This window comes from Hemiscyllium ocellatum, chromosome 19, assembly GCF_020745735.1.
Source record: "Hemiscyllium ocellatum isolate sHemOce1 chromosome 19, sHemOce1.pat.X.cur, whole genome shotgun sequence".
Taxonomy (NCBI): Eukaryota; Metazoa; Chordata; class Chondrichthyes; order Orectolobiformes; family Hemiscylliidae; genus Hemiscyllium; species Hemiscyllium ocellatum.
The window spans coordinates 3910962-4032857 of record NC_083419.1 but is presented as its reverse complement, the minus strand read 5'-3'; the positions used below and the strand labels follow the sequence as shown (position 1 = coordinate 4032857).

The window sequence follows — 121896 nt, the reverse complement described above, 5'->3', positions numbered from 1 at the left end:
TCAATGTCATATATATTGTTTGATAATGCTCTTGGAGAGCACCTTGGGACATGTTCCTGAATAACTACAACACTGCCATCTATTCGGCAATGTGGAAAATTGCCCATGTATGTCCTGTCCAGAAAAAGCAAGCCAAATCCAACCTGATCAATTACAGAAACAAAAACAGAAATCGCTGGAAAAGCTCAGCAGGTCTGGCAGCATCTGTGGAGAGAAATCAGAGTTAAAGTTTCAGGTTGAATTCCTCAGAACATGTTACAGCATCTGCAGTTCTTTCAGTTTTTATCTGGTCAATTCAGTGTACTAACAATCAGATGTTATTAATGGTGCTATTGAGCAGCACTTGCTCAACAACAGCCTGTTCATCAAAGCTTCAGTATAAAGTAAGAAATGAATGTGACTGAATAATTTTCACTTGCTTAGCTTCAACAATGATCTAGGTCTACGAGAAAATAACCTGCTTAATTCCCCACCCCCCAACTATCTAACACCTTTGACATTTACTAGCCCTATCAAGAGCAGTAGCACGTACCTGATACAAGACACACGGCAACAATTCACCCGTGCTCATTATACAGCATGTTCCAAACTAAAATCTCAACCATCTAGAAGGACAAGGGCAGCAGATGCATGGAAACACCACCACCTTCTAAGCCACACATTCTGATTTGGAAATAAATCGCTATTTTCTCACTGTCACTGGGTCAAAATCCTGACACTCCCCTTCTTTAACAATATTGTGGTCTACCTACACCACACTGATACAAGAAGGCAGCTAACCACCCAGTCTGAAGAGCAACTATGGATGAAGAGTAAATGTCAGAGATGCTCACAGCCTGTAAATGAATGAGAAAAGTTACCAAATTTTTAAAAATTACATAAATAGCTCTCGTTCAAATAAATGAGCCACAAAATTATAAGTACAAAGGAGAAATCTTTAATTTTCATCTTCAGCTGATGACTAGGTATTTTAGTGCTTGGACATCAACTCATTTCGATTAATCCAGAACACAGTGTGAAAATACTTCACAGTCTGGCTGAAAAACTGAAGTATATTCTTCTACATCTCAGTCATCCAAAATAAAACCTTCCGATCTCCACCAATCGCACATAATGGAAGTGTTCGGTGCCAACTCAGTCCTGAAGCTACAGACGCCGAGCCAAACAAAATGGCCTGCAGCAAGAAAACAGAAAAAGAAAGTTTTTTTTAGTCAAACGCCATGGTCAGCCTGCCTCACCTACTATTCTTCATTCTGAGTCAGAAGTGGAGGTGCTCTCCCTGCCAACATTTCTTTCTCTGCCTCTAGCTAATTATCCCATTTGCAAGAACTTGCTGTGTACAAATTGGCTGCTGAGTTTGTCTATAACAATGTACAGAGGAACCTCAGTTATCCAAATATCAATTATCCGAATTTCGGATTATCCAAAGGAGATTTCGAGGTCCAATAGAAACATTACATCAAAGATGTGTTTCCTACACTGATCACGTCTGGTTTACAGTGATTAACTATGAACCCTGCCTGTTGAAATGCTGCCAAGAACACTCCTGGACTGACCTCCCGCTCCCTCTCTCTCCCCACACTTTCCCTGGAGTTCTACACAGGGGTGTACATTAAACTCCCCTTCCCCAGATAATCTGTCCAACATTGTCCTGTACAGGGCAAAGGTGGAGCTTGGCAAAATGTTGCAGTAAAACATTGTGTGTGTGGCTGCGCGTACGCTTGTGTGTGACTGCGTGTGTGGAGCTGCGTCAGTGTGGGGCTGCATGTGCATGTGCGTGGGGCTGCAAGTGTGTGTGGGGCTGCGTGTGTGGGGGGAGCTGTGTGTGTGTGCGTGCGCGCGCGCACGTGTGTGGGACTGCGTGCTCGTGTGTGTGTGTGTGTGGCTGCTTGTGTGTATGGGGGGCTGCGTGTGTGTCTGTGTGGGGCTGCATGTGCGTCTGTGTGTGGGGGGGTGGGTGTGTGTGTGGAGCTACACGTGTGTGGGGCTGCGTGTGTGGGGCGCTGTGTGCGCGCATGGGGCTGCGTGTTCTTCTGTGTGTGGCTGTGTGTGTGGGGGTGGGCTGCTTGTGTGTGTGGGACTGTGTGTGCGTGTGTGGGATTGCGCGCTCGTGCGTGTGTGTGTGGGGCTGTGTGCGCGCGCAGGGGTCTGCGTGCGCATGCGGGGGGGCTGCGTGCACGCGCACGCATGTGTGAGAGTGTGGGGGGCTGCGTGTGTCTGTGTGCGTGTGGGGGACTGCTTGTGGCTATCTGTGTAGGTGGATGTGTGTGTCGCTGAATGTGTGTGTGTGGTTGGGTGTGTGTCTGTCTGTCTGTCTGCGTGGCTGCATGTGTGTTTGTGTGTGTGTAGCTGTGTGTGTGTGGGGCTGCGCGCGTGTGTGTGCGCGCGCGCATGTGGCTGCATGTGTGTGTGTGTGTGTATGTGGGGCTGCGTGTGTGTGTAGCTGTATGTGTGTGCGCGGCTGCGCGCGTGTGTGTGTGTACTTTATTGAGACATATCCTGCAAAGGCAGCAGCAGTCTTTCTATTGGTGTGGGGGGGTGTTGGTTGGAGGTGGGAGCTCCTAAACGGGGAGTGAACATAGCAAATGCTTGCTCGCTGTGTCAATACCATTGAACGGGGCGGGGGGGGGGGGGGTAGTGTATGGAGGCTTCAGCAATGCTGCAGGTCCCTTACACACAAGTTTGGGTGTGCTCAGAAACAAACCCTGAGACAGAGAGAGAGGCAGCAAGGCAGGAAGAGTGAGGCAAAAGGAAACTTCAGAAAACACTGAGCTCCAGAGGAGAGGCATTGAATGAATTAACCGAATAATCAATTATCCAAACAAAATACTGCCCACCAATCTCGTTTGGATAATCGAGGTTCCTCTGTAGACACATTGGTGACAAAGAAATTCACTGCCTCAGAAATGTTTTGGAACATCCTGCTCAATCACATCTGCTCTCAATCGCAAATATAAAAGATCCTGTAATGCTGTTTCAAGGAAGTGGAGGGAGGTTTATCCTCAATGTCCTTGACCAAATTTATTGCTCAATTATCACCCAATAACAGATTATCTAGTCACTATCACATTGCTACATGTGAGACCATGCTGAACTAAAACTGGCTGCCAGGTTTCCTATGCTAGCACAGAAATACTTCAATAAGTGTACTTAATTGACCGCAAAGTAGGTTCCTAAATCCTGACGTAATGTAAGGGTCTAAAGAAACAGAGGTTCTTTTTAAACTGATTGATAGTTATTGAGAAACCCAGCTGGTTGTATTTGTATTTGTACCATACCTGTGGATGACCCAAATGATGGACAAGTAATTGGCTGTTCGTCTTGCCTGGATAGCCAGTCGTTGCAAAAAGATTTTCGTTGGCTTTCGACCATCTAGTAACAAATAATAGAAGAATTTATAAAGAATAAATAAAGTCTGTTGACCAGCTACAAAGTGCAAGTCAGGAGTGTGATGGAGTTCTCCCCACTTGCTTAGACAGGTGAAGCTCTAAGAACTCTCAAGAAACTTGACAATATCCAGGACAAAGTAGTTTGCTTGTCTGGTGCCATATTCATAAACAATCACTCCTTCCATCAATGGCGTTCAGTTGCAGCAGTGTGTACCGCCTACAAGAGGGACTGCAGAAATTCACCAAGGCTCCTTAGATAGCACCTTCCAAACCCATGACCACTGTCACACAGAAGGACAAGATCAGCAGATACCTAGGAATACCACCACCTGGAATTTCCCTCCCAAGCCAAACAACAGGATAACTCGGAGCTCTCGTGTTGTTCCTTCACTGTCAATGGGTCAAAATCTTAGTGATCCGTCCTAAATTTCATTGTGGGTGTACCTACGCCAACTGAGCCGCAGCACTTCAACATGGCAGCTCACTGCCACCTTTGGAAGGGCATTATGAAAGGACTTTAAACACTGGCCTAACCAGCAAAGCCCACACATTTAATGGAGAAATAAAATTTACCTAACTTCCTGTTGACCATATGGTACAATGACAGTGGAGTGATGGACCACTCAGTCTCAATGAACAAGTCAGTGACAGACCTAGACAGGAGATGAAGAACCACCCAACACCCCAGACCTCAAGCGACCATTGTCCAAACTCACTGATACTCTCAAACACACTACACTGCATGCATTATGTCACATTATTCACATACTGTATCTAAACTGGTGTTTTAATGAAGGAAAACCCAGAAATTAATCCAAGTATATCCTCTAATGTAACAACTAGTTATGATCAGGAATGTACTGTCTGACAAAGTATTGGAAGCAGGTTCAAAACTAACTTTCTGAAAGAGAATTATAGGTCAAAATGCAGGGCTATGGGAAAATAATGAGGGACTGCGACAAATTAGAGAGTACTTTTGAAGAGACAGCATTAGCTCAATGGGTGAATGGCCTTCATTTGTGCACATTTCCAAGAACAAATCCTGTCACTCATGGCTGTTCCCAATAATTAATCCAATGAAATCTCTTTATAAATTTTCAACTGTCTAATGCAGGTTTATCTCTGCCCCTCAGTTCTGCCATTCGAAGTGGATCAGCTCTGTACAGTACTCTGCAGTACTTGGATGCTAACCTTTTGAGTAGAAACTATTTCATTGATGAAAGGAATAGGCCTCACATCAATGAATGAACTCTGACTCACCGGAATTGTTGTGCTCCATCCAAGTGTGATGGCCTCTTCTCTTGAGGATAACTAAAAGACAGAAAATAGACATGTAAAGTAAAATACTGCAAATGCTGGGAATTTGAAATAAAACCAGAAATGCCTCAGCAGATCAGGCAGTACATGTGGACAGAGAAATATAGTTAACTTTCATGTCTATTAATTTTTAACCAGAATATGGAAGGACATACGGAAATAATAAGTGGAGGCCTCGTGGTATTATTGCTGGACTGTTAATCCAGAGGTGCAAATGTGTTGCTGGTCAAAGCACAGCAGGCCAGGCAACATCTCAGGAATAGAGAATTCGACGTTTCGAGCATAAGCCCTTCATCAGGGCTTATGCTCGAAACGTCGAATTCTCTATTCCTGAGATGCTGCCTGGCCTGCTGTGCTTTGACCAGCAACACATTTGCAGCTGTGATCTCCAGCATCTGCAGACCTCATTTTTTACTTGTTAATCCAGAGGCCCAGGTAATGTTCCGGGGACTCAAGATCGAATCCCGCCATGGTAGACAGTAGAATTTGAATTCAATATAAAAAATCTGGAATTAAGAGTCTAATGACAACTAGGAATCCATTACCAATTATCTGAAAAAAAAACCAATCTAGTTCACTAATGTTGTTTAGGGAAGGACTGGTCTGGCCTACGTGTGGCTGCAGAGCCACAGCACGGAGATTGCCTCAATCAGGGATTGGCAGTAAATGCTGATCGAGCCAGCGATGCCTTCATCCTGTGAATGAATACAAAAAACAAACTGGCAAAGGCCCAGAGGGCCTCTTGGACTGTCCTCCCTTCAAAACAATCATTGGCTAATCTTCTACCTCACTATTGCTTAATCTCCTCAGCGCTCAAATATCTATGAACTTCTACCTCAAATTTACTCAACAACTGAGCACATACAGCACTCTCAAAGGTATCATAACCCTCTGAGTGAGGGAACGTTTCCTCATCTACGCCCTGAATCACTGACTTTTATCCTAAGACTGTGACCCTGTGTTTTAGATTCTCCAACTTGGGGGAACATTTCCTCAGCATCATCCCCATCAAGCCCCTTAAGAATTCTACACATTTTCATTAGGATCACCTCCCATTCACCTAACTTGGATGAATACAATTCGTGTCTACTCAATCTCTCCTCACAGGACTCCCAGGTCTTGTTGCTTTTTCCCCTTTTCCAATCTATCACCATCCAAAGAATAATCTGCCTTCTTGTTTTTAACCTACCCAAGTGGATAACCTCACCCTTATCCACATTATACATCCAACATACAATCACTTGAAGTGTCCAACAGAAAAAATGTGCTTTTCCTCAACTAAACCAAAATTTCGGGGCAAGTGTTCCCTAATGCATTCACCGTGGCAACACCTCATTTCCTTGCTTTAAATTAAACAAATGCTTGAGGAATAACTCACCTGGCACATTTTTCATGGCAGAGTGTGTACCAATCAAAATTCTCTTCTCATGCTGATTCTCCTTTAAAATTTGATAGGCCAGACCAGCTAAGGACAGCTGTTTCCTTCCTTAAAGGACACTAGCAAACCAGACGGGTTTTTCTGACAATCAGTCATGGTTTCATGGTCATCATTAGCTTCTTTAGTTCCACATTTTTAATCCATCATCTGCTCTGGTCTCCACAACATCACCTGGATCTCGAAATTAAGAGTCTAGTAAGGGCAATACCATTAGGCAATTGCCTCCCTTTGTTTTGATGACTTTGATAGCATGCATCTTTTTTATGCCATGTTATATTCGACCTCCTTTATCCTTGCCTACTCACCCAACACATCTATCTTTCTGTATTAGCCTTTGTGTCCTCTCCTCTTCCTTTCCTATCTAATTTTGTTTCAAGGGAAGAAGATCTCAGAGTAAGGAGTTAAGATATTTAAGACTGAGATGAGTCGGAACGTCTTCACATGGGGTAGTAGATCTTTGGAATTCCTTACCTCAGAGAGCCGAGGAAACTCAATATTTGTGCAGGCTTGAGGCAGAAATCAATAGACCTTGGAGACTAGGAAGGAATCAAGGAATATGGGATAATGTGTGGAAGTTGCTTTGATGTATGGTCAGCCATGATCTCATTGAATGGCAGAGCAGGCTCTAGAAACTGATAGCCTTACTCCCACGTTCATAACTTGGATATGCACCACACAGTCTCCTCATCCAAGTCATTAATGTAGATTGTAAACAGCTTTGCTAGCTTCCCCTTGCCAACCTGAAAAAGTCCCATTTACTCATAAATCAGTTTCTGGGAAAAGGAGCCCAAATCTGTTTAGTCTTTCTATACTGTCACCCTCTCTTTTCTGGTGTCTTTCTAATTAATCTTATTGTGAGTGAAATTGTTTACAATGGTCTAACCAAGAGTCAATACAAGTTTAACATAAAGCTTCCCTGACCTAAAAATGAAAATAATTATAATAATATTTATACTCTCAGAAACTATATGTTATATACACACATGCCCTAAAACCCCTCATCCCAAACACAACTATTTAACTCCTTTGATTTTTTCAATCTCTTTGTTTTTCATACACAATGCTAATGGCCATTGAAGATTTTACGTTATTGTTACAAAGGATTATTTGATCAATTCCCACTGCACCTGCCTCAACCTTCCCAAAAATCCCCAGCAGAGTACCTGGAGCGAGTGATATCCCAAATCAACCAATCATTCCCTGCAACTGCACCAACTTTGATGGTATTGCCCAGACACCAGTCTGCTGACATCAATGGCATCTGCCCACAATCCAGAGACAGGATGGCCTGCAGGGTGACCAGGTCATAAAACCGAATGATCCCATTCTTCTGCGCCACCATCAGCTGCAAAGACAAAAGCAAAGTCACCACTGCATCATCAAGTTGAATATACTCTGGAAGTCAGCAGGTATTGGTATGACAGGCTGAATGGCCTGCCTCATTCTGAGATATTTGGTCCTCAAATTTACACCACAGAAGCTGACAGTAACATCAGATTTATTGGGAGGGGTTAAACTGGCATATCCCATACTGGGGTGACTGAGCCGCGATTGGATAAAGCCTGGGGATGTAACTGAAGAGGCTTTTGAAACAGAGAAATGGGTTTCAACAACTAGGGCGGCACAGTGGTTAGCACTGCTGCCTCACAGCACCAGGGTCCCAGGTTCAATTCCAGCCTCAGACAACTGTCTGTGGGGAGTTTGCTCATTCTCCCCGTGTCTGCGTGGGTTTCCTCCGGGTGCCCCGGTTTCCTCCCACAGTCCAAAGATGTGCAGGTCAGGTGAACTGGCCATGCTAAATTGCCCATAGTGTTAGGTGCATTAGTCAGAGGGAAAACTGGGTGGGTTACTCTTTGGAGGGTTGGTGTGGACTTGTTGGGCCAAACTGTTTCCACACTGTAGGGAGTCTAATCTAAAGGTGGACGTTTTGGGAGGGTTTCATGGTGAGCTACCCCCAGTGATAATTTACAGAGTTGTTGTGTAGTTTCAGTTTGCTCATTACATGGGAGATCATAGATATTCCAAAGTGTCCCATATCAATATTCCAATCTTTCCAATTTCTGATTCAGTTGATTGCTTTCGCTTTCCATCACAAGGTCACAGCAGCAAACAGAAATATAATGGAGGAAAAAGAAGACCAAGCTAACCTTGTACATCTCCTCAGGATGCCAACACAAGCTCATTCCTGGAGAGTTCAGGAGAAATGACGTCTTTTGGTTTCCATCAAGGTCCCAGATACTGCAATACATTTCAGAACAATGTCACCCCAAATAATGGTTAGTCAATCTACTTAAGACGCCAGATGCAGAGATGTGATGATTCACCTACTTCCTCTTCTGTTGTAATGCAGTTAAGTAATCCAGAATGACTTGTACCAGCATTTTGTGCATGGTAGGATCCCACAAACAATAATTAAATAAATTGGCTGTCACTCTGTTTTTGGTTAAATCAGTTAAAAGCTTAATAAGACCATAAGACAGAGGAGGAGAGATAGGCTATTCAGCCCATTAAGTCATTGACATCATGGATGAAGTGAAAATCCTCAACTCCACTTTCTTGCCTTTTTCACAGAACTCTTGATTCCCTTATTGATTAAAGTATTTTACAGCCCAGCCTCTATCATCCTCTTGGTAAATGATTCTACAGGTTCACTACTCTCTGAGCAAAGAAACTCCTCCTCATCTATGTCTTATAAGGGGTCAGCCATTTTAAAAAAAATGATGCCCTCAGGTCCTAGACCCTCCAACATGGGGTGAAAATGTGTTGCTGGAAAAGCGCAGCAGGTCAGGCAGCATCCAAGGAGCAGGAAAATCGATGTTTCGGGCATGAGCCCTTCTTCAGGAAGGCTTATGCCCGAAACGTCAATTCTCCTGTTCCTTGGATGCTGCCTGACCTGCTGCGCTTTTCCAGCAACACATTTTCAGCTCTGATCTCCAGCATCTGCAGTCCTCACTTTCTCCTCTCCAACATGGGGGAAACAACCTCTCCACATGTAGCCTGTCAGTCCCCAAGAAGCTTACAAGCTTCAAAAAGGTCACCTCCATTCTTCTAAACTTCACTGAATACAGGCCCAAACCACTCCTCGTAAGAAAACCAACCTTGTGAACATTCTCTGGACTACCTCGAATGCCAAGTTCACCTTTGCCTAAATAGGGGGACCAAAACTATTCTCAGTATTCCAGCTGTGGTCTGACTGCTGCCGTGTCTAGATTCAGTGAGGCTTTCCTATTTTTACACTCCATACTCTGTGAAATAAAGCTCCTTTGTATTTCCTATTACCCACTGAACCTGTATGCCAGCTTTCTGTGATTCAAGCACAAGTACTCCCAAATCTCAGTGTTGCAGCTTTCTGCAGTATTTCTCCATTTAAATACTATACAGCTCATCTATTCTTTCTGCCAAAGTCCCTAACCCTTCATTTTCAACACTAGGAATATATAGTGTCTTCAAAATGCATATTAAGGTATAAAGCATCCAATGCAGAGTGAGTAACCACCGTCTTATGCAGACAGAGAAGGGTACCAGTGTAGTTGAAGAGGACAGGTTAAGCCACAGATGCTAAGTGAGGTAAGGAACCATCATTTTAGTTCCTTCAACATCCTTCAGAACTCCCTTACACACAGACGTGACCAACGTTAAAGGGACTGTTTGAAGGACTTAGGGAAATTGACGGTTATCTTAACATAAAAGATTTCTATGATCAATAGAAAGCCAGGTAATTTGAATTAAAAATAGGCATGTAAGATGAAAAAGTTTAAGAGCTAACAAAATGGAAGTTGATGGATCGAAATGACATTCTTTGTTATGTTCCCAGAAAAATATTTTACTGCAGAATACAATAGTCAGTAATAGAACAGATACACAGAAAAAACCCAGCTAATCAGTTGTTAATTAATTCCATAATATAAATAATTGGGTTAGGTGGAGTCAATAGATGTGTACAGTCTAACTAAGGAGTATAATATCAGACTAAGGGTTCAGTCATTGTGGACTGCACTGAGGAGAATTTTATTCAGAGAGTTGTGAAGCCTTGATATTCCATGTCCAAGATGCTAAATCATTGAGTATGTTCAACTCAAGGTCTATAAGATTTTGGACTTGAATGGAAACAAGGATATGGGAAGTGGCACAGAAATAGCAGACTGACCATGATCTTATAGAATGGCAGAACAGACTGGAGGGGCCAAATGGCCTCCTCTTGCTTCAATTTCATTTGTGCAAGATTTCCTTTGAAAACGTACAGGTAAGATATAAAAGGATGCTAGGGCAGATTTCCTCATTAAATCAGAGTTCTTTGACTGTTGCCCTCATTCTGTTGTATCACACATGCCAGAGTTTTTGTCTATTCTGTGAAAGTCTCAACAGCAAACACAGCCACTGGAATAAAAGGTTCAGCCATTGAGGCTGAAGGAAAGAATTCACTGAGACACCACTACATGTTTGCTGGAAGAACTGAGGAGCAGCACGCAGGATTTTATCTCAAGAGGGTTGGAATATAAATGTTTATCTCAAGAAGGTTGGAATATAAATGCAGCGATGTACTTCTGAGAGTTTACAAAGCTCTAGTTAGGCCCCATTTGGAGTACTATGTCCAGTTTTGGGCCCCACACCTCAGGAAGGAGGTACTGGCACTGGAGCGTGTCCAGCGGAGATTCACACGGATGATCCCTGGAATGGTGGGCCTAACATACGACGAATGGCTGAGGATCCTGCGATTGTATTCATTAGAGTTTGGAAGGTTGAGGGGAGATCTAATATAAACTTACAAGATAATGCATGGCTTAGAAAGGGTGGACGCTGGGAAGTTGTTTCCGTTAGGACCCGTGGGCATAGCCTTAAAATTAGAGGGGGTCAATTTAGAACGTAAATGAGGAGACATTTCTTCAGCCAGAGAGTGGTGGGCCTGTGGAATTCATTGCCACGGAGAACAGTGGAGGCCGGAACGTTAAATGTCTTTAAGGTAGAGATCGATAAATTCTTAATCTCACAAGGAATTAAGGGATACGGGGAGAGTGCGGGTAAGTAGAATTGAAACACCCATCAGCCATGATTAAATGGCGGAGTGGACTTGATGGGCCAAACGGCCTTGCTTCCACTCCTGTGTCTTAAGGTCTTATGGATTGGAACAACCCAGATCAGCCGTAATCTTAATGAATGGGGAACAGGCTCAAAGGCTTTCTCAAGCTGCAAAGTCTAATGTTTCCAGCCTGGAGCAGATGAGGGCTAAAAGCAAAAGGTTCAGTACAAGCCTGCAAGTGTCGAATCCAAAAGTTTAAGCATTATGATTAATAAATATTGAAATTGTCCATGTGACGATCCACAACTTTATCAAAGGTAATAATGGTGAGATTGCACAAAACTTCAGGAATACAAATCAGTATCGTTTAGTTTTAACATTTCAAATTTTCAAATATCTCTTAGATGTCACAAAGAGGGAGAGGAAACTGGAATATTTAGAATTTAAAGCGTTAGCAATGGTGACCATCATCTTCAATAGTCATAATGATTCACCAAATTCACTAATATCCTTCAGGGAAGGATATCTACCATCCTTACCCAGTCTAGCCAATAGGTGACTCCAGACCTACAGCAATTGGTTGACTTCAAAATGCCCTTCGAAATGGCCTAAAAAGCCATTTTGTTGAAGGACAAAAAGGATGGGCATCAAATGCTAGTCTTAGAAATGCATACAATCCATGATAGAATGAAAAAAAACTATGATTTCTAAATTACAATCATAACATGAGGACATTCCAAAGGACTCCACAGTGAAACCATTCTTAAAAAAATCCTGATGAAGGGCTTATGCCTGAAACGTTGATTCTCCTGCTCCTTGGATGCTGCCTGACCTGCTGCGCTTTTCCAGCAACACATTTTCAGCTCTGATCTCCAGCATCTGCAGACCTCACTTTCTCCTTAAAAAAAAAGCCACTGTTGCAACATAGGAAACATGGTAGTTAATTTGCATAAAGTGTATTGCCAGAATGAGCTAATACTTAAAACAATCTGTTTTAGCTATTCTCATTTGAACCATCGATAGCAAAGAGAACAGCAAACTCCTCCTCGCACTCTCCTTACTAAAATCAGTGCCGTAGGATCGCTTTTTCTCCACCTGAGATGTTCACGTGAATAATCACTGGTTCAGAGAAGGTTCACTACGATGATCCCTGGGACGGAGGGCTTGTCTAATGAGCAAAGGCTAAACAAGTTGGGACTCTACTCACTGGAGTAGAGAGGTGATCTCATTACAACATGTCGGATTCTTAAGGGGCTTGACGGGGTCAATGCTGAGAGGGTGTTTCCCCTCCATGGGAAGAGTCTAGGACCAGAGGGCACAGTCTCAGAATAAAGGGGCACCAATTCAAGAATGAGATGAGGAAGTGGAATTTCTCAGTGTTGAGGGTCTTTGGAACACCTTGCCACAAAGAGCTGTGGGGGCAGAGTCCTTTGTGTATTTAAGACTGAGGCATAAAATTCTTTATCAGCCAATGGAATCAAGGATTATGGGGGAAACACAGATAAGTGGATATGAGGAATGTCAGATTAGCCGTGATCCTATTGAATGGTAAAGCAGACTTAAAGGGTGAACCAGCCTACTCTTGCTCTGAGGTTCTAATGCTCTTGTGGTGTATAGAACAGGAACGGCCTCAGTTTGATGTCATTTCCATACTGGGAATATCAACCTCGACTGTGCGCACAAAAATCTCTGGACTGGGAATTGAACTCGCAGCCCCCCTGGCTTAAAGGTGAATGTGCTACCCAAACTGAGCCGTGGTTGCACACAGTACAAGTGTAAGGTAAATGGAAGTAAGCTTGTATTGGCAAGCAACATGACAACTGTTCCACAGGTCATACAGTCAACGGAGGCAGCTGACTAACTTTGAACAATGCAAATCTTCAAGTCACATGTATTTTTGTATAATTTCACTGTCTCTAACAATTATAGAGGATTAAATGGAAAATTTGCAAGAAAATAAATCTACATGGTTTCTTGGAATCGAAAGGAGTTCTCTGAATAAGAAGAATATTGGTTTCAGCTGTTGGCATACAAGAGAAGAGGCTGTTTAAAAAAAAAGTAAAACTGCTTATCCATCTGCAGTTCCTTTTCAAAGACTGCATACTGGCGGGAATAATCAGTCAAAATCACAATATGAGTGCACAGGAATTACACAAAGCCTTGGCTAACCCAGTGGTTTACAGTATTCGGTACCTCCCACACAACAAACTCTTGTCTACCTCACCCACTTGCAAATCCTTGGAGTAGCAAAGGCTTCTCATTGACTCTTGTTTTAAGAGCCAGCAAGAGAAATGTAAAGGATTACCTCAGGATTAGATGGTGGTTACTGATGGGGGTTAGATTGGGGTTAGTACATTGGACTGAAAACTATCATGAACTGGTGCCAAATTAAGCTGGCTAGAGAGACAGAGAGAGAAATACAGGTCAAAGAAAGGCTAACTGTACTCAAGACAGCTGCCACAAAAGAGGTAGAAAGATGTTGCATTTATGCATTACCTTAACATCCTCAGGAGATTCCCAGAATACTTGACATCCAGAAAATTTATTCTTGGAAGCCCAGTTGCCATTGCGTTGAAAAACCCAGTGGCAAATTGTTCACACAACAGGATTTAACAAGCAGCATCATCCACGGTGATGGTGGATGAAAGGAGGGTGTTTGGTCAGGAGAGAGAGAGAGAGAACTTGAGTTTAGATCAGAGTGGTGCTGGAAAAGCACTGCAGGTCAGGCAGCATCTGAGCAGGAAAATCGACGTTTTGGGCAAAAGCCCTTCATCAGGAATGCCCGAAACGTCGATTTTCCTGCTCCTCGGATGCTGCCTGACCTGATTTGTTTTTCCAGTGTGACTCTGAGCTAGACTCTGGTTTCCAGCATCCGCAGTCCTCACTTCTGCCTATAGAGAGACAACTCCCTATTCTTCTTCAAATATTGTTGAAGGATCCTTCCCACCCACCCAAACAGATGGTTTCATGTTTTCTTTTAAAAACAACAGCACTTTTTTAAAAAAAAATTAGTTCTAACTTGGTCTGGCATTGATAGCACTCAACTGAGAAGGACAAAAAGTAGGAAGAAAGGAGCAAATATAGCAGCCAGATAGAGCACAACAAGCTTCCAGAGAGCAACATGATGACCACCAGACAACCCATTTCAGAAGTACTGACAGATTTTACTCAAGAACTCCCCTGCTTTTGTTTTATTTGTTTATGCAATATTGTGTCAGTGGGCTGCTCCAGTATTTATCGTCCTTCCCTAATTGCCCAGAGAAGGTGGTGAGTTGCCTCCTTAGACTGCAGCAGTCTTTATGGGGTAGGGACACCCCAGTGTTTTTATGGAAGGTTATTCCAAAATCTTTACCCAGTGACAGGAAAGGAACCACCATATAGTCAGAATGGTGAGTCACTTTAAAGGGAATACACTTGTGTCTCCATGTAATTGCCCGTGTCTTTCCAGACAGATGTTGTGGGTTTGGGTGGTGATGCAAAGAGCCTTCTGCAGTGCACCTTGAAGATGGTAAACGCAGTCGCTACCATAGGTTGGAGGGGGAGAAAATGTTGAAAGTGGTGGATGGAGTGCCAATCAGGTTTTTTGTCCTAGATGGTGTGGAGCACCTGGAGTGCCGTACTCATCCAGGTAAGTGGAGAGTATTCCATAACTTGTACCTTGTGGATGGTGGACAGGCTTTGAGGAGTCAGGAGGTGAGTTACATCACTGAAAGATTTCTACTCCCTGACATGTTTTTGTCATCACAGTATTTATATGGCTATTCCAGTTTCTAATCGTTGGTAACTTGTGTGTCATGAATTTTAACTTGCCATTTGTCAGCACAAACCTTCTTATTGTCCAGGTGCTGCTGTATTTGGACTGCTTCAGTATTCGAGGATTCATAAATGGTGCTAAAGATGTACAGTCATTGATGAAGCAGCTGAAGATGCTTGGGCCTGGGACACTACCCTGAGGAACTCCTGCAGAGATGTCCTGAACTGAGATTAGTGACCTCCAACGACCATCAGGTATGGTTCCAGCTAATTTTACTCAGGCTTCTTGATGCTATACATTATCAAAATAGTGTCAAGAGCAGTCTCCCTCAATCACACTTCACCTCTAGAGTTCAGTTGATTGTTCACATTTGGACCAAGGCTGTAATGAGGTCAGGAGCTGAGTGGCCCTCGTGGAACCAAAACTGAGAGGCAGTGACTCTGCTATTCCTTTGCAAGTGTCTTTTAACAGCACTGTCAACAAATGCTTCCGTCATTTGATGGTGGAAAGTAGACTGATGGGGTGGTAGTTGGCTGGATGATGAGCAGACAGGATTTAATGTGAGTTTAGACACGGTCATCAGAAACTCTGCTGCCTTTGAGTTTATAGAAGTTAGAGCATGAGAGATGTGCCAGGGACATTGTTCTGACAGTCGTATGCATGTGTAACAAAGGCATGGATCAGAATTTGAGCAGCAGATGATCTGAGGCAGAAATGATGTTGGAATACATTACAGAGGTAGAAATGTGCAGTCTCGATGGTGACTTTTTAAAAAAATAATAAAATCACTTGTGGGATGTGCTAGGCGTGGCATTTATTTCCCATCCCCAATTACCCTGTAGAAGGTGGTGATGAGTTGGCCTTCCTGAACCACTGCAGTCCATGTGCTGAAGGTAGACAGATCCACAGTGCCCTTACGAAAGGAAGCTGAGAAGAAGGTTGGCTGGGGGAGGGGGGGGGGGTTGGGGGGTGGAGTCTCATAGAAACTTGTAAAATTTTAGACACATTAAGTGCAGTAGGTGCCCAATGACGAGAGACTCGAGAACCGTAGGTCACGGTCTAAGCATGCAAGCTAGGGCATTCAGGGCTGAGATGAGGAGAAATGTCTGCACCCCAGAGAGTGGGGAGCCTGTGGGATTCTCTACCAGAGAAAGTGGTCGAGGTCAAAACATTAAATGTTTTCGAGAAGGAATTAGACACAGTTCTTACAGCAAAAGGGATCAAAGGGAATGGGGAGAAAGCAGGAACAGAGGAGTGAGCTGGATGATGGGCCGTGACTATATTGAATGGTGGAGCAGGCTCGAAGGAAAGAATGGCCTATTCCTGCTCCTATTTTCTATGTGTCCATATAAGCCATGATAGTGAGTGGCTCAAAGAGAAACATGCAGGGGGTGGTGGCATCTTCGGCCTACCTAGGAACAAAGGTTAGCACAAAGTTCATCTCAGGGTCAAACATGGTACCAAGTAGCAAGCAGTCTAGTTTTGCTTCTCCCACTTTCCAGAGAGTAGAATTTCAGTCAGTAGCTAATTTATCCTGGGGAATGAAGATAGCAACTTTGGTTTCTTCAACACTTAGTTGGAGGGGATTTCTGCTGACTGTGGACTGGATGCTGGAGATATAGTCTGAATAATTCTGAAGCAGAGAAGACTGAAGCTGATGGTATTACAGAGCAGGGAATCCACAATGCACTATCTGAAAACTCATGCACGGTTTCTGGTGATGTAGCAGAACAGAATTGGCAAGGCCACTGAGTAAACCCTTCAGGTCACCAGAGGTAGTGGTTCAGGAGCATACTGCCCAGGAACATACAGTTCTTCAAGTCCCCTCCACCATTCAATGGGATCATACCTAATCTGATAATCCTCAAACCCACTTTCCCGATATCCTTATTGATTAAAATTATGTATCTCTACCTCAGTCTTGAACGTACTTAATAACAATTGTGAATGACTGAAATGCTTTTTAAAACTTTCCCAGTTTTTAAAACTTTCCCATTTCTCTGGTTTACCTTTTTCTTTGGCACATTGTCTGTTTTTTTCATTTCTGTTCATGCTGTCATTAATTTCCCTTATTAACCACAGCCAACTTGTCCCTTGCCCAGAAAGCTTCTTTCTCACTGGAATATGCACATGGTAAGTCATGTTTTCTTCAATGTCTATCATTGTTCCTAATCCACATTTAATGCCAAATCCCTTTCCCAGTTCACTTCAGCTGGCTCTCCCTCATTCCTTTTCTAGGGGATCTATGCTATTCAATGCCTCAATATTTGTCACTTCACATATGCCTTCCCATTTTGTTAGTGACCAACTTACAGGTAGGTAAGGGTACAGGGTAGATACAGATAAACTATTTCCACTGGCTGGGGATCATAGAATGATGGGCATAGTGTGAGAATCAGGGCCAGACCATGCAGGTGAGATGTGTGGAAGTATTTCTACACATGAAGGGTGGTAGCTGGGGTTGTAAGTTTGCTTGCTGAGCTGGTAGGATTGTTCTTAGACGTTTCATCATCATGCTAGGTAACATCATCAGTGAGCCTCCAGTGAAGTGCTGGTGTTCTGTCCTACCTTCTATTTATGTGCCTTGGTCTGTTAAGGTAGATGTTATCATTTCCGGTCCTATTTCTCAGAGGTTGGTAAATGGGGTCCAAGCCGACGTGTTTCTTGGTGGAGTTTGGTTTGAATAGGATTTCCCGTGCATATCTCTGTTTAACCTGTCTGAGGATGATGTGTTGTCCCAGTTGAAGTGGTGTCCTTCCTCATCTGTATGTAACGATAGTAGTGATAGCTGGTCTTGTCTTTTGGTGGCTCGTTGGTGTCTGTGCGTTTTGGTGGCTAGTTTCCTGCCTGTCTGTCTGATGTAGTGTTTGCTGCAGTCCTTGTAGGGCACTTTGTGAATGACATTTGTTTTGCTGCTTGTTGATACAGGATCCTTTGGTTCATCAGCTGCTGTTTCAGTGTGTTAGTAGGTTTGTGGGCTACCACGATGCCAATGGTTGGAGTGGTCTGGTAGTCATCTCTGAGATGTCTTTGATGTATGGTAGTGTGGCTGGAGTCTCTGCATGTGTTGTGTCTTCTTATTTGGGTTTGTTGTTTAAGAGGCCAAAGTTTCATGCTGTACTTCAGCTGTGATCTCTTTAAGGCCTTGCATAACTGCAGTAAGACATCCATACTTCTGAACCCAAATCCCCTTGCAATGAAGGCCGATAAACCATTTACCTGCCTAATTGCTTGCTGTACGCCTGTCTGTTTTCACTGACTAATGTACAAGAACACCCATATACCTTTGTGCACACGCTTCCCAATATATCAATGCTTTTTTTAACAATGAAGTGTATAATTTCATATTTAGCTACATTTTCATGCAACTGCGATGTGTTTTCCCACTCTCTCAACTTGTGTAAATCACCTTGAATCTTCCTCACAACCCCGCCTAGTTCTGTGTCATTAGGAAAGGTTGAATTTTGTTCCTTCACTCAGGTCCTTTTATAGCCACTTTTGGAATACTGTGTACAGTTCTGTGCAACCTGCTATCGGATGGATATTATTACGTTGGACAGGGTTCAGAAAAGATTTACCAGGGTGTTGCTAGGAATGGAGGGTCTGAGTGTTAAGGAGAGGCTGGATAGACTGGGATATTTTTCACTGGACCATAGGAGGTTGAGGGATGACCTTATAGAGGTTTATAAAATCATGAGGGACATAGATAAGATGAAAAGCAAGGTCTTTACCCTTGGGTGGGGAAGTTCAAAACTAGAAGGCACATTTTAAAGAGAGGAGCAAGATTTATAAAGGACAGGAGGGGCAACGTTTTCACACAGACGGTAGCTCAAAAGTGGAATGAACTACAAGAGGAAGTGGTAGATGCAGATACAGTTACAACATTTAAAAGACATTTGGACACGTACATGAAGAGAAAACATGTAGAGGGATATGGGCCAAATGGGATTAGTTTAGTTTGGAAAATTGGACAACGTGGACTTGTTGGACCAAAGGGTCTGTTTCCGTGCTGAATGACTCTATGACTCTATATATCATGAATAGCTGGCATCCCAAGCATTGATCCTTGCGATATCATATTGGTCACTGCCTGCCAAAGGGAATTACATCAATTTATTCCCACATTGCTTCCTGTCTGACAACCAGTTCCTGATCCGTGGCAAAATGTTACCTGCTGTCTCATGTGCTTTAACTTTGCCCCACTACCCTCTAATGGAGGGGCCTCTTCAATAGCCTTCTGAAAATCTAAATATACTACATTCACTGGCTCTCCTATATCTATTCTACTACTTACATCCTCGAAAACCTCCAGTCGATTTGTGAAGCATGATTTGCCTTTTATAAACCCATGCTGGCTTTGGCCAATCCCATTAATACTTTCCAAATGTTTATCATTTTTTAAATGTTAGATTCCAGCATTTTCTATACTTCTTAGGTTAGACTAAGTAGTCTGTAGTTCTGTGTTTTCTCCCCCTCCCTTTTCAAATTGTGCAGTTATATTTGCCAACTTTCAGTCTGTTGAACCTGTTCCAGAGTCTTTAGGATTTTGGAAGGTGACCACCATTGCAATCAATATTTCCATGGCAGCTTCCTTTAGTACTCGGAGATATGGATTATCAGGCACGGGTGATTTATTAGCCTTCAATCACCATTAATTTCCCCAGACAATTTTCTTACTCATTATGATTTCTTCTAATTCCTCTGTTTCAATAGACTCTTGGTTTCCAAACAGTTCTGGGAGGTTATTTGTACCCTCTTGTGATGGTGCAGTGTGCACAGCAATCTCCCACAACAGTAATGTGATAAATAGCCAGTTAATTTGTTTTTTTGTTGAGGTATAAAATATTTTGAAAAACAAACCGCATTCTTTTTCAAAATGATGCCATAGAGCTCTTTATCTTTTCAGTTAGCATGTGGAGTTTTAGTTTACATAGAACATAGAAAAATACAGCGCAGTACAGTCCCTTCGGCCCTCGATGTTGCGCCGACCAAATCCTACCTAACCTACACTAGCCCAATAACTTCCAAATGCCTATCCAATGCCCGCTTAAATGACCATAAAGAGGGAGAGTTCACCACTGCTACTGGCAGGGCATTCCATGAACTCACAACCCGCTGCGTAAAGAATCTACCCCTAACATCTGTCCTAAACCTACCACCGCTTAATTTAAAGCTGTGTCCCCTAGTAACAGCTGACTCCATTAGCGGTAAAAGGTTCTCATTGTCTACCCTATCTAAACCCCTAATCATCTTATACACCTCTATCAAATCTCCCCTAAACCTTCTTTTCTCCAATGAGAACAGGCCCAAGTGCCTCAGCCTTTCCTCATACGATCTTCCTACCATGCCAGGCAACATCCTGGTAAACCTCCTCTGCACTCGTTCCAATGCCTCCACATCCTTCCTATAGTATGGCGACCAAAACTGCACACAATACTCCAGATGAGGCCGCACCAGAGTCTTATACAACTGCAACATGACCTCAGGACTCCGGAACTCAATTCCTCTACCAATAAAGCCCAGTACACCATATGCCTTCCTCACAGCACTATTTACCTGGGTGGAAACTTTCAGAGATCTGTGTACATGGACACCAAGATCCCTCTACTCATCCACACTACCAAGTAGCCTACCATTAGCCCAGTAATCCATCTTCTTGTTACTCCTAATACTCAGGAATGAGGGGTTGATGAAGGGCTCCTGCCCGAAACATTGATTTTCCTGCTCCTTGGATGCTGCCTGACCTGCTGTGCTGTTTCAGCACCACTCTAATCTATACAAGTTGACAGTCAGCCGACTTTAAAGTTGGGCTTTGACATTTCTGTTGCTAAAACTGTGAAATGCTCAAATTCCTGAAGAAGGGCTTATGCCCGAAACGTCGAATCTCCTGTTCCTTGGATGCTGCCTGACCTGCTGCGCTTTTCCAGCAGCACATTTTCAGCTCTGATCTCCAGCATCTGCAGACCTCACTTTCTCCTCGAAGATTTTAACCTACTGCGAATCCTCTTGCAAGGATGCCTTCCTTGAAGAAGCTCTCTTCCTCCCTCATTCCTGAAGAAGGGCTTATGCCCGAAACGTTGAATCTCCTGTTCCTTGGATTCTGCCTGACCTGCTGCGCTTTTCCAGCAACACATTTTCAACAAATGCTCAAATTACTTCATTCTCACAGAAGTTATTACTCAATACAAGAAGATGTCTATAAAAGGTTCCCCACATTGTTGATCTAAATGTACAAAAAGCAACATTTGAAATATAGGAGTCTTTGATCTGAATCCAAATGCAAAGAGATGAAGATAATTGATTTGCCATCAATGTCAGGTCTGGTTCATTATAAGGGTTTTCCAGATGAGAAATCCTGATCACTTCCATTCATTTCATTGCTCCAACTGAGGCAAGCACCAGGACATCCTGCATCCAATGGGCTGCCAAGGCCAAACAGCTAATAGTTACAGGCTACAACTTTAAAAGAATTGACAAAATAACCAAAGGCAATTGAAGAACAGCCTTTTTACACAATAAGTGGTTAAGATGACAGATTGGGCTACCTGAGGAACACACAGTCAAAGTAGCTTTGAGCAGAGAATTGAATAAACACTTTGGGAACAAGGAGTGTGTAAGTGGAGCTAGAGGGTTTGAAGCAATGTTTTTTATTCACTTGTGGGACGTGGGTGTAGCTGGCCAGCCAGCATTTATTACCCGTCTCCAGTTGCCCCCTTATGAAGGTGGGGGTGAGCTGCCTTCTTGAACTGCTGCAGTCCATGTGCTGTAAATAGACTCACAATGCTGAAAGGGAGGGAATCCCAGGATGTTTGACTGAGCATCAATGAAGGAATGGTAATATGTTTCTAAGTCAGGATGGTGAGTGATTTGGAGGAGAACTTGCAGAGGGTTGCGTTCCCAAGGTATCTTCTCCCTTTCACCTTTTATATTGAAGTGGTTGTAACTTTACCCCTTTTCCTTAAACTATGACCCTTTGATTTGGACTCGCAGAGGGTGGTGCGTGTATGGAATGAGCTGCCAGAGGAAGTGGTCGAGGCTGGTACAATTACAATATTTAAAAGGCATCTGGATGGGTGTATGAATAGGAAGGGTTTAGAAGGATATGGGCCAACTGCTGGCAAATAGGAATAGGTGAGGTTAGGATATCTGGTCGGCCTGGATGAGTTGGACCAAAGGGTCTGTTTCCGTGCTGCACATCTCCATGACTCTAAATACAGAAAGAATGTTCTTGTTGATAATCTGTCTTTTCTGTTAGAATTTTGTAGGTTTCTATGAGACTACTTTCCTGATTCTTCTAAACTCCACAGAATACAATCCTCACCAACTGCACCTGACCTCATATGTCAATCAAGCCATTGCAGGAATTAATTGGGTAAACTTTGCTGCAATCCCTCTATAGCAAGAACATCCTTTCTCACTTAAATGATGAGACCTAAACTGCATGTAATATTCCAGATGTGACCTCACTGACGTGCTGTATATTTGCAGCCTTGTTCCTGTACTCAAATCCTCTCATCAAGGGCCAACATTCAGTTTGTCTTCTTTCCTGCCTGTTGCACTCGCATGCTTACTTTGAGCAACAGATGCATGAGGACACCCAGATCTCATTGAACATTTCCCCCCTCTCAATTTATAGCCATTCAAATAATAATGTGCCTTCCTATTTTTGTTACCTAAATGGATAATGTATAATTTAATCACATTATACAGCATCTGTGATGCCTTTGCCTGCTCCCCCTCCATTGTGTACAGAGTGGTGAGGAGAAAGGGCACAGAGAAGTGATGGCTGCCGGGAAGGGTAAGTGATTACCTTTTTTTGGGGGCAAGATCTAAACACCGCAGGGTCTTCCTCCCACCCACCTCCTCTAACCTTAATAACAGCCTGTAAACTTGGTAAGTTCTTCAGATTTTCTTTTCTTCCCTCTTCCTTATTTGATCCCATGTGGATTTTCAGAATAGCAGGGTACGGCTGATAGGGCAGCTGCATGTTCCTCCTGCAGAATGTGGCAGGTGAGAGACAGGACATATGTCTCTGCCTATCACATCTGCAGAAAGCGCTCCCAACTCTAGCTCCTCGAAGACTGAGCTGGGGAACTGGAGCTGGAAGCGGAGCTGGATGAACTGCGGATCATCTGGGAGGCTGAGGGGGAAATTGGGAGGATGTACAGGGAGGTGGTCACTTCTCAGACACAGGATAAACTGGGTTACAGTCAGGGGGAAGAAACCGAACCGACGGTCAGAGCAGGGATCCTCTGTGGCCATTCCCCTCAGCAATAAGTATATTGTTTTGAATACTGCTGGTGGGGACAGCCTACTGGGGAAAGCCACAGTTTCAGGTCTTTGGCACGGAGGCTCAGAAGGGAAGGGAGGAGAATAGAAAAGCGCTAGTGGTAGGGGTCTCAATAGCTAGACGGATTGACAGGAGATTTTGTGGTGAGGAACAGGACTCCCGGAAGATGTGTTGTGTCGCCGGTGCCAGAGTCCAGGATGTCACTGATCGGGTTTACAGGATTCTGAAGGGGTGGGTGAGCAGCCAGAAATCGTGGTACATACTGGCACCAATGATATAGCCAGGAAAGGGATTGCGGATCTGATAGTGACTACAGAGAACTAGACTTAGACTTAGACTTACAGTGTGGAAACAGGCCCTTCAGCCCAACAAGTCCACACCGACCCGCCGAAGCGCAACCCACCCACACCCCTACATTTACCCCTTACCTAACACTACGGGCAATTTAGCATGGCCAATTCACCTGACCCGCACATCTTTGTGACTGTGGGAGGAAACCGGAGCACCCGGAGGAAACCCACGCAGACACGGGGAGAACGTGCAAACTCCACACAGTCAGTCGCCTGAGTCGGGAATTGAACCCGGGTCTACAGGCGCTGTGAGGCAGCAGTGCTAACCACTGTGCCACCGTGCCGCCCACTAGATTAGATTAGATTCCCTACAGTATGGAAACAAGCCCTTCGGCCCAACAAGTCTACACCAACCATCCGAAGAGTAACCCACCCACTCCCATTCCCCTAAATTTACCCCTGACTAATGCACCTAACACTATGGGCAATTTAGCAAGGCCAATTCACCTAACCTGCACATCTTTGGACTGTGGGAGGAAACCGGAGCACCTGGAGGAAGCCCACACAGACACGGGGAGAATGTGCAAACGCCACACAGTCAGTCACCCAAGGCTGGAACTGAACCCTGGTCTCTGTGCTGAGAGGCCGCAGTGCTAACCACTTAGCCACTGTGTCACCCCAGTTTGAAGCTGAAGAGCAGGACGAGTTTGCTACCAGTGCCATGAGACAGTGAGGTGAGGAACAGTCAGCAAATGCAGCTTAACATGTGGCTGCAAGGCTGGTGTAGGAGGGAGGGCTTCAGATACTTAGACCATAGGGATGCCTTCTGGGGAAGGTGGGACCTGTACATGAAGGACGGGTTGCACCTGAACTGGAGGGGCACAAATGTCCTGGGTGGGAGATTTGCTCACGTGGTTCGGGAGCATTTAAACTAGTTTGGCAGGGGTGGGAACCATAGCTCCATATCTGACAGGGGGGTAGTTGTAGATGGGGCAGTGACAGGATGTAGTGAATCTATCGGAAAGGTTTCTCATGCGATGGAACAAAAGGAGTGTCTGCTTTAACACAAGGAGTGTCAGAAATACGAGTGACGAACTATGAGCATGGATCAGTACTTGGGGCTACGATGTTGTGGCTATAACGGAGATGTGGGTTTCACAGGGGCAGGAATGGTTGCTAGATGTTCCAGGGTTTAGAACATTTAAAAAGAACAGGGAGGGAGAAAAGAGGAGTGGGTGTAGCATTGCTAATCAGAGAGTGCATCACAGCTACAGAAATGAAGGTTGTTGAGGAAGGTTTGTCTACTGAGTCAGTATGGGTGGGAGTTAGGAACAGCAAGGGAGCAGCCACTTCATTGAGGGTTTTCTACAGACCACCCAACAGCAGTAGAGAGATTGAAGATCTCATAGGCCAGCAGATTTTGGAAAAATGCACATGTAGCAGAGTTCTTATTATGGATGACTTCAACCTTCCCAATACTGACTAGAAACCTCTTAGTGCAGATGGTTTGGATGGAGCTGTTTTTGTCAGGTGTGTTCAGGAGGGTTTCCTTACTCAGTATGTAGACAGGCCGACGAGGGGAGAGGCCATTTTGGATTTGGTGCTCGGCAACGAGCCAGGACAGGTGTCAGATCTCACGGTGGGAGAGCACTTTGGTGATAGTGACCACAACTACCTCACATTTAGCATAGCCTTGGAGAGGGAAAGGAGCAGTTAGCATAGGAAAATATTTAATTGGGGAAAAGGAAATTATGACGCTATCAGGCAGGAGTTAGGAAGTACAGATTGGGAGCAATTGTTCCATAGAAAGGGCACAGCAGACATGTGGAGACTGTTTAAGGAGCAGTTGTTGCGAGTGATGCATAAATTTGTTCCTCTGAGACAGGTAAGAAGGGGTAAGATTAAGGAGCCTTGGATGACGAGGACAGAGGAGCCTCTCATCAAAAGGAAGAAGGCAGCTTACGTAAGGTGGAGGATCTAGCACAACTTTAGAGGATTACAGGCTAACTAGAAAGGACCTCAAAAATGGACTGAGGAGAGACAGGAAGGGGCACGAGAAAGGCTTGACAGGAAGGATTAGGTAGAATCTAAAGGCATTTTACTCATACGTGAGGAATAAGAGAATGATCAGGGAGAAGGTAGGGCCGGTCAAGGATAACATAGGTTACTTGTGTGTGGAGTCTGAGCAGATAGGGGAAGCCCTGAATGAATTTTTTGCTTTAGTTTTCACTAAGGAAAGGGACCTTGTTGTGAATGAGAACTTTGAGGAGCCGGGAAATAGGCTTAAACAGATCAAGATTGATGATGTTGATGTGCTGGAAATTTTGGCAAACATTAAGATTGATAACTCCCCAGGGCCAGACCAGATTTATCCCAGGCTGCTCTGGGAAGCGAGAAAGGAGGTTGCTAAGCCGCTGGTGAAGATGTTTGCTTCCTCACTCTCCACGGGGGTCGTACCGGAGGATTGGAGAAGTGAATGTAGTTTCTCTTTTCATGAAGGGAATAGGGAAATCCCTGGCAATTACAGACCAGTCAGTCTTATGTCTGTAGTCAGCAAGGTTTTAGAAAGAAGTCTGAGGGATACGATTCACGACCATTTGGAAAAGTATAGTGTGATTAAAAGCAGTTTTCATGGCTTTGTGAGGGGCAGGTCATGCCCCACAAATCTTATTGAGTCCTTTGAGGAGATGACGAGACAGACTGATGAAGGTCAGGCAGTGGATGTGGAGTATGTGGACTTCGGCAAGGCATTTGATAAGGTTCCCCACGGTAGGCTCATTCATAATGTCAGGAGGTAGGGCCACGGCCCTAACCCTGGTGGTCATGAAGTGCTTTGAAAGGCTGGTCATGGCATTAATCAACTCCAGCCTCCCCACTACTCTTGACCCACTCCAATTTGCCTATCGGACCAACAGATCCACATCACATGTCATATCACTTGCCCTTCACTCCTCCCTCGAACATCTTGATACCAAGAAGAGTTATATAAGAATTCTACCCATTGACTACAGTTCAGCCTCCAACACTATTATCCCCTCAGAAATGATAAATAAACTTAGTGATCTCGGACTAAGCCCCACTCTCTGCAACTGGATCCTCAGTTTCCTGACCCACAGGCCACAATCAGTGAAAATTGGGACAATATTTCATCCTCACTAACACTCCACACTGGAGCCCCACCCCCCCGCAGGGGTGCGTACTCAGCCCCCTACTGTATTCATTGTGTCACCAGATATTAGACTAATGCCATTTACAAGTTCACTGACGACACCACCATGGTCAGTCGAATCTCAGATGGCGACGAAACAGACTACAGACGGGAGGTAGATGACCTGGAAAACTCTTCTAAGAACAACCTAGCTCTCAATGCTGGGAAAACCAAGGAACCCATTATTGACTTTCAGCGGGATGTTACTCATGCCCCCCTACACAATAAAAGCACAGAGGTGGAACAAGTGGAGAGTGTTAAGCTCCTGGGAGTAGTCATCCACAACAAGTTTTCTCGAACTCTTCATGTGGACGCACTGGTTACAAAGGCAGAAGTGGGTACTGCAGATGCTGGCAATTAAAGTCAAGATTAGAGTGGTGCTGGAAAAACACAGCAGGTCAGGCAGCATCTGAGGAGCAGGAAAATCGATGTTTTGGGCAAAAACCTTTCATCAGGCACTGGTTACAAAGGCCCACAGGCAGCTGAGGAAATTTGGCATGATGGCGAATACCCTTGCCAACTTTTATAGGTGCGCCATCGAGAGCATTCTGTCTGGATGTATCACTACATGGTATGGCAACTGTACCATTCAAGATTGGAGACGGTTACAGAGAATGGTGAACTCGGCCTGGACAATCACAAAGGCCAACCTCCCATCTATAGAATCCATCTACCTGGCCCACTGTCAAGGAAAGGCCGCCAACATTCTCAAAGATCCATCCCACCCTGACAATGTTTTTCTACAACCTCTACCATCGGGGAAAAAGTACAGAAGCCTGAACACACACACCAGCCGGTTTCAAAACAGTTTCTACCCTACTGTTGTTAGAATATTGAATGGACTCTCAAACTCTTAACATTCGCCTGTACCTGTGTTTTTGTTTTTGCTGCTGTTTACCTATTATTTACTATCTATGTGACTTAACTCTGTGATCTGCCTGTACTGCTCACAAGACCAAGCTTTTCACCGTGCCTCTGTACACATGACAATAATTTCAATTCAAGTAGTGGATACAGGGAGATTTGGCTCTCTGGATTCAGAATTGGTTGGCTGACAGAAGGCAGAAAGTGGTTATAGGTGGAAAGAACTGCCTGGAGGTCAGTGTTGAGTGGGGTCCCGCACGGCTCTGTTCTTGGGCCTCTGCTCTTTGTAGTTTTTATAAATGACTTGGATGAGGAGGTTGAAGGGTGGGTTAGTGAATTTGCTGATGACTCAAAGGTTGCAGATGCCATTGATAGTATCAAGGGTTGTTGCAGGCTGCAGTGCAACATAGACAGGATGCAGAGATGGGCTGAGAAATGGCAGATGGAGTTCAACCTGGATAAATGTGAAGTGATGCATTTTGGAAGGTCGAACTTGAATGCTGAATATAGGATTAAAGACAGGATTCTTGGCAGTGTGGAGGAACAGAGCGATCTGGGTGTTCAAGTGCATAGATCCCTCAAAGTTGCCACCCAAGTGGATAGGGCTGTTAAGAAAGCATATGATGTTTTGGCTTTCATTAACAGGGGGATTGAATTTAAGAGCTGTGAGGTTTTGCTACAGCTCTACAAGTCCCTGGTGAGACCACACTTGGAATATTTGTCCAGTCCTGGTCGCCTTATTATAGGAAAGATATAGAGGCTTTGGAGAGGGTGCAAAGAAGGTTTACCAGGATGCTGCCTGGACTGGAGGGCTTATTTTATGAAGAAAGGTTGATTAAGCACGGACTTTTCTGACTGGAGAGACGGAGGAAGGGAGGTGACCCGATTAAGGTGTACAAGGTAATGAGAGGCTTGGATAGAGTCAATAGCCAGAGAACGTTCCCCAGGGCAGGATTGACTGCCATGAGGGGTCATAGTTCTAAGATATTAGGAGGAAGGTATAAAGGAGACGTCAGAGGAAGGTTCTTTACGCAGAGAGTTGTGAATGCATGGAATGTGTTGCCAGCTGTGGTGGTGGAAGCAGAGTCTTTAGGGACATTAAGCGACTGCTGGACAGCACATGGATAGCAATGAGTTGAGGTAAAAACAACGACAGCAGATGCTGGAAACCAGAGTCTAGATTAGAGTGGTGCTGGAAGAGCACAGCAGTTCAGGCAGCATCTGAGGAGCAGGAAAATCGACGTTTCGGGCAAAAGCCCTTCATCAGGAATAAAGGCAGTGAGCCTGAAGCGTGGAGAGATAAGCTAGAGGAGGGTGGGGGTGGGGAGAAAGTAGCTTAGAGTACAATAGATGAGTGGGGAAGGGGATGAAGATGATAGGTCAGGGGTGGCGGGGGGGAGGAGGAGGGTGGAGTGGATAGGTGGGAAAGAAGATAGGCAGGTAGGACAAGTCAGGACAAGTCATGGGGACAGTGCTGAGCTGGAAGTTTGGAACTGGAGTGAGGTGGGGGAAGGGGAAATGAGGAAACATTTCAACCCCAGGGCATCAGTGTTCCGAGGCATCTGGTGGTGAGGGAAAGATGGTCCAGTGTCCGTGTGGGATGAGTTGGTTATGGAGGCAGGCACTGAGGAAGCTAATGTGGCTGTGGTAACGAGTTTGTTGACGAGCTTCAGGGCAGAGGAAATGACCTGGGAGTTGCAGTGGGAGAGGGACTCCCTGAGATTCTTGTAGAGAGAGGAGGAAAACTTCTTCAAGGCAGGCATCCTTGCAGTGAATTGAGGGGCGCGTAGGTTAGGTTACTTTATTTTAGATTAGGATTAATCCTCAGCACAACATTGTGGGCCGAAGGGTCTGTTCTGTGCTTTTCTTTTTGATGTCCTACATACTCACTCAGGTAGATAAAAACAAAGACTGAAGATGCTGGAAACCCGAGTCTGGATTAGAGAGGTGCTGGAAAAGCACAGTAGGTCAGGCAGCATCCGAGGAGCAGGAAAATCGACGTTTCGGGCAAAAGCCCTTCATCAGCAATCACTCAGCCTGTCAAATTGTGAAGAAGCAAAAATGGCCTTTGCAGTGATATGTACTTCTTGTCAGATGTGGGAGTTTAAAGAGAGTTTAAGGGTTACTGCAGATTATATCTGCCATAAATGCTGTTGGATGCAAATCTTATCAGATCGAGTGGATCGGTTGGAGAGACAGATAGAAGCGATGAGGAATTTGCAACAGCAACAGTATGTGATGGATGGCAGTTATAGGAAGGGGGGAAAGTCTCAGATACAGTCATATAGATGGGTTAACTCCAGGAAGGGTAAGAGAGGTAGGCAGCTAGAGCAGGAGTCTTTTGTGGATATACCCATTTCAAACAGGTATGCTGTTCTGGAAAATGTAGGGGGTGATGGATTCTCAGGAGAACATAGCACAAACAGCCAAGTTTCTGGTATTGAGACTGGCTCTAATGCAACGAGGGGTACGTCGGCTTCCAAGAGATCAATTGTGTTAGGGGATTCTGTAGTCCGAGGTACAGACAGATGTTTCTGTGGCCAGCAGAGAAAAAGCAGAATGGTGTGTTGTTTCCCTGGTGCCAGGATCAAGGATGTCTCAGAGAGGGTGCAGAATGTTCTCACGGGGGAGAGGGGCCAGCAGGAGGTCATTGTCCACATTGGAACCAATGACATTGGAAGGGAAAAGGTTGAGACTCTGAAGGGAGATTACAGAGAGTTAGGCAGAAATTTAAAAAAAGAGGTAATCAAGGGTAGTAATATCTGAATTACTCCCAGTGCTATGAGCTAGTGAGGGCAGGAATAGGAGGATAGAGCAGATGAATGCATGGCTGAGGAGCTGGTGTATGAGAGAAGGATTCATATTTTTGGATCATTGGAATCTCTTCTGGGGTAGAAGTGAACTGTACAAGAAGGACAGATTGCATCTAAATTGGAAGGGGATAATATACTGGCAGGGAAATTTGCTAGAACTGCTTGGGAGGATTTAAACAAATAAGGTGGGGGGATGGGACCCAGGGAGATAGTGAGGAAAGAAATCGATCTGAGACGGGTGCAGCTGAGAACAGAAGTGAGTCAAACAGTCAGGGCAGGCAGGGACAAGGTAGGACTAATAAATTACACTGCATTTATTTCAATGCAAAGGGCCTAACAGGGAAGGCAGATGAACTCAGGGCATGGTTAGGAACATGGGACTGGGATATCATAGTAATTACGGAAACATGGCTCAAGGATGGGCAGGACTGGCAGCTTAACGTTGCAGGATACAAATACTACAGGAAGGATGGAAAGGGAGGCAAGAGAGGAGGGGGAGTAACGTTTTTGATAAGGGATAGCATTACAGCTGTGCTGATGGAGGATATTCCCGGGAATATATCCAGGGAAGTTATTTGCGTGGAACTGAGAAATAAGAAAGGGATGATCACCTTCTTGGAATTGTATTATAGACTCCCCCAATAGTCAGAGGGAAATTGAGAAACATTCTTGTAAGGAGGTCTCAGCTATCTGTAAGAATAATAGGGTAGTTATGGTAGGGGATTTTAACTTTCCAAACATAGACTGGCACTGCCATAGTATTAAAAATTTAGATGGAGAGGAATTTATTAAGTGTGTACAAGACAATTTTCTGATTCAGTGTGTGGATGTACCTACCAGAGAAGGTGCAAAACTTGACCTACTCTTGGGAAATAAGGCAGGGCAGGTGACTGAGGTGTCAGTGGGGGAGCACTTTGGGGCCAGCGACCATAATTCTATTAGTTGGAAAATAGTGATGGAAAAGGATAGACCAGATCTAAAAGTTGGAAGTTCTAAATTGGAGAAAGGCCAATTTTGACAGTATTAGGCAAGAACTTTTGAAAGCTGATTGGAGGCAGATGTTCGCAGATAAAGGGATGGCTGGAAATTGGGAAGCCTTCAGAAATGAGATAACAAGAATCCATAGCAAGTATATTCCTGTCAGGGTGATAGGAAAAGCTGGTAGGTATAGGGAATGCTGGATGACTAAAGAAATTGAGGGTTTGGTTAAGAAAAAGAAGGAAGCATATGTCAGGTATAGACAGGATAGATCGAGTGAATCCTTAGAAGAGTTTAAAGAAAGTAGGAGTATACTTAAGAGGGAAATCAGGAGGGCAAAACGGAGACATGAGATAGCTTTGGCAAATAGAATTAAGGAGAATCCAAAGGGTTTTTACAAATATATTAAGGACAAAAGGGTAACTAGGGAGAGAATAGGGCCCCTCAAAGATCAGCAAGGCGGCCTTTGTGTAGAGCCACAGAAAATGTGGGAGATACGAAATGAATATTTTGCATCAGTATTTACTGTGGAAAAGGATATGGAAGATATAGACTGTAGGGAAATAGATGGTGACATCTGGCAAAATGCCCAGATTATAGAGGAGGAAGTGCTGGATGTCTTGAAACGGTTAAAGGTGGATAAATCCCCAGGACCTGATCAAGTGTACCTGAGAACTCTGTGGGAAGCTAGAGAAGTGATTGCTGGGCCTCTTGCTGAGATATTTGTATCATCGATAGTCACAGGTGAGGCGCCAGAAGACTGGAGGTTTGCAAACGTGGTGCCACTGTTTAAGAAGGGTGGTAAGGACAAGCCAGGGAACTATAGACCAGTGAGCCTGAACTCGGTGGTCAGCAAGTTATTGGAGGGAATTCTGAGGGACAGGATGTACATGTATTTGGAAAGGCAAGGACTGATTCGGGATAGCCAACATGGCTTTGAGTGTGGGAGATCATGTCTCACAAACTCGATTGAGTTTTTTGAAGAAGTAACAAAGAAGATCAATGAGGGCAGAGCGGTAGAGATGATCTACATGGAGCTCAGTAAGGCGTTTGACAAGGTTCCCCATGGGAGACTGATTAGCAAGGTTAGATCTCATGGAATATAGGGAGAACTAGCCATTTGGATACAGAACTGGCTCAAAGGTAGAAGACAGAGGGTGGTGGTGGAGGGTTGGTTTTCAGACTGGAGGCCTGTGACCAGTGGAGTGCCACAAGGATCGGTGCTGGACCCTCTACTTTTTGTCATTTACATAAATGACTTGGATGTGAGCATAAGAGGTACAGTTAGTAAGTTTGCAGATGACACCAAAATTGGAGGTTTAGTGGACAGCAAAGAGGGTTACCTCAGATTACAACAGGATCTGGACAGATGGGCCAATGGGTTGAGAAGTGGCAGATGGAGTTTAATTCAGATAAATGCAAGGTGCTGCATTTTGGGAAAGCAAATCTTAGCAGGACTTATACACTTAACAGTAAGGTCCTAGGGATTGTTGCTGAACAAAGACCTTGGAGTGCAGGTTCACAGCTCCTTGAAAATGGAGTCGCAGGTAGATAGGATAGTGAAAAAGGCGTTTGATATGCTTTCCTTTATTGGTCAGAGTATTGAGTACAGGAGTTGGGAGGTCATGTTGCGGCTATACAGGACATTGGTTAGGCCACTGTTGGAATATTGTGTGCAATTCTGGTCTCCTTCCTATCGGAAAGATATTGTGAAACTTGAAAGGGTTCAGAAAAGATTTACAAGGATGTTGCCAGGGTTGGAGGATCGGAGCTACAGGGAGAGGCTGTTCAGGCTGGGGCTGTTTTCCCTGGAGTGTCGGAAGCTGAGGGGTGACCTTATAGAGGGCTGTTGCAGGCTGCAGTGCTGGGATTGGGGTGTCCAGAACCAGAGGGCATAGGTTTAGGGTGAGAGGGGAAAGATACAAAACAGACCTAAGGGGCAACTTTTTCACACAGAGGGTGGTACGTGTACGGAATGAGCTGCCAGAGGAAGTGGTGGAGGCTGGTACAATTGCAACATTTAAGAGGCATTTGGATGGGTATATAAAAAGGAAGGGTTTGGAGGGATATGGGCCGGGTGCTGACAGGTGGGACTAGATTGGGTTGGGATATCTGGTCGGCATGGACGGTTGGACCGAAGGGTCTGTTTCCGTGCTGTACATCTCTATGACTCTAAATCACACTGCAATCGTCTCCTGCCCAGCTTTGGGTCATCTGCATATTTTGAGACAGTACATTTAGTTCCCGCGGAGTGCAGTGGAGGCCGGGACGCTAAATGGCTTCAAGGCAGAGATTGATAAATTCTTGATGTCACAAGGAATTAAGGGCTACAGGGAGAATGCTGGTAAGTGGAGTTGAAATGCCCATCAGCCATGATTAAATGGCGGAGTGGACTCGATGGGCCGAATGGCCTTACTTCCACTCCTATGTCTTATGGTCAACTAAATCATTAACATATATTGTTAATAAGTGGAGTCCTAATACTAATCCCTAAAGTACCTAAGTAGTCAGGGTCTGCCATTTAGAAAAAGACTCATTCATTGCTATTCTGTTTACTGTCTGCAAATTTCTGCCCATCTCTCTGCACTACCCCCAATCCCATACATTTTACACGTGGAAATTTACACATTAGTGATGTTGCTTGAGGGATGAATGAAACAAGCAAATGAGGGTTCAGCTCCCATGCTTCTTTGAATTAAATACCATGGAATCATTTGAGTCCACTCAAGAGAGAAGACAGAACCTTAGGTTAACATCTCATGGACCAAGCATGACTTTTTTTAAAAAATCATTATATAAGTATATTGAGCAATCACAGCTATTTCTGCTTGAAATAAAAGGTCTACTTCACACACAGTAACCAGCAACTTCCAAACTGGCTGTAATATAACTGGCATTATTAATATAACTGGCATTATGTTTTGCTCAGCTTTCAATATAACTAAGAGGCTGCTTTAAGCCTGGGAGCGTTTAGAGCAGTGGCAACCATGGCTCTGGTGTCCTCAACAACAATATCATCCACAGCCATCTCTGCCAAGTCAGTATGCCGAGAAATCAAAATATCAAAGTTTGCCTTGGCAACAGTTTATTTAATCTGGCAACGGGTAGCAGAGAAAAAGAAAATCAATGGAGAAAGACAGAATTAACCAACTTTTCCCTTACGTTAACTGTGAGAGAAACAAAGCACTTTCCCTTTTCGCACACAAGAAAGTTTGTTTGCAGGCTAATAAAGTTGACAGCTTAAACCTGAAAATATGGATAATAAATCCTGTACCTACCGGCATGTGTGATCATCACTAACACTTGCGATTTGTTTCCCAGTGTTGGGGTCAAATACTAGATCGTTGATGTAATCAGTATGACCTTCTATTACCTACATGGAATAATAAATCAAGACACTTCAGTGGAAATCTAAATTTGAACAATGGCCTTATTTCAACTCAGCTGGTTCGATGTCACATTTCATTAATATTTCAGTACTTGGAACTAACTGACGTAGACAGTTCATTTAAGTTCAGCACAACACATTGGCCGAGCAGAGAACTCACTGCAAAATGATTACCTTAACTGCTGCCACTGACTAGCATACAGATAGCTTAGAACCAAATCATCTAAGTTGTAATTTATCAATTGAACTAGTGTTCGGATGAGGTTAACCCTGCCTTAGGGAGGATATCAAAGCTTTGCAAGGAGATTTACTAAACTAGTGTCTGGGATAAGAAACACTGAAGTTTGGAAAGAGACTGAAGAAACTGGGATTTTGTCTGGATAGCAGAAAAGAAAGAGTGGAATTTTAATCGAGGTGTTCAAAATTATGGAGATTTTTTAAAGAGTAAATCAGGAGAAACTGTTCCTATTGGCAGCAATCAGAGAACATTTAAGATCTTTGGCAGTACAGCCCTGGGGAGGTGGAGATAAAGAGAAATCCTTCTTAATTCTGTGAGCTGTTGTGATCTGGGGCATGCTGCCTGCAAGGGTGATGGAATCACATTTTGAGAGAAAATACCTCAAAAGAAGATATGTTCAGGGGCATGAAAAAGATAGGGGAGGGGGGAAAATCGGTGAACATTGGCACTTTATCTCAAAACCATACAACCAACAAAGTACCTTTTGAGATGTCCTCATCATTGTGACACAGGAAAACACAACATTCATTTTGTCCACAGCTAGCTCCCCAAAACACCCATGCAAAAAAACCAGATAAGGTGTTTTGATGACGTTTCACCATGGTCCCTCTCTATCCTATCAGATTCTACAATACTCAAACAGAATGGCATAATATTGCCGAATACACAGAAACTACATGATATGCTGGAGTATTATCAGCCAGTCCTGTGCGAAGTTAAGTTTCACGAGTATTCCTTGCTCTGAATCCTGTTTTCTCATCTCCTGAACTCATTAACTCCTTGCTTAGACACAGTTCTTACAACTTAGGGGATCTTTATTCAACTGCAGGTCTGACAAAGTGTCAACAATGGGGGTCATTCCGGAACTGCTACAATGGCCATGCTCTTCTGACACCCAGAGAGAGCTAATGGGGGTGAACACTTCACTCCAGAGTATCCTTGATTTGGAGAAGCCTATGTTGGACAGCATTAAAAAAAAACACACACACAACACCAAGTTATAGTCCAACAGATTTATCTGGAAACACTAGCTCTCAGAGCACTGCTCCTTCAACAGGTGGTTGAAGCAGGATCATTAGACACAGAATGTATAGCAAAAGATTACAGTGTTATGCAGTTGAAATGATATATTGAACAAACCTAGATTAAGTCTTTCATCTTTTAGAATGGGTTTGCTAATTTCAAATTGGAGATGCCGATGTTGGACTGGGGTGTACAAAGTTAAAAATCATACAACACCAGGTTATAGTCCAACAAGTTTATTTGGAAGCACTAGTTTTTGGAGCACTGCCCTTCATCAGGTGATTGTGGAGAATCAGAATGTAAGACACAGAATTTATAGCAAACGTTTTCCAGTAACTGAAATTATATATTGAAAAAGACCTGGATTGTTTGTTATGTCTTCTCACAGGCTTATACCCCATCTCTCTCTCTCTCTCACTCACTCACTCACACACACACACACACACACACAATAGGGTGACTTCATATTTGCAGAATTATATTTGCATATATATTCTATTTTGCTCAAGAAATACATAACCTACAGGCAGTCAATCCATGTAATATCTTGTAAATTCCACCTTAGAAATAGATCCAGTCTGACTTAAGATTGGGATACAGACAGACTTTAACCTCCCACCTTTAATGCATTGTCTGAGCTGAGGTGGCACCTTTTGTTATAAAACCTGAAGTTATCTTGAGAATGTGACTTAAAGGATATTCTGGGATTTACATATTAAAGAACCCATTTTCAAAGATGAAACACTTAATCTAGGTTTGTTCAATATATCATTTCAGCTGCATGACACTGTAATCTTTTGTCATAAATTCTGTTTTCACAACCACCTGATGAAGGAGCAGCGGTTTGAAAGCTAGTGCTTCCAAATAAACTTGTTGGACCATAACCTGGTTTGTGTGATTTTTAGCTTTCTCCAGAATCTCCTGACTGATTGAAATGCCTCCTTTCTTACTATTTATCACTTCAAATGAATTAGGCTTTAAAAATCAGGGTCTGTACATTTCAGGAACTGAACCACTGGGGAATCTGAATTTTGTATTTTTAAGAAAGAAATAACCACCAAGAAAGCACTCCCTCACATCCTTAGCTTATCTCAACATAACAGGCATGTAATAATTGTTATGCAGGGGAAAACAGCAGTCAATTTGTTCACAGCAAGCTTAACAAAACAGCAATGTGATAACGAGCAGATAACATGTATTTTGATGATGTTGGTTGCAGGGTAAATATTGGTCATAAATACGAGGGTAAAGCTCCCTGCCCTTCTTCAACTAGAAATCTCAGAGGACAGAGGAAGCCCCCAGCTGAAAGGATGTAAGAAAGGAAGATACAAAGATTTGCAACGAGATATAGACACGCCAAGTGTATGTGGAAAATAACTGGGAGACAGATGTGAGAAAATCTGAAGATATCCACTGTGGCAGAAAGAACAGAAAAGAAGAAGATTATTTAATGGAGAGAGACTGCAGATCGCTGCAGTACTGAGGGTCCTGGGTATCATTAACATGAATCACAAAGGTACAGCTTGTGTATGCAGCAAGAGGTTAGGAAGGAGAATGGAATGTTAACTTTTATAGCAAATGAGGATGGAGTAGAAAAGGAAGGAGGTCTTGCACCTTCTGTTACAGAGCCTTAGTGAACTGTACCTGGAGTTGTTTGCAGTTTGGTCTCATTACTTGAGGGATGGACCTACACTATATGATGATGCAGTTACTGTTACAATGCTTAAAAGACATTTATAAATACAGAACAACCTCAGTTACCCGAACATCAAATATCCAAATTTTGGATTATCCAAACAAGATCTCAAGGTGCTGTAAAAAAGTTACATCAAAGAGGTGTTACTGACACTGATCAGGAAATCGGAGTGCATCAGCAAGAAGGGTAATGAGGTAAAAACAATGACTGCAGATGCTGGAAACCAGATTCTGGATCAGTGGTGCTGGAAGAGCACAGCAGTTCAGGCAGCATCCAACGAGCAGTGAAATCGACGTTTCGGGCAAAAGGACTTTTGCCCGAAACGTCGATTTTGCTGCTCGTTGGATGCTGCCTGAACTGCTGTGCTCTTCCAGCACCACTGATCCAGGAGGAGGGTAATGAGTTGACTGTAACAGCGTATGGGATTTTAAACGGTCTAATGTTATGGAGTGGGGTTGGAGGTGTGGTTGGAAGGATGTTCAGATGAGTATTTCAGTAATCAAATAAGATTGCAAGTGAATTAATAGGTTTTCACCTGGTCTGAAATGGTGAGATGTTATCAGAATTGTGATGAGAATTTTGAACAATCTGTCTCAATTTGAAAGCTAGCAAATGAAATGAAATCAGGACGAGTGAGGAGTTTGTATTGGATGATGAAAAGGCTGGTTTTGGTATTTCCAGTGTTTTAATTGCAGGAAATTCTAATGAAGCAAAATAACAAAATTATCCATATTTACTAAGTTGTAACTAATTTTAAGATAGTAAGTATTTAAAATTAAAAATTACTTCATGTTAGATATAATTATTTTGACTCTTATACTTGCTGTGAGGCATAACGTTGCATCTAAAGATATATTCATCCAAGATGGATAAAATTGACACCAACAATATCCATTTAATAGATTACTCATTTGAAGTGTACACAAAGCTGTGATTGGAGCAGGGAAGCAAAGAAACACAAGCACCTCAAGCAACAGCAACTGCATATTTTCTTCAAAAAAGAATAACCGACTTCCACCTCAATGAATTTTATGTACACAAAAAGTGATATTATTTGTAAAATGTTAAAAGCTTTTAAGCAATATCCAATGTTTGTGCACATATAGAGTCATACAGACGTACAGCATGGAAACAGACCCTTCGGTCCAACCAGGCCATGCCGACGAGATATCCCAACCCAATCTAGTCCCACCTGCCAGCACCCAGCCCACATCCCTCCAAACCCTTCCTATTCATATACCCATCCAAATGCCTTTTAAATGTTGCAATTGTACCAGCCTCTCCTACACCCTCTGGCAGCTCATTCCATACACGTACCACCCTCTGCATGAAAAAGTTGTCTCTTAGATCTCTTTTATATCTTTCCCCTCTCACCCTAAACCACGCCCTCTAGTTCTGGACTCCCACACCCCAGGGACTTTATCGATTGAATGAAATAAAAACTCTGTAAACATGCTTTTTTATGTAACTATGTTCAGTATGGCCTCCTTTGTTTAAGATCAGATCAGTTATCTGAACAAAATACTCCCCACCCATCTCTTCTGAATATTTGAGGTTGTTCTGTACATGAATAGGAAAGATTTGGAGGGACATGGGCCAGGAGCAGGCAAGTGGGAGTAATTTAGTTTGGGATTATGTTCGGCATGGACTGGTTGGACCGAAGGGTCTGTTTCGGCGCTGCATGACTCCCACTTCAGAGAAGGTTCCCTCAGCTGCTGCTGGGTTGAAGCGATTGCCTTACAAGGAAAGATTGACTGGTTCAGCCTCTATTTATTAGTGTTTAAAAAAATGAGAGGTGATCTTATCAAAATGTGTAAGATCCCAAGGAGGCTTGATGGGGTAGATACTGAAAGGATGTCTCTCCGTCCTTGGAAATCTGGAACTGGGTGGGGGTAACAGTTTAAAAATAAGGGGTCTCTTATATAACATGGAGAGGAGGATTATTTTTTCTCACAGATGATTGTTAATCTTTGTAATTATCTCTCCCAGTGATCAATGGAGGCTAAGTCACTGAATTTACTCAAAACTGATTTAGTGTTTTTTCGATTTAAAAGTGAGTCACGGGTTATAGGAGACAGACAGAAAATTTCAGTTAAAGGTCACAAGGTAATTCACAATCTTCTTGAACAGCAGAGGCAACTTGGACGAATGGTCCTCCTGCTGCTGCATCTTCTTAGTATGTTATAATTGAGGGAGATGTGTGTTTTATTTTGTCATTGTGCTGTAAATGTATCTAATGTCCTAGATATTCAAGATTTACGAAACACATGCTCTCAATGCTTGGTCAGGCCACTGTTTATCCCTCAGTCCAGATTGCAACAGGTCAATCATTAGTTAATGTCTGTGAGATCTGACTGTGTACAAATTACTTGCCATGTTTCTTAAATTGCAAGAGTCATACTTCATTGGTCATAAAACAGTTTGGAAGACGAAAGATGCTACTCAAATGCAGCATTGTTCATTCTCTTCAGTGGATGAATGATATAAATTTCATTTCTATGGTGCCTTTCACAATCAATGAAGTATTTTGTGAAGCAGTCACTGAGAAGATGTACCTGCCACCTGGTGTCTTCCTTGAGATCAGTTGTTAGCAGCCTCAACTTTCTGTCAGCATCTGCAGTGCAAAACCTGCAACAATTAAACCAAATTAAAGTAAGAAAATTTAAAAGGAAGCACTATTTACTTAAAAGCAAAATACTGTGCATGTTGGAAATCTGGAGAAATTCCTCAGGTCTGCCACCATCTGTGGACAGAAACAGTTACTGTTTCACGTTCAGTGTGACTCTTCTTTGGACTTGAAAGTGGTTCAAAGTGGGTTCTTTTATACTTTTAATGGAAGACGAGAAGGTGCAAAGGGAGTAGATAAGACAGTGCACAAGACAGAGGGGTAATTAATTGTGGAGAAACAGCAAAAGAGATGTAAAATGGGTAACTAAAATGGGTTTAAATTCAGGTGTGATAGGGAGAAAGTGAGTAAAATATGCAAGACAAGCTCTTTGGGGTTTCGCGGGGGACATAGGATGAGCACTCAGTCTGCGTTTGATCTTGCCAATGTAAAGGTGAGAGGCCAATACATCTGAGCTCTTAAAATAAAGCTGATCTTTATTCTTTCCATTATAGATCATGATACATATACAGGTTAGAAGTTCCTGGGTTCATGGTGCACCCTAGAGATATTAACGCAAGGGTAAAGTAGGTTCAGACAAGGCCATAATGATATAAGATTCATGAGCTAGAGTAGACCAGTCAGTCCCTCAGCTTTGCTCCACTATTCAATGAGATCATGGCTGATCTAACAATCTTCAACTCCACTTTCCTGCCTTTTTCCCATAACCCTTGCTCCCCGATTGATTAAAATCTGTCTCAGCCTTGAATATACTTAACGGCCCAGCTTTCAAAGCCCTCTGCGGTAAAGAATTTCACAGATTCACTATTCTCTGAGAGAAAAAATTCCTCCTCATCTCTGTCTTAAATGATAATTGCTTACTTTGAGACTATGAACTAGACTCCCTCAAGAAGAAAAGCAAACTTTCCACATCTACCTTGTCAAGTTCCCTAAGAGTTTTAAATGCTTCAATAAGGTTGCTTCTCATTATTCTAAACTCCAATGAGTACATGCCCAATCTACTCAACCTCTCCTTATCAGACAGTCTCTTCAGACCTGTGATCAACTGAGTGAACATTCTTTGTAGCTGTAGCTTTCTGCAGTATTTGTCCATTAAAGTAACATTCAGTTCCTCTGGACTGTCTGTTAAAGTATTCTTTATGACAGCAGGTGGGACTTCTGTTTGACATTTCATCCAAAATTCAACACCTCCGACAGTGCAGCACTCCCTCAGTACTGCACGGGAGACACCAGTCTCGGTCTCAAATCTCTGCAGTGGGATTGGCATATACAACATTCTGACTCAGAAACAGATGCAGCCACTGAGGCCTGGCCAAAACACAGAGTATCATAAACCAACACGGTGGCTGAAAGTATCCTTTAATTGGTAGTATAAATTCTAACTACACTGAAAAACAAATTGAAAAGCCTCAGAAGTGCTTCTCATTTATAAGCTGAAAGTAATGAGCACATTCCAGTCTGTAATATTTCATATAAGTTATCACTAACTGACATCAGCCTGTGTTTACATAGCGACAATCAAGCACATTATCCATTGCATTAGATATATTTAAAATCAATCAATAGAGAAATACTTCTATCTCAATAAGAAAGTCTTTTCTGATTTAATACCTGTCAACATAACTTGCAAACTTGAATGGAAAACTCAACTGCAATTTCTAACAGAATAAAATAGCCTTTTATAGAATATCATAAAGCAAAATGTGAGTACTGTCACCGTACACAGGCATCATTCATCACTATCAACTGCTAGAAGTGTTCAAAATCATGAGTGGTTCATACAGAGCAGATGGGGAGAAACTGGTGCCATTATCAGAAGGATCAAAAACAAGGCATTGTTTAGAGTGAAGGGGAAAAAAGCAGAGGCAACATAAGTAAAACTGTCTATATACAGTGGATGTACTGTCTGAGACTGTGATGGAGGCAGGCTCCATTGTGGCTATCAAATAGGAACTAGATAATTATTTGAAGAGGAAAGCTTGCAGGGCTACACAGAAAGGGCATAGTAGTGGGACTAGTTCAATTGTCTTTGTCGAGAGCATGCATGGATGTGAAGGCTGAATGGTTCCTCTGTGTTGTCGCCAGTCGATTAGCCTGTTTTAATACAGAAGTACACTAAAGATACTGTTTACATTCCTGAGATTGTCATCCAAAAGGTCAGGGCTAATAATCCAGAAAACTGAAATCCCACCTTTGCAGTCACAATTCCCATTCAGTTTTACAGGTGGCACGATGGCTCAGTGGTTAGCACTGCAGCCTCACAGGGCCAGGTTTGATCCCAGCCTCGGGTCACTGTCTGTGTAGAGTTTGCACATTCTCCCTGTGTCTGTGTGGGGTTCCTCCGTTGCTCTGGTTTCCTCCCACAATCCAAAGATGTGCAGGTCAGGTGGATTGGCCATGCTAAATTACCCATAGTGTTAGGTGCATTAGTCAGAGGGAAATGGGTTATTCTTCGGAGGGTCGGTGTGGACTTGTTGGGCTGAAGGGCCTGTTTCCACACTGTAGGGAATCTAATCTAAAAATCTGCAAAATAAGATGTTGGTATTGGGAAAGATGACTTTGAAACAATGCTGATTACCATAAAAATTCATCAGGGCCTTAAGGTAATTAAATCTGCCACTTTTACCCAGGGTGGACCTATTCTAGACCCACAGCCATGCGGTTGACTGTTGAGCGGCGTTTACAGTGACCCAGAGAGATACTCAGTTGTGTTGAACCTGCCGCGTTAAGTCAAAAGTGAACGATCCATCATAACCTTCTCAATGACAAAGATAATCAATACCAGCCTTCCCAGTGACATCTACATTCTTAGAATGAATTAGAAAGTAATCATATCTCTTACTGGATCAGTTGTGTCAGTGTGTCCATCTTAGTTTCTGGACTCCATGCGATCGAATCTACCCGAATTCCTCGATTAAATGTCTGAAGTGTCTTGAATTCCATACCTCTTATTTCCGCATCTTCTTCCTGAAAGATATTACAATGGAATACTCATAATATTCAAAAACAAATTCAGTCCTGAGTTGATAGCGTCCTCGCCTCTGAATCAAAAAGATGCTGGGTTCAGATGTTACCCCTGAACTGAGTGGTTGCTGGGCCATTCAGAGGGCAGCTAAGAGTCAATCACATTGCTATGGGCCTGGAGTCACATGTCAACGCCGCATTTCCTTCCCTAAAGGACATTCGTGAACCAGATATTTACATGGTCACCTATGCTAAGGTTAGTTTATAAGCCAGGTTTTATTAACTGAATTTAATTTTCCCCAGTGCTCTGATGGGATTTGAACCTGTGTCCCAGAGCATGTGCCTCAGCCTCTGGATTACAAGTCCAGCAATAACATTGAAACATTCAGCCCATTGAGCCTACTGCATCGCTCAATGAGATTAAGGCTGATCATTTACCTTGGCATCTTTTTCCTGGACTATTCCCATATTCTTTGAAGGCATGAGTAGACATTGATAACCCTCTGGCTACTAATGTCTGCCTTAACGTTATGACAGATCCTAAACTATTATTTTGAAGCTGTGCACTAGGAGTGGGCATATTAATCCTTCAAACAATGTAATGTATAGAGTAAAAAATACAAACTCTGCAATCACCGTGTTATTATGGTTTGCAAGATCATCCCATATGTAAATTGGGCTCTTACAGTTTCTATTGCATAATTATACTATAGATATTTAAAAAAAGAACGATGGTGGTATTATGGTAATGCCCTTTATGTTCCTTTGGGAAGGAGATCAGCAGTGCTTACTTGGTTTAGACAACATGTGACCCCAGATCATATGGTCAAAAATACCCTTCAGCCCATCGTGTCTGTGCCAGTCATCAAATATCCATCTATTCCAATTCCATTTCCATACGTGACCTTGTATGCTACAGTGTTTCAAGGGCTCATCTAAATACTTTTTAAAAATACCTTGAGGGTTCCCAACTTCACCAACATTTTAAGTAGTGAGTTCAAGATACCCACCTCCCTGTGGGCCAAAGGTTGGAGGTGCTGTCAATAGTATCGAGGGCTACGGCAGGCTGCAGCGCAACATAGACAGGATGCAGAGCTGGGCTGAGAAATGGCAGATGGAGTTCAACCTGGATCAATGTGAAGTGATGCACTTTGGAAGGTCAAACTTGAAAGCTGAATATAGGATTAAAGACAGGATTCTTGGCAGTGTGGAGGAACAGAGGGATCTGGGTGTGCAAGTACATAGATCCCTTAAAGTTGCCACCCAAGTGGATAGGGTTGTTAAGAAAGCATGTGGTGTTTTGGCTTTCATTAACAGAGGGATCGAGCTTAAGAGCTGCGAGGTTTTGCTGCAGCTCTACAAGTCCCTGGTGAGGCCACACTTGGAATATTGTGTACAGTTCTGGTTGTCCTACTATAGGAAAGATACAGAGGCTTTGGAGAAGGTGCAAAGAAGGTTTACCAGAATGCTGCCTGGACTGGTGGGCTTGCCTTATGAAGAAAGGCTGAATAAGCTCGGACTTTTCTCTCTGGAGAGACGGAGGAAGAGAGGAGACCTGATCGAGGTATACAAAATAATGAGAGGAATAGATAGAGTCAATATCCAGAGACTTTTCCCCAGGGCAGGATTGACTGGTACGAGGGGTCATAGTTGGAAGATATTAGGAGGAAGGTATAAAGGAGACGTCAGAGGTAGGTTCTTTACTCAGAGAGTTGTGAATGCATGGAATGCATTGCCAGCTGTGGTGATGGAAGCAGAGTCATTGGGGACATTTAAATGACTGCTGGACATGCACATGGGTAGCAGTGAGTTGAGTGGTGCGTAGGTTAAGTTAAATATTTTACAAAAGGATTCAGTCTCGGCACAACATTGTGGGCTGAAGGGCCTGTTCTGTGCTGTAAGTTTCTATGTTCTAAAATTATCTCCTCAAATCTCATCTAAACCTCCCCTTACTATCTCAAAACTGTGAGCCCTGGTTATTGACTTCTACACTAGAAGGAAATGTTTCCCTGTATCAAACCTGTCTATGCTCCTCTTAACTTTCTGCAACTCAATCAGGTCCCCCTTCAGCCTCTCTGCTCTGAGGAAAACAACATCAGCCTACCCAGCCTCTCTTCATAACTGAATCATTTCAGCCCAGACGCATCTCCTCTGGACCCTCTCTAGTTCAATCATATCCTTTCTATAACGTGGTACCAGAACTGCACACAGTACTCCTGCTGGCGCCTAACTGATGTTACATTCAGCTCCATCATAAACTCCCTGCTGTTGTATTCAATATCTTGACTAATAAAGGAAAGCATGTGGTTGACTCTTAACTGGCCTCTGACATGGCCTAGTAAGCCACTCAGTTTGAGGGAGGATTAATAAAATTCAGCAAATCCTGGAAACCAAAAAAAAAATAGATTCATTGCCTGTAAAGTGCCTAGGGAGCACTCCATCCACATTTTTTTTGGATCAGCTCAATTGATCTGCATGCAACATCACTGAACTTAGTTGAAGATAAAAACCCCAAAGAACTGTGGGGCGGCACGGTGGCACAGTGGTTAGCACTGCTGCCTCACAGCGCCTGAGACCCAGGTTCAATTCCCGACTCAGGCTGACTGACTGTGTGGAGTTTGCACGTTCTCCCCGTGTCTGTGTGGGTTTCCTCCGGGTGCTCCGGTATCCTCCCACAGTCCAAAGATGTGCGGGTCAGGTGAATTGGCCATGCTAAATTGCCCGTAGTGTTAGGTAAGGGGTATGGGTGGGTTGCGCTTCGGCGGGTCGGTGTGGACCTGTTGGGCCGAAGGGCCTGTTTCCACACTGTAAGTAATCTAATCTAAAAAAAACTGTAGATGCTGGGAATCAGAAACTGCTGGAAAAAAAATTTGAACAGATCTGGCAGCCTGTATGGGGAAAAGACAATAAATATAATTCATTCATTAATTCAACATTTCGCCTCCACTGACCCTTCATCAGAACTGATGTAAGCTGGGAAAATATGTGCTATATGCAGAAGATGGAGTGGCGAAATAAACGATGATTGGAGAGGGAACCCAGAGAGAGAGAAAACATAGTTGGGCAGACAAACGAATGAGTATAGGCCAGCCTGGGAGAATCAATAGCTGAATAAGAAAAAAAAAGATTAGATCAGAAATCCTGTGGGAGAGAGGAGGGGCACTTCTTCAAGGTAAGCATACCTGCAAGAAATGTCATGATTTGGAGATGCCGGTGTTAGACTGGGATGTACAAAGTTAAAAATCACACAACACCAGGTTATAGTCCAACAGGTTTAATTGGAAGCACTAGCTTTCGGAGCGACGCTCCTTCATCAGGTGATATCACTTGGTGAAGGAGCGTCGCTCCGAAAGCTAGTGCTTCCAATTAAACCTGTTGGACTGCAACCCGGTGTTGTGTGATTTTTAACTTTGCAAGAAATGTAGCAGTGAGTCAGTTAGTTGAAGAAACCCTTCTTGTTGGGGGTGAGGCTTTGTTTTTTGTGTGTTGGATGGGACTGTTCCTACTCACTTGTCCTCCTTATCCCTTCCTCACCACCTCCCCCTCCTTAGAACAATCACCCGCTCCCTGGAAGGACCTGCCCGGGCCGCCCACCTGGAAGCGGCAGCTGCCCACCACGATGTAGTTGTCGCCTCCGTAAGCGATCAGGCTGCCGGCGCCGCCGTCCTCGAAAGGGTTAAGCTCCACCACGTGTACCGTCTCCTCGGTGGGCACCGTGTGCGTGGCGCCCCGCGACCCGGCCTCGTTCACCATCATCTCTCCCAGATCGGGTCGCGCAGCCCAGGGGAATGGGAGGGAATCCCCGATGGAACTCTCAGACTCGCCGGGGAAACCCTCGATGGAACGTTGAGACACAGCCGCGCGCCGCTGATTGGCTGCCACCGCTTCGCTTCCGGGAGGAAAGTGCAACATTGTAGCAGCGGCGCTCTGATTGGTTACAGCGGTTCCGGCCCGGGACTTTTAAATTGTCCTGGAGCTGGCTGTGGGGGGAATAAGGCTGGCTGGGATCTTTCTTTATCTTTAAGCCGAGAAATAGGGGAGGGGGGAAAGATTTACTCGCAGAACAAGGTGTGGTGTTCGTGCTGACTTCTTTAGCAGGTTTTTTTGGTGAACAACCTACCTGTCTGCCTAGATTGGGAGTAACTGTACACAAGTGACAGTTGGTAAGTTCAAGAACCAAGGAGTTGCCCGCTTTCGACTGTCAGCCTCAAAAACTCTGAACAACGGGGTTGACTTGGATAAACGTGGCAAATGGCAAAACACCCATGTTCTCCTCCTTCCCTATAGTCTTTAAACTATAGTGAAATGAAGAAGTATTTTTAAACGCTATTCAACTTGATGGTTTATTGTTTCGCGGGAAAGGTGTTCGTACGTTGTGTGTGGTTGCTCATAGCAACCTGAGCAAGTTTCAGTTCTGGGTGGGTAATTTATTTTAAAAACTGTTACTATCCTTTAGTTGATTGGTCGACATTAAGTTTTGGAAACGTGCCCCTGAACCGTTGGGAACTCCTCAAATTTGAGACTACCCGACGTTTTCCCCCTCCCCGAGGCTGGGGGACACCTGGCCTCTTATATACGACATAATTCTCTGGGAAAGAGTTTACTACTCAGAAACGGATCTACATTGGTGAACGGTTAATGGGATTGTACCTTATTTGTATACTGTAGGATAACAATGAAACACTGTTCCATTGACGGTGATCGTTGTTCCAAGAGAAGTTGGAGTGTGGTTTCAAGTGGAACGACGGGATTAGATGCCTGATGATTGGCTGGAAGGCATGTTTCCATGCTGTTAAAAATCTACGATTTGCAGGCACTGGTGTTCCCGTGAATTGTTGCCCCTGTCCTTCCAAGTGGTCGAGGTCATGGTTTAGACAATATTGTGGGAGGTGAAAATATGTTGCTGGAAAAGCGCACCAGGTCAGGCAGCATCCAAAGAACAGGAGATTCGACGTTTCGGGCATAAACCCTTCTTCAGGAGAGAGGGTCTTGTTGACCTGCTGCTGTGTGCCTCATAAATAGTACATACTGCTTTTGTAGGTTTATAATGGTATATAATCCCAATTACTTTTAAAAAGTTATTAAATCTACTTTTACCACACTTTCTTGTGTAGGCAATTCATTAAGTAAATTTTAAAAAAACTTCCAATCTTGATAAAATGGCTTATCATAATGGTATAGGGAAAATGGTTAGACTTTATATTTAAATCCCAAAGCCCAGAGAAGCTATATCCTTTCTGGGCCTGGCATATACATTACTCCAGTCCCAGATGACCTGCTGTGCCCTCATGTCCCCAAGGAATGGGCAGAAGAACTGGGCTTCTACTCTTTCCTTTTTATCTTGGCTTTTCCCACTTATATCCAAGCTCCTTGCCAAGTCTGATGCCAGTTTCTCCCTTGAGTATTCTCAAGCTTTAAATGTATTCTCACTATGCAGTGTAAGGCAACAAGGCATTGGAGCAGAATGAGGCCATTTGGTCCATCCAGTCTACTTTGCCATTTGATCACAGCTGGTATGTTTCTCAGCCCCATTATAGAGTCATAGAGATGTACAGCATGGAAACAGATCCTTCGGCCCAACCTATCCATGCCGAATAGATATCTCAACCCAATCTAGTCCCACCTGGCTCATCCCTTCCTATTCACATACCCATCCAGATGCCTTTTTAATGTTGCAATTGTACTAGCTTCCACCACTTCCTCTGGCAGCTCATTCCACACATGCACCAACTTTGCCCCTTGGGTCTCTTATATTTTTCCTCCTCACCCTAAACCTCTGCCCTCTAGTTCTCAACTCCCCCACCCCAGAGAAAAGACCTTGTCTATTTACTGTATCCATGCCCCTCATGATTTTATAAATCTCTTATAAGGTCACCCCTCAGCCTCCAATGCTCCAGGGAAAACAGCCCCAGCCTGTTCAACCTCTCGCTATAGCTCAAATCTTCCAACCCTGGCAACATCCTTGTAAATCTTTTCTGAAATCTTTCAAGTTTCACAATTTCCTTCCAATAGTAAGGAGACCAGAATTGCATGTGGTATTCCAACAGTGGCCTAACCAATGTCCTGTACAGCTGCAACATGATCTTCCAATTCCTGTACTCAATACTCTGACCAATAAAGGAAAGCATACTAGACATTGCCTTCACTATCCTATCTACCTGTGACTTTACTTTCAAGGAACTATGAACCTTTCAGCAACAGTCCCTAGGACCTTACCATTAAGTATATAAGTACTGCTAAGATTTGATTTCCCATAATGCATTTATCTAAATTAAACTCCATCTGCCACACCTCAGCCCATTGGTTCATCTGACCAAGATGCCATTGCAATCTGAGGTAAACTTCTTCGCTGTCCACTAAACCTCCAATTTTGGTGTTATCTGCAAATTTATTAACTATACCTCTTAAGCTCATTTCCAGCTCATTGATATAAATGACAAAAAATAGTGGACCCAGCATTGATCTTTGTGGCACTCCACTGGTCACAGACCTCCAGTCTGAAAAACAACCCTTTGTCTTCTACCTTTGAGCCAGTTCTGTATCCACAGATCCATGAGGTCTAACCTTGCTAACCAGTCTCCCGGGGAACATTGTTGAACACCTTACTGAAGTCCATGTAGATCACGTCTACCGCTCTGCCCTCATCCATCCTCTTTGTTACTTCAAAAAACTCAATCAAGTGTGTGAGACATGATTTCCCACGCACAAAGCCATGTTCACTATCCCTCTCCTACCTTGACCTTACTGGTCAAGAACCTGTCTTATAGACACTGAATACCTTGGCCTCTGCAGCAATGAGTTGCCCAGCTTGACCGTTCTCTGGCTGAAAAAGCACACCCTCATCTAGTTCCTAAAGTGTCATTCCTTTGCTCGGAGACTGTGCCCTCTGATCCTGGTGTCTTGTATAAGTGGAAACATCTTCTCCATTCCATTCTCAGGCCCCTCTGTATTCTGCAAATTTCAATCTGGTTCCCATGCAGGATCCTGGAATTAATTTCCCAAAGCTGCTTTGGGAGCACCATTATGATATACTGCTGTGGTCCATGAAGAGCCACCAAGAGTGGAAAATAAATTCTGACCTTGGCCGAGAAATATAAAATTCCAAACTTTATTGCCATTTCCACATCTCTTCTGGCTCCTCCACTCTCAACTGCTCCAGTGCTGAAGAATCTCCTGAAAGTGTGGGTGGAGAGTTATGTAGTTTATCTTGCTCTTCCCGTTACTGATGAGAATTATTGCTGAGGATTGATACAACAGGGCCTCAACTTGTGGTGGATTAATTTAATGTATTCCCCTTGCTGTCGAGTAGTTGCTTAAGTTGCCTGTGCTCCTTCTAGATCTGGAACCTGCACTAAGTGTCAGTCTAGTCACCAGTTGGCAATGGGGATGTGCAAGGCCTGATTTTATATACATGTTCTTTTAACCTCGCCCTCCTGGTGGATTGAGGTCATAGGTCCATCTTGCAGCCTGCCAGAATTTGCATTCCTGGAATAGTAGAGATTAAAATTAGACAAAGTGTAAAGCAGGTCCCTGAACTGATGCCAGATAGATTAGGATGAAATTGGGGTCTGAGTTATTCCAGCATGACAGCCTGTGACAGTTTAGAACAGTTTCCTGTAAAATCTTGCATGTTGTGTAAAATAACAATGATACTACCTGACAATACTGAGTTAGTTGTAGTTGTGGAGATCGACAACAAAGCCCTTCAGCTGGTCATGGTCAAAAGCAGCCACCTAACAATTCAAATCCCATTTTCCAACTCTTGGCCCATAGCCTTGTATAACTTGGTATCACAAGTACATATTTAAGTATCTCTTAAATATTATGAAGGTTTCTGCCTCTACCATCCTTACAGGCAGTGGGTTGTTTGCTCTGATCCAGGGTTAGAAATATCGAGTTATGTAATATGATGCCTTCCAAGCAGTGTAGGAGCAAAATCCTTGCAGGAAAGTAGGTTCTTTATGCCAAAGCTGCTTCAGTTCTCTTATCAAGTTCAATAATATCCCACCCCTTTTTTTTTGTTCACTTTATCATCCAGTCAGTGTTTGTTTTGAGAAAATGTACACCGAGAAGGATGTAAAAGTTCTTAATTGATCTAAAACTTGTTGAGCATGCCAGGTGGCAGTGATTTACTGAAGCTCTGTTCATGGATTGTAGCAATCAGAGTATTTGTCATTGGTCTCAAATTCACATTGAACTTCCTAGTGCATTTCAGAGGGCACTTAAGAGCCAATTGGGTTGCTTTTGGCCTGAAGTCTCTCCGATCAGACTGAGGCAGGACAACAGATTTCCTTCCCCGAGGACATTAGTGAACCAAATGGGAGCCTGGCAATCTGATGGTCAATGAGATTAATCTTTTTGATCCCTGATTTATTTAGTTAATTGAATTGAATGGTTTTCTTTGGCTCTGTTGGAATCTGAACCCACATCCTTGGATCATAATGGTGACCTCTTGGTTTCTAGCTTGACGTCATATGCACCACAGTTTCAACAAAAATGTTCAAAAGAAATGTACGCACTGCCAATTGTCCTTTCTGTCGAGGACTAAGTGGATTGTTCTTTTAAAACAGCCAGGCAATGCATGATATGGCAAATAGACTACAGCATGTGGGGAAGGAAACAATATAATATTTCATGTTCTTCCATACGATCAAAGTTTTGTTAGAATTAACTTCTGGTAAGTGTCACATTTGCTTTGCGTAACTCTTTTTTTTTCCCAGTTTGTATTTTGCTGATTTATTATAAAACAGGGTTTGACACCATGGGAAACTTGCCAATAACATACAGTATTACAAGGCTGGAATCTAGCTTCAAATTTCAGCAAGTGTCATGTTTAATTCCTATTACAGTTTTAAGCGTACCTTCAGATTGATTATGACCAATGCCACTGGAGATTAGCTAGCTGTATGTGATGTGTAAATTTCTGTTTCTCATTCATGCTGATGAAAAGGAGAATTGAACTGATCCTGTCTCCATCTGTTAACACTTACTTATTATCTTACTTTAACTTCATTAAAAATGCTATATAAATGCAAGCTGTTTCCTCTTGCAAATGTCTAATGGAAACCTTGTGCAAATTTTCCTGTTAAGTGCAGTTTCTGGCTTTTTAATTGGTTTGTTAATGTTTCTACAATCCCATTCTAGAAAATAATTGTTTTGTGCATAAAAGCCAAAAATTTAAATAAAATACTCCAACGTACCTCTATGATATGCCTGTCACAACATTAATTCTTCAACTCGATAACTAACGATGACCACAAAATCATTAGTCATAAAACACATCTTCATTAATCTTCTTCAGGAAAAGAAATCTCTAATCCCTACCCAATCTGGCCTACATGTGACTCCGGGCCAACAGCAATACGCTTGATGCCTATCTGTCTTTAGGCAACTGGGCCTGACCAATAAACGCTGGCCTGGCCAGTGATCCCTGCATCTCGAGAGTAAATTAAAAATAAACTCAGAACGTCTTACACAGTGTCTTGAGTTTTTAGATGTTGCATAACTTATCCTGGTGTTTGTTCACTGTCACACAGAGACATGGATTCTCTTCAGCAGCAAGTATTACAGTTGATAAGGAAATTCCGGAAAGGATGGTGCCAGTTACTGGAGCGTGAGAGAATGACTATTTGTGGTGCCGATAATATGCTTATGCTTTTGCAGCTTGCTATAGCTGAAATAAACAAAGTGGTGAGTTGAAATCATTAATAGAATAGAACTACATAATAGAGGAGGCTATTTAATCCTCCTGTCAATAACGTCTTGGCTGACTGGGTGCAAAATCCATCGATCCACCTCGTCTTGAACAGGCTGGGGCTGTTTTCCCTGGAGTGTTGGAGGCTGAGGGGTGATCTCATTGAGGTTTGCAAAATTGAGGGGCTTGCGTAGAGTAAATAGGCAAAGTCTTTTCCCTGGGGTGGGGGAGTCCAGAACTAGAGGGCATAGGTTTAGGGTGAGAGGGGAAAGATATAAAAGAGATCTAAGGGGCAACTTTTTCATACAGAGGGTGGTACAGGTATGGAATGTGCTGCCAGAGGAAGTGGTGGAGGCTGGTACAATTGCAACATTTAAAAGGCATCTGGATGGGTATATGAATAGGAAGGGTTTGGAGGGATATCAGCTGGGAGCTGGCACGTGGGAATAGATTGGACTGGGATATCTGGTTGGCATGGACGGGTTGGACTGAATGGTCTGTTTCCATGCTGTACGTATCTGACTCTGTGTAGCCTTTTGAAACCATGGCTTGGAAAAACATTTCCCCCTCCAATTTGGGAGTATCAATTGAGCTCGTGCATGTTGCATTTGGTAAGAGAATTCCAGATTTCTACCACCCCGTGTGCAAAGATATATCTCCTATTTGGTGTAATGTTACTAGGTGGATAAGCCAAAGTCCACATACTTAGATCCCTGAAAGTTGCCACCCAGGTTGATAGCGTTGTTAAGAAGGCATATGGTCTGTTAACTTTTATTGGTAGAAGGATTGAATTTCAGAACCATGAGGTCATGCTGCAGCTGTACAAAACTCTGGTGCAGCCACATTTAGTATATTGTGTACAGTTCTGGTCACCGCATTTTGGAAGAATGTGGAAGCATTGGAAAGATGCAGAGGATATTTACCAGGATGTTGCCTGGTATGGAGGGAAGGTCTTATGAGGAAAGACTGGGACTTGAGGCTGTTTTGGTTAGAGAGAAGAAGGTTGAGAGGTGACTTCATTGAGACAGAAGATGAGCAGAGGGTTAGATAGGGTGGACAGTGAGAGTCATTTTCCTCAGATGGTGATGGCTAGCACAAGGGGACATTGCTTTAAATTGAAGGATGATAGATATAGGACAGATGTCAGAGATATTTTCTTTACTCAGAGTTAAAGGACATGGAATGCCTTGCCTGCAAAAGTAGTAGACTTACCAACGTTAAGGGCATTTAAATGGTCATTGGATAAGCATATGGGTGAAAATGGAACGTGTAGGTTAGATGGACTTCAGATTGTTACACTGACCTGTGGAACCATCGAGGGTCAAAGGGCCTGTACTGCAGTGTAATATTCTAGGCCTTCAGACATAGAATAGCATGCTGAGGCTATGGATTCAAATCCCACTAGGGTCGCTGGTGAAATTTAAAGTGCACCCTATCCCTGGCAGTCTGGATAGCGTAAAAGAAACAAGAACGAGAGGGCATACGTTCAAAGGGTTGTGAGAAAAACTTTTTCATACAGCAGAATAGTTAGGGTCTGGAATGTGCTGCCTGGAAATGTGGTGGAGGCAGGTTCAATTGAATCATTCAAGAGGACTTTGGCGTTTTGGATCCAAATAGTGTGCTAGGATTTAGAGATGGTGCTGATTTCCTGCCCTCTGTGATAGATAAGAGAGTTGTTACAACCATAATGGGCCAAATGGTCTCTTTTTATGCATCATAATAGTTCTGTGATTGAGAATCTCAACGCTATTCTGGATAGCTCAGGCTGATTTTAAAGCGAAGTCTGAGATTCTCCAAACCGAGGACTAAGAAACTATCTTCAGCTATCTAATCAACTCCTTTTTTTAAAGTTCTAAAACATCAATCAAATCTCCCTTCTATATCCCATTAACAATCATTTGAGATTGACATTGACTCAGGAAGTAGTGTCTGTGCATGGACAATTCACAATGAAATAACTTGTGTCCAGTATAGTGAATATGTTGAATGACTTGTTGAGAAAGGCACATGATATGAGGCAATTTAAGGCATTGGTTCAATATTTGACAGTTTGAGCAATTAGGGGCAAGTGGGGTGTGGGGTTAAAGATTTTATAGACCAGGCGAAACCCAAACCCAAATTAAAAGATACTATTGACACCAAGTGTTGCGTTTTGGAAAACACCATTGAATCTACTCCCATTACATTCTGGATGATAACAGAATTCAAAAGAAGGGCATCAAGGTCTCGATGAACTGTAGAAGTGGTCAGGATGGTGCCAGGGCTGGGAGCCTCCAAAAATGTGGGCTTTCAACGAAGAAAACAAAGGCATTGTGTGGTTCTGGAGGCAGATGTAGTGAGTAGGGCAATTTTGATAGCTCTTTTAAAGAGCTGGCACTGGCATGGAGGCAAAATGGTCACTTGCAGAACTGTATTTGAGAATAAATATGCTAATGACATGCTGATCTATGCAATGGCGTAACATTAACATCAATCACGTACTATCAAGACACTGGAGAGCAGAGTGGGGATAAATGTATGTTTTTCTGGTTAGCAAACAATGAGTAGTGGTGTGCCTCAGATCAGTGTTGGGACTGCAATGGTTTACAACTAACTAAGATGGCAGGTGGGACTAGATTGGGTTAGGATATCTGGCTGGCATGGATGGGTTGGACCGAAGGGTCTGTTTCCATCCTGTGCATCTCTATGACATGGAGTTGAGGACCACGTGTAGTGTGCCAACGTTTGCAGATGACACTAGGAAGAGTTGTAGAGCAAAGTGTGCAGCGGACACTGAGTCTGTACAGGGATATAGATAGGTTATGTGAATGGACATTGGGTCTGGGGGAGATGGACTATAATATTGGTAAATGAGGTCATCCGTTTTGGTTGGAATAACAGCAAAATGGGCTATTGTTTAAACAATGAAAAATTGCAGCATGCTGCTGTGCAGAGGGACCTGGGTATTCTTGTGCATGAATCACAAAAGGTTTGCAGGTGCAGCAGGTAATTAAGGCGGCAAATGGAATGTTGTCCTTCATTGTGAGAGAGATGGAGAAGTTTAAAACCAGGGAAGTTATACCACAGCTGTATAGGGTGCTGGTGAGGCCACACTTGGCGTACTGTATACAGTTTTGGTCTCCCAACTTGAGAAGGCGACGTAATGACACTTGAGCGAGTGCGGAGGAGGTCCACTACGTTGAAAGGATTGACTTATGAGGAGAGACTGAGTAGACTGGGACTATGCTCATTGGAATTTAGTAGAAAGAGGAGGAAATATTGTAAAATTATGAAAGAATAGATGAGATAGAAGCGGGGAAGTTGTTTACACTGGTGGGTGAAATGAGAACTTGGGGCATAGCCTGAAAATAAGGGGGAGCCAATTTCAGACTGAGTTGAGGAGGAATTTCTTCACCCAAAGAGTTGTGAATCTGTGGAATTCTCTGCCCAGTGAAACAGTTAAGGCTACATTGTTGACTGTTTTTAAGACAAAGATAGATATTTGAACAGAAAATAAATTAAGCACTGTGGTGAGCCGATGAGTAAGTGAAACTGAATCCATGAAAAGATCAGTCATGATCTTATTGAATGGCAGAGCACGCTCGAAGGGTCGGATGGCCTATTCCTGCTCCTAGTACTTTCGTTCTTATCAGCGGATGTGGAGCTGTGATAGTGATCAATATTCTTTACAATATCTGTGAACAGATGAGTTTATTGGCACGGAGACATGAATCGCCTTCTACAGTGACCCCCAGAAAGCTCCAAACTCTAACTCCAAAGCCTCATGATGGGCAGTATCTAGAAGGCTAAAGCAACCTGGAGTTGTATCTATGCAGGTTGCTCAACTTCTATGTCAACTTCAGAATTCAATTGTTTTAATATTTAAATTGTTAAATAACCTCATTCCTTTTCAAACCTAAAGAGTAAATTTCCCTTTATCTTTTTGTAATTCAGACATTTGAAAATAGGAGTCAGGACTGCTGATCAGGTTTCACTGGTCTAAACTGACTACTGTTTGTGGTGTTGTTTATCAGAGTTATGTTTAAAGAAAAATGTGCATTTCAGAATGTCTCTCAACAGTTTACAGTATGGAATTCCCTGCCCAGTGAAGTAGTTGATGCCTTAGTAAATGTCTTTAAAGCTAAGATAGGATTTTTTTGAACAATGAAGGAATTTAAGGGTTATGATGAGAGGGCGGGAGCTGAGGCCATGATTGTATTGAATGGCAAAACAGGCTTGAAGGACCAATTGGCCTACTCCTGCTCCTAGTTCTCATGTACAGTCAATTAAGTACTGCTTATGCCATCAATATTTTAATGACATGATACAACTAATTTAGATGCAGCAAGATTCCATGAACAGCAATGTGCTTTGTCATTGGTTGAGAGGCAGTTATTGCTCGGGACACCCTCTTTCAGGTAACGTTGTGGTTGTTAGACTTCTGTCCTAGGTGGTAGGTAGAGCCACCATTCAACACCTCATTCAAAAGGTGGCTCATTTGGTGGTGCAGCATCAATGTGGATTATGTGCTTAAGTCGTTGTAGGGGATCTTGAGACTACAGCCTTCTGACTCAGCAAGGACAGGACCCAATAAGCCATTGTTGACAGCTGTGAACAGGTAAACTAGGCTAGCATGCAATTCCCAATTTAACATTGAAAGATTCCCACAAATTGGATTGTGTTCCAGTTATCTGGGATCAAACAACACTTGCTTGTTGAGCCTCCTCCTCTTCAATTTATTAACTTTCTTTGAATCATTTTCCTCTGTTTTTAACATCATGCTTATAATTTCTGTTTATGCCTTTTTTTTCACTGACTCCTTAGTCCTATGGGGAATTCAGCGTTACCTTGAGTGAACTGCTCCTGTCTTGGAAACACTTACTTCGGGAGAAACTGGAGTTGCTGAGTGAACTTGATGTGGCACCAGATGGGTACCAGAGAGTCCGAGAAACATATGAGGCTTTTCTGAGCAAAAATAACTCTGTGGACCTGATTGATGTCTACAAGATTTGTGCCAAGTTAAAACCTGAAAGTGATCCTGCAGCAATATTGTCAAAGGTAAGCTGAGAGACTTAGAGAAAGAAAGAAATGATATAAACAAGCTAATTGGGTGAGTTTGGAAGGAGGTGTGTGTGGAACATGAGTAGCTGCTGTGGAAGTTTTGATCCCAATGGACTGTTTCTGTGTAAAATAGTTTTTTTGTTGAAGTATGAACATTGATCAGAACATCACAAACCTTTTATGTTCTTATTCAATATAGTAACCACTGATGCTCACTAACAGCAGTGTGTGTTATCTACAAGATGCATGAAGTAATTCAGCAAGGCTCCTCGAGACAGCATGACCACTCCTTCCAAACCCATGACCACTCCCGTCTCAAAGGACAAGGGCAGCAGATATATGGGAACACCACCCCCTGAAAGCTCCCCTCTAAGTGCTCACCATCCTGAGTTGGAAATATACCGCAGTTCCTTCACTGTCACTGGGTTAAATTCCTGGAATTCACTCCCTAGTGCATTTTACCTTACCCTACAGCATTTGCTCTACAGTGGTTCAAGAATGCAGCTATGGCCTGTCACAACAAGTGAAATTAACAATGTTTTTAAGAAAAACGTGACAGGATCTTTTACATCCATCGAAGAGGGCAGTTGGAGTCGCAATTTAATGTCTCATTCAGAATATGGCAGATTTCTTGGTTAAGATTCACAATCTCCATAAACACAATTCAAACAAAACACTTAGGAATGTCCTAGGTGTCTCAAGGGCTATGCAAACATCCAGATGAACAGGTTAACTGTACTCGCATGCAAATCCCAAATTAACATTAAACCTCCGTGCACCCGAATTTTCCTTGATGTAGTGGTGTTGCCAAAGCCAGCATTTCTGGCTATTTCAAAATGCCCTTGAGCTGTGTGGCTTGTGAGATCGTTTCAGACAGCAGGCAGTAGTCAGTGATCCTGCTGTGAATCTGGAATCACATGCTGACCTAGCAAGTGTTGATGACAATAATTCTATTTTTTTCACTATTCCTGAGACTAGACCATATTCCAGATTGATGAATTGAATCCTTTTGAATTCTACTGCCCCTGTGATGAGATTTGAACCTGTGAGCAGGAGCCTGGGCCTCTGGGTTACTCGGCTAATGGTTTTCACTATGCCATTGCCCCCCCCCCCCCCCACCGACTGACCAGAATTGAACCACAGCTACTTAGCTGAAATGTTTGAAATTGATCACTTTTCCACTATTTCCCTGGAAAGTGCTGAATGGTTGTTAATTTTGGATCACTTAATAAAACAATTGAAAGGTGGAATGAAAATAGCTAGGCTGTGTGGGGAAAAAGGCAGCAGAGAGGGATTAATTATCTTTATTTCTGATTTTTGCTAATTTTTTAATGGGTAAGTAATTCATTGCAATTGTTTTCAGATGGAGCTATTGAATTTCCTGTTGGGTACTGCAAAGCCTTCAGAGAATTCCCTTTCTCCAGTTCCCACTTCTCCAGCCAATGAGAGTCATCAGACCATTGCTAAGGTGACAGTAACATTATTTGAGAAACAAACTTTTTCTTAGACTTTATTTTAGCTTAATGGTCATCTTGCAATTGAAAACATTTTCTATTGTTGACAAAAAATACAAGAGAAACGAGGGGAATTCAGGTCAAAGGGAGGATGAGGTGGGAATCAGTTGTTAGATACAATTGAGAATATTCAAGGGACAAGATGTTAGTGATGAATAGAAACAAAATCAAAGTTGATGACCTGCCAGTGTGTCCTTGGCTCAGCTGACTTTCCTGAGTTGGAAACGCATAACCAAGGCTAACACTTGGATATTGCACTGACAACAAGACAAGAGGAGAACGTGTCCCTATCCACACCAACGGAGCAAAGGTTGATAGCATCAAGTTCCTCTGAGTAATGATACCCAGCAGCCTGTCCTGGACTTCCCATGTAGATGCAATAGTCAAGAGGGCACATCAACGCCTCTTCCTCAGGTGGCTCATAAAACCCTCACCCACCGTTACAGATGCACCATTGAAAGCAAACTGTCCGGGTGTGTAACAGCCCAGTGCAGCAACTGATCTGCCCAGGATCATGAGAAACTGCAGCATGTGGTGTGCACAGCCCACACCATCAGGGAAGCTAACCTCCCAACACTTACATGTCTTGTTGCTATGGAAAGGCTGTCAATATCATCAAAGACTCTTCCCATCCTGGTAATGCTCTCCTACAATCTCTGCCGTCAAGCAGAAGATATAGATCATAGCACGATACAACGCAGAACAGGCCCTCGCTGTTGCGCCGACCTGTGAACTATTCTTAGCTCGTCCCCCTACACTATCCCAAAATCATCCATGTGCTTATCTAAGGATTGTTTAACTCTCCCTAATGTGGCTGAGTTGACTAAATTAGCATTCCACGCCCTTACCACTCTGTGTAAAGAACCTGCCTCTGTAATCTGTCTTAAATCTATCACCCCTCAATTTGTAGTTATGCCCCTCGTACAAACTGACGTCCTCATCCTAGGCAAAAGATTTTCACTGTCTACCCTATCTAATCCTCTGATCATCTTGGATGTCTCTATCAAATTCCCACTTAGTCGCTGCCTTTCCAATGAGAACAGACCCAAGTCTCTCAGCCTTTCCTCATAAGACCTCCCCTCCAGACCAGACAACATGCTGGTAAATCTCCTCTGCACCTTTTCCAAAGCTTCCACATCCTTCCCGAAATATGGGGACCAGAACTGTACACTATTCCAAGTGAGGCTGCACCAGCGTTTTGTACAGTTGCAGCATGATATTGCGGCTCCGGAACTCAATCCCTCTACGAATGAAACCTAACACACCGTATGCCTTCTTAACAGAAACTTTGAACGCATCACCAGGTTCAAGAACAGCTTCTTCCCTGCCATTACTTCCTGATTAATGGACTCTCTAACTTCAAATAATGTTGATCCTGCTGAGTGAACATCTTGTGCAGTGCAACCTATATGCCTTAATTAGTTCAAGCTTTTTCACCTTGTGATCTGTATGCCCTTGCTTGCTATGATCTGCATGTACTGTTCGTGAACAGTTTGTCACTGCACTTGCGTACATGTGATGCCACAAATCACTTCTCAGTTGAGGCATCAAATGGATACAGTCGACTCCTTTGGCAGCTTTTGATAGTCCAACGTACTAGAGTCCGATGTACAGCATAGAAACAGACCCTTCGGTCCAACTCGTCTATGTCAACCAGATATCCCAACCCAATCTAGTCCCACCTGCCAGCACCCGGCCCATATCCCTCCAAACCCTTCCCAGTCATATGCCCTTCCGGATGCCTTTTAAATCTTGCAATTGTACCAGCCTCGGGTAAAAAGTGAGGTCTGCAGATGCTGGAGATCACAGTTGAAAACGTGTTGCTGGTTAAAGCACAGCAGGTTAGGCAGCATCCAAGGAATAGGAAATTCGACTTTTCGGGCATAAGCCCTTCATCAGGAAGGGCTTATACCCGAAACGTCAAATTTCCTATTCCTTGGATGCTGCCTAACCTGCTGTGCTTTAACCAGCAAGACGTTTTCAATTGTACCAGCCTCCCCCACTTCCTCTGGCAGTTCAAACCATACACCCTCATCCCCTTCCCACTCCCCCCAAATCCCGCATGAAAAAGTTGCCCCGTAGGTGTCTTTTATGTCTTTCCCCTCTCACCCTAAACCTATGCCCTCTAGTTCTGGACTCCCCCACCCCAGGGAAAATATTTTGTCTATTTATCCTATCCATGCCCCTCTTGATTTTATGAACCTCTATAAGGTCACCCCTCGGCCTCCGATGCTCCAGGGAAAACAGCCCCAGCCTGTTCAGCCTCTCCCTATAGCTCAAATCCTCCAAACCTGGCAACATCCTTTAAATTTTTTCTGAACCTTTTCAAGTTTCACAACATCATTCCGATAGGAAGGAGATCATAATTGCATGCAATATTCCAACAGTGACCTAACCAATGCCCTGTACAGCCGCAACATGACCTCCTAACTTCTGTACTCAATACTCTGACCAATAAAAGAAAGCATACCAAACGCTGCCTTCACTATCCTATCTTCCTGCGACTCCACTTTCAAGGAGCTATGAACCTGCACTCCAAGGTCTCTTTGTTTAGCAACACTCCTTCGGACCTTACCATTAAGTGTATAAGTCCTGTGATGATTTGCTTTCCCACAATGCAACACCCCTTATTTATCTAAATTAAATTGCATCTGCCACTTCTCAGCCCATTGGCCTATCTGATCAAGATCCTGTTGTAATCTGAGGTAACCTTTTTGTAAACTACACCTCCAATTTTGGTGTCCTCTGCAAACTTGCTAACCATGCCTCTTATGCTCACATCCAAATCATTTCTATAAATGATGAAAAGTAGGGGACCCAGCACCAATCCTTGTGGCACTCCACTGGTCACAGGCCTCCAGTCTGAAAAACAACCCACCACCACCACCCTCTGTCTTCAACTTTTGAGCCAGTTCTGTATCCAAATGGCTAGTTCTCCCTGTATTCCCTGAGATCTAACCTTGTGAACTAGTGTCCCATGGGAAACTTTGTTGAACACCTTACCACTCAGAATTCGTAAACTCCCTGTGCCTCCATTAGTTGCCAGACCTGCTGAGTTTTTCTAGTACTCTTTTACTTTTCTTTAAAATCCTGTGTAACCCCTGTATTTCACTTTTGTTTGGTTAAAACTGTGGTTCTTGTGATAGGAGGCACATTTTAAACGATGTACATTCCTCTGAATAAGTGCTGATAAATGTCCTGAAAAGGGGAGGCTCCAGTTCACTCCCTTGGAGGCAAAGGATCAGATTTGGGAGTGTGTAGAAAACGAGAAAGTAGAGACAAACGTAAACCTTTTGTACAGGAAATATTGATAATGTAGGCAAGTTGGACTAGTTTAGTTTGGGAACAAGGTTGGCATGAGCTGAAAATGTGTTGCTGGCTAAAGCACAGCAGGTTAGGCAGCATCCAAGGAACAGGAAATTCGACGTTTCGGGCCAGAGCCCTTCATCAGCCCTTCATCTGATCTCCAGCATCTGCAGACCTCACTTTTTACAACAAGGTTGGCATGGGCTAGTTGGGCCGAAGGCTCTATTTCCATTCTGTATGACACCATGACTCTCTAAACAGAGTATGATAGGATGGCATAACGAGTTTGAATGGAAGAGTCAGCCAACAGAGAAGGTTAGAGAAGGTTTACCAAAGGAGTAATAGAATTAAACTAGAAGCTCTGTATCAGAATACATATTATGAGAGCATAAATAGCAATGGAATACAACCTTGTAGGCTATATAGAGACGTGTGACGATGCTGACTCTTTAAGAGGTTATTTTATCCTGGTTGTGTTTCTTTTGGAAGACAAGTTGCATGGCAGAGGTGCCGAGCTTTCTCTTAAAAGTAAACAATTTGGGACACCTTGGGTTTTGTTGTTTAAGCAGGCTGAATGGGTGTGGCCGGCTCTCTCCAATCCAGAGTTTTGGGTTTTGGTTTTCAGTAACATCAGAGGCCTTTGGGGTCTCTGGATAGAAGCTTCAGTCAATGTCTTCTGGCTGCAATTTTCTCTGAATTTTCTCTTGATGTCTTTTCCTCCTGAATTGGAGAACTGCATGTGAGAATGTGTCTGAATTTGCCTTTTCACCAAGGGGTGTGTTTATGGGATGTTACTATATTGTAACAGTTACTTTGTAATAATTGCTGTAACTATTTATTTGATTAAGTTTTCCAATAGTTGTTCTAAATTCCTCTTTTGTATTTTAACTGTGTTTTGCTTAATGGAGAGTAACTTGACCAGTTGCATTGCATCTGGAACACAGTATGTCACTTCTACCTTTTTTTATTAAAATAAGAAAAAATTAGGGTCCAGGCTACCTTTAAAATGTTTTGAGGTGGTATGGTCCATAACACATGGCTGCAAGATGGTATTAAATGTGACCTGAATCTTGAAGAGTACAGTATATTTAGGAATGAAAGCAATCTGGGAGAAGGTGACAGTGGGTCTTTTTGATGGTGTTTGCACATAGAGAGGAGTCACCCAAATTGCAGAAAGTAAGATGTGGAAACAGTGTAGTTGAAAATGGGAAATGATAAAGAGAAGTCGTCGCTTAGAGTGGTATACAGGCGCCCTAACTAACCACAAGATAGGGTGGAGTGTGAAGACATAAATGACAAGTGTGTCTGAAAGCCCTACAGGCCATTCAGCCCACCAAGTCCACATCAACTCTCCAAACAGCATCCCACCCCTCTATCCTATCCCTGTAACCCTGCATTGTCCATGACTAACCCACCCAACCATATATCCCTGGACACTATGGACAATTTAACATGGCCAATTCACCCTAACCCCCACATCTTTGTGACTATTGGAAGAAACTGGAGCACCCGGAGGAAACCCACGCAGACATGTGGAGAATGTGCAAACTCCACACAGACAACCACGTGAGGCTGGAATTGAACCGGAGTCCCTGGCACTGTGAGGCAGCAGTGCTAATTACTGGGCCATCGTGCCCCTCCTGATTTAACGTCTGATGTGAAATCCTCATCTTGTTTCCTTTGTCCAATGTTTTGGGGACAGTTTCATAGAGCAGCATGTTCTGGAGCTGACCAGAGACTAGCTAAACTTGACCTGGTGTGGTGCAATAAAATGGGATTAATTAATGATCTCATTATGAATGCACACCCAGTTACCAACGACCACGAAATGAGTGCATTTTACATTCAATTTGAAGGCAAGGTCATTGGGCAAAAATTAGGTCAGGGCAATTAGGAGAGTGTCAAAGCCTGGCTTAAGTATTAGGGTAAATTAGGCTAAAAGGTTAGTAAAGGTGTAGTGGCAGACAGTTAAAGGGACATATCAGTGCATACAGGTTGGAATGAATTTATTCTGTAAGAAAAACATGGAGAGCCAGACCCACCACTTGTGGTGATTTGGAATTGTTGAAGATTTCTTTTGCAAGTTTTGTTACTTTCAATTTTGTAAATGCAGATGACAGGTAAGAAAATGAACAGATTATCTTAATAAAGCAAAGCATGGCCAAAAGATGAGTAGAGGGAAAATTAAAATGCCAGAGCAAGCTGGGCAGCAATGAAGAGTGTTTCTACAAATATTTTGAGTTGAAGTGAACATTGATCCTAGAGAAAGTCAGTTTTGAGAACTAATGATGGAAAATACTGAACTGGAGTATGAATTGGGCCAGTACTTTACATCAATCGTCATTACTGAGGCTGCAAGTAGCATCCCTAATCAGTAATCCCAACCAACCTCTGGGACGCCCAGACCAACCAACCCAACCACCCCGTGGCTCAGCACTTTAACTCTCCCTCCCACTCCACCGAGGACATGCAGGTCCTTGGACTCCTCCATTGCCAGACCCTGAGGGCAGGGTTACGTGTGATGACGATGATGGATCCTCCATCGCCAGAACATAACAACACGACGGTTGGAGGAAGAGCATCTCATCTTCCGCCTGGGAACCCTCCAACCACCAGGGATGAACTCAGATTTCTCCAGTTTCCTCATTTCCCCTCCCCCCACCTTGTCTCACTCGATTCCCTCAAACTCAGCACCGCCCTCCTAACCTGCAATTTTCTTCCTGACCTCTCCGCCACCACCCCACTCCGGCCTATCACCCTCACCTTGACCTCCTTCCACCTATCACATCTCCATCACCCCTCCCCCAAGTCCCTCCTCCCTACCTTTATCTTAGCCTGCTGGCCACACTTTCCTCATTCCTGATGAAGGGCTTGTGCCTGAAACGTCGAATTTCCTGTTCCTTGGATGCTGCCTGACCTACTGCGCTTTAATCGGCACACATTTTCAGCAGTAATTAAATTAGGTGAGAGAGGAACTCTGGAGAATCCCAATTACTGGAGAAGTGATAGAGTGAATTGTTGAAGCTGGGGGCTGACCAGTGCATGGGTTCTGAAGGGCTTCCTCCCAGGATCTAAAAGATATGACTAACAACAGACGGGTTGGATATAATGTTCTAGCTCTTAAAGAAATAAACAGGAAGATGTAGATGGTTGAATAAAGATTCAGAAAACATGCAATATTAATCAAGGTCAAATACTGCCTGAGAAGGAGAGTTTGGAGAGAAGTGTTAGATTTTTAACAAAAATAGTTGAACCTGATGAATCAGTAAACAGCAAACTACTTCCGTTGGTTCAATTTTCATGAATTGGAACATTGGAGGACATTATACAAGCAAAGATTAAACAAAGTATGAGCCAGCCCTCTGACTACTTACTCTGTCTTGGCCAGTTAAATAATTTTTTAGATCAGCCATTCAATATTGAGTATCAATGAGAAAACAATTTGAATATCATGAGCAGCTTTCTTGCTGAACTTTCAAATCTGACCTCGCCAATATTTAACACCGTTTGTGTTGCACAAATATCAAATGAACACGTTTGGGTGGTGTGCCTCCATCTGTCCCCCTATCTTCCTCATTGTGCTTCCTTTATGGTCTAGCCAGCCTCTCTGTTCTTGCATTGCTTCCACTGTGCTGCACTGGGAATGTTCGTTTGGATTTTGTACTGAGGTGTCCGTGTGAGATTTGAACTCCGATTGAGTGCTGCCCACTGAGACCCAGATGACACCAGAGTTTCAACCTTTTTGAATACAGATCTTTTCACCATGTTTCTTAAAGTTCTAAATAATATTCCTTAGCTTTACAATTTATTGCACAGTATAATTCTGGCAGCTATTTATTCTGAAGACACCGTTTTCTGATTGTGCAACTGTTGTTAAATTGTTTTTGTTAACATTGCTGTGATCCAAACTGCAGTTGGCACTGGTTTTGAGGAAGCTCCTTTGTGACTATTTGCATTTACTGGTGAACTCGAAGAGTGACCTTGCTCTGGCATGTATCTTCAACGTTCCTGAGCGAGGGTTTGGAAAAACTGCCTTCACCGATCTGAGACATGCAGCACGCGACAAGCAAACATCACTGTACCTGGTAAACAAACAATCTAAAGCAATGTTTTCAATTGTATTTAAGTTGATATCATCTTTGATCAAGATTTGGAGATGCTGGTGTTGGACTGGGGTGTACAAAGTTAAAACTCACACAACACCAGGTTATAGTCCAACAGGTTTAATTAGAAGCACTAGCTTTTGGAGCGATGCTCCTTCATCAGGTGGTAGTGGAGGGCTCAATCCTAACACACAGAATTTATAGCAAAAATTTAGTGTGATGTAACTGAAATTATATGTTGAAAAATTGATTCTGTTAAACCTTTTCATCTGTTAGAATACAGTGATAGTTTCACTTATTTCATGTGTAAATCACAAAACCTTCTTTTTAAAAAGTTGCATTCTCAGGTTAGCTGTTAACAATGGTGATTGCTAGACAATATGTTGAAGGTGTTCTCTGTCTATGTCATGATGTTTAGATTGATTCTAATCTTAAAGTGAGATAACTGAGTTCTACATGAATGCATGCAGTTTTTGAGCCAAGTACAAATTCACCCCACAAAATGTGTGCATGTGGGTCTTTGTCTGTGTGTGTGTCTGTCTGGGTTGGGGGTTGAGTGTGAGAATGTCTATAGTGAGTGTTTGTGTTTGTGTTTGTGATCACCTGTAATGTGACATGAACCCAAGGTCCCGGTTGAGGCCCTCCCTATGGGTACCGAACTTAGCTATCAGCCTCTGCTCGGCCACTTTCCTCTGCTGCCTGTCCCGAAGTCCACCTTGGAGGATGGTCACCCGAAGGTCTGAGGCTGAATGTCCTGGAGCACTGAAGTGTTCCCCAACTGGGAGGGAACCCTCCTGTCTGTTGATTGTTGTGCGGTGCCCATTCATCCGTTGTCGTAGCTTTTACTCTGTTTCCCCAATGTACCATGCCTCCGGGTATTCTTGCCTGTAGCGTATAAAATAGACAACGTTGGCTGAATCACATGAGTACCTGCCATGTACAAGGTGGGAGGTGTCCCCACACATAATGGTGGTATCTATGTCCACACTCTGACACGGCTTGCAGCGCCTACCGTGACAGGGTTGTATGGAGTTGTCCTGAGAGCCGGCAGCTTGCTACGAATAACAATCTGTTTGAGGTTTGGCGGTTGTTTAAAGGCAAGTAGTGGAGGTGTGGGGGAAGGTCTTGGTGAGGTGCTCATCCTCATTGATAATGTGTTGCAGGTCATGAAGAACATGGCGTAATTTTTCAGCTCCTTGGAAATACTGAACAGGGGGTACCCTGTTGGTTGCAGCATGTGTCTGTCTCCTGATGGAGTGTCGCTCTTAGAGCTAGTGTGCTTCCAATTAAACCTGTTGGACTATAACCTGGTGTTGTGTGATTATTATCTTTTGATCAACACCTCCCAATCCTATGTCGCCTGTAACATAGTCAAACTCCCCCCTTACCGAAGTGTAATCTGCCTAAAAACAATAGGATCATTAAATTAGAAAATTTTACAGCACTCAGGCAGCCGTGTAGGAAGGGTGGTCAAAAGTTTTTGAGGTAGCTTTGAGTTATCACAAGCTTTAGTGAGGATTAGCCATGAAGTGGCTGAAGGTAGTCTCCTCTGGAGAATATGCAAGAGACTAGACTTAGTGGAGTGTAGGGGCATTGAAAACCTTGGATGTAAGCCGGAAGGTTTGTTTTCTGACGTTTCATCACCATACTAAGTAACATCAATGGCACTTCGGTGAAGTGCTGGTATTATGGCCCACTTTCTATTTAGGTTTAGGTTTCCTTGGATAGGTGATGTCATTTCCTGTGTTGATGAATGTCTGTCTGAAAATGAGTCTTCCAGCTCAGTGAGCAAACTTGTATCCAGAACCTCAACCTGAGCTACAAACATTCTCCAAACTCGCTAACATTGCAAACCCTTTTGATTGGAGAGTGATACAGAGCTAGGGAGGGGTGAGGCTTTGAAGAGGATTGAATGTTAAAGAATTTTAAAATCGAGGTGTTGTTGGACCAGTGTGTGATTATGTGAACAGGAGTTTATGCGCGTGCATGAACTTTGTTGTTCTTTCATGGAATGTTTGATTGTCATCAGCAAGGTCAGCATTAATTGCCCATACCTCACAGCCTTTGAATTGAGTGCCTTCCTCAGGCTATTTCCGAGGGGAGTTAAAAGCGAACCACATTGCTGTAGGTCTGGAGTCACATGTGGGCCAGACCAGGTAAGAGCAATAGTGAACTAGATGTATTTTTACTATCGTCGGTGACAGCTTCATCGTCACCAACACTGAGAACAGCTTTGCATAAGTTAAGTTTAAGCACCACTAGCAGCAGTGATATTTGAACATATCCCAGACCATGAGCCTGGCACTCTGGATTTTTATCTAACAAAGTTGCTACTACACCACTGCTCTCCCCCACATTTTACATATACCTTCTAAAGATAAATTGCCCTGTTTTCAAGAGAAAGTTTAAAGTCTCTCAAACTTTGAGTTTTTTGAGGAAGTAACAAAGAGGATTGAGGAGGGCAGAGCGGTAGATGTGATCTATATGGACTTCAGTAAGGCGTCGACAAGGTTCCCCATGGGAGACTGATTAGCGAGGTTAGATCTCATGGAATACGGGGAGAACTTGCCATTTGGATACAGAACTGGCTCAAAGGTAGAAGAGAGGGTGGTGTTGAAGACTGGAGGCCTGTGACCAGTGGAGTGCCACAAGGATTGGTGCTGGGTCCTCTACTTTTTGTCATTTACATAAATGATTTGGATGTGAGCATAACAGGTACAGTTAGTAAGTTTGCAGATGACACCAAAATTGGAGGGGTAGTGGACAGCGGAGAGGGTTACCTCAGATTAAAACAGGATCTTGACCAGATGAGCCAATGGGCTGAGAAGTGTCAGATGGAGTTTAATTCAGATAAATGCGAGGTGCTGCATTTTGGGAAAGCAAATCTTAGCAGGACTTGTATGCTTAATAGTAAGGTCCTAGGGAGTGTTGCTGAACAAAGAGACCTTGGAATGCAGGTTCATAGCTCCTTGAAAGTGGAGTCTCAGGTAGATAGGATAGTGAAGAAGGCGTTTGGTATGCTTTATTTTATTGGTCAGAATATAGAGTACAGGAGTTGGGAGGTCATGTTGCGGCTGTACAGGACATTGGTTAGGCCACTGTTGGAATATTGCGTGCAAATCTGGTCTCCTTCCTATTGGAAAGATGTTGTGAAACTTGAAAGGGTTCAGAAAAGATTTAAGGATGTTGTCAGGGTTGGAGGATCTGAGCTACAGGAAGAGGCTGAACAGGCTGGGGCTTTTTTCCCTGGAGCATTGGAGGCTGAGGGGTGACCTTTATAGAGGTTTACAAAATTGAGGGGCATGGATGGGGTAAATAGGCAAAGTCTTTTCCCTGGGCTCGGGGCAACTTTTTCCACACAGAGGGTGATTCGTGTATGGAATGAACAGCCAGAGGAAATGGTGGAGGCTGGTACAATTGCAACATTCAAGAGGCATTTGGATGGGTATATGAATAGGAAGGGTTTGGAGGAATATGGGCCAGGTGCTGGCAGGTGGGACTCAATTGGATTGGGATATCTGGTCAGCATGGATGGGTTTCCATGCTGTACATCTGATTCTGACTCTTTGGCTTTTCACCTCAACTGTGACCCTGTAGTAGTGCTCTCATCTCTGATGCAGAGGACTCTGGGATGCACCACATTCAAACTTGGCATGTCGAGAGATTAAAAGGTTTAAATCCCTGCCCATTTTCCCTTTCATGAATTTTTTAAAAAATCACTTGTGTCCGGGCTAAGAACGGGGGAGTTTTGCCTGTTGTCCCTTGCCAAAATTAATTCCTTAAATAACATCACTTAAGCAGGTCATCTGATTTCTGAACAGAAACTCGGTAGGTTTGGCAGCATCAGTGGAGCAAGGGACAGGCCTAATGTTTTGAGTTCAAAGACTGTTTTTCTTAACAGTTCAGAAGCGTTGTTGGACTTGATGACAACTGCACAATTTTCTGCCCACAATTGCTGAGTATATCTAACACACTTTTTTTTTTTTAAACTTCATACTTCCAGCATCTGTCGTATTTTGCTCTTATTACATGTTGTCAATCCAAACATCTAGAAGACACTTTGCCCCCATCTCAAGTGCATTTAGAGATGGGTACCATGCCCTGGTCCAGCCTCATCCCAAGAGTAAACAAAGTGAAAACCTTTCCTATGTTGGTGTATTGACAATTCTATTGAAGGAGGTACTTCATTGGCAGAGATTCTGTACCACAACAAGGAGTGTTCTACATAGAGCAGAAAAGACCAGATGGTGATTTCATCTAAATCTTCAGTCATGAAGGGTTTTTAGAGAAGTAAATAAAAAGAAACAGCTTCCACTGCCAGAAGGGTCAGTAACCAGAGGATGTTGATTTAAGGTATTTGACTAAAGAACTGGTAGCACAATGGGATTGCCCTATTGCCATGCATTATGGTTTGGAATGTGCTCCTTCAAAGGGCAGTGGAAGCAGATTCAATGGTCAGATTCAAAAGGGAATTGGGATCAAAGAATTACAGAGCCATGGGGAAAATGCAGGTTATTTGAAAAATATTGGATAGCACTATCAAAGAAATGGCACCAGTTGTGCTATAATTTTATAATTACAACACCTCAAAAATACTTCAATATCTGTAATGCGGATTGGAACATTGAGATTTTAGAAAGGTGCTATATCAATGCAAGTTCTTTAGCTGGTCAACATTTTTAAGCATTATTTGACACACAGCATTCACTTGCTTGTAATTTTCAGCAATAAGGTCAGATATGTTTTTAAATTTTGGCTGCCAGGGTACTATTCAATTACATAAATAGGGACAGAGCTATTCGGAATATTATAGGAGCTGGAATAGATTTCTCCTCATCCCCTCATTGCCTGATATTTTGAGACAATTGAAACACACTCCTGGCCAGTCTCCCATCCTCCACTGCCTGACAAACTTAAAGCCATCCGAACTTTTGTGTTTATCCAAACTTTCATAGCAAGTTCCATTCATTCATCGCTACTGTTTTCTGACCTTCACTGGCTCCTGGCTAAATAATGCATTGATTTTAAAATTGTTTTCACATACTTACATCCTTGCTCCTGGTTACCTCCTGTAATCTCTTCAAATTTCACTCTTCTGAGATATCTCCATTTGTCTAATTCTAGTCTCGAACATCTAGCCAATTTCAATTGATCCTTCAATAATTGCCATGCAGAGACCCTTCGGGTTGGGAATTCTCTCCCTACATCTCCTCCTCTTTCTTTTAAGACTCTCCTTAATATCAACCTCTATGACCAGCCTTTTTGTCTTTCTGCCTAAAATATCTATCTACTTTTGGTGACGTTCCCTCCAGAGGACCACCTTTTTGAGTTTTTACAATGGTGAAGCAATCTAAACCAGTTTTAATTGATTCCCTTACTTGGGGTTGGATCATTTCTCTTCCACTAAAGCTACATCCCAGAGCCAATCCTTGATTGTTGACATTGCGATGCATGTGAATCTTATAAAGAGATTGCCCAAGGTCATTTTATCCTTTGTTTTAGTACCCCTTTCTACTGCATATTCTAACAGTGTGCTTGTTTCCTCCAAGGCTGCGACATCCTTTGTTAGGTGTTTAGAACTTGGTGGAAAAAGCTATGCTCCTTCAGACAAGGACCCACTGATGCAGCACGTCAAAGGGCTTCTAGATTTGGTGCATTTCATAGATAAATTGCAAGAAATAATTGGAGAGACCCCAGATTCCAGGTAAGTGAACTTGCTTTAGTGGCTCATGGATTGAATGAAACATGGCATTTTTTTGCCATAAGTTTTCTAATGACACTGGTGTAAATTTTGAATGGGAGACAAAGCCTGTATATTTGCTTTGTTAGTTTAGACCTATGGTTGCTAAAGCTTGGGCATGAGAAGAGATCAGTTCAGGTGGCATGATGGTTCAGTGATTCACACTGCTGCCTCACAGCACCAGTGGGGTTGGGTTTGATTTCAGCCTTGGGTGACTGTGCAAACTCTATGCAGGCATTCTCCCCGTGTCTGCGTGGGTTTCTTATAGGTGTCCCAGTTTCCTCCCATAGTCCAAAGATGGATGGATTAGCCATGCTAAATCATCCTGTAGTGTCCAGAGATGTGCAGGCTAGGTAGATTAGCCATGGGAAATATAGGGTTTACAGGATAGAGGGCTGGGTCTGGCTGGGATGCCCTTTGGAGAGTTGGTGTGGACTTGATGGACTGAATGGCCTGCTCCCATTCTGTATGATCTCAATGAAATGAGATGCTCAAGGAGATGGGCAAAGTAGATATAGAAAGGATGTTTCCTTTTAGAACAAGAGGTAGTGGTTTTAGACGGAGGGGTGGAGATTGGAAACTGAGGTGAGGAGGAATTATTTCTCTAAGTCTTAATAAATTTGTGGAATCCTGGTGGATGCTGGGACACTGAATACATTTTGAGAGATTTTCAATTAGTAAAGAGTTATGGCTGCAGGCAGGAGAGTGGAGTTGAGGTCGAGATGAGATCAGCCATGATTGTATTGAATGGAAGAGCAGGCACTCACGGGACTGAATTATCCACTCCAGATTCTAGTTCTTGCATTCTCCTGCACAGCATTGATTTCATTGAATCCAATATTGCAGAAGGATGCCATTTGGTCCATAGTTCCTGTGCTGGCTCTTTTTAGAGCTGTCCATTCAAGCTTGGGACCCTCCAACCACATGGCATCAACACTGATTTCACCAATTCCTCATCCTCCCTCCCCCACCCCCCCCCCCCCCCCCCCCCCCCCGCCCCCCACCTCATCCCAGATAGACAATAGGTGCAGGAGTAGGCCATTCTGCCCTTCAAGCCTGCACCACCATTCATTATGATCATGGCTGATCATCCTTAATCAGTATCCTGTTCCTGTCTTATCTCCATAACCCATGATTCCACTACCTTTGAGAGCTCTATTCAACTCCTTTCTTAAATAAATCCAGAGACTGGGCCTCCACTGCCCTCTGGGGCAGAGCATTCCACACAGCCACCACTCTCAGGGTGAAACAGTCTCTCCTCATCTCTGTCCTAAATGGTCTACCCCTTCTTTTTAAGCTGTGTCCTCTGGTTCGGCATTCACCCGTCAGCGGAAACATGTTTCCTGCCTCCAGAATGTCTAATCCTTTAATCTTATGCATCTCAATCAGATCCCCTCTGTCTTCTAAACTCAAGGGTATACAAGCCCAGTCGCTCCAGTCTTTCAGTGTAAGGTAGTCCTGCCATTTCAGGAATTGACCTTGTGAACCTACGCTGCAATCCCTCAAAAGCCAGAATGTCTTTCCTCAAATTTGGAGACCAGAACAGCACATGTACTCCAGGTGTGGTCTCACCAGGGCCCTGTACAACTGCAGAAGAACTTCTTTGCTTCTATACTCAATCCCTCGTGTTATGAAGGCCAGCATGCTATTGGCCGCCTTCACTACCTGCTGTACCTGCATGCTTACCTTCATTGACTGGTGTACAAGAACACCCCAGATCCAACCCTCCAACTCGGCACTGCCCTCCTGAACTGTTCTACCTGTCCATCCTCCTTCCCACCTATCTGCTTCGCCATCCCATCTGACCCATCATCCCCCCCATCCCATCTGTATTTACCCATCATCTTCCCTGGTACCTTCACCCCACCCCCATCTATTTCTCTCTCAGCAGCTACCCCCCCCACCCCCCCCCCCCCCCAAAGACCCGGAATGTCGACTTTCCTGCTCCTCGGAGGCTGCCTGACCTGCTGCAAACTTCCCCTTTTTCTGTTTCTCCCACCTTCCTTTTATAATTAAATATGCTTCTACCCCCCTTCAGGCTCACATTCCAATCATCACTTTTTGCTTTGTGTTTTATGAAACGATAAGTTCTAATCTGCCTCTTTCATTCTGTGCCCTCAGGTTACTGGATGTTCTGTCATAACAATCTCATGATTCCAAGCAGCCCTATTAAATCTCTTATTTTAATCTTTTATGATAAATAGCCCCAACTTCTCCAATCCACATAATTTGAACTCTTTACCCCCCAATACCTTCCAAACCAATCCCTTTCTGGCCTTCTCCATTACTTTGATATCCTTCCTGAAGTGTGGTGCCTGGAATTGCCTCAATTTTCCAACAATATACACCATGCATGTAACAATGGGGGAGGTGTGATGAAGTCTCTTGATTTCTTTTTATTTTTGAAACTTGGGTCGTGGGTGGATGAAATCATGTAGCTTTAAGTTTGTCATGTGTTTCTACGCTGAGCTAAGAATGGAAAGATGTAGTTTTACTCTCAATTTGAGTTCAGAGAGTGGCAGTAGGTTGTCTGGAAATATGTTTATATGCACTGAAGTGAACCTTTGAGAAAACTTCTGAACAGTTCAGCACTTTAGAAAGTGGAATAGAAGAAGAAAAAACTTTGGGCTGTGCCTAGCAGCATGATGTCCTATAACACAAGAAGACAAGGAGGAAAAGTTATTTTAGAAAGATGAATATCCTTGACAAGTAGGATTTAAGGAGCATCCCAAGGCATTTTATTCATGTATTAGGAGCAAGAGGGTAACTAGGGAAAGGACAAAGGAGGGAATTTGTATGTGGAGCCAGAGGAAATGGGGGAGATCCTTCATGAGTAATTCACACCTGTATTTATCAAAGAGGAGGACATGTATGATCTGAATAGAGAGGATTACGTTTATATTCTAGGGCACTTTCAATATGAAGAGGTGTTGGGTGCCTTGAAAAACATATTTTTAAGGAAGTTCAGTCCCCAGGGTCTGATGGGGTCTATCCCCAAGATTCTGAGCTCTCTTCACCCTGCATACGCTCTGCCTCGATTCCTGATGAAGGGCTTTTGCCCGAAACGTCGAATTTTTTTTTTCCCTGCTCCTCAGATGCTGCCTGAACTGATGCGCTTTTCCAGCACCACTCTAATCCAAGGTACTGAGGGAGGCAAGGGAGAAGATTGCTGCTGTTGTGATAGGGATCTTTGTGTCCTTTATTAGCCACAGGTGAGGTCCAGAATAACTGGAATAGTCAATGTTGTTCCTTTGTTTAACATGGGCAACAGATAATCCAGGAAATTATAGCGCAAACGGGCCTTACATCGGTGGTAGGGAAATTATTGGAGAAGATTCATAGGGACAGGATTTTTTTTCTCGTTTGGAAAAGAATGGACTCAGTAAGGATAGTCAGCATGGCTGTGCAGGTGGAGGTCTTGTTGAGTGACTTTTGACATTGAGAGACACCAGGTTAAAGTCCAACAGACTTATTTAAAATCACAAGCTTTCAGAGCACTCTCCCATGAGTTGACTTTTGACTTTGTCCACCCCAGTCCAACACTGGCATCTCCACATTATTGTCTCTCTGATTTGGTTGAGTGTTTGATGAAGATGATTTGGGAGTAGGGCAGTGGATGTTGGCTACATGGACTTGACAGAAATGTTTGGCTGGTCTGGAAGATTAAGTACATGGTAAGTTGGACTTAAAAAAAAAATTAGCTTGGCTATAGACAGTCATTGAGGTGGAGGAAGGTGGTGGGGGACTGTTTTTCTGACTGGAAGTCAGTGACCAGTGGTATTCTGCAAAGAGAAATGCTGGGATCTCCGCTGTTTATGTGGAAATGATTTGGATGAAAATGTAGTTGGTCTGATTTGTAAGTTTTCAGACCACATAAAAATTGGTTGAATTATGGATAGTGAGGAAGGTTGTCAAAGAATGCAGCAAGGTATAGATCAGCTGAAAGTTGGGTGGAGAATTGGCAGATGGACTTTATTCCACACAAGGAGGTGGTGTTGTGTTTTGGGAGGTCAAATGCAAGAGGAAAGTATACAATGAAAGGCAGGAATCTTAGAACATTGATATACAGAGGGATCTTGGGACATATGTCCATAGCTCCCTGAAAGTCGCAATACAAATGGTTAAGGTGGTAAAGAAGGCATGTGGCATGCTTGCATTCATCGGTCAGGGAAGAGAAAATGAGGGCTGGAGATCAGAGTTGAAGTGTGTGGCACTGGAAAAGCACAACAGGTCAGGCAGACTCTCGTGCTCCTCAGATGTTGCCTGACCAGCTGTGCTTTTCCAGCACCACACTGTTTGACTTTATTGGTCAGGGCATTGATTATAAAAGTTGGTCAGTCATGATACAGCTTAATAAAACTTTAGTTAGGCTACTTTTGGGTATTGAGTGTAGTTCTGGTTGTCACGTTATAGGAAGGATGTGGAGGTTCTGGAGATGGTAAGCCCCTTTTGCACCATGCTCTAACCCCAGGAGGTTTACCATGCAAGTGCATGCTTTGAGGACATCCTTAAAGCTTTGAAAAATAACTGCAGTTTCTCACCGACAAACTAGAATGTCTCGCCCAAAACTACCTGAACTGGAGAAGATAGATCTCGAAGGTGCCAACCTTGTGAACTTCTCTGGGCTCAGACAGAGGCCAAGAGCAAACAGTGTGCGAAAACCAGCGTGCCCCATTCACTTACGCTGGAGGAGCTTGAAGAGGTATCGTGGGGCTCCAGCATCAGAATGTTTAATCACCTTAGGACTCACCACTCCAGAATGGGATAACTATATCAACCTTCTCTACTTTTATTCATTCGCAGGTTATGGGTGTCACTAGCTAGGCCAGCATTTACTACTTTTCCCTCATTGCACTAAGTGTCAACCACATTGTTGTTGGTCTGGTCACACGTAGGCCAGACCAGGTAAGGGTGGCAGTTTCCTTCCCTAAAGGACATTAGTGAACCAGATGGGTTTTTCCCCCCAACAATCAACAATGGATTCATGGTCATCATGAGACTCTTAATTCCAGATATTTATTGAATTCTGTTTTGAGCCCAGGCCTCCAGAATATTGCCAGGGTCTCTGGATTAATAGTCTAGCATTATAAGCACTAGGTCATCACCTCTCCAGGTCCTGTGGAATTGTTTAAGATTAAAAGATGTGGCAGGAAGCCATTTAAGGAAATGTAATGAATATTTTTTTTAAATCCAATTTTTCTTCACTAATAACTGAATCAAGGCATGGTTGAAACTTGACCTTAATTAATCTCAGCATAGATCCCAAGGTCTGCTCATGGAGGAAGTTGGTAAAAGGAACGAAGGGTGATGAATGAGGGTTCATGTCATGAGTTGGCATGAAAGCTATCAAGGATCATGAGAAGTATGTGAAGCAATGGTAGGTATGAGGGGCTATGGTTGTGGCTATGAGTGGGGAGTCGAGACTATGGTGCTGGTAAAGCACAGCAAGTCAGGCAGCATCTGAGAAGCGGGAGAATTGGCATTTTGGGCTAAAGATCATTCCTGATGAAGGGCTTTAGCCCAAAACCTCAATCCTCCTGCTCCTCTGTTGCCTGACCAACTGTGCTTTTCCAGCACCACACTCTCGACTCTGATTTCCAGCATCTGAAGTCCTCACTTTCTCCTAACTGGTGGGGATGATGAGCTGGTATGGGGATGTATGGGAATGAAGGGTGTTGGGAAGAGGAACTCTTTATTTTACAGTAACTGAGTAAGTGCAGCAAAATCCTACAGCAACAATACGGACCTTTTACCTCGACTGTGTGTGTCTCACACATATATTGATTCTGTTCCTCCATGTACTTATATCCTAATGATATAAGTACATGGAGCCTACAAACTAAAACAGGGAGCCAAATCAGGAAGAAAAATACGATTCTTTACAATGTGACTGATTTGATTGTTGCAACAATTTGTACAAGATAAGAGCATCAATTTTTGTTTTTTGTCTTTACATTTTAAAGCTGAAAGCTCTAATTCTCAAATCAGGGGAAAAGGTAACTTGTATCTCTATTAAACTCAGCATCTCTTTCAAAGAGCTAACAAGTGCAATGGCAGGGCATTGGTAAACTTCTGTGATTTTCACTGAAACGCAATAGATGTTGTTAAAAAACATAAATTGTTCAAAGCAAGGCTTAATCAGAAATGAACTTGAACTGCACGAATGAAGATGCAGGAAAAGTAGTGAAACGCGTCAGATTTTATACATTGAATTGCCAAAGTGAAAAATGCTGACTTTGCATTGACTGGAACATCAAGTTGTGTCTCATTCTGGGAATGAGCATTGCACAGCTGTTCAGTTTAATCCAGTTCCCTTTATTCCCTAATAGTCATAAATGACCATGTGCTTAATCAGTTAGCTGTGTCATGGTCACAGTATACAGACAGCTCACAGGGAAATAATTGAAACAAATCTGAGTGACAGTAAGTTAGGCTCTTTAAAGAGACTAGATTATGTAATTCTGTTCTGTTGCCTCTTTCTTTCAATTTACATTCGAAGATTTGAGTACGCCCAGCTGACCAAGCTCTAGGGAGGATTTGGCAGCTGTTGCAGCTGCACTTTGGACTGTGTTCTGCCAGGACTGCTACAGATCTGGCTGTGAACTGCACACATTGGGCCCCAGCTCCCTCAGTGTGAGGGACTGGATAGGGGTGGGTCACCTGTTAGAACAAAGGGGTTGACCCACATGGGAGGAAAGACCGAACCGCTCAGTGAATAGTGGAATGCTGCGGATGCTGGAAACCTGACTTTACAAAAGTAAAAGAATACACCCCACCACGCTAGAACTGTTTAGTAGCTCGGGCAAAGTCTCTGAAGGGCCAAATAGTTGGGTATGCAATTGCCACACAAACTGGTTGCATTGTCAGTCATGATCTCCTCAATCCAAGCTGCATAGGAAAGACATGTGCAAGTGTGCTCCTGTTGCCACAGGACCTTGAATGGATGCCATCCTGATCGCTTCCAGTTGCCTGGTGTGACGCCAAGTTCTAGGTTTGGTCAATGAACATTTGGTTAACCTGCTCATTGCTCCCTTGGCAAACAATGAGCAGAAGCCTGCATCAGTGTTATTTAAAGGACCAGGCACTTGACTCGCATGTAATTAACTCTCTGAGCAGTTTCCATGATAGTGGTTCGCGAATGTGACTCATTAACCCTTTCTCCAGGCCAGTTGGGGGTGGGCGATAAATGCTGATTTAGTCAATATCCTGGGCAACACCACAACCAATCAGAATCTCTGTCTGGGCCAACACTTCTTATCCATCCCTAATTGCCCTTTGAGGGTGTTGATGAACCACCTTGAACCATTCCAAATCTTGTGGCATGGACAGCCCCCACAACACAGTTCGGGAAGGCGTCACAGAAGTTTGACTCAACGATTGATGGTATATTTCCAAATCCAGGCTATGAGTGACCGAGGGAAACTGACGGGTTGTAGTGTCTTTGTGGGATCTTGAGGAAATGTTGAGGGCTGCCAGGTCAACTTCCTCCTGACTCTGTATATCACTGTGCCACCTCTTCTGCTAGGTCTGTCCTGCCAGACCCCAGGTATCGTGATTAGTGATGCTGGAAAAGCACAGCAGGTCAGGCAGCATCTGAGGAGCAGGGAAATCAATGTTTCAGGCAGGAGCCCTGATGAAGGGTTCTGGCCCAAAACATCAATTTTCCTCCGCTCCTCAGATGCTGCCTGACCTGCTGTGCTTCTCCAGTGCCATTCTAATCTTGACTCTGATCTCCAGCATCTGCAGTCCTCACTTTCGCCCAGGGATAGCAATGGTGATATCAGGTACGATTCGGAGTGTGGCTATGTCTGGTTGTTGCTTGAAGGGCGCTAATGTACAGCTGGGAGATTTGCGAGAGCTGCTTGGGAGGTTTAAATTAGCAAGGTGAGGGGTGGGACCCAGGGAGATAGTGAGGAGAGAGGACAATCTGAGACTGGTGCAGTTGAGAACAGAAGAGAGTCGAACAGTCAGGGGCAAGATAGGACTAATAAATTTATTTCAATGCAAGAGGCCTAACGGGGAAGTCAGTTGAACTCCCGGGCATGGTGAGGAACATGAGACTGGGATATCATAGCATTTGCAGAAACGTAGCTTAGGGATGGGCAGGACTGACAGCTTAATGTTCCAGGATACAAATGCTACAGGAAGGATGGAAAGGGAGGCAAGAGAGGAGGGGGAGTGGCCTTTTTGATGAGGGATAGCATTACAGCTGTGCTGAGGGAGGATATTCCTGTAAATATATCCTGGGAAGTTATTTGGATAGAACTGAGAAATAAGAAAGGGAAGATCACCTTATAGGGATTGTATTATAGACTCCCCGATAGTCAGAGGGAAAGTGAGAAGCAAACTTGTAAGGAGATCTCCGTTATCTGTAAAAATAATAGGGTGGTTATGGGAGGGGATTTTATCTTTCTAAACATAGACTTGGACTGCCATAGTGTTAAGGGTTTAGATGAAGAGGAATTGAAGTATGTACAACAAAATTTTCTGATTCAGTATGTGGATGTACCTACTAGAGAAGGTGCAAAACTTGACCTACTCTTGGGAAATAAGGCAGGGTAGGTGACTGAGGTATCAGTGGGATAGCACTTTGGGGCCAGCGACCATAATTCTATTAGATTTAAAATAGTGATGGAAAAAGATCGACCAGATCTAAAAGTTGATGTTCTAAATTGGCGAAAGGCTAATATTGACAGTATTAGGCAAGAACTTTCAAAAGCTGGTTGAGGGCAGATGTTAGCAGGTAAAGGGACGGCTGGAAAATGGGAAGCCTTCAGAAATGAGATAATGAGAATCCAGAGAAAGTTTATTCCTGTTAGGGTGAAAGGAAAGGCTAGCAGGTATAGGGAATGCTAGATGACTAAAGAAATTGAGGATTTGATTAAGATAAAGAAGGAAGCAATGTCAGGTATAGACAGCATAGATGGAGTGAATCCTTGGAAGAATATAAAGGCAATAGGAGTATACTGAAGAGGGAAATCAGGAGGGCAAAAAGGGGACATGAGATAGCTTTGGCAAATAGAATTAAGGAGAATCCAAAGGGTTTTTACAAATATATTAAGGACAAAAGGGTAACTAGGGAGAGAATAGGGTCCCTCAAAGATCAGCAAGGCGGCCTTTGTGTGGATATACAGAAAATTGGGGAGATACTAAATGAGTATTCTTTCACAGTATTGACTGTGGAAAAGGACTTGGAAGATATAGAATGTAGGGAAATAGATGGTGACACCTTGCTAAATAGAAGGAAGTGCTGGATGTCTTGAAATGCATAAAGGTGGATAAATCCCCAGGACCTGAGCAGGTGTACCCGAGAACTCTGGGAAGCTAGGGAAGTGATTGCTGGGCCTCTTGCTGAGATATTCATATCATCGGTAGTCACAGGTGAGGTGCTAGAAGACTGGAGGTTGGCAAATGTGGTGCCACTGTTGAAGGGTGGTAAGGACAAGCCAGGGAACTATAGACCAGTGAGCCTGACGTCGGTGGTGGGCAAGTTGTTGGAGGGAATCCTGAGGGACAGGATGTACGTGTATTTGGAAAGGCAAGGACTGATTTGGGGATAGTCAACGCGGCTTTGTGCATGGGGAATCATGTCTCTCAAACTTGATTGAGGTTTTTGAAGTAACAAAGAGGATTGAGGGCAGAGCGGTAGATGTGATCGACATGGACTTCAGTAAGGCATGCAACAAGGTTCCCTATGGGAGATTGGTTAGTAAGGTTTGATCTCCTAGAATACAAGGAGAATTAGCCATTTGGATGCAGAACTGGCTCAAAGGTAGAAGACAGAGGGTGGTGGTGGAGGGTTGTTTTTCAGACTGGAGGCCTGTGACCAGTGGAGTGCCACAAGGATCACTGCTGAGTCCACTACTTGTTGTCATTTACATAAATGATTTGGATGTGAGCATAAGAGGTACAGTTAGTAAGTTTGCAGATGAGACCAAAATTAGAGGTGCGGTGGACAGCGAAGAAGGTTACCTCCTCTATATTGGTGAGACAGGCCGCTTACTTGCGGAACGCTTCAGAGAACACCTCTGGGCCGCCCGGACCAACCAACCCAATCACCCCGTGGCTCAACACTTTAACTCTCCCTCCCACTCCACCGAGGACATGCAGGTCCTTGGACTCCTCCACCGGCAGAACACAACTACACGACGGCTGGAGGAGGAGCGCCTCATCTTCCGCCTGGGAACCCTCCAACCACAAGGTATGAATTCAGATTTCTCCAGTTTCCTCATTTCCCCTCCCCTCACCTTGTCTCAGTCGGTTCCCTCAACTCAGCACCGCCCTCCTAACCTGCAATCCTCTTCCTGACCTCTCCGCCCCCACCCCACTCCGGCCTATCACCCTCACCTTGACCTCCTTCCACCTATCCCACCTCCATCGCCCCTCCCCCTAGTCCCTCCTCCCTACCTTTTATCTTAGCCTGCTTGGCTCTCTCTCTCTTATTCCTGATGAAGGGCTTATGCTCGAAACGTCGAATTCTCTATTCCTGAGATGCTGCCTGGCCTGCTGTGCTTTGACCAGCAACACATTTGCAGCTACCTCAGATTACAACAGGATCTAGGCAAAAGTGAGGACTGCAGATGCTGGAAACCAAAGTCTAGATTAGAGTGGTGCTGGAAAAGCACAGCAGGTCAGGCAGCATCCGAGGAGCAGGAAAATCGACGTTTTGGGCAAAGCCTACAGAGGGTGGTGTGTGTATGGAATGAGCTGCCAGAGGAAGTGGTGGAGGCTGGTACAATTGCAACATTTAAAAGGCATTTGGATGGGTAGGTGAATAGGAAGGGTTTGGAGGGAAATGGGCTGGTGTTGGCAGGTGGGACTAGATTGGTTTGGAATAACTGGTTGGTATGGTTGCTTTGGACCGAAGGGTCTGTTTCCGTGCTGTACACCTCTGACTATGACTCTGTGACTCCATACTCGTGCTGTGGATTCTTACTCTCCCTCAAATGTGGTTCACAAACCACTAGATTGTATTTAATATTTTATGAAGCCTAAACTACAGAATTAAGCTCGATGGACTCTGGTATTGACACAGGCACTGGAAACAACCGTGGCATATTCAGTTCTGTCAACTCCTTTTCAATATTTGGGGGAGCTATCTCACAGACTAGTCATAGAGTCATAGAGATGTACAGCATGGAAACGGACCCTTCGGTCTAACCCGTCCATGCCGACAAGATATCCCAACCCAATCTAGTCCCACCTGCCAGCACCTGGCCTATATCCCTCCAAACCCTTCCTATTCATATACCCATCCAAATGCCTCTTAAATGTTGCAATTGTACCAGCCTCCACCACTTCCTCTGCCAGCTCATTCCATACACGTACCACCTTCTGTGTGAAAAAGTTGCCCCTTAAGTCTCTTTTATATCTTTCCCCTCTCGCCCTAAACCTATGCCCTCTAGTTCTGGATTCCCCCACCCCAGGGAAAGGACTTTGTCTATTTAGCCTATCCATGCCCCTCATAATTTTGTAAACCTCTATAAATTCACCTCTCCACCTCTGACGGTCCAGGGAAAACAGCCCCAGCCTGTTCAGCCTCTCTCTCTCTCTATATAGCAGAAGTCCTCCAACCCTGGCAACATCCTTGTAAATCTTTCCTGAACCGATAGGAAGGAGACCAGAATTGCATGCATTATTCCAACAGTGGCCGAACCAATGTCCTGTACAGCTGCAGCATCATCACGTTAGCCAATCTCCTGTCTTCCGGCACCTCACCTGTGACTATGGATGATACAAGTATCCCAGCAATCACTTCCTAGCTTCCCACAGAGTTTTAGAGTACACTTGATCAGGTCCTGGAGGATTTATCCACCTTTATGTATTTCAAGACATCCAGCACTTCCTCCTCTGTAATACGGATATTTTTCAAGATGTCACTATCTATTTCCCCACATTCTATATCTTCCATGTCCTTTTCCACAGTCAATACTGATACAAAATATTTTAGTATCTCCCCTATTTTCTGCGGCTCCACACAAAGGTCATCTTGCTGATCTTTGAGGGGCCCTATTTTCTGCCTAGTTACCCTTTTGTCCTTAATGCATTTGTAAAAACCCTTTGGATTCTCCTTAATTCTATTTGCCAAAGCTATCTCATGTCCCCTTTTTGCCCTCCTGATTTCCCTCTTCAGTATACTCCTATTGCCTTTATACTCTTCCAAGGATTCACTCCATCTATCCTGTCTATACCTGACATGTGCTTCCTTCTTTTTTTCTTAACCAAACCCTCAATTCCTTTAGTCATCCAGCATTCCCTATACCTACCAGCCTTTCCTTTCCTTTCACCCTGACAGGAATATACTTTCTCTGAATTCTCATTCTCATTTCTGAAGGCTTCCCATTTTCCATCATGTAGGCATCAGACACAGAAGATGCAAGCAATCTCTGATACTGCTCTGCTTCTTTCATGTCCATTGTGCCATGTTACCATGAAGGGATAGGACAGCATACCAGTGGATGTGTTGCAGGGTGATGTGCTGAGTAGCTGGAAGCATGTGGAGGCAGTCAGAGGTGAGTGTGAGGCTGCAAGCACTGATCATTTTCTGCCCTTCTCAGTTTCCTGGCAGCATCTGTAGTAGGGCTGAGGGTTTAAAAAAAAATTGAACAACCAAGATGTGAAGCAGAAATGGGATAAATAGAAGATGGGGCTAAAAGAAGTGTGAATGGTGACAGAAGAATTATTGTCAACAACTGATCTCTGATTAACAAAGTTAAGATCTGAAATGATTATCGGGTGAGGCTGAGGTGTGGCCTTCCAGAGGTTTATAAAATCATAAAGGGCATGGGTAGGGTAAATAGACAAAGGTCTTTTTTTCCCCCAGGGGTTTGGAGGGGGTGGGGGGGGGAAAGAGTCCAGAACTAGAGGGCATAGGTTTTGGGTGAGAAGGAAAAGATTTAGAAGGGACTAAGGGGCAACTTTTCACGCAGAGTGGTGCGTGTATGGAATGAGCTGCCAGAGGAGATGGTGGAGGCTGGTACAGTTGCAACATTTATAAGATATCTAGAGGGTAAATGTTTAGGAAGGGTTTAGAGGGATATGTGCCAAGTGCTAGCAGATGGGACTAATTAATTTAAGATATTTGGTCGGTATGGATGGGTTGGACTGAAGTGTCTGTTTCCACGCTGTACATCTGACTCCACATTTGAGTTCATTGTTAGATGTGGAGGTGCTGGTGTTGGACTGGAATGGACAAACTCAAGTCACATGACACCAGGTTATAGTCCAAGTTTACTTGGTATCACAAGCTTTTGGAGTGCTGCTCCTTTGTCAGGTGACATCCTTCAGGTAGATATGAGAGACCAATGACACAAGCAGAGGAGGGACATTCTCCCTGGAGTCCTGGTCAATAGTTATCCCGCTGAAGTTATTACTAAAGTAATGTCCATTGTTAACTAATTGTTTGTGGGAGTTTGCTGTGTGCAAATTGGGTTGTGTATTATGACTCTACTTCATTGGCTGTACTTTGTCACAATTTGAGATGTGAAAGGTACTATATGAATGTGACTCTTTCAAAGCAGTATCTTTGCAAGTGACTCTAATGGCTTGTGCCATGAGTCCAATACAAGCAGCTGGGAAAGAGGAATAGCTGAGCCCATCTTCCACATTACTGTTTTGCTTGGCAACTCTGGTTCTATTTGCATTTCTCTTTTAAATGATCAGAACTGTGACCGTACCCTGAATTCCTAGTAAAGCTGAGGGACAGCTGCAGAATCTGAGTGCACCTTGCCTTCAGTTTTTTTATAAACTGTCAATTATTATACAATTTGGAATTGGCCAAATAGCTTCACTGTTGAGGTCAGGGTTGAGCTCTACCAGGTTGTAACATCATGTCCTTTCCCAAACCAAGCACCACTTTCACAGTCCCCTACATGTAGAGCAACAAAATTTTAATCCTGCAAACAGCCATTATTTTTTATTTTGTCTTTTTAAGTATTATCATTATTTTATCAAAGTTTTTTTCTCTGCATTAGGGTAAATTACAGTGAGCAAGTCAGTGTGCATTTTCCTCTAGTTTAGATAATTCCTTTGCATTTATGACTTATGTTTGTGTAGTGCCTTTCAAACCCCCTGTGCATTCAAATGAGCTTCAATCAGTGTAGGAGGCACAACAAGATTCACCACAGCCATGTGATTTCAATCAGATAATCTCTTGACCAAGTTTATTCTTGGTATGAGGTGGCTCTTGCTTGGAATCAGTATATTTCATCCTCTTGGAGTTTAGATTGAGAGATGACCTATTTGAAAGACAAAATTCTCAGTTAATTGTGTTTGGCTGTTGAAATTAGTGTTCAGAGTTATTGTATGTTCCTCAGAGGAGGCCTGTTCACAGGCTGGTCATGTTGGTGTGGGTCTGAAGATCCAAACTGGCTAAGGGGTAGCAGATATTCCTAAATCATCAAATCAGACAATGCACAACCGTTAAAGTCTTATCACCAGACTGATTTTCTGGCGATGAGACAGGGCTTTTTAAAAAAAACTTTATGAATTGGTTATTGCCATGTTGAACCTGATCAGCATTCACTGGATAAGGAGCTCTGTCTAACATTGTAGAACGGTTCCATAGATTCACTTTCTATTTGTCGCCTGTATTTTGTCTCCTCTCTTGTGGTCTGTGTGTGTGGCGCTCTCACTCTGTCCCTGGGTGTGTGACTCTCTCACGGTCTGTCTGTTGCTGTGTTGCCAATTGCAGAGTAATTTCAGTGTGTTTGCATTACTTTAGAAATGCAATGATAGAAATCAGAATAAAATTAACTGAAAACAGAAAGCTTTTAGAGCGTGGGAGGCCGTTCAGCCCCTCGGGCTTGTCCTGATGTTCAGTGAGGTCATGGTTGATCTGTATCCAAACTCCATCCATCAAACTTGGCTCCAGCTTTCTATGCTCGTGGGTATCAACAACCCATCAATCTTCAATTCAGAGTCGATTCAGTTAACACCTGCATTTTACAGAGAGCTTTTCCCCCTTTTATTCTCTTTCTCACAGTTTGTGAAAGTGTATTTGTCAGTTGGTTATTGTTGGATAAGTGCTCTGCCAATGATCCCTTCATCAGTTTGGCTGCCAAAGCATAAGCTGAAGTGGCAGTAATTGGTAGGAGGATTTGTCCTGCTTTTGTGGGCCTCCAGTTTACACTGGCTGTTTATTTGCCATTCATGACGGAGTGTGGCAGGACTGCAGAGCTCAAATCTGGCCTATGGAATCACTTAGCTCTGTCTATCACTTGCTGTTTATGCTATTAGCACACGAGCAGTCCTGTTTGGTAGCTTCACCACATTGACATTGCATTTTGAGGTGTGCCTGATGCTGCCCCTGGCATGCCCTCCTGCACACTCCATTGAACCAAAGCTTTTTCTCTTAAATTCCAAATGTAGTTGAAATTGCCAGCAACTTTTGCTGGGATTTCGAGACATTAGTCAAGTCACGTTGTCCTGTTTGACTGTTCCTGTGGGGGAGGTGCCAAAGAGGGGAGAATTGGAGGAACACAATGGTTGCAGAGGGTTGGCATTACAGCGATAGGGAGGAGAGAGGGTGTTTGAAAACTGGACTGGAATTTTGAAATCAAGATGTTTATCAATTGGTAGCCAATCCAGGTTAGTGAGTGCCTAGATGATAGTTAACTGGGACTTGTTGCATATTGGAACATAGGTAGCAGCATTTTGGAGGAGTTCATGATGGAAGGCAGACTGGCCAGTAACTTAGTGATAGGACAACCAGAGGATGATTGTCTTTGTCTTTGTCTCTTGTTTTTTTTTAGTGTTGCAGCTGGTCAGATCCTATCCTGCATCAAAAGGCGGCTGTTAAAGGGTAAAAGCAGCAAGAGTTCATTCTGTCTGGCCACTGAGGAGGTCTCAGAAGATTTAACGATGAGGATTAATAATGTCGTCAACCATCAGCATGATTGCACAGATGAAATGATGACTGACATCAGCCCTGCTCAGGTAATAGCCCTTTCTGATCAACCTCCCATTGTGTTGCTTCAGGCAAATTTCCTTATTATGACATATCTCCCAGGGGATTCTAGTTAATCCCTGGATTAGTAGCACAGCCTGACTTTTTGGATAAATGTATTCAATATTTATGCAACAAAGGATGAGCTTACTGATTTAAAATCACTTAGCAACAGGTCTCATTCTATGCAGAAGGTATCTCTTTGACTTTCAAATTATCTGTCAGATACTTCTCAACTACTGGCTGAAACATTTTACTCCTCTTAAATCACTTTGTTCCAAAGTGCATTTAAATCTTGAAGCCTCCAGTCTTGGATGTTACAAACTGATCTTTGCTTTTGCTGTTTTTTAATTTTTGCATTGTAAATTAACTTCATAAAATTTCAGTAATTGAGAGGAAATAGGGCGAGGTAAATTTCAATCTGAAAGCATCAATCTTTTACAAACCCTGCTGGGATTTTATTTCAGTTAACAGAATGATCAGGTGGCAATGTAAGTGGGCAGGAACTTAGGAGTGGTTCAGTGCAGTAAGGAAATATTCCCCATCTTAAATCTGTTGTACTGTAACACCTCATTGGGCTAGTATGCTGGGAATGAAGTTCCCAATCCTCACTATTCCTATTGTCAAGTTAAAGTTTTAAAAAAGAACACAGCATTTCCCCAACTTCCCTGTCTTTTAGATCCAGGTTGGCAGGAAACACAAACTGGGACTACATACTTAACAAGAATTACAAATCAATAGATTCTAGCTACAGTCAAACAATGTTGACATATACCTGTACCAGCTGAAGCTGCCTACAAAACTGCTCCCTACTACATGCTCCGAAACAAGAAAAGGAATGAGTATGATGAGCAAATGGAAATGTATGGAAGATGAAATAATTGCACAGAGGCTGGTATCCTGTCACTAAGTCACCTTTTATTTGTGTGCAGTGAACTTGGGCTGTGACCAGCCTGCTCAAAGCCAGCCCCTAAACTGAGGAGACCACCTGAAGTTTCTGTTAATTTTTTTTTATTAAACAACTTACAAAAGTTTACCAAAAACAGTTAACATTTACAGCTGTATTTAACAGCAATTTTACAAGGGAAAGCTTCTATTTATATCTGTCAGCCAGGGCTCCCTGATTAGTCCAGGTTAACAGCCTCAATCAGTGATCTCATCAGAGATCCACGTGGCCTTGGTTCCAGTTACTCCAAACGATGGTCCAGTGTTTACAGAGTTTGCGGAGATATTTTTAAAAGGCGCATACTTCCTGTTGGCAGGAGATTCTAAGGTTGTTGAGGCCGGATGGGAGAGTACAATTCAGCACACTCCCTCCCTAAGAGGATTGTGGGTCTGTCCACAGCACGTGGGTTACAGCACTGTTCTGGAAGGCAGCTTACCCTCAATAACCACCTCGCAATTAGGGATGGGTAACAAGTGTTGGCCCAGTTAGGGATTCCCATGAGTGGAATAAATGCCATACAGATCAGCCATAATCTTACTGAACAGTCGAACGGACTCGCAGGGCAGAATAGCCTCCCTCCTATTTTGTAAGTTTGCATATCTTCTCAATTTATGAATAGAAAGCCAGTGGGAGTGGTTTCGGTATTAAGGGGAATTGATTAAATACATGAAAAGCAAACTTTTGCAGAGCTCTGAGGGTGGGACTTATTAGGACAATTCCAGCAAAGAGCCAGCACACATGTGGGTTGCCTGAATATTTCTTTTTATTTTACAATTGGTCTTGTTCTTTCCTTTGGTAAATACTTTTGTTAGCCCAAGGTTTATGCCATCAACCATGCCACAGCATACGGTGGTCGGAGAACGGTGAAAGCTTTGATAGCGCTGCTGGATGAAGAAGCAGCTCAGCCTCCAAGTGAAGGCAAGGCTGAGCTGCTCTATGGCACTGAACAACATGACAGCATCTTTGGCGTTCCATGCATGCTGACCCTGTTCAGGTATGAGGCTGCTTTCTATTTCAGTTAACACTTTATTAATAAGGAAAGAACTGCCAGTAAAGTAGTTCTGAAATGCTGCCACCTTTTGTAATATAGAAAACACAGAAACTGCGTCATTAGACAAAGCAAGCTCTCCACTACTAACCCGATTTATGTTGATTTGAAGGATGAGCATTGTCCAGGATACCAGGGTGATCTTTTTGTTTTTCAAGGTATTGTCGCTGACTCTTTCACATCCACCCAGAAAAGCAGAAATGTTTTTGTTTGCAGCTGATTGCTGCACAGTCAGAGAGACAACTTTCTCTCAGGGCAGTCTGAGGTTGGATTGTATGCTCAAGTTTTGGGAATGGAGTTGGATCCCAAACTGTTTGTGACTCTGAACTGACTTGGAGTCACAGTTGGCATTTTACAGTTGATACAAAGAACAGAAGTATGTACCACGCAACCATTCATCAATGGGAGTTCCTCCGAGCCCCCATACCATCCTAACTTGGAAATATATCACCATTTGTTTAGTGTAACTGGGTCAAAATTGTACCCACTGCACGTAGACAGCAACGGTTCAAGAAGGCAGCTCACCACCACCTTTAAGGGCAACTAGGGATGAGTGTCTCTTCCTTTCCCTTAACGTCTTGAGACCGACCTTTTGACCAAACCTTGCTTTAATTGCAATATTCTATCTCCACATTAATGTTTCCTGAAATTGTCAGTGAGTATGCTCCTCATTTAGCTTCTCCCATTTTGCATTGTGACTGATAGTTGGCACCTTGATGATAGACTCAGGATCACAGAATGCCACCTCATAACCTCTCTGCAGTTAATCCTTTCAAATCATCTCTATTCTAGGTCTCCAACTCAATCAAGTGGCTTATTGTCAAAACCTTTGTGCCATCGCATTCAGAAAAGAATTCAGAAAGAGAGCCTTGCCAAGGTACTGTTAAACTTTGCTACATTAAGCTAATATCATTGATTACATTACAGCAATGATCATTGTTTTCAATTATGAAATCCTGCTGTGCACTATCATTGATTCATCTTAATGTCCTTTTCTAAAAACAAATATAGGAATATTTCTGTGGTTTTACTCATCCCCAAGTGTAAGGGGAGACTTTTTTTTTCTTTTTGAAGCTTTTGCCAGCAGTTCTTGGGCAGACCTCACCATACTTTTACACAAGATCTATTTAATTAGGCTCCATGGGTTTATTTTATTGAATTCTTTGTTTGCAATCCAAAGTGAATAGGACATTATCTCCAGCGCTAAGGTGGTCTTGTCTGTCACCAGTGATACTCTTTCTGGCTGCTACTGTGGGACATTATCCCTCCTTGCTTTCCACAACTTGTCTGCCGGCATCTGGAGACCATGGGGTTAAGACCCAGGGCAGAGATTGGGATATGTAAACTAACTGACAGGGCAATGCCAAGGGAGCGTGGTGCTGATGGCGGGTCAGTGCTGATGGCACTGCCTTGCCTGAATTACTACTATCAAGCCTATTCCATCCTTTCGTAAATGTGAAGCACTCCTGGCAATCATGTACAAATGAAGTCATCTTTGTATATTGATTGTTCATTTTTTTTTCTTAAGGTTGGGGGGAAAGTGTTATGAGATGTGCCTTTTAAGAAATATTTGTTCTGTTTTTTGTTTGTTTCTTTTGAAAGGAAATGTTGTAAACTAGGAGCCAAGCTGTCTGCTCAGAGCCTAACAATGCAGCTAGCTTTAGGTTTTTAAAAAACGTTGGAACAGTAGAAGCAGCAAGAAAGGGTGGAGTCAACTCCCACAGAACCAGGATTTTAGTTTGACATTCAGTAGCTGTTGGGGTTTGGAAGCTGCTATACGTTTCCCCTTGCTGCAGAAAAGCACTTCAGTTCTCGACCTGAGTTTTCTCTTAACGCTGTGTCTTGAACTAGAGGATTACATGTGAGAGAATCTATATTTTATTGAATTTGCCTTTCCCAAGGGTGTGTTTATGAAATTGTTACTATATTACAACATTTACTGTTTAGTCATTTAATTAATTCATTAGTCTGCTAAGTTTTCCAATAGTGTTAGCTTGGTCCAATTCTTATTTCTTTTGTTTGTATCTTAGCATAAGAATAAAGTATGTCTTACTTTAAGCCTGACAGTTTGACCAACTGATTTACATCTGGAACACAATGCTTTACAGTTGCCTTTTTAAAAAAAAATAAAAGGTTAGGTCCTAGGCTATCTTAAAATATTTTGAGGGGGTTTTGACTTCCTCACAACATGGGACAGTTATGTGCTCAGTGCCACCAATGAGATTTTATTTGAATATTTCAGGTGAAGCATACTTTGATCAAGTCACAGTTCTCTTGTACATATAAAGAGGAATCTGCAGCAAAAATCAAACATTGTAATGATCTCAGCTTTGACCAGACTCCAACTGGTGTCCAACCTGTGCCAAGACCAGCTGTCACGATCTTCTGTGATGATGAATCTATTGAAGGTAAAGGGATAGCATCATAATTTTTTTTTTTACTTAAGATACAAATCACCAGGTTGAAAACTTTCTGTCCACAATCTTTGCTTGTCAGCCTCTTTATGCCAACACTGACTATTGTCAGTTACTATGCCAATACCTCCCTTTCGATTCTCCTATGTCAACAGTCAGTGCAGTTGCAAATTTTGAGCACTGGAAAACCCCACAGGGTTAACATTCTCTTCACAGCAACTTGTGCCCAAAGCAACTTGTTAATCACTTGCCTGTGGAGAAACTCCAAAGAGAATTTACAGCTGAGACCTTCGAGGCCCATGTTACTGCACTATTGTAAAGTTGCAGGTCTTTATGTGATGCAAAATGTTTTGATGTTTGCTATCTCTGCTCTTTCCTATTGTGTGGCTGAGTACACACGATAAATATCGTGTAAAATGTTTTAAATTCCTTGACACAATCGGCTGCACACAACGATTTTAACTTTTAAAGGGACTGTTACATATTACTTCCAGTTTCCCTTTCAGTTTCTGGGAGACCTGCGGGCTGTTGGTTTAGTGTTGCTGTAGTCCAGCATTGATTGATTTGCTGTTAAATTCAAAAACTGGAACACCTTCTTAGAGCCAAAGTGGGATGAGAATGAGGAGTGCTGAAAATGTGTTGCTGGAAAAGCGCAGCAGGTCAGACAGCATCCAAGGAACAGGAGATTCGACGTTTCGGGCATAAGCCCTTCCTCATTCCTGAAGAAGGGCCTATGCCCGAAACATCGAATCTCCTGTTCCTTGGATGCTGCCTGACCTGCTGCGCTTTTCCAGCAACACATTTTCAGCTCTGATCTCCAGCATCTGCAGTCCTCACTTTCTCCTTGAGAATGAGGAGTGGTTGAGTAAACAGCAATTGGAAAGGACTCTGTCTGATGAGGCAAGGTTAGACAGGCGAGACTTTTATCCACTTGAGTAAAAACTGATTGAATCGAAACTGAAAAGGTCCTCCCCATTTTTGACTGGTTGGATGTGGTAAAGAGATCCCCTCTTGTGGGGGAACCTTGAACCAAGGATTGCTGTTTCAAAATAAGTTAGGTCACTGTTTAAGACAGGTGAGGATTTTTTTTTCTCAGTGTGTGGTGAATCTTTTGGAAATGTTTGAAAATGTAGACGCAACCTTTGACTGCCTTGCTTATCAAGAATATCAGGGGTAGAGCGTGAATGGGGGGATATCTGATCCACCATGATCAAATTGAATAGTGGAACAGTCTTGAGGGACTGGGTGGTCTACTCCTGATCCTTTGTTAGAATAGATACATTTTAAGGGGAAGCTGAATAAACACCAAGGAGAAAGAAATAGAATATGTTGATGAAGTTTTTATTATATTTACTCATGGCTGGTGAAATTTAAACTTAATAAAATTCTAGAAGAGAAAGGTATTTTAATGATGACCATCAATCGTTAAAAAAAAATCTGATTTATTGAAACCCTCCAGAGAAGGAGATCTGCCATCCTTACCCAGTCTGGCTGGGCCACCATTTATTGCCCATTCCTACCATCCAGACGGTCAAACCCATTGCTGTGTGACTGGAGTCTGGTTAGATCAGACCAGGTAAGGATGGCAGATTTCCTTGCCTGGAGGTTTCCAATGAATCAGGTGGGTTTTTAATTGGTCATCATTAGAGTAGCTTTATATTCCTGAATTTTAATAAATTCAAATTTGACCAGCCATGATGGAAATAGAACAAATTTGGGTGTGAGGCAGATACTGTGATGGATAAATGCTGCATGAAACTGATTGCAAGCATACTGTGTGTACACACCTGCATCTTCCCAAGGTGACAATTCCATGGGAGAGTGGATTGCCCATTTCCATCCATTCTACTTTCTAACTCTCCCCACACAATGTAGGAGCTTACTAAGTAATTATCTCAAATATGTAACGCTTTTTTTTGGGAAGTAATTTTGGAATACATGGTGCTAGTTTTCCCGAACATGGGTAAATAGCAAAGTAGTGCAAGTCTTAGTGTTAGAGCTGAAATATAGGAGGACAGGGTGTTAAACCTTAGAGCCTTAGACAGTGGGTGAGAGCTCCCCAATGGAGATGTATGAAAATGGAATGGTTAAACTTCACCTCATGCAAGAAAATGTGGGACAACAGTTGATGGAAAACCAGTTAAGGTCTGCAGTTAGGAAGTCCTCCTTCATGCAGGAGTTATTTAACACTAGGATAATCTCCTCTGTGGGGTCATGTCACACTCCTCAGAAGCTACTTGATTGGCTGTTTGGAAATGGTTTCCACCAGCAGGAGTGCCGGTAAGCAGAGGACACGACAACTTGGATTGATGCAGCACCTTAGATTGGTCAAACATCCCAAGGTTCTTCAAGAGTTTTCAGGGAAAAGGAAAAAGAGTCTGAGCCACAGAAGCAAACTTTAAGGCAGGTGACCAAAAGTCTTTGGCAAAGAGATGGATTTTTCAGAAGTTCATAAGATGTAGGAGCAGAATGAGGCCATTCAGCCCTTTGAGACTGCTCTACCTTTCGATCATGGCTGATATATTTCTCACTCCCATTTTCCTGTCTTCTCCCCATAACCCTTCAATTGAATACCAATGAAAAATCCAACTCCTTCTTAAATGTACTCCCTGTCCCAGCATCCAGTGCACCTTGGGGTTGTAAATTCCACAGATTCACAACCCTCTGTTTTAAATTTGTTACCCCTTCTCCTAAGGCTATGACGTCTCACCTGAGAACGCCCACAAGAGAAAGCATCTGCTCCACATCTATCTTATCCACACCTTTTTATCATCTTGAATACCTCATTTTGATCTTCCCTCATTCTTCTAAATTCCAGTGAATAAAGTACTAAAGGATGAGAGTTAGATGCTTGGGTCAGGAATTCCAGGTCTTAAGCAAAATAAGCTGTGGAATACTTTACTGTAGAAGGCTGCCAGGGCTGGGCCATTAAGTCTATCCAAGGCTGAGAGATTTTTAATCAGGAAAGGAATCCAGGGTTATGGAGGGGAAAGGCAGGAAAGTGGAGTTATGGGTGATCAGATCTGCACTCCGAGTATTGCATACAGTTCTTTTTACTGCATTATAGGAAGGATGTGGTAGCTTTGGAAAGGATTCAGAGGAGATTTACGAGGATGTTGCCTGGTATGGAGGGGAGGTCTTACGAGGAAAGGCTGAAGGAACTGAGGCTGTTTTCATTAGAAAGAAGGTTGAACGGTGACTTCTTGGAGACATCCAAGATAATCAGAGGGTTCGATAACGTGGACAGTGAGAGCCTTTCCTCAGACGAAGGCTAACATGAGGGGACATAACTTTAAATTGAGGAGTGATAGATATAGGACAGATATCGGAGGTAGTTTCTTTACTCGGAGTACTAAGGGCATGGAATGCAGTGCCTGTAACAGTAGTAGACTCATTAACTTTAAGGGCATTTAAATGGTCATTGGATAAACATATGGATGACAATGGAATAGTGTAGGTGAGATGGGCTTCAGATTGTTGCACCAACCTGTGAAACCATCGAGGGCCGAAGGGCCTGTATTGCCTGTAATGTTCTATCATCCTAAATCTCATTGAATGATGGACTGAACTCAATGGGCTGAATCACCTATTTCTGCTCCTATATAGAATATTATGGCTTTCAGGCAGCAAGTTGTTACAACCTGGAATTTTGAAAATAGGAATTTTGCGTAAAGATACAGAAGAATTTTGCAGGGTTAAATCTGTGGGATATGGCTGTCGTTGGTTTAGCCAGCGTTTATTCCCTATCCTTAAATGCACTGGAGAAATGTTGAGTACTTAACTTTTATAATTTAAAATTTGGAACTTGTCTGGCATTGTTTAATTTTAAGATTTCTCTCCTCTTCAAGCTGGATCCTCTCAAATATTACCACCATCGGCAGGGCAGTTGGAATTACCAAGAAAACGAGGACATGAAGCAATTCTCGGAAAAGCTAGGAATGAGGAAGGTGGAAATCGGAAAGGCAGCAGGAAGGTGTCAAAACGGAAATGCATGGAATTTGATAATGATATGGGCTGTGAAAATGAACTACCTACCTGTCCCCCTGCCTCACTGGAGAGCAAAATGGGGAAGACTACAAAGACTGTCCGAACGAAGGCCAAGAATAAGTTAATTGCTGGACAATCGAAACTCACCAATTTCTTTAGGGTTTAGGATTTTTTTTCTGTCCTCTTTTCAAAACTAAATGAGATTTTCAAATGTCAAAAGTCATTGATCAGTTGTGTAATTTGGTGAACTTGTTTTCAAAATGCAGTACACAGGCAACACTCTTGTGATTATGAACGTAGAATGTTCAAAATTTTATTTTTTTTAAATACACTAGCAAGTTCAATAACAATTTCAGCTTAAAGCTTTCACTGTTTAAAAGATGCAGAATAAATCACATGAAAGTCTAAGTGCACAGTTTCAATCACTTATGAATGCACAGTCACAGTCCGATAACGGGGTGTTAAAGTTTCACCAAATATGGAGGCTGTAACCAGGCAGTCAGTTTTGCCAGCAGGGTCGATAAACTCTTCCCAGCATGCAGCGGAGCACTGTGAGAGAGGAAAGAAAGTAGAAAGAGTTGAGAATGAGATCCTGGACTGCAGCTTGTTGTACCTTTTTTTTTGAATTGGAACTTGAACCCAAGGTCTCCTGAGTCCGATGAAGTTACAATCCTCAAAACTTTTTCTCCAATACAGTTAGACCCTTCCAAATGATACTGTCTCTAAAGGGAACGTTATAAGGCCACAGTAATGGATTCGTACATCCTTGCATTTAGATAAAGGGGTGAACTAATTGATGTGCTTGATTTAATGCATTTTAAGCCTGCTCCTTGGTCTGGTTAATGTAGTCAACTGATCTAGGCATTAGGCTGTGCAGGGGAGAGTCATTCCTTACTATCTGCCCTTTTTGAGGGCGGCTTGGTGGTCAGCACAGTTGCCTTGGCACCAGGGACCTGGGTTTGATTCCACCCTCAGGTGATTGTGTGTCTGTCTGATGTTCTTCCTGCCTCTGTGAGGGTTTCTTCCGGTTTCCTCCTACAGTCCAAAGATGCGCAGGTTCGGGTGGATTGGCCATGCTGCATTACCCCATAATGTTCAGGGATGTGTAGATTATGTGCGTAGGCTGTGGGAAATGCAGGGTTACAGGGGTAAGGTAGTGGGATGGGTCTGGGTGGGATGCTTTTCGGAGGGCCTCTGTGGGCTCATTGGGTCGAATGGCCTGTTTCCAGACTGTAGGGACTCTAAGATTCTTCTGAGTACATATTTGTGCCTGGGTGCCCTGGAGTGGGAGGGAGCATCCAGTGCCGGTGAGACAATTAGAGATGGGCACCATAAGGGCTGGCGTGCGTTCTCTTCCCCTGCTAACACCATTTTAATTTAGTCCTCTTCGTCTCGCCCTTCTCTGCCTTCACTTTTGTTGTTGCTTTGCCCCCTGGCGCAGTGCTTGTTAATTGTTGATTTGGTGGATAGATTATTTGGGTGATTTTGGTGGTAGGTTACCTTTTTTTCAAAAAAGGGTAATAGAATTTATGGGTAGAAACACTCTCCCCTGGTTGCGGGTGTCTGGGAGAGTCTAGAACATCTAAGTTTGGAACAGGAATAGGCCATTCAGCCCTCCAGCATGCCCTGCTATTCAATAAGACCACGGTGGATTTGTTTGTGTATCGGATTCTCACTCCTGTCTATCCCTCCTGTAACCTTTTTTTAGATTCTGAGTAGGCAGGGAATCAATCTAGAACCACCTACATAAAGCAAAACCAGGCACTTTAATCTTAAAATGAAAGCCAGGTCATTTGGAACTACAGTCAGGAAGCACTCCCTTTACATAAGGAGTTGTGGGGATCTGGAACACTCTCGTTAACCCTCCAACAATCTCTTGTAACTGAATGGGTTGTAGTGCGGGATGGCGGGGGAGAGCTTGGGTAAATCAATTGAAATTTTCAAAACAAAACCTTTTAGATATTTGGATCTAGGTGTTACTGGATGTGTAGATGGAGTTCAGATACACATCAACTGTAATCAAAATGAATGACCACTGACTTGAGGGGCTGAAATGGCTTCCTCTTGTCCCAGTGCTCTGCTTTTGGAGGCAACATCTTTCATACAAGAGACATTAAATCAAGGCCCTGAACCACACATTAGATGCTGGCAATCCCAAGGCAGTATTTTGGGGGGAAAGAAACCAAGCAATTTCTGTCTGGTGACCTGTCCAACACAACTTAGAGTAACAGACACAAAATGTTGAGACATTGCAGTTTTTGTTTGATGCTGTAACAGTATTAATGAGAGTTGATTTTGGAAAGCCCTATTATGGATACAAAGAGCTATGCTCTTTCATCAACTCTCTTAATGGTATAATTTTGAATTTCAGTCCCACTGCTGTGCAGATATGTGTGGCAGCCAGATTTCCAATATCTGTGTTTTACAACTGCCAGGATGGTAAACAGTCAGTTAAACTTTGACCTGGGACTGATATAGAAAATAGATGCAGGGTTAGGCCATTTGAACTTTCACCATTATCCAGTTTGACCATGGCTGGTCACAGTTTCAGTATCCCATTCCCACTTTCCCTCCATACCCCATGATCCCTTTAGCTGTACGGGCCATGTCCAGCTTCCTCTTAAATATACCTAGCTTGAATATAATGCTGCCAGACTTTGATTTTAATGTCTCATCTGAAAGGTGAACCTGCTGGTGTGCAGCACTCCCTCAGTACTGTGTTGCCTCATTGACTGAGATCCCGTGCCTAAAGAATGGGGATAGGTGTGTAAAAGAGGTATTTATTTGGCCATTGTGTTGAATGACAAGGTGGATTTGATGGGCTGAATGGCCTACTCAACAGTTGTATCCTGCACTTTGCTCTGCTACCCTGTTGCACTTCTATGGTACTAACTTCCTGTGAAACATAAGACAACACTTTGTACTGTACCTCTGTACAGGTGACAGTAATACATCAAATCAAATAAAATCCTATTCATATTCCTACATTCAACACCAGGTTTTGAGTTTCCCCCCTCCCCCCGTTTCTTGTGTGGGTGCCAAAATGACACTAAAAATGATGTGATTGGCTTTTGTAAGTCTACATATGCGTATGGGGTAAACGGTTCTGGCCATTCGCAGTTTTGGACAGGCTGGATTTATCTAGAAAAGCGACATTCTGGGGTCAGTCACCACAGGAGATAAAACTACTGCATAATTTATCCACCAGCTACAGAAGCTTTGGAAAATGAAGCAAATTTGTGTGAAGCAAAATTAAAACCGATGCAGATTGCTCAAATAATAATATTCTGCGACTTGCCCGTCTTCCCCCAGGATATCAACTCCACAGCCATTTCAGCATACCACTTACTATCAAAATCTCTCCTTCCCACAGGAAGCAGAGCTCCATTTTCTCCATCGTTATTGGCTTGATGTGCCTCTAACACCTCAAACTGTTCCAGTTGATTGGAGTTTTCAGGAGCATCCATCCTCTTGGCTGACAGGTACAGAGGCTTTTTCATTGGCTCATGCAAGGTGAAAAGTCGTTTAAATAATCTCTGGCCAGCAGCCATAAAGCGTGGTTGAATAATTTTGGGGTCCATTCCAAAACCTAAATCCTAGACCGAAGACAAGAGTGATTTTTTGCAACAACAAAAACTTGCATTGTTCTAGCACATCCTGTGTGGATAGAATACCCTGAGGTCATTTCAAAGGATTGTAAAGAGGGCAAACTGAACATCAATCCAAAGATAGAGACCTTACAGTAGGCAAAACAATTATGTGATCTGTGACATTGACTTTAAGACAAAGCCATAGAGATACGCAACATGGAAACAGACCCTTCACTCCAACTCGTCCATGCTGACCAGATATCCTAAGTTAATCTAGTCCCAATTGCCAGCGTTGACCCATATCCCTGTCAACCCTTCCTATTCAAATACCCTTCTAGGTGCCTTTTAAAAGCTGTAATTGTACCAGCCTCCATTGCTTCCTCTGGCAGCTCATTCCATACACACACTGCCTTCTGCATGAAAACATTCCCCCTTAGGTCCCTTTTAAATCTTTCACTCTTGATCTATACCCACTAGTTCTGAGCACCCTCACCCCAAGGAAAAGACCTTGTATAGTTACCCTATCCACGCCCCTTGTGATTTTATAAACTTCTATAGGGTCACCCCTCAGCCTCCGACACTCAAGGGAAAACAGCCCCAGCCTACTCAGTCTGCCAACCATGCAACCCCAGCAACATCCTGAAATCTTTTCTGAACCCTTTCAAGTTTAACAAAGGGACAAGTGGAGAACTATCAGAAAGGGAGCTTTAAAGGCAGATAGTGGAACGTGGCAAGTCTAGAGTCAATGGAACTCTTCTCACAATAGAGAAAACTTTTTTTTTAAAAGCAGTAATAATGGTGGTGAACAAAGTTGCAAGCATTTCATAGAATATGTAACAAGAAATTGTTTCCAGAAGATCAGTAACTAGGGGGCACAGATTTAAGGTAATTGCTATTAGATATCGTGCAGGAGCTGAGACAAAATTGTGAGCTGGAATGTTTTACTGTAAAGGTAGTAGAAACCGATACAATAGGAACTATAAAAAGAGAATTGGTTAAATACTACACAATGAGCCAAATAACCCTCTGGCAGTGGAAACTGTTTTTCCTTATTTGCCCCATTAAGACTACTCATCAAACAAGAGGGAGCTGCTCACTCTCCCAAATAACTTCCTGGTATCTCCTAGAAGGCTGAAGAAGCAAATAAACATTAAAAACTTATGTTAAAACATTTTAAGGTTAATTGAACACATTTTCCTTCTGATAATGAAAGAAACAGTTAAATATTTTAAGCAAGAGTTGACTGTGATAAGTCATACTTCTGAGTTTACTTTGTCCGGCTGCTGGAGCTGGTAGGGTTTGAACAAGCCTGAAGACCGCTTTGGTAGACCAGCGTTTGCCAACATTTCTTGGTTAAAGTCATTCTGCAGAACCTTGCTTTCTTCCAACTGTCCCACGGCAGATGAAATGGTGAGTTCTACAGAGAACAAAACAGAAATAAACAGAGCTATGTAAACGGAGGCATTCATTCTTGCACTAGTCCTGCCTCAAGCTAAAGGCGTTTTGTGTACGGAACCTGAGGCACCTGAGAGGAGACAAGTCTCCCTATTTATCCTTTTAACTTCATTAATCAGCCTCCTGCAGAAACCCATCTAGCGGATCAGATATGTCATATCTGAAAGATTGGCAGCTGATTCATCACCCCAAGAGGTGAACTGATCATTTTCTTCAATTTAACTCCCTAATGAGTTTCTTTCAATTGCAGCCTTCAGATATCTAACTCAGCAGCAGTCTTAATGAACAGAATGGGATCCATAAAGCCACAAAGCAAGGCTATGCTTTTGTCTAAAGAGTGACACATTAACATATCCAATTTACAACACCAGCTTTAAAAGATACTTGAAGAAAATCCATCCTGTTCCCTTTTATCTTGAACATCATAGACATTATCAATTGGACAAAGAATGTAGGATTCATTATGAAATCTTGCTAATCCCTGGAAGATTTGTTTTTAAGTGTTTTGGAGAAGTACATTTTATCTATAAAACTTCTGAAGGTAAAAATAAAGAACTTAATAAAACTTAGCAAATGAATTTTTAAAATCATTTTTTTAAGTTACTGCTCTGCTGCAATGTTGGAAATATTTTCAACATTAAATATGGATAATTGGTTCATTTAATGTAAGAGGTTGCATCTGGAACTGGTTTGTGCCATGACTATTTTTGACTTTACAAGGTGATTATTTAGAGGTGGTAATTAATTTCAGATTTATTTATTTGTAAGGTTTCGATATATAAATAAATCAATTTTGATTCTCTTATTTCAAACCAGAGCAATAACTTTTGTATAATGGACCATTTTGTAAAAAGATTGTTTGAGGTGATGGGAGGACTGACAAGGCAAGAGAGTACATGTGAATGGTAGGATTCTAGGAAGTATGCAGGATAAGAGGAACTGTGGTGTGTACATCCACAGATCCCTGAATGCATCCAGACAGGTAGTAACAGAGGCAGGACACCAGTGGAACAGGCCCAGTAGAGGTGTGATAGAGTTGAGAGGAAATTGTCTTGGGAGTCCTCAACATTGACTTTGGACTCCATGAAGTCTCATAGCATCAGGTTAAACATGGGCAAGGAAATCTCCTTCTAACTACCATGTACCATCCCCCCTCAGCTGAGGAATTGGTACTCCATGTTGAATGACACTTGCAGGAAGCATTGAGGGTGACAAAGGTGCACATTGCACTCTGGGTGAGAGATTTCACTGTCCTTGAAGAAAATGCATCCTGTTCCCTTTTATCTTGAATGGACAGTGAATATAAAGACATTATAAAGAAGGTACTAGCTCGGACAGTATGCTTTCTATGGTGCATCTGTAGAAATTGGTGACGGTCCTTATGAACATGTCGAGTTGCCTGAGGAAGAAGAGATGTTGTTGTGCCTTCTTGACTGTTGCATGTACGTGGGAACCCCAGGACAGGTTGTTGGTTATCATCACTCTGAGGAATTTAATGCTCTCCACCCTCTCAACCTCCGCTCCGTTGATGTAGAGGGGGCGTATTATCCTGGGCAACATGGTGGCACAGTGGTTAGCACTACTGTCTCACAGCGCCAGAGACCCGGGTTCAATTCTTGCCTCGGGCAACTGTCTGTGTGGAGTTTGCACATTCTCTCTGTGTCTGCGAAGGGTTTCCTCCGGGTGCTCCAGTTTCTTCCCATAGTCCAAAAATGTGCAGGTCAGGTGGATTGGCCATGCTAAATTGTCTGTAGTGTTAGGTGAAGGGGTAAATGTAGGGGAATGGGTCTGGGTGGGTTGCTCTTCGGAGGGTCAGTGTGGACTTGTTGGGCCGAAGGGCCTGTTTCCACAATGTAAGAAATCTATTTCTAAAGTCAATGATCAGTTCTTTAGTTTTGCTGACATTGAGAGAGAGGTTGTTCCTTTTGCACCAGGTCACCAAGCCCTCTCTCCCTTTTGTATTGTGACTCGTCATTGTTAGGTATCTGTCCCACTATGGTGGTGTTGGCAGCAAACTCGTAGATGATGTTCATTTGGAATTTGGCAACACGGTCATGGATGTGTAGGTAGTACAGTAAGGACTGAGGACACATCCTTGGAGGGGGGTAGGGTCTCAGTGTTGAGTGTTATTGTGGAGGAGGTGCAGTTACCACCTTCCCTGATTGCTGTCAGTGGGTCAGGAAGCTGGGGATCCAATTGCAGGGGCCGGAGCCGAGACCAAGGTCACAGTTTTGAAATCAGCCTGGAGGGGATAACAGTGAAGGTGGAGCTGTAGTCAACGAGCAGGAGTCTGCTGGAAGGGTCCTTAATGTCCAGATGTTCCAGAGATACTTAGTGATTTAATGAAAATTTTAAGTCTAAAACTTCTTCCTGAATCTGGGACTAAGACAACACGGGAATCAATGTAAATGCTGGATGACAGGAACGATTCCAAACCTGAGGCAGTAAATAAAGGAGATTGTAGTTAAGAACACTCATACCAATAATCCAGCTCAATTGCAATGGAAAATATCTTTGCTTGATACATCAATTGAAAAGGCCATAACATACAGGAGCAGCAGTAGGCCATTCAGCCCAATGATTCTGCTCCATCATTCAATGGGATCATGGCTGATCTGATAATCCTCAATTCCACTTTACTGCCTCTTCCCCATAACGATTGATTCCCTTACTGTTAAAAAATCAGCACTGAATATACATCGTGACCCAACCTCAGCAGCTGTCTGTGGTAAAGAATTCCACAATTTAACAACCCTCAGGGATGAAATTCCTCCTCATCTCTGTCTTAAATGTCCGCCTCCTTATTCTGAGAATATGTCCTCTGGTCCCTAAACTCTCTCACACGTTGAAACAACTTCTCTACATCCACACTATCAAGTCCCCCTAAGAATTTTGTGTTTCTCATTCTCCTAAACTCCAATGAGCACAAGCTCAACCTTACTTCATAAAGAAATCTTAGCTAAAGGGCCCAAAGCAGACCACAGTATTTTAGAGGTCTCTGACTAGTGCCTTGTATAGTTTTAGTAAGACTCCTACTTTTATATTTCACTCTCTTTGAAATGAATGAGAGCTTTCCATTTGCCTTCCCAATACCCAATGAACTCAGCTGCTAGTTTTTTATGATTATGCTCAAAGATTCTCAAATTCCTCTACACTGTAGCTTTCTGAAATTTCCCCACATCTACCAAGATTCTTTGTATTTTACTCACTACTTGTTTTCCCATGTATTTTTGGGTCATCTAGATTTGTTAATAGTACATTCACTTTCCTCGTCCAACTCATTAATGTTTATTGTAAATAATTGTGACCTTGGCATTCATGCTTGTGGGACTCTATTAGTTACAGGTTGCTATCTGAAATGCCCAACTTGCTGTTAGTTAGCCAACACCATCTTTGCTAATAGACAACTCCCAACAACATTGGCTCTGACCTGGTTGGATAGTGTTATGTGTGGTACCTTATCAAATGCCAAATGTACTACATTTCGTGTTTTCCCCTTTATCTAACGTATTTGTTAGCTCCCCAAAGAATAGATTGGTCAGGCATGATTTCCTCTTGATAGAGCCATTTTGAATCTGATTGATCATATTGTGTATTTCTTCTGAATGATTCACTACTACATCCCTTATATTTGACTTGTGCAGCTTTCTAATAATAGATGTTAAGATGACTAACATTTACGTGCCTGTTTTTTGGCTCCCTATCATTTAAATAAAGACGTTACATTGACAGTTTTTCACTGTTCTGGAAGACTCTGAGGACTCTTGGAGGATTGCTATCAGTCCAGTAACTATCTTTGTTACTTTTTTTAAAATCCTAGGGTTAAGGCCCAGTAGTTCACAGGACTTACCATGCATTGTCCGTATTAGATTCCCTCTTGCTTTCTCTGAAAACCCTAATTATTGATTTTTTTTTTGTTTTGCCTCTTCCCCATAACCCCTCAATTATTTAGTAGATTTTGAATTCTGTTAGTGTCCTATACCACGAAAACTGATGCAAAGTATTAACTGCTGTACCATTTGCTTGTTTTTTAACCTCATTCTCTAAGGAATCTGCAGTTAGGTTCAGCTTCACTTTTCCTTTTGTACATTCAAATAAAGTTTTACTATTCGTTTTTATACAATTTGCTAGCTTGCTTCCGTTGTTTATTTTCTTCATCTTTATCACTTTTTGTTCATCTTCTGTTCACTTTTAAAACTTTTCCAATCCTCTACCACTATCTCTTCCACATTTTTGAACATAGAAAACAGGACATTACAGGCCCTTCAGCCCCGATGTTGTGCTGACCTTTTTATCCTACTCTAAGATCAAACTAACTTGCATACCCTTCATTTTACTATCATCCATGTGCGTATCTAAGATGTCCATAATGTATCTGACTCTACTACGATAGCTGGCAATGCTTTCCACACACCCACCACTCTCTGTGTAAAGAACCTACCTCTGACATCTCCCCTAAACCTTCCTCCAATCACCTTAAAATTATGCCATCTCACGATAGTCATTTCTGCCATGGGAAAAAGTCTCTGACTGTACACTCACTCTGTCTACGCCTCTCATCATCTTGCACACTTCTATCAAAGTTGCCTCTCACCCTTCTTCAGTCCAATGCGAAAAGCCCTAGCTCCTTCAACATTTCTTTGTAAGACATGCCCTCCAGTCCTGATAAATCTTCTCTGCAACCTCTCTAAAGCTTCCACATCCTTCCAATAATGAGGCAACCAGAACTCAACACAATATTCCAAGTGTGGAAAATGGAACTAGGTTAATTAAGATACCTGATCAGCATGGATAAGTTGGACTGAAGGGTCTGTTTCCATGCTGTACAACTCTATGACTCTACCACCCTCTGTCTTCTATGGGCCAGCCAATACTCTATCCAGACAGCCAAATTTCCCTGTATCCCATGCCTCCATACTTTCTGAATGAGCCTACTATGGGGAACCTTATCAAATGGCTTGCTAAATCCGAGTATTCCATATCCATTGCTCTATCTCCATCAACATGTTTTGTCACATCCAAAAGAATTCAGTAAGGCTTATGAGGTATGACCTGCCCCTCACAAAAGCCATGCTGACTATCTCTAATCATACCATGGTTTTCCAAGTAATCATAAGTCCTGTCTCTCAAAATCCTCTCCAGTAGTTTGTTCACCACAGGCAAAAGACTGACTGGTCTGTAATTCCCAGGGTTATCTCCATTCTCTCCCTTGAACAAGCGAATAACATTTGCCACCCTCCAATCATCAGGCACTACTCCAGTGGACAGTGTGGGTGCAAAGATCATCGCCAAAGGTGCAGCAATCTCTTCCCTCACTTCCTGTAGTAACCTTGGGTATATTCCATCTGGCCCAGGGGACTTAGCTATCCTTATGTTTTTCAAAATTTTCAGCATGTCCTCCTTCTTAAAATCAACCTGTTCGAGCGTATCAGTCTGTTTCACACTGTCCTCACAAATGACAAGGTCCCTCTCAGCAGTGAATACTGAAGTAAAGTATTCATTAAGGACCTCCCATACTTCCTCCAACTCCACAGACAAGTTCCCTCCACTATCCCTGATCGGTCCTACCCTCATTCTGGCCATCCGCTTGTTCCTCACATAAGTATAGTATGTCTTAGGGTTTTCCTTAATCCTACCCTCCAAGGCTTTTTCATGCCCCCTTCTAGCTCTCCTAAGTCTATTCTTCAGTTCCTTCCTGGCTACCTTGTAACCCTCTAGGGCCCTGCCTGATCCTTGCTTCAGTAAAAACAATGACTGCAGATGCTGGAAACGAGATTCTGGATTAGAGTGGTGCTGGAAGAGCACAGCAGTTCAGGCAGCATCCAAGGAGCAGGAAAATCAACATTTCGGGCAAAAGCCCTTCATCAGGAATAAAGGCAGAGAGCCTGAAGGGTATAGAGAGATAAATGAGGAGGGTGGGGGTGGGGAGAAAGTAGCATAGAGTACAATAGGTGAGTGGGGGTAGGGACGAAGGCGATAGGTCAGAGAGCAGGGTGGGGAAGGTAGCAAAGAGCACAATGGGTGAGTGGGGGTGGGATGAAGGTGATAGGTCAGAGAAGAGGGTGGAGTGGATAGGTGGAAAGGAAGATAGGCAGGTAGGACAAATCATGGGGACAGTGCTGAGCTGGAAGTTTAGGGCTGGGGTGAGGTGGGGGAAGGGGAAATGAGGAAACTGGTGAAGTCCACATTGATGCCCTGGGATTGAAGTGTTCCGAGGTGGAAGATGAGGCGTTCTTCCTCCAGGCGTCGGGTAGTGAGGGTGCAGTGGTGAAGGAGGCCCAGGACCTCCATGTCCTAGGCTGAGTGGGAGGGGGAGTTGAAATGTTAGGCCACAGGGCGGTGTGGTTGATTGGTGTGGGTGTCCCAGAGATGTTCCCTAAAGTGCTCTGCTAGGTGCCATCCAGTCTCCCCAATGTAGAGGAAACCGCATCGAGAGCAACGGATACAATAAATGATATTAGTGGATGTGCAGGTAAACCTTTGATGGATGTGGAAGGCTCCTTTGGGGCCTTGGATGGAGGTGAGGGAGGAAGTGTGGGCACAGGTTTTGCAATTTGTACAATGGCAGGGGAAGGTGCCAGGATGGGAGGGTGGGTTGTTGGGGGGCGTGGACCTGACCAGGTAGTCACAGAGGGAACGGTCTTTGCGGAAGGTGAAAAGGGTTGGGGAGGGAAATATATCCCTGGTGGTGGGGTCTGTTTGGAGGTGGCGGAAATGTCGTTGGATGATTTGATTTTTGCAAAGGTTGGTAGAGTGGAAGGTGAGCACCGGGGCGTTCTGTCCTTGTTACGGTTGGAAGGGTGGGGTCTGAGGTGCAAGATGTGGACAAATGCGTTGGAGGGCATCATTCACCATGTGGGAAGGGAAATTGCGGTTTCTAAAGGAGGCGGCCATCTGGTGTGTTCTGTGGTGGAACTGGTCCTCCTGGGAGCAGATACGGCAGAGGCGGAGGAATTGGGAATACGGGATGGCATTTTTGCAGAAGGTAGGGTGGGAAGCGGTGTAATCAGGGTAGCTGTGGGAGTCGGTGGATTTGTAAAAAATGTCAGTGTCAAGTCGGTCGTCATTAATGGAGATGGAGAGGTCCAGGAAGGGGAGGGAGTTGTCAGAGATGGTCCAGGTAAATTTAAGGTTAGGGTGGAATGTGTTGGTGAAGTTAATGAATTGCTCAACCTCCTCGCGGGAGCACAAGGTGGTGCCAATGCAGTCATCAATGTAGAGGAGGAAGAGGTGGGGATCCTTGCTTCTTCAGCCTTAAGTAAGCTTCCTTCTTTCTCTTGACTAGATATTCCACATCCCTTACCACCCAAGATTCCTTCACCCTATCATCCCCTCCTTGCCTCAGTGGGACAAACCTATCCTGCACTATTAGCAAGTGCTTCCTAAACAACCTCCACATTTCTGTCATTAATTTCCCTGAGAACATCTGTTCCCAATTTAGGCTCCCCAGTTATTGTCTAATAGCATTGCAATTCCCCCTCCCCCAATTAAATGCTTTCCAATACCATCTGCTCCTATCCCTCTCCACGACTATAGTAAAGGTCAGGGAGTTGTGATCACTATCACCGAAATGTTCTCCCATTGAGAGATCTGATACCTGACCTGTATTTGTTGCCAAGCGCCAAATCCAACATGGCCTCTCCACTGGTCAGCCTATTTAATCAGGAACCTTTCCTGACAAAATCAGCTCCATCCAAACCATTTGAACTAAGGACAAACTCCCTTTCTGCAGCTGTCCTACTATCCATGATTAGCAATGCTACTCTCCCACTTCTCTTACCTCCCTCCCTATTCCTTTTGAAACATCTAAATCCTGGAACGTCCAACAACCATCCCTGCCCCTATGTCATCCAAGTCTCTGTAATGACTACAACATCATGGTTCCAAGTACTGCTTCATGCTCTAAATTCATCACCCTTATCCCTGACATTTCTTGCATTAAAATGGGTACGTTTCGACCTATCACACTGACTGCAGCTTTTACGTCAATGGAATGCTCTGCCCCAGAAGGCAGTGGAGACCAAGTCTCTTGATATTTTCTAGAAAGAGATGGATAGAGCTCTCAGAGAGCGTGGAATCAAGGGTTATGGGGATAAGGCAGGAACAGGATACTGATTGTGGATGATCAGCCATGATCATAATGAATGGTGGTGCTGGCTTGAAGGGCCGAATGGCCTATTCCACCACCTATTGTCTATTATCTATCGTTTATTGTCTTCTTTCAATTCAATATTATGCTGAATTTCCTTGATTAACCCTATTAGTAGATCCTTTTCTTTGAATTTTTCATCCTCATTGGGATGTATCTTTGTTGTGAATCGTGAATTATTTTTTAGATTTATAACATTGCTCTTTAACTGTCAAAACGTATGGTGCTGGAAAAGCACAGTCTGTCAGGCAGTATCCGAGGAGCAGGAGAGTCGACATTTCATTGATAAGCCCTTCATCAGGAACGTGGGGGGAGTAGCTCAAGAGGGTAGAGAGATAAATGGGAGGGGTTTGGGTGGGGCTGAGGGAAAGGTAGCTAGGAATGCGATAGGTAGATAAACCATCACCCCCATCTTCATCTACCTATTGCATTCTCAGCCGCCCCTCCCAGCCCCAACCTCTCTCATTTATCTCCATACCCCTTTGAGCCGCTCCCCCGACAGTCCTGATGAAGGGCTTATGATCAAAACGTCGACACACTCCTTGGATGCTGCCTGACCTGCTGCGCTTTTTCAGCACCACACCTTCTGACTCTGATCTCCAGCATCTGCAGTCCTCACTTTCTCCTTATTGCTCTTTAACTGTCTGTTCTGCTAAACTCCTTCCTCAATCCACCTCAGACAACTCTGCCCTCATCACTTTGACGTTAACCTTAATTACATTTAACATAGTTATTTCTTGCCCATGTTACTCACTCGCAAACTGAAAGTCAAAGTCCACCATGTTATGGTCACTGTTACTTTGGGGTTCTTTTAGCCTGAGATTAATTATTAAACCTTCCTCATTAACCATTATCCTATCTAAAAGAGCCTAAAATCTGAAGATTATTAGAACCCAAGAATGTTTAAACATTTGGTTTTGTGAGTACTTACGTAAGAAGAATGATCCCGATTTTTGGGGGATTTCATAGAAGATTCCCTACTGTATGGGAACAGGCTATTCAGCCCAATGAGTCTACACCAACTCTCCAAACACCACCTCTCCCCCCTACCCTATAACCCTGCATTTCCCTTGGCTAATCCATCTAACTAACACATCCCTGCACACTATGAGTAATTTAGCATGGCCAATTCACCTAGTCTGCATATCTTTGCAGTGTAGGAGGAAACCAACACAGACACACGGAGAATGTGCAAACTCTACACAGACAGTCACCAGAGGGTGGAATTGAACCCAGATCCCTAGTGCTATGAGGCAGCAGTGGTAACCACTGAGCAACCATGCTGCCCCAAAGTCCAGAACTAGGGGGCATAGTCTAACAATAAGAAGTAAGCCATTCAGAACTGAGATCGGGAAGAATTTCTTCAACCAGAGACTTGTAACCTGTGGAATTCTAAGCTGTTGGGGCCAGTTCATTAGATATATTCAAGATGGAGCTGGTCATGGCCCTTGTGGCTAAAGGGATCAAGGGGTATGGAGAGAGGGCAGGAATGGGACACTGAGATTGCATGATCAGCCATGGTCATATTGAATGGTGGTGCATGCTTGACAGGTCAAATGGCCTGCTCCTGCACCAATTTTCTATGTTCCTATGACTTCACAGGAAAGAAACTCTGGAGAAATAGTTAAGTAGAACTTAAAGATTTGAGAGGGGTATTTCTCTGAACTTGGATCTCTATAAATTAATGGCATTGCGAAATACGTTAAAAAGATTGTGTTTACATTTTGTCTCAGATGTCTTCTGAATCTAAATAGCTTGGTTTTGGTTTTTTTAATCTTTTCTGAAATAAATTTCTATTGTGTTTGAGAAACTCTGCAGCCTCATGTGATAACATAACCTAAGAACATAACACATGACATTTTGTTATTATTGTTAATACATGTAGTTTACTGAAAACTAAGAGTTCATTAAACTTTATTAATTAATTATGTATATTCCCAGTTTGATTACATTTTAACCCTTGGTTGCAATATCTAATCACTTCAATATCATTTTAACTGCATTGAACTTCACCACATCATTGTGATAGGGTTAGGGTTAGGGTTGTGTGGCTTCAGTTATTCAATAACAAAGCTTCACTATTCTGTTTTTACAAAATTTATTGCTTTGTTGGCAAAATGTTTTGTACATAATGATATTAAATCATTTAATTAATAATATAGCACAGAATTTACATTCAGTTGTACAAAGGGTTTAGTTCCTGCACTTTGGGCAAGAGGCAGTGTCTAGCTCAGTCTGTGGCGTTGCAGAAGGTTGTGGGATGTATGGTGTAGATTGAGCTACTTTCAGAGACATGAACTACAGACCAAGGCTACCTGATTGCATGTATTGAATTAAGGATTACGCAGATTTGCTCAAAATTGTCCTAGATAAACAAGTTTCTTTCATCCAACTCTAATAGCTTTTCATTGTTATCAGGCGTAACACTGCTTGTGGGATCTTGGAATCATAGAATCCCTACAGTGAAGACAGAGGCCATTCAGCCCATCGAATCTGCACACTGACCCTCCGTACACTGCTGATTTGTTTACTTAGTTGTATATGAAAGCAAAACAAGATGTGCACTATTTTGATAACAGTTTGAAGAGCTTTATTTAGCCGACCTCACAGAGGTGACAATTACAGATTGTAGATAACGCAACTCAGTGTCTCCTTTGAAAACTGCGGTCATGTGGCAGGCAGGATTCTGTTTCTGGAAGTTGCTCCCAGGTTGTGGATGGTACAGCATACTCCTTGTCCTTGATAGATGGTGGTAATAGGTCTATTTCTTGATTTTGTGGATTGTTAGGGCATTTTCAAAGAAACCAGAGACACTTATGAACCAACCCAGAAAAGGACAATTAGTTGCCTTTTCTGAAGCACGGCAGTGAGTTCACTGGTATTTTATAGAAATCCAAAAGTTTTATGATTCTCAAATACTCCCTTAGTGTCAGTTCCCAGATCACACATTTCACTGAAGTCAATTTCAATGGATAAAACATTAACATGTTTTCAGGTGAGTAATCTGAAACCCAAAATATTTTTTAAAATTAATTTTCTTCTCACTGTGAAATCAGACGTACGTTATACCGACAGTGAACATTTACGTTCTGCTTAAACAAGATTTACTACAGCAAAACAAATGAAGAACATAACATGTATTGGATTGTGATGGTCAATAGAATATGGTGATACTAATAACTCTATTTAGATGGCATTGCAAATCAGTGAAACAAGTTACATATTGTGGTAGATCTTCATTGTCACAGAAAGGGCAGTATTCTAGTTGTTTTATTTTCACACATTCTCCTTGGATAATAGTATGAGGGTTCACACATTGATTGACTGTCCCAGCAACTCTTTTCATCGAACACTCCAAGAATTGTATTTCTAATGACTCTGTTGCAAGAAGACAAGCATTTACTGGGCTCTTGTGGTGCAGTGGTAATGTCCACACCTGTGAACCAGGAGGCCTGGGCTCAAGTCCCACCTGCTCCAGAGCTGCATAATCTCTGATGAGGAAATTATCTGAGAGAAGCATGGCAAAATGACACACTTGCTTCTGTGCAACATACAGTTTTGGACTGTCACAGTTTTAAGTCAGCCGCAGTTCAAGGGATAAAGGCTTCCGCTAGCAGTACCCGGAACATAAGAACCAATCAGAAGATAAAAGTACACGTATTAGGGAAGAACAATATCCAGGAAAGAATTCTTAAAATAGGATAGTTGCAGTTTTAATGGAGGATTCTGAGATAATGTAGAAGGTTATTTTTCTTTGCCGTTCTGCCTGAGTGTAAGATCCAGGTAATAAGACAACATTGGCCAAATTTACTCACTGTCAAAACTACATTTACTGCATGTGTTCTCAGAAGAAGTTGGCTGGTTTGTTACACAAAATTTAAGGACAAGTACTTGGTAAATAAACGATACAATAGCACCTTTGTACTGAATGTACTTTGTATGTAACCCCTTGTAAATAAAGTATACCCCCAGCCCCATGTAAAACAGTTAAGTTTAAATGTGAAATCACTCACATAGGCCAACAACGAAAACTATTAAATCATTTACTTGAACTTCAATTGCAAAGTTGTCGGTTGTTGTGTTTCTTGTTTATTCTTAAACAAGATGTGGGTAAGGCCAGCAATTGTTGCCCATTCCTAATTGCCCTAGAACTGAGTGGCCATTTCAGAGGGCAGTTAAGAGACCACCACATTGTCTTAAGTTCTCTGCTCATTTAGTCCTCACATGTTCCTCAGTAGATTATGCCATGTCTGCTGCTCTCAGCTATAATTACTGTAAGTACCCATAAAGAATATCTAATTAAGATGTCTCTTGTGTAGTAAACTGAATGATAATACAGAAATACAATTCAGGATAGTGTGATCCACAGATACATTCTACATTGACAACCTACGACGAATAGTAGAGGTCACTCAGGTTGCAAAGTGACTAATATGTAGTGATAAGCTTGTTGAAGTCATGGGAAGGATATCAAGGACGAAAAGGGATGGTTCCCAAATGTTGTAAAGTGGGATTGCAATGAGCTAGTGGTTACACACTGTGTAAAATAGTGTAAACTATGAAATCATAGGGGTGATTTAGAATAGTGTGATCCTTGCGTAAACTTCAAGTTTAAAACATTACAGTTTCTTAGGAACAAAGTACCGAGGGGTCAGAGACCTTATTGTACTGATTGAAATCCTGGGTTATCCAATTACTATTTTTGTAAACTAATTACAGCTGTCCTTCACACAGCAACTTTATATCCAAACCCCAAACTGGACACACACCCAAGTTTTGCAGTGAGTGTCGAAGCTTAATGGGACTGGAGTTCTCCAGAGGCCTGGACTAGTGATGTGAATTCAAATCTCACCATGTCAACTAGTGAGTGAAAATTCAACTGATTAAATAAAACTGGAGTAATAAAATAGTCTTAGTGACAATAATCATAAATTATTGTAAAATCCCATCTGATTCACTCATCTCCTTTCAGGAAGGAAGTCTGCTGTCCTTGCCTGGTTTGGACCTACGTGTGACTCCCATCCCACAGCAATATTGTTGACTCTTGTTTGCAGTGTGCTGGAAATTAATGCTTCCTTTGCACGTTGTGGCTTTAATTTGAATAAAGGTTGATAATTAGAGTGTTGTTGATATTTTCTAATATTGCTTCTGAGTACAAATATGCAGATGTTAAAACAAATACAGAGAATAATATTAATACTTGACTCCATCACCTAATAAATGAATTGGAGAGAACAGATGAGGAGTCCCTGAAAACAAAAAAAGCCCAAAAATTAAAAGCCATGAACATATTCTCAAGAAAGGCCTCCAAAAATGACTATTTTTACTCCTGCCTAGCACCAAGAAAGATGGTTACAGTTGTCAAAGGCTCATCTCCAAGACATCTCTGCAAGAGTTCCTCCGGTTTGTGACCTAGGCCCAACTATCTTCAGCTGCTTCATAAATGATTTTCCGTCCATCATAAGGTCAGAAATGGGGCTGTTTGTTTATGGTTACACAATGTTCAGTTGCATTCACAACTCCTCAGATAATAAAGCACAGAACGAGAATGAGATGATTCAGGCCATCGTCTCCATGCTCGCTTCCAACTTGTCCCCCTCCCGTATCTTTTCCTTATTCTTTTCATCAGAAGGTTATCTGAAACAGTCTGTGCAACTGAACATTGTAAGACCTGGGCAATATTCAGACTTAGGCTTATAAATAGTAAATAACATTTGCATCACTCAAATATGGAGGAACCTCAATTATCCAGCATTCAATTATCTGAAAATCGAATTATCTGGCAAAATCGCAAAGTCCTGAAGTTTGACTAAACTTATGTTATCTGGCATTCTGGATTAGTGGTGCTGGAAGTGCACAGCAGTTCAGGCAGCATCCAAGGAGCAGCGAAATCGACGTTTTGGGCAAAAGCCCTTCATCAGGAATGATGAAGAGCTTTTGCCTGAAATGTTGATTTCGCTGCTTCTTGGATGCTGCCTGAACTGCTGTGCTCTTCCAGCACCACTAATCTAGAATCTGGTTTCCAGCATCTGCAGTCATTGTTTTTACCTATGTTATCTGGCATTTGATTATCTGTTATTTGATTAACCAAATGAAATACTCCCCACCTGTGTCCTTTGGATAATCGAGGTTCCTCTGTTCTGACTAAGGACCATTTCCGACCACAGAGACAATCTAACCATCTCCACTTCCATTCCTGCATCTGTCGCACAATTATGTCACCAAGTCCTACCAGACCATAGGGCTGTTCTCTCATTAGAGAGAGACAACTAGTGGTGGTTTAACCTGAGAGTCACCATGTCTTGGGGAAGAGGGTGAGGAGGAGAGTCCTTAATGGAAACCTCAGCTGGCGTGGGAATTAAACCCATGCTGCCTATCCATTCACATGGTCTATTTCTGTGCTGGAAACTCAATGTAATCTATTCTTCAGATAAAAGTTGGAAGAAGCAGTTCATTGTCAGATTATAAGGGTAGCAGGGTGAAGTTCTGCTCTTAAAATGCAGCCTTGCTAAAATAGTGCACAAGTTGGAGATGAAACTACAAAATCATAGGGGTGATTTAGAATAGTGTGATCCTTGTGTAAACTTCAAGTTTAAAACATTACAGTTACTTAGGAACAAAATACCGAGGGGTCAGAGACCTTATTGTACTGATTGAAATCCTGGGTTATCAGTGAAACTGCATCAGATTGTATTCCGTAATCTTATGGTATCTGCAGTTACAAAAATCAACACACTAAAGTGTGCAAATATTGAAAGTACCTGTAACTTGGCTTGCACTTTTGATATACAGCCCAATTACCATATTGCCATGGATCCATGCCACAACTGCATAAATGTTGCAATCCAAGCCTCTGCCTCAATCCATCACCATCACTTGTCCTCCCCTCCCTAGCATGGCCCATTCTGGGCGAAAACAGAAGGATTAATTTGCTGTAGCCCAATGTAAATAGAATGCATTTTCTTTTGATTTTGCAAACCTGCTACTTATGTGTAATTTAGTGTCCTGCACAGTCAACCATGAATCCAGCGCCATCTATGATTACAATTAGCTTCTTAAAAAGGACATATGTCACAATCTTTGGTTGCAAGTTAAAATGAAATCTGTTTCTTAGTCTCTGGCACTCCAATGGTCCACACAAATGCAGTTGATTAACTCATCGTTGGCTATGGACATTTGGATGTAACACACCTGCTGAGAAAGACATTGTTCTCTGGTAGTAGGATCCATTCAAAAAACCTTCTATGTATCCCCCCCCCACCCCCCCCAAAGAAAACCTGGGAATTCTGACAAGGCAACAGAGGATTTGTGCTTTCCATAAGAAGTGTGCACCCAATAACAGATCTCTCTTGTTGTGACCAGTGTGTGACTATTGATTGTTGAACGGTGTTTCGCTATGCAGTGAGCCCACACCAGTGTTATCCTGGAACAGGTTCGCCTCTGATCCCTTCATTGCCTACTCTCTCAGATCCGGGAATTTCGCTGGATACTGCTGGCATTAGCCCGGTTGGGGTTCCTCCACACATTCTCCTGCAACAGAGCAAGAGAAAAATAATGTTGAGTTGTGAAACCTAAAGCGTTGATCACTGAGGCGCGTTTATTCTGAGGTTCAAAAACAACCGTTAGCGTTAATGTGGCACCAAAGTGCTTCAAGGAGACATTAGCCAAGAGAAAGGGAGAGTTTGAAGGAAATGATACAAGTACAGGTAAACAAAAACCTGGTCAAAATGTTCGGTTTCTAAGGAACATCTTAATAGAGAAGAGAGATGTAAAGGGGCTTAGGCAGAATTTTTCAGAGCTTGGGGTACAAACAGCTGCCAAAGGTGGAACATAACAGGTTGGGGATTTGCAAGAGGCAGGAGGTAGAGAAACATTTGTCTAGGTTATACAGGTTTATCAATGTGACCACATCACGAGGCAGATCAATGGAGGCCACTGAATACGGGGGTGAGAATTTAAACATTAAGGGTTGGTTGCTCAGGAGCCAATGTAAATCAACAAACATTTGGGGAGGGGGTTAAGATTGGTTTTCAAGTGGGTGAGAGATGTTTGATCATTGGGGCTAGAGTTTCAGAAGAACTGAGGGTTATGGAACAACAGAGGTGGAGATATTTGCCTTTGTGATTGTGGAGCTGGGAGTTCAGAGTCTGAGTTGGGATCAGGGAGTGAAATCACTCGCAAGTTTGTGATGGGCACTGAAAACAGTGGTTTCTTACATTTGAGACAATGGGTGTGCAGGATCCTGTGAGGTCTGTGGTGCAGGGGTGAGGGCGATGGGTAGGATATGACCTTTCCTTACCCTCTGTCCTTTCTCAGTGTGATGTTGGATACGTACGGGGCCAGTTGCTCGCTGAGGCTTTGCACAGTACATCTCGAGCAACTTGAGGTCACAACTCTGGAAGCAGCACTCATCCACAATCCCTCTGTGTGGCCGCCTGACACTTGACCTGTAGCCTGTGGGTTTATCTGCGTGAGCAAACATACTTTCATTTAGTCCTGCTCTCCACGTGATCACCAGGCTGCTGAGACCATAAAGAAGGTGAAAAACTGATTCACAACTGCGACAACAGAATAGAAAGCTCATATATTTACCAGGAAACCCTCTCACCGGCTTAGAGGAACTATCTTTTAAAAATGGAATACTCATATTTTGGTTTTGTTAAGCTGAAAGACATATTTAACATAGTGAAGGAGGTCACTGGGCTAGACAGAGAGGTGCTGTTCCCACTTGTGAAGGAGAACAATGTCAAAGAACAGTAAATAAGATCATCAATGACAAATCCAATAGGAATTGTTATGAAGTTGCGGGTGTACTGTAGCTTTAAGGGAGCTGAAATTTCTGGCTAGCTCAAAGTGTCCTGAACAAGTTAACAGTGTAACATTTGCTTAGAAAGCAAACAGTAGCTGGGTTGGTATGAGATAAAAGCAAATTCAAATTTGGCCGATCAGTTTAAATTATGCCCCAAGATACCAAACTCCAATCAAGTTTGAATTTAGTATTTTGATAATATTAAAACCAATGAAACAATAAGATGTTTTGGGGTATAAATATCAGACATTTTGAATAGTTAGTCAGAGGGAGAACTGCCAACAGATGTAGGCTGCTAGTTTAAGAGCTCGCTGAGAGGTACCTGTCTGTGGATGAAGTCTGCGTAGCAGAACATTGAGGCTGACCTGGAGAGAGAATCTACAGAGAAAATCTACATAGGAAACTTGGCAAAGCTGACTGGTTTTGAAATGGGATTATTTTTCTGTAAATCGTAATCGGGTTTTTAAAAATCGGGCTAGTATTGTAGAAGGGGAAGTGAAAGATAGGTTTAAGAGAAAGGAGTTGTAAATTGTTGTTAGTTAATTTTCTCTGTTAGACTTTTTAAAAATTGTTAATTTTTGCTTCAGATAGAGACCTCTGGGATAGCTCTTTGCCTCGAACTTTAACAGATTACTGCATAAGGTGAATCTTTTCTGTGTTGCTGATTTAGGTTAGCAGAGGGGTTTACCCTGTGTCATAACAGAATTCAGGAGAATCTTCTTTTCACAGAAAACAGTGAGAAGATGGAACTTGCTCCCTTGGGGATTGGTTGAGGGGACAGTATAGATCTGCTGGGGGTGTGAGTGGAAAGGACATTTCCTCTTGTAATCAACTGAGACTAGGGGGTAATAATTATAAATAAGAGATAATCGATTTGAAACAGAGATGAGGAGAGATTTTCTCCCCTGCAGAGGGTCATGAGTTTTTGGAACTGTCTTCCACAAAAAGTGGTGGCATATTTTTAAGGCAGCGAGGAATAAGTAAGAAATAAAGTGAAATGGTATTGGGGGTCGGCAAAATGTGGATCAACACCTTGCTGAATGGTGGATCAGGCTGAATGGGCCAAATGGCCTACTCCTGCTCTTAACTTATGTATCTATAAACGTTGAACGGAAAGCTGAAGAAAGAAAGATGAAGGATGTGGGGATGGGATAAGATGAAATAGGTGGAAAGAGTCTGAAAACTTAGTTCAAAGGAGTCATGTGGCCTGTTTCTCTGGTAAAGACTCAACGCAGTTCTATACTTGCATAAATTTATGTGTAATATTTATAATGCATATATTTTCACATTGAGGAAGGAAAGTTTCCCTGACCAGCTGATATTTGGAAACCCAGTAATCCTAATGATTTGATGCATCATCTGAGCCCCTGGCCATAACACACAGGCTCAGAACTTTGCCAGAATCCATGGGCTTGAAGTCTCAAGCAGAATGATCAGTGCCAAAAAAAATACATTTGGCAGGAGAAATGCTGTGTTGTACAAAATCTAATGTTGGAAAGGAAATGTGTGCTTTTGTCAAAGTTTCAGATATGTTCGTTCATCCACTTCGAAAAGGGCTGAAGATATGATGAACAGCTGGTTTAACCCTGCCAGGTCTGGCTGACCATATACAACACTCTCAGGTCCCACTCCTCTCTGCCAAAACCACACACTAGTCCAGGATCAACCTAGAATGTAAGATTAGATTACTTAGTGTGGAAACAGGCCCTTCGGCCCAACAAGTCCACACCGACCCTCCGAAGCGCAACCCACCCATACCTCTCCATTGACCCATTACCTAACACTACGGGCAATTTAGCAAGGCCAATTCACCTGACCTGCACATCTTTGGACTGTGGGAGGAAACCAGAGCACCCGGAGGAAACCCACGCAGACACAGGGAGAATGTGCAAACTCCATACAGTCAGTCGCCTGAGGCGGGAATTGAACCCGGGTCTCTGGCGCTGTGAGGCAGCAGTGCTAACCACTGTGCCACCATGCCACCCACTATCCCCAACTTCCCTTCAACTCTTAAACCATCCTCTTAAACACAGAAATTGCTGGAAAAACTCAGCAGGTTTGACAGCACATGTGGAAATAGAAACACAGTTAACATTTTGAGTCCAGTGATCCTTCTTCAGAACTCTTCAATAATTTTCCCTGTCTCCTCCAGCCCCAACAGAAAAGGTGATGAGCCTCTGCTTTTCTTCATCACAAAGATTAGAACTATCCACCAGCAGATCGTCTGTTTCCCCAGCCATTGGGCCAGACTTATTCCAAAGCTCTCTGTTGTCCTTGCCTTGAACTTGCATCTTTCCCTACTTTCTCTCCCATCTTTCCTAACGCTCTCTTTACGTGCTGTCAGGTAGTCCCATCTCCCGCTTCCTACATGGTATTGAGTGTTGTTGGAGCTGCACTCATTCAGGCAAGTGGGGGTATTTCATCACACTCCTGACTTGTGCCTTGAAGATTGTGGCTAAGATCTGGGGAAATCTGGAGACGGGTTACTCACTGCAGAATTCATAACTTCTGACCTGCTTTTGCAGCTACAGTATTTATATGGCCAGTCCACTTGAGTTTCTAGTCAATGGTAATCTCCAGGATATTCACTGTGGAGAATTAAGACATTGAATGTCATGGGATGATAGTTTGATTCTCTCTTGTTGGCGATAATCTTCACTTGGCATTTATGTGGTGTGCGAATTATTAGACATTGTCAGCTCAACGCTGGATATTGTCTATGTCTTTCTGGATTTGGATAGTGGTGAGTGGTGCTGAACATCATGCAATCATCAGCAAATATCTCTACTTCTGACCTTATGATGAAGGGAAGGTCATTGATGAAGCAGCTGAAGATGGATGGAATATTACCCTGAGGAACTT

The 121896-nt window shown here is 43.0% G+C and overlaps 4 protein-coding genes across 6 annotated transcripts in view; 1 reads left to right on the top strand and 3 right to left on the bottom strand.

Moving 5' to 3' along the window:
- Positions 1-914: 914 nt before the first annotated feature.
- Positions 915-47164, bottom strand: nup37 (nucleoporin 37). The gene is made up of 9 exons (XM_060839199.1): positions 46888-47164; positions 43172-43296; positions 40259-40331; positions 34637-34731; positions 8292-8382; positions 7308-7489; positions 4650-4700; positions 3279-3372; positions 915-1174 (listed from the first exon to the last, which is right to left on the bottom strand). The coding sequence occupies exons 1-9, from the start codon at positions 47047-47049 to the stop codon at positions 1061-1063; spliced, it is 987 nt and encodes a 328-aa protein (XP_060695182.1). The 5' UTR covers positions 47050-47164; the 3' UTR covers positions 915-1060.
- Positions 47165-47252: 88 nt separating this feature from the next.
- On the top strand, positions 47253-97358 carry parpbp (PARP1 binding protein). 3 transcript variants are annotated; one of them, XM_060839196.1, is made up of 11 exons: positions 47253-47456; positions 52830-52983; positions 57791-58024; positions 59391-59495; positions 66762-66932; positions 72500-72654; positions 88443-88626; positions 90395-90576; positions 91423-91507; positions 92873-93038; positions 96893-97358. In XM_060839196.1, the coding sequence occupies exons 2-11, from the start codon at positions 52834-52836 to the stop codon at positions 97195-97197; spliced, it is 1737 nt and encodes a 578-aa protein (XP_060695179.1). In that variant the 5' UTR covers positions 47253-47456; positions 52830-52833; the 3' UTR covers positions 97198-97358. The 3 variants fall into 3 exon arrangements, with proteins under 3 accessions (XP_060695179.1, XP_060695181.1, XP_060695180.1); XM_060839198.1 differs by lacking the exon at positions 47253-47456 and adding an exon at positions 47655-47711; XM_060839197.1 differs by lacking the exon at positions 47253-47456 and adding an exon at positions 51850-51970.
- A 172-nt stretch (positions 97359-97530) lies between these two features.
- Positions 97531-102090, bottom strand: pmch (pro-melanin-concentrating hormone). Its single transcript, XM_060839565.1, has 3 exons — positions 101893-102090; positions 100381-100627; positions 97531-97580 (listed from the first exon to the last, which is right to left on the bottom strand). Exons 1-3 carry the CDS (start codon positions 102088-102090, stop codon positions 97531-97533), a joined length of 495 nt encoding a protein of 164 aa, XP_060695548.1.
- Positions 102091-117510: 15420 nt separating this feature from the next.
- igf1 (insulin-like growth factor 1) overlaps positions 117511-121896 on the bottom strand; it is a 9139-nt gene continuing 4753 nt past the window's right edge. Inside the window, exons 3-4 of the mRNA XM_060839195.1 lie at positions 118525-118691; positions 117511-117755 (exon numbers count right to left, since the gene is read on the bottom strand). Of these exons, the coding sequence (XP_060695178.1) occupies positions 117690-117755; positions 118525-118691 (233 nt within the window). The 3' untranslated portion in view covers positions 117511-117689. The remainder of the gene's footprint in view (positions 117756-118524; positions 118692-121896) is intronic.

Bases quoted from the DNA above. Each gene is read 5' to 3' on its own strand.
- nup37 (XM_060839199.1), bottom strand. From the start codon at position 47,049: ATGATGGTGAACGAGGCCGGGTCGCGGGGCGCCACGCACACGGTGCCC. The intron at 7,490-8,291 runs GTTAGCTTGGTC...TTGTCTTTGCAG, and splicing joins ATCCTGAGGAGATGTACAAG to CTGATGGTGGCGCAGAAGAA. The intron at 4,701-7,307 runs GTACTCTGCTGG...TCTGTCTTTTAG, and splicing joins TGGGATATCACTCGCTCCAG to TTATCCTCAAGAGAAGAGGC.
- parpbp (XM_060839196.1), top strand. From the start codon at position 52,834: ATGGATTCTCTTCAGCAGCAAGTATTACAGTTGATAAGGAAATTCCGG. The intron at 58,025-59,390 runs GTAAGCTGAGAG...AATTGTTTTCAG, and splicing joins CTGCAGCAATATTGTCAAAG to ATGGAGCTATTGAATTTCCT. The intron at 90,577-91,422 runs GTATGAGGCTGC...TCTCTATTCTAG, and splicing joins TGCATGCTGACCCTGTTCAG to GTCTCCAACTCAATCAAGTG.
- pmch (XM_060839565.1), bottom strand. From the start codon at position 102,090: ATGAATGCCTCCGTTTACATAGCTCTGTTTATTTCTGTTTTGTTCTCT. The intron at 100,628-101,892 runs GTAAACTCAGAA...TCTTCGGTCTAG, and splicing joins AGCTCCAGCAGCCGGACAAA to GATTTAGGTTTTGGAATGGA. The intron at 97,581-100,380 runs GTAAGTGGTATG...CCTCTCTCACAG, and splicing joins GGGAAGGAGAGATTTTGATA to TGCTCCGCTGCATGCTGGGA.